Source organism: Equus asinus, chromosome 25 (assembly GCF_041296235.1).
Source record: "Equus asinus isolate D_3611 breed Donkey chromosome 25, EquAss-T2T_v2, whole genome shotgun sequence".
In the NCBI taxonomy this organism is placed as follows: domain Eukaryota; kingdom Metazoa; phylum Chordata; class Mammalia; order Perissodactyla; family Equidae; genus Equus; species Equus asinus.
In genome coordinates, this window is record NC_091814.1 from 1,772,420 (window position 1) to 1,916,598 (window position 144,179).

The window sequence follows — 144,179 nt, forward strand, 5'->3', positions numbered from 1 at the left end:
TATCTTTTTTTTTCTTGTGTCTTCTTGAGTTTCTTTCCCCAAAGGTTTGCTAGTTTTTGAATTAACATAGAATTCACCTGTTTTGCTAAGGTTATTCACAGAGATCCTATTCTTCGTAATGGCAAGCTCCTGTTTTTTTGTTTTTTTTTTTTCCTTAGCTTCAGTTTTTCTATTCTTTGCAACTTTTAATTGGTTTTGTTTTGGCACAAGTGCATTGCTGTGCTCACATCTGCTGGCAATGCTCCTGTATTTGCTGTGGAAGTCTGGCCCTGTCCAACGTCCCATCCCATCTGCCTCTACTCTACCTCGGACGCCTGCACCAGAACAACTGAAGCAGTGGTGAGGAGGCCCAAACCGAGGATTCCACCCAGCCCATACTGGGCCACAGACCCAGGAGGTGCGGACCTCACCACTGCACCACCGGCCGGCCACTTACATGTTCAGTGGCAACGTGCAGTTGAGTGCAATGGGAGTTAAATATACTAGTGAGCCCAACTCTAGCACTGTGTAGATGAGGCTAGGTTGTTTTTCGGGTCCATTGTGATGTCAGAGGATTTGTCATAAGTGTGTCTCTGAGGTCCAGCATGCTTCATGGATACAGGTTTCAGAGCCTGCTTGGAGCAGTCTCATAACTCACCCTTCCCAGTTAGCCCATGCTTGACCTTCGCTGCCGTTTTTTGGCTTGTGAATTTCTCTGACTTTCAAACGTTCCAGCAGAGTCTGTCTAAAGACGGACATCATCTTTCATTGTGGATAATTCAGGTGTGATTTCTGTTCACCTTCCATTTTCTGGGTCCTCTTTTTCTTTTCCATAGTATACTCGTCATGGTCTTTCTCAGCTATCTCCCTTAGACATGCTTCTCAGTCCGTTCTCCTTCATTCCAAGTGATTAGTTTGTATTTCTTTAATCGCTGTATGTTCTCTAGGGTGAGGTGTGAGTGCTTTCGTGACTCTTGGTTGTTGTCCTTGAATTTGCACCGGTCACTTGTAGGACTCTTGGCTATCCTAGCCTGGGTCAAACTAAGCCCTGAGAACACGTGGTCATGTGGGTTGGTTTGACATCCTGAGATCAGAAACTCCAAATTCGAGGTGGTCCTGGCAACCCCCTTCACGGACACAATGTTTCCAAGACAACTTAGACAAATCGGATGAATTCCACTCTCCAGGAAAGAGATTTTTCTGTCTCTTTTCCGGATTTGGGAAGTTTCGAACTTGACCCCTGATCCTTGAACGTTCCCCTAGATTCCGTCCAGATACGGGCTTACTTAATTTTTATAGGGTGGGCCATTTGTTTGCCCTACATCCTCTACCCTGGCCTGTGTATTTTTCTTGAAACACAACTGTAAAGTTCTAATTTTCGTGCAACTTCCTTACATATGGTGTCAAAACACATAATCAATAATCCTTCTACGGCAAGAGGTAGGGGGAGAGAATTTCGATGGAGGCAAACAGAGCACACTAGCCTGGGAGGGCAGCCTTCACGAAGGAACGAAGCCCTGTGGAAGAGGGTGCTTTTCAGCACCCTTGTAGAGCACTTCCAAACAAAGAGACATACCCCAAGCGTGACAGGGCTCCATTCCTTCAAGGCTTCCTAGACATCTCTTGGGACACATTACCATGTGCCCAGTGGGCCCACGTGACACCAGAGCTTCGGAAAAAGAGACTGACCTTCAAAGAATGCTATGGGCCTTGGAAAGGAGGCATCGATTCTTCTCTTCAATGTCCTCAAGACATCTTTCTTGACTTTGCATTATGCTTAAGGCACAAGGGCACTGTAGGTGTGATGAACCCCAAGTCCGGCCACTTGTTTCCAATGAAGTTGCAAGCTTGAATCAGCATGACCTCCCCATAGACTTGAATAGATGACAATGTTCTCCTCTCCGTGCTTGTCCCTCTATTCTCACTTGTGGCCTAGGGTTCCTTTCTTATCCCTTGCATCAGACTCTGTTTTATCTCTTCTAGTTTCTGTGCCTGCTTTCTGTTTGCCAAACCTGTTTCTGGGTATCTGTCCCTTTAATAGCCTAGCCTAGGCCAATCCTCAGACTGTAACCATGCGGCCACCCTGGGGGGCATGTTCACCGTGATGTCATAAGCGACCTCAAAATTCGAAGTTGTCCTGACAACCTCCGTGCACACAGAGTTTCACAGCCATCTCAGACCAGTCTGACTCCTCACCCTGTCTAGGTAGGATAGTTTTCCTTTTTCTGCAATTGTTGTCAGTTTCTATCTTTCTCCTTGAACTTCGAAAGGGCTCCTACATTCTCTCTAGACACTGGTTTCACTCCTGTAAGATTATCCTGGGTTTTATCTCTTATATCTTGGGTAGATGGCAAAATGGGTGGACCTTACCCAGAAAAAGTCCTGGACTCCCTCACAAGTTGAAGTTGCCCAGGGAATGTTCTGACGCACAATGATGGTGTCATCTCGTGGCACTCTGCCAATTCCACCTTGGCAGGTCACATGTTTTCCTTCCTTCTGCCTTTGGGAAGTGTACCAGATACTTCCATAGATTGCAATATTCTTATGGTTCCTTTTCTTGTGCGTATTGATAACGTATCCTCACAATTGCTGCTTATTTATGATCTCTGCCCGCACCATACCATGAAATCTATATTTCCTAACACTACTAATGTGATATGCACTCGTAATGTGAAACAGTGAGGCCCGGGCCGCCCAAGCGGAATGTGGGCACTTCCCTGCTCCACCACAGGGCCGGCCCTGAATTGTACTTTTGGACCAACCTTTTGCCTGAACTTGGGAAGACGTGGGCCTGTTTGGATTATTCGTGAAGGTGATTAGTAATAACATCATGGACGGTAACATTTTCCGTTCGTTCATGGGTTTAGGACTGATCATGTTCTCTTCGTAGTATTCCTCTTCACCTATTTGGAATGGTCTGCCTTTCTGTAGCATCTGTAAGCATTTGGAGGTGATTTTCCATCCTTGGAAGTTCACCTTCCGTAAACTCTTTCCGCCCCCAAAGCTTTATGACATCATTCTGGACCCCTTTTTGGATTTTTGATTTGAGGTGAATTTATAGCCATGACCCTGCCTTAGAACGTACTATAACTTCCAGATTCACATCCTCATTGCTTTAGACTTCTGTGTAGCTTACATCATCTTCACCAGTGTAAGACTAATCACAGGCCCTCACCACACACTTGTGCCTAATCTTCTCTTTCACCCTCCGTCACCGCCCCTCTTTGCCTCTGGGAGCCCGCATACAAATGTTCAGTGCCACCTGTTGGTTAGTGCTTGCTTTTTCTTCTCCTTGTAAGTGAGATTCTATGGTATTTGAATTTCTCACTGGGGCTTGTTACACTTCCCCTAAAACCCTCACAGCCATTCTGGTGGTCACAAATGGCTGGATTGCATCATTTGTTCCGGCTGAGTGGTATACCATTGTGTGGCTATAGCCCATCTTCCTTCTCCAATCATCCCTTGCTGGACACCAGGGTGCTTTCCAAGCCTTGGATATCAGGAGTAAGACTGTGGTGAACACAGCCATGCACATGTCTTCATGCGGTAGTCTTTCTGACTTTTTTGGATAAACAAGCGGCAGGTTAATAGCTGGGTCATACGGGACATGGATGCTTAAATTTCTGAGGCAGTTGCACACCTTTGGCATCGTGGCTGCACCGGGTTACACTCCCACCAGCAGTGCAGGAGGCTTCCCTTCTCTCCACCTCCTCTCTGACACTTGTTATTTCCTGTCTGCTTCCTTCTAGCCATGCTGACCACAGTGACCTGCCATGTCCTTGCAGTTTGGATTTGCATTTTCCTGAGACTTAATGATGGTGAACAAGTTTTCATGCACCTACGGGCCCTCTTTCTGTCTTCTTCGGAGAAATCTCTGCTTCCATCTTTTGACCAGGTTTTCATTGGCTTGTTTTTTTTCTTGTGGAGACGTGCGAGTTGATTGTATCTTTGGGCTTTTCACCCCTTGTCCGATGTGTGGTTTGCAAACATCCTCTCCCAATTGTTGTGGTGTCTTAGTATTCAGTTGATGGTTTCCTTGACTGGCAGAAGTGTGTGCATTTGATGTGGTCCCGTTTGTTTCTTGTTTCCTTTGTTGCCCTTGCCCAGTCAGACATGCTTCTTCCCAATAGGCGGCTCAGACAGATGGCAAAGAGCACTCTGCCTAGGTCTTCTCCTACAAGGTTCTCGGTTTCAAGTCTGCCATTCAAGGCTTTAATCCATTTCAGGTGGTGTGTGTGCCAGGTGTAACAGCATGGTGTACTCTCGTTGTGTTCCATGTGGCTGTGCAGGCTTCCCAGCACCGTTTATTGTAGAGACTCTCCTTTCTCCGCTGTCTCCACTTGGCTCCCTGGTCCAAAATGGGCTGTCCATGTAAGTTTGAGTTGGGCTCTGGGCTCTCAATTGTTTTGCATGGGTCTTCATGCCTGTTTTGGGGCCCAGACTGTGCCGTTTCGGTACCTAGCGCTTCGTCCTCTATGTTGAAATCAGAAATTGTGACACGTGCTGCTTTGTTCGTTTTCCTGAGGATTCCTTTGCCTAGTCAGGGTCTCGTGTTGCTGGCTAGAAACTTTAGGATTCTCTCTTCTTCTCTGTGGCAAATACTGCTGCAACTTTGACTGGGATTGCATGGAATCCAGAGATTCCTTACTGCGGTATGAACCCTTCAAGTGTGTTAATCCTTCCATTCCTAGATCCCTCGATATCTTTTTTTTTCTTGTGTCTTCTTGAGTTTCTTTCCCCAAAGGTTTGCTAGTTTTTGAATTAACATAGAATTCACCTGTTTTGCTAAGGTTATTCACAGAGATCCTATTCTTCGTAATGGCAAGCTCCTGTTTTTTTGTTTTTTTTTTTTCCTTAGCTTCAGTTTTTCTATTCTTTGCAACTTTTAATTGGTTTTGTTTTGGCACAAGTGCATTGCTGTGCTCACATCTGCTGGCAATGCTCCTGTATTTGCTGTGGAAGTCTGGCCCTGTCCAACGTCCCATCCCATCTGCCTCTACTCTACCTCGGACGCCTGCACCAGAACAACTGAAGCAGTGGTGAGGAGGCCCAAACCGAGGATTCCACCCAGCCCATACTGGGCCACAGACCCAGGAGGTGCGGACCTCACCACTGCACCACCGGCCGGCCACTTACATGTTCAGTGGCAACGTGCAGTTGAGTGCAATGGGAGTTAAATATACTAGTGAGCCCAACTCTAGCACTGTGTAGATGAGGCTAGGTTGTTTTTCGGGTCCATTGTGATGTCAGAGGATTTGTCATAAGTGTGTCTCTGAGGTCCAGCATGCTTCATGGATACAGGTTTCAGAGCCTGCTTGGAGCAGTCTCATAACTCACCCTTCCCAGTTAGCCCATGCTTGACCTTCGCTGCCGTTTTTTGGCTTGTGAATTTCTCTGACTTTCAAACGTTCCAGCAGAGTCTGTCTAAAGACGGACATCATCTTTCATTGTGGATAATTCAGGTGTGATTTCTGTTCACCTTCCATTTTCTGGGTCCTCTTTTTCTTTTCCATAGTATACTCGTCATGGTCTTTCTCAGCTATCTCCCTTAGACATGCTTCTCAGTCCGTTCTCCTTCATTCCAAGTGATTAGTTTGTATTTCTTTAATCGCTGTATGTTCTCTAGGGTGAGGTGTGAGTGCTTTCGTGACTCTTGGTTGTTGTCCTTGAATTTGCACCGGTCACTTGTAGGACTCTTGGCTATCCTAGCCTGGGTCAAACTAAGCCCTGAGAACACGTGGTCATGTGGGTTGGTTTGACATCCTGAGATCAGAAACTCCAAATTCGAGGTGGTCCTGGCAACCCCCTTCACGGACACAATGTTTCCAAGACAACTTAGACAAATCGGATGAATTCCACTCTCCAGGAAAGAGATTTTTCTGTCTCTTTTCCGGATTTGGGAAGTTTCGAACTTGACCCCTGATCCTTGAACGTTCCCCTAGATTCCGTCCAGATACGGGCTTACTTAATTTTTATAGGGTGGGCCATTTGTTTGCCCTACATCCTCTACCCTGGCCTGTGTATTTTTCTTGAAACACAACTGTAAAGTTCTAATTTTCGTGCAACTTCCTTACATATGGTGTCAAAACACATAATCAATAATCCTTCTACGGCAAGAGGTAGGGGGAGAGAATTTCGATGGAGGCAAACAGAGCACACTAGCCTGGGAGGGCAGCCTTCACGAAGGAACGAAGCCCTGTGGAAGAGGGTGCTTTTCAGCACCCTTGTAGAGCACTTCCAAACAAAGAGACATACCCCAAGCGTGACAGGGCTCCATTCCTTCAAGGCTTCCTAGACATCTCTTGGGACACATTACCATGTGCCCAGTGGGCCCACGTGACACCAGAGCTTCGGAAAAAGAGACTGACCTTCAAAGAATGCTATGGGCCTTGGAAAGGAGGCATCGATTCTTCTCTTCAATGTCCTCAAGACATCTTTCTTGACTTTGCATTATGCTTAAGGCACAAGGGCACTGTAGGTGTGATGAACCCCAAGTCCGGCCACTTGTTTCCAATGAAGTTGCAAGCTTGAATCAGCATGACCTCCCCATAGACTTGAATAGATGACAATGTTCTCCTCTCCGTGCTTGTCCCTCTATTCTCACTTGTGGCCTAGGGTTCCTTTCTTATCCCTTGCATCAGACTCTGTTTTATCTCTTCTAGTTTCTGTGCCTGCTTTCTGTTTGCCAAACCTGTTTCTGGGTATCTGTCCCTTTAATAGCCTAGCCTAGGCCAATCCTCAGACTGTAACCATGCGGCCACCCTGGGGGGCATGTTCACCGTGATGTCATAAGCGACCTCAAAATTCGAAGTTGTCCTGACAACCTCCGTGCACACAGAGTTTCACAGCCATCTCAGACCAGTCTGACTCCTCACCCTGTCTAGGTAGGATAGTTTTCCTTTTTCTGCAATTGTTGTCAGTTTCTATCTTTCTCCTTGAACTTCGAAAGGGCTCCTACATTCTCTCTAGACACTGGTTTCACTCCTGTAAGATTATCCTGGGTTTTATCTCTTATATCTTGGGTAGATGGCAAAATGGGTGGACCTTACCCAGAAAAAGTCCTGGACTCCCTCACAAGTTGAAGTTGCCCAGGGAATGTTCTGACGCACAATGATGGTGTCATCTCGTGGCACTCTGCCAATTCCACCTTGGCAGGTCACATGTTTTCCTTCCTTCTGCCTTTGGGAAGTGTACCAGATACTTCCATAGATTGCAATATTCTTATGGTTCCTTTTCTTGTGCGTATTGATAACGTATCCTCACAATTGCTGCTTATTTATGATCTCTGCCCGCACCATACCATGAAATCTATATTTCCTAACACTACTAATGTGATATGCACTCGTAATGTGAAACAGTGAGGCCCGGGCCGCCCAAGCGGAATGTGGGCACTTCCCTGCTCCACCACAGGGCCGGCCCTGAATTGTACTTTTGGACCAACCTTTTGCCTGAACTTGGGAAGACGTGGGCCTGTTTGGATTATTCGTGAAGGTGATTAGTAATAACATCATGGACGGTAACATTTTCCGTTCGTTCATGGGTTTAGGACTGATCATGTTCTCTTCGTAGTATTCCTCTTCACCTATTTGGAATGGTCTGCCTTTCTGTAGCATCTGTAAGCATTTGGAGGTGATTTTCCATCCTTGGAAGTTCACCTTCTGTAAACTCTTTCCGCCCCCAAAGCTTTATGACATCATTCTGGACCCCTTTTTGGATTTTTGATTTGAGGTGAATTTATAGCCATGACCCTGCCTTAGAACGTACTATAACTTCCAGATTCACATCCTCATTGCTTTAGACTTCTGTGTAGCTTACATCATCTTCACCAGTGTAAGACTAATCACAGGCCCTCACCACACACTTGTGCCTAATCTTCTCTTTCACCCTCCGTCACCGCCCCTCTTTGCCTCTGGGAGCCCGCATACAAATGTTCAGTGCCACCTGTTGGTTAGTGCTTGCTTTTTCTTCTCCTTGTAAGTGAGATTCTATGGTATTTGAATTTCTCACTGGGGCTTGTTACACTTCCCCTAAAACCCTCACAGCCATTCTGGTGGTCACAAATGGCTGGATTGCATCATTTGTTCCGGCTGAGTGGTATACCATTGTGTGGCTATAGCCCATCTTCCTTCTCCAATCATCCCTTGCTGGACACCAGGGTGCTTTCCAAGCCTTGGATATCAGGAGTAAGACTGTGGTGAACACAGCCATGCACATGTCTTCATGCGGTAGTCTTTCTGACTTTTTTGGATAAACAAGCGGCAGGTTAATAGCTGGGTCATACGGGACATGGATGCTTAAATTTCTGAGGCAGTTGCACACCTTTGGCATCGTGGCTGCACCGGGTTACACTCCCACCAGCAGTGCAGGAGGCTTCCCTTCTCTCCACCTCCTCTCTGACACTTGTTATTTCCTGTCTGCTTCCTTCTAGCCATGCTGACCACAGTGAGCTGCCATGTGCTTGCAGTTTGGATTTGCATTTTCCTGAGACTTAATGATGGTGAACAAGTTTTCATGCACCTACGGGCCCTCTTTCTGTCTTCTTCGGAGAAATCTCTGCTTCCATCTTTTGACCAGGTTTTCATTGGCTTGTTTTTTTTCTTGTGGAGACGTGCGAGTTGATTGTATCTTTGGGCTTTTCACCCCTTGTCCGATGTGTGGTTTGCAAACATCCTCTCCCAATTGTTGTGGTGTCTTAGTATTCAGTTGATGGTTTCCTTGACTGGCAGAAGTGTGTGCATTTGATGTGGTCCCGTTTGTTTCTTGTTTCCTTTGTTGCCCTTGCCCAGTCAGACATGCTTCTTCCCAATAGGCGGCTCAGACAGATGGCAAAGAGCACTCTGCCTAGGTCTTCTCCTACAAGGTTCACGGTTTCAAGTCTGCCATTCAAGGCTTTAATCCATTTCAGGTGGTGTGTGTGCCAGGTGTAACAGCATGGTGTACTCTCGTTGTGTTCCATGTGGCTGTGCAGGCTTCCCAGCACCGTTTATTGTAGAGACTCTCCTTTCTCCGCTGTCTCCACTTGGCTCCCTGGTCCAAAATGGGCTGTCCATGTAAGTTTGAGTTGGGCTCTGGGCTCTCAATTGTTTTGCATGGGTCTTCATGCCTGTTTTGGGGCCCAGACTGTGCCGTTTCGGTACCTAGCGCTTCGTCCTCTATGTTGAAATCAGAAATTGTGACACGTGCTGCTTTGTTCGTTTTCCTGAGGATTCCTTTGCCTAGTCAGGGTCTCGTGTTGCTGGCTAGAAACTTTAGGATTCTCTCTTCTTCTCTGTGGCAAATACTGCTGCAACTTTGACTGGGATTGCATGGAATCCAGAGATTCCTTACTGCGGTATGAACCCTTCAAGTGTGTTAATCCTTCCATTCCTAGATCCCTCGATATCTTTTTTTTTCTTGTGTCTTCTTGAGTTTCTTTCCCCAAAGGTTTGCTAGTTTTTGAATTAACATAGAATTCACCTGTTTTGCTAAGGTTATTCACAGAGATCCTATTCTTCGTAATGGCAAGCTCCTGTTTTTTTGTTTTTTTTTTTTCCTTAGCTTCAGTTTTTCTATTCTTTGCAACTTTTAATTGGTTTTGTTTTGGCACAAGTGCATTGCTGTGCTCACATCTGCTGGCAATGCTCCTGTATTTGCTGTGGAAGTCTGGCCCTGTCCAACGTCCCATCCCATCTGCCTCTACTCTACCTCGGACGCCTGCACCAGAACAACTGAAGCAGTGGTGAGGAGGCCCAAACCGAGGATTCCACCCAGCCCATACTGGGCCACAGACCCAGGAGGTGCGGACCTCACCACTGCACCACCGGCCGGCCACTTACATGTTCAGTGGCAACGTGCAGTTGAGTGCAATGGGAGTTAAATATACTAGTGAGCCCAACTCTAGCACTGTGTAGATGAGGCTAGGTTGTTTTTCGGGTCCATTGTGATGTCAGAGGATTTGTCATAAGTGTGTCTCTGAGGTCCAGCATGCTTCATGGATACAGGTTTCAGAGCCTGCTTGGAGCAGTCTCATAACTCACCCTTCCCAGTTAGCCCATGCTTGACCTTCGCTGCCGTTTTTTGGCTTGTGAATTTCTCTGACTTTCAAACGTTCCAGCAGAGTCTGTCTAAAGACGGACATCATCTTTCATTGTGGATAATTCAGGTGTGATTTCTGTTCACCTTCCATTTTCTGGGTCCTCTTTTTCTTTTCCATAGTATACTCGTCATGGTCTTTCTCAGCTATCTCCCTTAGACATGCTTCTCAGTCCGTTCTCCTTCATTCCAAGTGATTAGTTTGTATTTCTTTAATCGCTGTATGTTCTCTAGGGTGAGGTGTGAGTGCTTTCGTGACTCTTGGTTGTTGTCCTTGAATTTGCACCGGTCACTTGTAGGACTCTTGGCTATCCTAGCCTGGGTCAAACTAAGCCCTGAGAACACGTGGTCATGTGGGTTGGTTTGACATCCTGAGATCAGAAACTCCAAATTCGAGGTGGTCCTGGCAACCCCCTTCACGGACACAATGTTTCCAAGACAACTTAGACAAATCGGATGAATTCCACTCTCCAGGAAAGAGATTTTTCTGTCTCTTTTCCGGATTTGGGAAGTTTCGAACTTGACCCCTGATCCTTGAACGTTCCCCTAGATTCCGTCCAGATACGGGCTTACTTAATTTTTATAGGGTGGGCCATTTGTTTGCCCTACATCCTCTACCCTGGCCTGTGTATTTTTCTTGAAACACAACTGTAAAGTTCTAATTTTCGTGCAACTTCCTTACATATGGTGTCAAAACACATAATCAATAATCCTTCTACGGCAAGAGGTAGGGGGAGAGAATTTCGATGGAGGCAAACAGAGCACACTAGCCTGGGAGGGCAGCCTTCACGAAGGAACGAAGCCCTGTGGAAGAGGGTGCTTTTCAGCACCCTTGTAGAGCACTTCCAAACAAAGAGACATACCCCAAGCGTGACAGGGCTCCATTCCTTCAAGGCTTCCTAGACATCTCTTGGGACACATTACCATGTGCCCAGTGGGCCCACGTGACACCAGAGCTTCGGAAAAAGAGACTGACCTTCAAAGAATGCTATGGGCCTTGGAAAGGAGGCATCGATTCTTCTCTTCAATGTCCTCAAGACATCTTTCTTGACTTTGCATTATGCTTAAGGCACAAGGGCACTGTAGGTGTGATGAACCCCAAGTCCGGCCACTTGTTTCCAATGAAGTTGCAAGCTTGAATCAGCATGACCTCCCCATAGACTTGAATAGATGACAATGTTCTCCTCTCCGTGCTTGTCCCTCTATTCTCACTTGTGGCCTAGGGTTCCTTTCTTATCCCTTGCATCAGACTCTGTTTTATCTCTTCTAGTTTCTGTGCCTGCTTTCTGTTTGCCAAACCTGTTTCTGGGTATCTGTCCCTTTAATAGCCTAGCCTAGGCCAATCCTCAGACTGTAACCATGCGGCCACCCTGGGGGGCATGTTCACCGTGATGTCATAAGCGACCTCAAAATTCGAAGTTGTCCTGACAACCTCCGTGCACACAGAGTTTCACAGCCATCTCAGACCAGTCTGACTCCTCACCCTGTCTAGGTAGGATAGTTTTCCTTTTTCTGCAATTGTTGTCAGTTTCTATCTTTCTCCTTGAACTTCGAAAGGGCTCCTACATTCTCTCTAGACACTGGTTTCACTCCTGTAAGATTATCCTGGGTTTTATCTCTTATATCTTGGGTAGATGGCAAAATGGGTGGACCTTACCCAGAAAAAGTCCTGGACTCCCTCACAAGTTGAAGTTGCCCAGGGAATGTTCTGACGCACAATGATGGTGTCATCTCGTGGCACTCTGCCAATTCCACCTTGGCAGGTCACATGTTTTCCTTCCTTCTGCCTTTGGGAAGTGTACCAGATACTTCCATAGATTGCAATATTCTTATGGTTCCTTTTCTTGTGCGTATTGATAACGTATCCTCACAATTGCTGCTTATTTATGATCTCTGCCCGCACCATACCATGAAATCTATATTTCCTAACACTACTAATGTGATATGCACTCGTAATGTGAAACAGTGAGGCCCGGGCCGCCCAAGCGGAATGTGGGCACTTCCCTGCTCCACCACAGGGCCGGCCCTGAATTGTACTTTTGGACCAACCTTTTGCCTGAACTTGGGAAGACGTGGGCCTGTTTGGATTATTCGTGAAGGTGATTAGTAATAACATCATGGACGGTAACATTTTCCGTTCGTTCATGGGTTTAGGACTGATCATGTTCTCTTCGTAGTATTCCTCTTCACCTATTTGGAATGGTCTGCCTTTCTGTAGCATCTGTAAGCATTTGGAGGTGATTTTCCATCCTTGGAAGTTCACCTTCCGTAAACTCTTTCCGCCCCCAAAGCTTTATGACATCATTCTGGACCCCTTTTTGGATTTTTGATTTGAGGTGAATTTATAGCCATGACCCTGCCTTAGAACGTACTATAACTTCCAGATTCACATCCTCATTGCTTTAGACTTCTGTGTAGCTTACATCATCTTCACCAGTGTAAGACTAATCACAGGCCCTCACCACACACTTGTGCCTAATCTTCTCTTTCACCCTCCGTCACCGCCCCTCTTTGCCTCTGGGAGCCCGCATACAAATGTTCAGTGCCACCTGTTGGTTAGTGCTTGCTTTTTCTTCTCCTTGTAAGTGAGATTCTATGGTATTTGAATTTCTCACTGGGGCTTGTTACACTTCCCCTAAAACCCTCACAGCCATTCTGGTGGTCACAAATGGCTGGATTGCATCATTTGTTCCGGCTGAGTGGTATACCATTGTGTGGCTATAGCCCATCTTCCTTCTCCAATCATCCCTTGCTGGACACCAGGGTGCTTTCCAAGCCTTGGATATCAGGAGTAAGACTGTGGTGAACACAGCCATGCACATGTCTTCATGCGGTAGTCTTTCTGACTTTTTTGGATAAACAAGCGGCAGGTTAATAGCTGGGTCATACGGGACATGGATGCTTAAATTTCTGAGGCAGTTGCACACCTTTGGCATCGTGGCTGCACCGGGTTACACTCCCACCAGCAGTGCAGGAGGCTTCCCTTCTCTCCACCTCCTCTCTGACACTTGTTATTTCCTGTCTGCTTCCTTCTAGCCATGCTGACCACAGTGACCTGCCATGTCCTTGCAGTTTGGATTTGCATTTTCCTGAGACTTAATGATGGTGAACAAGTTTTCATGCACCTACGGGCCCTCTTTCTGTCTTCTTCGGAGAAATCTCTGCTTCCATCTTTTGACCAGGTTTTCATTGGCTTGTTTTTTTTCTTGTGGAGACGTGCGAGTTGATTGTATCTTTGGGCTTTTCACCCCTTGTCCGATGTGTGGTTTGCAAACATCCTCTCCCAATTGTTGTGGTGTCTTAGTATTCAGTTGATGGTTTCCTTGACTGGCAGAAGTGTGTGCATTTGATGTGGTCCCGTTTGTTTCTTGTTTCCTTTGTTGCCCTTGCCCAGTCAGACATGCTTCTTCCCAATAGGCGGCTCAGACAGATGGCAAAGAGCACTCTGCCTAGGTCTTCTCCTACAAGGTTCTCGGTTTCAAGTCTGCCATTCAAGGCTTTAATCCATTTCAGGTGGTGTGTGTGCCAGGTGTAACAGCATGGTGTACTCTCGTTGTGTTCCATGTGGCTGTGCAGGCTTCCCAGCACCGTTTATTGTAGAGACTCTCCTTTCTCCGCTGTCTCCACTTGGCTCCCTGGTCCAAAATGGGCTGTCCATGTAAGTTTGAGTTGGGCTCTGGGCTCTCAATTGTTTTGCATGGGTCTTCATGCCTGTTTTGGGGCCCAGACTGTGCCGTTTCGGTACCTAGCGCTTCGTCCTCTATGTTGAAATCAGAAATTGTGACACGTGCTGCTTTGTTCGTTTTCCTGAGGATTCCTTTGCCTAGTCAGGGTCTCGTGTTGCTGGCTAGAAACTTTAGGATTCTCTCTTCTTCTCTGTGGCAAATACTGCTGCAACTTTGACTGGGATTGCATGGAATCCAGAGATTCCTTACTGCGGTATGAACCCTTCAAGTGTGTTAATCCTTCCATTCCTAGATCCCTCGATATCTTTTTTTTTCTTGTGTCTTCTTGAGTTTCTTTCCCCAAAGGTTTGCTAGTTTTTGAATTAACATAGAATTCACCTGTTTTGCTAAGGTTATTCACAGAGATCCTATTCTTCGTAATGGCAAGCTCCTGTTTTTTTGTTTTTTTTTTTTCCTTAGCTTCAGTTTTTCTATTCTTTGCAACTTTTAATTGGTTTTGTTTTGGCACAAGTGCATTGCTGTGCTCACATCTGCTGGCAATGCTCCTGTATTTGCTGTGGAAGTCTGGCCCTGTCCAACGTCCCATCCCATCTGCCTCTACTCTACCTCGGACGCCTGCACCAGAACAACTGAAGCAGTGGTGAGGAGGCCCAAACCGAGGATTCCACCCAGCCCATACTGGGCCACAGACCCAGGAGGTGCGGACCTCACCACTGCACCACCGGCCGGCCACTTACATGTTCAGTGGCAACGTGCAGTTGAGTGCAATGGGAGTTAAATATACTAGTGAGCCCAACTCTAGCACTGTGTAGATGAGGCTAGGTTGTTTTTCGGGTCCATTGTGATGTCAGAGGATTTGTCATAAGTGTGTCTCTGAGGTCCAGCATGCTTCATGGATACAGGTTTCAGAGCCTGCTTGGAGCAGTCTCATAACTCACCCTTCCCAGTTAGCCCATGCTTGACCTTCGCTGCCGTTTTTTGGCTTGTGAATTTCTCTGACTTTCAAACGTTCCAGCAGAGTCTGTCTAAAGACGGACATCATCTTTCATTGTGGATAATTCAGGTGTGATTTCTGTTCACCTTCCATTTTCTGGGTCCTCTTTTTCTTTTCCATAGTATACTCGTCATGGTCTTTCTCAGCTATCTCCCTTAGACATGCTTCTCAGTCCGTTCTCCTTCATTCCAAGTGATTAGTTTGTATTTCTTTAATCGCTGTATGTTCTCTAGGGTGAGGTGTGAGTGCTTTCGTGACTCTTGGTTGTTGTCCTTGAATTTGCACCGGTCACTTGTAGGACTCTTGGCTATCCTAGCCTGGGTCAAACTAAGCCCTGAGAACACGTGGTCATGTGGGTTGGTTTGACATCCTGAGATCAGAAACTCCAAATTCGAGGTGGTCCTGGCAACCCCCTTCACGGACACAATGTTTCCAAGACAACTTAGACAAATCGGATGAATTCCACTCTCCAGGAAAGAGATTTTTCTGTCTCTTTTCCGGATTTGGGAAGTTTCGAACTTGACCCCTGATCCTTGAACGTTCCCCTAGATTCCGTCCAGATACGGGCTTACTTAATTTTTATAGGGTGGGCCATTTGTTTGCCCTACATCCTCTACCCTGGCCTGTGTATTTTTCTTGAAACACAACTGTAAAGTTCTAATTTTCGTGCAACTTCCTTACATATGGTGTCAAAACACATAATCAATAATCCTTCTACGGCAAGAGGTAGGGGGAGAGAATTTCGATGGAGGCAAACAGAGCACACTAGCCTGGGAGGGCAGCCTTCACGAAGGAACGAAGCCCTGTGGAAGAGGGTGCTTTTCAGCACCCTTGTAGAGCACTTCCAAACAAAGAGACATACCCCAAGCGTGACAGGGCTCCATTCCTTCAAGGCTTCCTAGACATCTCTTGGGACACATTACCATGTGCCCAGTGGGCCCACGTGACACCAGAGCTTCGGAAAAAGAGACTGACCTTCAAAGAATGCTATGGGCCTTGGAAAGGAGGCATCGATTCTTCTCTTCAATGTCCTCAAGACATCTTTCTTGACTTTGCATTATGCTTAAGGCACAAGGGCACTGTAGGTGTGATGAACCCCAAGTCCGGCCACTTGTTTCCAATGAAGTTGCAAGCTTGAATCAGCATGACCTCCCCATAGACTTGAATAGATGACAATGTTCTCCTCTCCGTGCTTGTCCCTCTATTCTCACTTGTGGCCTAGGGTTCCTTTCTTATCCCTTGCATCAGACTCTGTTTTATCTCTTCTAGTTTCTGTGCCTGCTTTCTGTTTGCCAAACCTGTTTCTGGGTATCTGTCCCTTTAATAGCCTAGCCTAGGCCAATCCTCAGACTGTAACCATGCGGCCACCCTGGGGGGCATGTTCACCGTGATGTCATAAGCGACCTCAAAATTCGAAGTTGTCCTGACAACCTCCGTGCACACAGAGTTTCACAGCCATCTCAGACCAGTCTGACTCCTCACCCTGTCTAGGTAGGATAGTTTTCCTTTTTCTGCAATTGTTGTCAGTTTCTATCTTTCTCCTTGAACTTCGAAAGGGCTCCTACATTCTCTCTAGACACTGGTTTCACTCCTGTAAGATTATCCTGGGTTTTATCTCTTATATCTTGGGTAGATGGCAAAATGGGTGGACCTTACCCAGAAAAAGTCCTGGACTCCCTCACAAGTTGAAGTTGCCCAGGGAATGTTCTGACGCACAATGATGGTGTCATCTCGTGGCACTCTGCCAATTCCACCTTGGCAGGTCACATGTTTTCCTTCCTTCTGCCTTTGGGAAGTGTACCAGATACTTCCATAGATTGCAATATTCTTATGGTTCCTTTTCTTGTGCGTATTGATAACGTATCCTCACAATTGCTGCTTATTTATGATCTCTGCCCGCACCATACCATGAAATCTATATTTCCTAACACTACTAATGTGATATGCACTCGTAATGTGAAACAGTGAGGCCCGGGCCGCCCAAGCGGAATGTGGGCACTTCCCTGCTCCACCACAGGGCCGGCCCTGAATTGTACTTTTGGACCAACCTTTTGCCTGAACTTGGGAAGACGTGGGCCTGTTTGGATTATTCGTGAAGGTGATTAGTAATAACATCATGGACGGTAACATTTTCCGTTCGTTCATGGGTTTAGGACTGATCATGTTCTCTTCGTAGTATTCCTCTTCACCTATTTGGAATGGTCTGCCTTTCTGTAGCATCTGTAAGCATTTGGAGGTGATTTTCCATCCTTGGAAGTTCACCTTCTGTAAACTCTTTCCGCCCCCAAAGCTTTATGACATCATTCTGGACCCCTTTTTGGATTTTTGATTTGAGGTGAATTTATAGCCATGACCCTGCCTTAGAACGTACTATAACTTCCAGATTCACATCCTCATTGCTTTAGACTTCTGTGTAGCTTACATCATCTTCACCAGTGTAAGACTAATCACAGGCCCTCACCACACACTTGTGCCTAATCTTCTCTTTCACCCTCCGTCACCGCCCCTCTTTGCCTCTGGGAGCCCGCATACAAATGTTCAGTGCCACCTGTTGGTTAGTGCTTGCTTTTTCTTCTCCTTGTAAGTGAGATTCTATGGTATTTGAATTTCTCACTGGGGCTTGTTACACTTCCCCTAAAACCCTCACAGCCATTCTGGTGGTCACAAATGGCTGGATTGCATCATTTGTTCCGGCTGAGTGGTATACCATTGTGTGGCTATAGCCCATCTTCCTTCTCCAATCATCCCTTGCTGGACACCAGGGTGCTTTCCAAGCCTTGGATATCAGGAGTAAGACTGTGGTGAACACAGCCATGCACATGTCTTCATGCGGTAGTCTTTCTGACTTTTTTGGATAAACAAGCGGCAGGTTAATAGCTGGGTCATACGGGACATGGATGCTTAAATTTCTGAGGCAGTTGCACACCTTTGGCATCGTGGCTGCACCGGGTTACACTCCCACCAGCAGTGCAGGAGGCTTCCCTTCTCTCCACCTCCTCTCTGACACTTGTTATTTCCTGTCTGCTTCCTTCTAGCCATGCTGACCACAGTGAGCTGCCATGTCCTTGCAGTTTGGATTTGCATTTTCCTGAGACTTAATGATGGTGAACAAGTTTTCATGCACCTACTGGCCCTCTTTCTGTCTTCTTCGGAGAAATCTCTGCTTCCATCTTTTGACCAGGTTTTCATTGGCTTGTTTTTTTTCTTGTGGAGACGTGCGAGTTGATTGTATCTTTGGGCTTTTCACCCCTTGTCCGATGTGTGGTTTGCAAACATCCTCTCCCAATTGTTGTGGTGTCTTAGTATTCAGTTGATGGTTTCCTTGACTGGCAGAAGTGTGTGCATTTGATGTGGTCCCGTTTGTTTCTTGTTTCCTTTGTTGCCCTTGCCCAGTCAGACATGCTTCTTCCCAATAGGCGGCTCAGACAGATGGCAAAGAGCACTCTGCCTAGGTCTTCTCCTACAAGGTTCACGGTTTCAAGTCTGCCATTCAAGGCTTTAATCCATGTCAGGTGGTGTGTGTGCCAGGTGTAACAGCATGGTGTACTCTCGTTGTGTTCCATGTGGCTGTGCAGGCTTCCCAGCACCGTTTATTGTAGAGACTCTCCTTTCTCCGCTGTCTCCACTTGGCTCCCTGGTCCAAAATGGGCTGTCCATGTAAGTTTGAGTTGGGCTCTGGGCTCTCAATTGTTTTGCATGGGTCTTCATGCCTGTTTTGGGGCCCAGACTGTGCCGTTTCGGTACCTAGCGCTTCGTCCTCTATGTTGAAATCAGAAATTGTGACACGTGCTGCTTTGTTCGTTTTCCTGAGGATTCCTTTGCCTAGTCAGGGTCTCGTGTTGCTGGCTAGAAACTTTAGGATTCTCTCTTCTTCTCTGTGGCAAATACTGCTGCAACTTTGACTGGGATTGCATGGAATCCAGAGATTCCTTACTGCGGTATGAACCTTTCAAGTGTGTTAATCCTTCCATTCCTAGATCCCTCGATATCTTTTTTTTTCTTGTGTCTTCTTGAGTTTCTTTCCCCAAAGGTTTGCTAGTTTTTTAATTAACATAGAATTCACCTGTTTTGCTAAGGTTATTCACAGAGATCCTATTCTTCGTAATGGCAAGCTCCTGTTTTTTTGTTTTTTTTTTTTTCCTTAGCTTCAGTTTTTCTATTCTTTGCAACTTTTAATTGGTTTTGTTTTGGCACAAGTGCATTGCTGTGCTCACATCTGCTGGCAATGCTCCTGTATTTGCTGTGGAAGTCTGGCCCTGTCCAACGTCCCATCCCATCTGCCTCTACTCTACCTCGGACGCCTGCACCAGAACAACTGAAGCAGTGGTGAGGAGGCCCAAACCGAGGATTCCACCCAGCCCATACTGGGCCACAGACCCAGGAGGTGCGGACCTCACCACTGCACCACCGGCCGGCCACTTACATGTTCAGTGGCAACGTGCAGTTGAGTGCAATGGGAGTTAAATATACTAGTGAGCCCAACTCTAGCACTGTGTAGATGAGGCTAGGTTGTTTTTCGGGTCCATTGTGATGTCAGAGGATTTGTCATAAGTGTGTCTCTGAGGTCCAGCATGCTTCATGGATACAGGTTTCAGAGCCTGCTTGGAGCAGTCTCATAACTCACCCTTCCCAGTTAGCCCATGCTTGACCTTCGCTGCCGTTTTTTGGCTTGTGAATTTCTCTGACTTTCAAACGTTCCAGCAGAGTCTGTCTAAAGACGGACATCATCTTTCATTGTGGATAATTCAGGTGTGATTTCTGTTCACCTTCCATTTTCTGGGTCCTCTTTTTCTTTTCCATAGTATACTCGTCATGGTCTTTCTCAGCTATCTCCCTTAGACATGCTTCTCAGTCCGTTCTCCTTCATTCCAAGTGATTAGTTTGTATTTCTTTAATCGCTGTATGTTCTCTAGGGTGAGGTGTGAGTGCTTTCGTGACTCTTGGTTGTTGTCCTTGAATTTGCACCGGTCACTTGTAGCCTGGGTCAAACTAAGCCCTGAGAACACGTGGTCATGTGGGTTGGTTTGACATCCTGAGATCAGAAACTCCAAATTCGAGGTGGTCCTGGCAACCCCCTTCACGGACACAATGTTTCCAAGACAACTTAGACAAATCGGATGAATTCCACTCTCCAGGAAAGAGATTTTTCTGTCTCTTTTCCGGATTTGGGAAGTTTCGAACTTGACCCCTGATCCTTGAACGTTCCCCTAGATTCCGTCCAGATACGGGCTTACTTAATTTTTATAGGGTGGGCCATTTGTTTGCCCTACATCCTCTACCCTGGCCTGTGTATTTTTCTTGAAACACAACTGTAAAGTTCTAATTTTCGTGCAACTTCCTTACATATGGTGTCAAAACACATAATCAATAATCCTTCTACGGCAAGAGGTAGGGGGAGAGAATTTCGATGGAGGCAAACAGAGCACACTAGCCTGGGAGGGCAGCCTTCACGAAGGAACGAAGCCCTGTGGAAGAGGGTGCTTTTCAGCACCCTTGTAGAGCACTTCCAAACAAAGAGACATACCCCAAGCGTGACAGGGCTCCATTCCTTCAAGGCTTCCTAGACATCTCTTGGGACACATTGCCATGTGCCCAGTGGGCCCACGTGACACCAGAGCTTCGGAAAAAGAGACTGACCTTCAAAGAATGCTATGGGCCTTGGAAAGGAGGCATCGATTCTTCTCTTCAATGTCCTCAAGACATCTTTCTTGACTTTGCATTATGCTTAAGGCACAAGGGCACTGTAGGTGTGATGAACCCCAAGTCCGGCCACTTGTTTCCAATGAAGTTGCAAGCTTGAATCAGCATGACCTCCCCATAGACTTGAATAGATGACAATGTTCTCCTCTCCGTGCTTGTCCCTCTATTCTCACTTGTGGCCTAGGGTTCCTTTCTTATCCCTTGCATCAGACTCTGTTTTATCTCTTCTAGTTTCTGTGCCTGCTTTCTGTTTGCCAAACCTGTTTCTGGGTATCTGTCCCTTTAATAGCCTAGCCTAGGCCAATCCTCAGACTGTAACCATGCGGCCACCCTGGGGGGCATGTTCACCGTGATGTCATAAGCGACCTCAAAATTCGAAGTTGTCCTGACAACCTCCGTGCACACAGAGTTTCACAGCCATCTCAGACCAGTCTGACTCCTCACCCTGTCTAGGTAGGATAGTTTTCCTTTTTCTGCAATTGTTGTCAGTTTCTATCTTTCTCCTTGAACTTCGAAAGGGCTCCTACATTCTCTCTAGACACTGGTTTCACTCCTGTAAGATTATCCTGGGTTTTATCTCTTATATCTTGGGTAGATGGCAAAATGGGTGGACCTTACCCAGAAAAAGTCCTGGACTCCCTCACAAGTTGAAGTTGCCCAGGGAATGTTCTGACGCACAATGATGGTGTCATCTCGTGGCACTCTGCCAATTCCACCTTGGCAGGTCACATGTTTTCCTTCCTTCTGCCTTTGGGAAGTGTACCAGATACTTCCATAGATTGCAATATTCTTATGGTTCCTTTTCTTGTGCGTATTGATAACGTATCCTCACAATTGCTGCTTATTTATGATCTCTGCCCGCACCATACCATGAAATCTATATTTCCTAACACTACTAATGTGATATGCACTCGTAATGTGAAACAGTGAGGCCCGGGCCGCCCAAGCGGAATGTGGGCACTTCCCTGCTCCACCACAGGGCCGGCCCTGAATTGTACTTTTGGACCAACCTTTTGCCTGAACTTGGGAAGACGTGGGCCTGTTTGGATTATTCGTGAAGGTGATTAGTAATAACATCATGGACGGTAACATTTTCCGTTCGTTCATGGGTTTAGGACTGATCATGTTCTCTTCGTAGTATTCCTCTTCACCTATTTGGAATGGTCTGCCTTTCTGTAGCATCTGTAAGCATTTGGAGGTGATTTTCCATCCTTGGAAGTTCACCTTCTGTAAACTCTTTCCGCCCCCAAAGCTTTATGACATCATTCTGGACCCCTTTGTGGATTTTTGATTTGAGGTGAATTTATAGCCATGACCCTGCCTTAGAACGTACTATAACTTCCAGATTCACATCCTCATTGCTTTAGACTTCTGTGTAGCTTACATCATCTTCACCAGTGTAAGACTAATCACAGGCCCTCACCACACACTTGTGCCTAATCTTCTCTTTCACCCTCCGTCACCGCCCCTCTTTGCCTCTGGGAGCCCGCATACAAATGTTCAGTGCCACCTGTTGGTTAGTGCTTGCTTTTTCTTCTCCTTGTAAGTGAGATTCTATGGTATTTGAATTTCTCACTGGGGCTTGTTACACTTCCCCTAAAACCCTCACAGCCATTCTGGTGGTCACAAATGGCTGGATTGCATCATTTGTTCCGGCTGAGTGGTATACCATTGTGTGGCTATAGCCCATCTTCCTTCTCCAATCATCCCTTGCTGGACACCAGGGTGCTTTCCAAGCCTTGGATATCAGGAGTAAGACTGTGGTGAACACAGCCATGCACATGTCTTCATGCGGTAGTCTTTCTGACTTTTTTGGATAAACAAGCGGCAGGTTAATAGCTGGGTCATACGGGACATGGATGCTTAAATTTCTGAGGCAGTTGCACACCTTTGGCATCGTGGCTGCACCGGGTTACACTCCCACCAGCAGTGCAGGAGGCTTCCCTTCTCTCCACCTCCTCTCTGACACTTGTTATTTCCTGTCTGCTTCCTTCTAGCCATGCTGACCACAGTGAGCTGCCATGTCCTTGCAGTTTGGATTTGCATTTTCCTGAGACTTAATGATGGTGAACAAGTTTTCATGCACCTACTGGCCCTCTTTCTGTCTTCTTCGGAGAAATCTCTGCTTCCATCTTTTGACCAGGTTTTCATTGGCTTGTTTTTTTTCTTGTGGAGACGTGCGAGTTGATTGTATCTTTGGGCTTTTCACCCCTTGTCCGATGTGTGGTTTGCAAACATCCTCTCCCAATTGTTGTGGTGTCTTAGTATTCAGTTGATGGTTTCCTTGACTGGCAGAAGTGTGTGCATTTGATGTGGTCCCGTTTGTTTCTTGTTTCCTTTGTTGCCCTTGCCCAGTCAGACATGCTTCTTCCCAATAGGCGGCTCAGACAGATGGCAAAGAGCACTCTGCCTAGGTCTTCTCCTACAAGGTTCTCGGTTTCAAGTCTGCCATTCAAGGCTTTAATCCATTTCAGGTGGTGTGTGTGCCAGGTGTAACAGCATGGTGTACTCTCGTTGTGTTCCATGTGGCTGTGCAGGCTTCCCAGCACCGTTTATTGTAGAGACTCTCCTTTCTCCGCTGTCTCCACTTGGCTCCCTGGTCCAAAATGGGCTGTCCATGTAAGTTTGAGTTGGGCTCTGGGCTCTCAATTGTTTTGCATGGGTCTTCATGCCTGTTTTGGGGCCCAGACTGTGCCGTTTCGGTACCTAGCGCTTCGTCCTCTATGTTGAAATCAGAAATTGTGACACGTGCTGCTTTGTTCGTTTTCCTGAGGATTCCTTTGCCTAGTCAGGGTCTCGTGTTGCTGGCTAGAAACTTTAGGATTCTCTCTTCTTCTCTGTGGCAAATACTGCTGCAACTTTGACTGGGATTGCATGGAATCCAGAGATTCCTTACTGCGGTATGAACCTTTCAAGTGTGTTAATCCTTCCATTCCTAGATCCCTCGATATCTTTTTTTTTCTTGTGTCTTCTTGAGTTTCTTTCCCCAAAGGTTTGCTAGTTTTTTAATTAACATAGAATTCACCTGTTTTGCTAAGGTTATTCACAGAGATCCTATTCTTCGTAATGGCAAGCTCCTGTTTTTTTGTTTTTTTTTTTTTCCTTAGCTTCAGTTTTTCTATTCTTTGCAACTTTTAATTGGTTTTGTTTTGGCACAAGTGCATTGCTGTGCTCACATCTGCTGGCAATGCTCCTGTATTTGCTGTGGAAGTCTGGCCCTGTCCAACGTCCCATCCCATCTGCCTCTACTCTACCTCGGACGCCTGCACCAGAACAACTGAAGCAGTGGTGAGGAGGCCCAAACCGAGGATTCCACCCAGCCCATACTGGGCCACAGACCCAGGAGGTGCGGACCTCACCACTGCACCACCGGCCGGCCACTTACATGTTCAGTGGCAACGTGCAGTTGAGTGCAATGGGAGTTAAATATACTAGTGAGCCCAACTCTAGCACTGTGTAGATGAGGCTAGGTTGTTTTTCGGGTCCATTGTGATGTCAGAGGATTTGTCATAAGTGTGTCTCTGAGGTCCAGCATGCTTCATGGATACAGGTTTCAGAGCCTGCTTGGAGCAGTCTCATAACTCACCCTTCCCAGTTAGCCCATGCTTGACCTTCGCTGCCGTTTTTTGGCTTGTGAATTTCTCTGACTTTCAAACGTTCCAGCAGAGTCTGTCTAAAGACGGACATCATCTTTCATTGTGGATAATTCAGGTGTGATTTCTGTTCACCTTCCATTTTCTGGGTCCTCTTTTTCTTTTCCATAGTATACTCGTCATGGTCTTTCTCAGCTATCTCCCTTAGACATGCTTCTCAGTCCGTTCTCCTTCATTCCAAGTGATTAGTTTGTATTTCTTTAATCGCTGTATGTTCTCTAGGGTGAGGTGTGAGTGCTTTCGTGACTCTTGGTTGTTGTCCTTGAATTTGCACCGGTCACTTGTAGCCTGGGTCAAACTAAGCCCTGAGAACACGTGGTCATGTGGGTTGGTTTGACATCCTGAGATCAGAAACTCCAAATTCGAGGTGGTCCTGGCAACCCCCTTCACGGACACAATGTTTCCAAGACAACTTAGACAAATCGGATGAATTCCACTCTCCAGGAAAGAGATTTTTCTGTCTCTTTTCCGGATTTGGGAAGTTTCGAACTTGACCCCTGATCCTTGAACGTTCCCCTAGATTCCGTCCAGATACGGGCTTACTTAATTTTTATAGGGTGGGCCATTTGTTTGCCCTACATCCTCTACCCTGGCCTGTGTATTTTTCTTGAAACACAACTGTAAAGTTCTAATTTTCGTGCAACTTCCTTACATATGGTGTCAAAACACATAATCAATAATCCTTCTACGGCAAGAGGTAGGGGGAGAGAATTTCGATGGAGGCAAACAGAGCACACTAGCCTGGGAGGGCAGCCTTCACGAAGGAACGAAGCCCTGTGGAAGAGGGTGCTTTTCAGCACCCTTGTAGAGCACTTCCAAACAAAGAGACATACCCCAAGCGTGACAGGGCTCCATTCCTTCAAGGCTTCCTAGACATCTCTTGGGACACATTGCCATGTGCCCAGTGGGCCCACGTGACACCAGAGCTTCGGAAAAAGAGACTGACCTTCAAAGAATGCTATGGGCCTTGGAAAGGAGGCATCGATTCTTCTCTTCAATGTCCTCAAGACATCTTTCTTGACTTTGCATTATGCTTAAGGCACAAGGGCACTGTAGGTGTGATGAACCCCAAGTCCGGCCACTTGTTTCCAATGAAGTTGCAAGCTTGAATCAGCATGACCTCCCCATAGACTTGAATAGATGACAATGTTCTCCTCTCCGTGCTTGTCCCTCTATTCTCACTTGTGGCCTAGGGTTCCTTTCTTATCCCTTGCATCAGACTCTGTTTTATCTCTTCTAGTTTCTGTGCCTGCTTTCTGTTTGCCAAACCTGTTTCTGGGTATCTGTCCCTTTAATAGCCTAGCCTAGGCCAATCCTCAGACTGTAACCATGCGGCCACCCTGGGGGGCATGTTCACCGTGATGTCATAAGCGACCTCAAAATTCGAAGTTGTCCTGACAACCTCCGTGCACACAGAGTTTCACAGCCATCTCAGACCAGTCTGACTCCTCACCCTGTCTAGGTAGGATAGTTTTCCTTTTTCTGCAATTGTTGTCAGTTTCTATCTTTCTCCTTGAACTTCGAAAGGGCTCCTACATTCTCTCTAGACACTGGTTTCACTCCTGTAAGATTATCCTGGGTTTTATCTCTTATATCTTGGGTAGATGGCAAAATGGGTGGACCTTACCCAGAAAAAGTCCTGGACTCCCTCACAAGTTGAAGTTGCCCAGGGAATGTTCTGACGCACAATGATGGTGTCATCTCGTGGCACTCTGCCAATTCCACCTTGGCAGGTCACAAGTTTTCCTTCCTTCTGCCTTTGGGAAGTGTACCAGATACTTCCATAGATTGCAATATTCTTATGGTTCCTTTTCTTGTGCGTATTGATAACGTATCCTCACAATTGCTGCTTATTTATGATCTCTGCCCGCACCATACCATGAAATCTATATTTCCTAACACTACTAATGTGATATGCACTCGTAATGTGAAACAGTGAGGCCCGGGCCGCCCAAGCGGAATGTGGGCACTTCCCTGCTCCACCACAGGGCCGGCCCTGAATTGTACTTTTGGACCAACCTTTTGCCTGAACTTGGGAAGACGTGGGCCTGTTTGGATTATTCGTGAAGGTGATTAGTAATAACATCATGGACGGTAACATTTTCCGTTCGTTCATGGGTTTAGGACTGATCATGTTCTCTTCGTAGTATTCCTCTTCACCTATTTGGAATGGTCTGCCTTTCTGTAGCATCTGTAAGCATTTGGAGGTGATTTTCCATCCTTGGAAGTTCACCTTCTGTAAACTCTTTCCGCCCCCAAAGCTTTATGACATCATTCTGGACCCCTTTGTGGATTTTTGATTTGAGGTGAATTTATAGCCATGACCCTGCCTTAGAACGTACTATAACTTCCAGATTCACATCCTCATTGCTTTAGACTTCTGTGTAGCTTACATCATCTTCACCAGTGTAAGACTAATCACAGGCCCTCACCACACACTTGTGCCTAATCTTCTCTTTCACCCTCCGTCACCGCCCCTCTTTGCCTCTGGGAGCCCGCATACAAATGTTCAGTGCCACCTGTTGGTTAGTGCTTGCTTTTTCTTCTCCTTGTAAGTGAGATTCTATGGTATTTGAATTTCTCACTGGGGCTTGTTACACTTCCCCTAAAACCCTCACAGCCATTCTGGTGGTCACAAATGGCTGGATTGCATCATTTGTTCCGGCTGAGTGGTATACCATTGTGTGGCTATAGCCCATCTTCCTTCTCCAATCATCCCTTGCTGGACACCAGGGTGCTTTCCAAGCCTTGGATATCAGGAGTAAGACTGTGGTGAACACAGCCATGCACATGTCTTCATGCGGTAGTCTTTCTGACTTTTTTGGATAAACAAGCGGCAGGTTAATAGCTGGGTCATACGGGACATGGATGCTTAAATTTCTGAGGCAGTTGCACACCTTTGGCATCGTGGCTGCACCGGGTTACACTCCCACCAGCAGTGCAGGAGGCTTCCCTTCTCTCCACCTCCTCTCTGACACTTGTTATTTCCTGTCTGCTTCCTTCTAGCCATGCTGACCACAGTGAGCTGCCATGTCCTTGCAGTTTGGATTTGCATTTTCCTGAGACTTAATGATGGTGAACAAGTTTTCATGCACCTACTGGCCCTCTTTCTGTCTTCTTCGGAGAAATCTCTGCTTCCATCTTTTGACCAGGTTTTCATTGGCTTGTTTTTTTTCTTGTGGAGACGTGCGAGTTGATTGTATCTTTGGGCTTTTCACCCCTTGTCCGATGTGTGGTTTGCAAACATCCTCTCCCAATTGTTGTGGTGTCTTAGTATTCAGTTGATGGTTTCCTTGACTGGCAGAAGTGTGTGCATTTGATGTGGTCCCGTTTGTTTCTTGTTTCCTTTGTTGCCCTTGCCCAGTCAGACATGCTTCTTCCCAATAGGCGGCTCAGACAGATGGCAAAGAGCACTCTGCCTAGGTCTTCTCCTACAAGGTTCTCGGTTTCAAGTCTGCCATTCAAGGCTTTAATCCATTTCAGGTGGTGTGTGTGCCAGGTGTAACAGCATGGTGTACTCTCGTTGTGTTCCATGTGGCTGTGCAGGCTTCCCAGCACCGTTTATTGTAGAGACTCTCCTTTCTCCGCTGTCTCCACTTGGCTCCCTGGTCCAAAATGGGCTGTCCATGTAAGTTTGAGTTGGGCTCTGGGCTCTCAATTGTTTTGCATGGGTCTTCATGCCTGTTTTGGGGCCCAGACTGTGCCGTTTCGGTACCTAGCGCTTCGTCCTCTATGTTGAAATCAGAAATTGTGACACGTGCTGCTTTGTTCGTTTTCCTGAGGATTCCTTTGCCTAGTCAGGGTCTCGTGTTGCTGGCTAGAAACTTTAGGATTCTCTCTTCTTCTCTGTGGCAAATACTGCTGCAACTTTGACTGGGATTGCATGGAATCCAGAGATTCCTTACTGCGGTATGAACCTTTCAAGTGTGTTAATCCTTCCATTCCTAGATCCCTCGATATCTTTTTTTTTCTTGTGTCTTCTTGAGTTTCTTTCCCCAAAGGTTTGCTAGTTTTTTAATTAACATAGAATTCACCTGTTTTGCTAAGGTTATTCACAGAGATCCTATTCTTCGTAATGGCAAGCTCCTGTTTTTTTGTTTTTTTTTTTTTCCTTAGCTTCAGTTTTTCTATTCTTTGCAACTTTTAATTGGTTTTGTTTTGGCACAAGTGCATTGCTGTGCTCACATCTGCTGGCAATGCTCCTGTATTTGCTGTGGAAGTCTGGCCCTGTCCAACGTCCCATCCCATCTGCCTCTACTCTACCTCGGACGCCTGCACCAGAACAACTGAAGCAGTGGTGAGGAGGCCCAAACCGAGGATTCCACCCAGCCCATACTGGGCCACAGACCCAGGAGGTGCGGACCTCACCACTGCACCACCGGCCGGCCACTTACATGTTCAGTGGCAACGTGCAGTTGAGTGCAATGGGAGTTAAATATACTAGTGAGCCCAACTCTAGCACTGTGTAGATGAGGCTAGGTTGTTTTTCGGGTCCATTGTGATGTCAGAGGATTTGTCATAAGTGTGTCTCTGAGGTCCAGCATGCTTCATGGATACAGGTTTCAGAGCCTGCTTGGAGCAGTCTCATAACTCACCCTTCCCAGTTAGCCCATGCTTGACCTTCGCTGCCGTTTTTTGGCTTGTGAATTTCTCTGACTTTCAAACGTTCCAGCAGAGTCTGTCTAAAGACGGACATCATCTTTCATTGTGGATAATTCAGGTGTGATTTCTGTTCACCTTCCATTTTCTGGGTCCTCTTTTTCTTTTCCATAGTATACTCGTCATGGTCTTTCTCAGCTATCTCCCTTAGACATGCTTCTCAGTCCGTTCTCCTTCATTCCAAGTGATTAGTTTGTATTTCTTTAATCGCTGTATGTTCTCTAGGGTGAGGTGTGAGTGCTTTCGTGACTCTTGGTTGTTGTCCTTGAATTTGCACCGGTCACTTGTAGCCTGGGTCAAACTAAGCCCTGAGAACACGTGGTCATGTGGGTTGGTTTGACATCCTGAGATCAGAAACTCCAAATTCGAGGTGGTCCTGGCAACCCCCTTCACGGACACAATGTTTCCAAGACAACTTAGACAAATCGGATGAATTCCACTCTCCAGGAAAGAGATTTTTCTGTCTCTTTTCCGGATTTGGGAAGTTTCGAACTTGACCCCTGATCCTTGAACGTTCCCCTAGATTCCGTCCAGATACGGGCTTACTTAATTTTTATAGGGTGGGCCATTTGTTTGCCCTACATCCTCTACCCTGGCCTGTGTATTTTTCTTGAAACACAACTGTAAAGTTCTAATTTTCGTGCAACTTCCTTACATATGGTGTCAAAACACATAATCAATAATCCTTCTACGGCAAGAGGTAGGGGGAGAGAATTTCGATGGAGGCAAACAGAGCACACTAGCCTGGGAGGGCAGCCTTCACGAAGGAACGAAGCCCTGTGGAAGAGGGTGCTTTTCAGCACCCTTGTAGAGCACTTCCAAACAAAGAGACATACCCCAAGCGTGACAGGGCTCCATTCCTTCAAGGCTTCCTAGACATCTCTTGGGACACATTGCCATGTGCCCAGTGGGCCCACGTGACACCAGAGCTTCGGAAAAAGAGACTGACCTTCAAAGAATGCTATGGGCCTTGGAAAGGAGGCATCGATTCTTCTCTTCAATGTCCTCAAGACATCTTTCTTGACTTTGCATTATGCTTAAGGCACAAGGGCACTGTAGGTGTGATGAACCCCAAGTCCGGCCACTTGTTTCCAATGAAGTTGCAAGCTTGAATCAGCATGACCTCCCCATAGACTTGAATAGATGACAATGTTCTCCTCTCCGTGCTTGTCCCTCTATTCTCACTTGTGGCCTAGGGTTCCTTTCTTATCCCTTGCATCAGACTCTGTTTTATCTCTTCTAGTTTCTGTGCCTGCTTTCTGTTTGCCAAACCTGTTTCTGGGTATCTGTCCCTTTAATAGCCTAGCCTAGGCCAATCCTCAGACTGTAACCATGCGGCCACCCTGGGGGGCATGTTCACCGTGATGTCATAAGCGACCTCAAAATTCGAAGTTGTCCTGACAACCTCCGTGCACACAGAGTTTCACAGCCATCTCAGACCAGTCTGACTCCTCACCCTGTCTAGGTAGGATAGTTTTCCTTTTTCTGCAATTGTTGTCAGTTTCTATCTTTCTCCTTGAACTTCGAAAGGGCTCCTACATTCTCTCTAGACACTGGTTTCACTCCTGTAAGATTATCCTGGGTTTTATCTCTTATATCTTGGGTAGATGGCAAAATGGGTGGACCTTACCCAGAAAAAGTCCTGGACTCCCTCACAAGTTGAAGTTGCCCAGGGAATGTTCTGACGCACAATGATGGTGTCATCTCGTGGCACTCTGCCAATTCCACCTTGGCAGGTCACAAGTTTTCCTTCCTTCTGCCTTTGGGAAGTGTACCAGATACTTCCATAGATTGCAATATTCTTATGGTTCCTTTTCTTGTGCGTATTGATAACGTATCCTCACAATTGCTGCTTATTTATGATCTCTGCCCGCACCATACCATGAAATCTATATTTCCTAACACTACTAATGTGATATGCACTCGTAATGTGAAACAGTGAGGCCCGGGCCGCCCAAGCGGAATGTGGGCACTTCCCTGCTCCACCACAGGGCCGGCCCTGAATTGTACTTTTGGACCAACCTTTTGCCTGAACTTGGGAAGACGTGGGCCTGTTTGGATTATTCGTGAAGGTGATTAGTAATAACATCATGGACGGTAACATTTTCCGTTCGTTCATGGGTTTAGGACTGATCATGTTCTCTTCGTAGTATTCCTCTTCACCTATTTGGAATGGTCTGCCTTTCTGTAGCATCTGTAAGCATTTGGAGGTGATTTTCCATCCTTGGAAGTTCACCTTCTGTAAACTCTTTCCGCCCCCAAAGCTTTATGACATCATTCTGGACCCCTTTGTGGATTTTTGATTTGAGGTGAATTTATAGCCATGACCCTGCCTTAGAACGTACTATAACTTCCAGATTCACATCCTCATTGCTTTAGACTTCTGTGTAGCTTACATCATCTTCACCAGTGTAAGACTAATCACAGGCCCTCACCACACACTTGTGCCTAATCTTCTCTTTCACCCTCCGTCACCGCCCCTCTTTGCCTCTGGGAGCCCGCATACAAATGTTCAGTGCCACCTGTTGGTTAGTGCTTGCTTTTTCTTCTCCTTGTAAGTGAGATTCTATGGTATTTGAATTTCTCACTGGGGCTTGTTACACTTCCCCTAAAACCCTCACAGCCATTCTGGTGGTCACAAATGGCTGGATTGCATCATTTGTTCCGGCTGAGTGGTATACCATTGTGTGGCTATAGCCCATCTTCCTTCTCCAATCATCCCTTGCTGGACACCAGGGTGCTTTCCAAGCCTTGGATATCAGGAGTAAGACTGTGGTGAACACAGCCATGCACATGTCTTCATGCGGTAGTCTTTCTGACTTTTTTGGATAAACAAGCGGCAGGTTAATAGCTGGGTCATACGGGACATGGATGCTTAAATTTCTGAGGCAGTTGCACACCTTTGGCATCGTGGCTGCACCGGGTTACACTCCCACCAGCAGTGCAGGAGGCTTCCCTTCTCTCCACCTCCTCTCTGACACTTGTTATTTCCTGTCTGCTTCCTTCTAGCCATGCTGACCACAGTGAGCTGCCATGTCCTTGCAGTTTGGATTTGCATTTTCCTGAGACTTAATGATGGTGAACAAGTTTTCATGCACCTACTGGCCCTCTTTCTGTCTTCTTCGGAGAAATCTCTGCTTCCATCTTTTGACCAGGTTTTCATTGGCTTGTTTTTTTTCTTGTGGAGACGTGCGAGTTGATTGTATCTTTGGGCTTTTCACCCCTTGTCCGATGTGTGGTTTGCAAACATCCTCTCCCAATTGTTGTGGTGTCTTAGTATTCAGTTGATGGTTTCCTTGACTGGCAGAAGTGTGTGCATTTGATGTGGTCCCGTTTGTTTCTTGTTTCCTTTGTTGCCCTTGCCCAGTCAGACATGCTTCTTCCCAATAGGCGGCTCAGACAGATGGCAAAGAGCACTCTGCCTAGGTCTTCTCCTACAAGGTTCTCGGTTTCAAGTCTGCCATTCAAGGCTTTAATCCATTTCAGGTGGTGTGTGTGCCAGGTGTAACAGCATGGTGTACTCTCGTTGTGTTCCATGTGGCTGTGCAGGCTTCCCAGCACCGTTTATTGTAGAGACTCTCCTTTCTCCGCTGTCTCCACTTGGCTCCCTGGTCCAAAATGGGCTGTCCATGTAAGTTTGAGTTGGGCTCTGGGCTCTCAATTGTTTTGCATGGGTCTTCATGCCTGTTTTGGGGCCCAGACTGTGCCGTTTCGGTACCTAGCGCTTCGTCCTCTATGTTGAAATCAGAAATTGTGACACGTGCTGCTTTGTTCGTTTTCCTGAGGATTCCTTTGCCTAGTCAGGGTCTCGTGTTGCTGGCTAGAAACTTTAGGATTCTCTCTTCTTCTCTGTGGCAAATACTGCTGCAACTTTGACTGGGATTGCATGGAATCCAGAGATTCCTTACTGCGGTATGAACCTTTCAAGTGTGTTAATCCTTCCATTCCTAGATCCCTCGATATCTTTTTTTTTCTTGTGTCTTCTTGAGTTTCTTTCCCCAAAGGTTTGCTAGTTTTTTAATTAACATAGAATTCACCTGTTTTGCTAAGGTTATTCACAGAGATCCTATTCTTCGTAATGGCAAGCTCCTGTTTTTTTGTTTTTTTTTTTTTCCTTAGCTTCAGTTTTTCTATTCTTTGCAACTTTTAATTGGTTTTGTTTTGGCACAAGTGCATTGCTGTGCTCACATCTGCTGGCAATGCTCCTGTATTTGCTGTGGAAGTCTGGCCCTGTCCAACGTCCCATCCCATCTGCCTCTACTCTACCTCGGACGCCTGCACCAGAACAACTGAAGCAGTGGTGAGGAGGCCCAAACCGAGGATTCCACCCAGCCCATACTGGGCCACAGACCCAGGAGGTGCGGACCTCACCACTGCACCACCGGCCGGCCACTTACATGTTCAGTGGCAACGTGCAGTTGAGTGCAATGGGAGTTAAATATACTAGTGAGCCCAACTCTAGCACTGTGTAGATGAGGCTAGGTTGTTTTTCGGGTCCATTGTGATGTCAGAGGATTTGTCATAAGTGTGTCTCTGAGGTCCAGCATGCTTCATGGATACAGGTTTCAGAGCCTGCTTGGAGCAGTCTCATAACTCACCCTTCCCAGTTAGCCCATGCTTGACCTTCGCTGCCGTTTTTTGGCTTGTGAATTTCTCTGACTTTCAAACGTTCCAGCAGAGTCTGTCTAAAGACGGACATCATCTTTCATTGTGGATAATTCAGGTGTGATTTCTGTTCACCTTCCATTTTCTGGGTCCTCTTTTTCTTTTCCATAGTATACTCGTCATGGTCTTTCTCAGCTATCTCCCTTAGACATGCTTATCAGTCCGTTCTCCTTCATTCCAAGTGATTAGTTTGTATTTCTTTAATCGCTGTATGTTCTCTAGGGTGAGGTGTGAGTGCTTTCGTGACTCTTGGTTGTTGTCCTTGAATTTGCACCGGTCACTTGTAGCCTGGGTCAAACTAAGCCCTGAGAACACGTGGTCATGTGGGTTGGTTTGACATCCTGAGATCAGAAACTCCAAATTCGAGGTGGTCCTGGCAACCCCCTTCACGGACACAATGTTTCCAAGACAACTTAGACAAATCGGATGAATTCCACTCTCCAGGAAAGAGATTTTTCTGTCTCTTTTCCGGATTTGGGAAGTTTCGAACTTGACCCCTGATCCTTGAACGTTCCCCTAGATTCCGTCCAGATACGGGCTTACTTAATTTTTATAGGGTGGGCCATTTGTTTGCCCTACATCCTCTACCCTGGCCTGTGTATTTTTCTTGAAACACAACTGTAAAGTTCTAATTTTCGTGCAACTTCCTTACATATGGTGTCAAAACACATAATCAATAATCCTTCTACGGCAAGAGGTAGGGGGAGAGAATTTCGATGGAGGCAAACAGAGCACACTAGCCTGGGAGGGCAGCCTTCACGAAGGAACGAAGCCCTGTGGAAGAGGGTGCTTTTCAGCACCCTTGTAGAGCACTTCCAAACAAAGAGACATACCCCAAGCGTGACAGGGCTCCATTCCTTCAAGGCTTCCTAGACATCTCTTGGGACACATTGCCATGTGCCCAGTGGGCCCACGTGACACCAGAGCTTCGGAAAAAGAGACTGACCTTCAAAGAATGCTATGGGCCTTGGAAAGGAGGCATCGATTCTTCTCTTCAATGTCCTCAAGACATCTTTCTTGACTTTGCATTATGCTTAAGGCACAAGGGCACTGTAGGTGTGATGAACCCCAAGTCCGGCCACTTGTTTCCAATGAAGTTGCAAGCTTGAATCAGCATGACCTCCCCATAGACTTGAATAGATGACAATGTTCTCCTCTCCGTGCTTGTCCCTCTATTCTCACTTGTGGCCTAGGGTTCCTTTCTTATCCCTTGCATCAGACTCTGTTTTATCTCTTCTAGTTTCTGTGCCTGCTTTCTGTTTGCCAAACCTGTTTCTGGGTATCTGTCCCTTTAATAGCCTAGCCTAGGCCAATCCTCAGACTGTAACCATGCGGCCACCCTGGGGGGCATGTTCACCGTGATGTCATAAGCGACCTCAAAATTCGAAGTTGTCCTGACAACCTCCGTGCACACAGAGTTTCACAGCCATCTCAGACCAGTCTGACTCCTCACCCTGTCTAGGTAGGATAGTTTTCCTTTTTCTGCAATTGTTGTCAGTTTCTATCTTTCTCCTTGAACTTCGAAAGGGCTCCTACATTCTCTCTAGACACTGGTTTCACTCCTGTAAGATTATCCTGGGTTTTATCTCTTATATCTTGGGTAGATGGCAAAATGGGTGGACCTTACCCAGAAAAAGTCCTGGACTCCCTCACAAGTTGAAGTTGCCCAGGGAATGTTCTGACGCACAATGATGGTGTCATCTCGTGGCACTCTGCCAATTCCACCTTGGCAGGTCACAAGTTTTCCTTCCTTCTGCCTTTGGGAAGTGTACCAGATACTTCCATAGATTGCAATATTCTTATGGTTCCTTTTCTTGTGCGTATTGATAACGTATCCTCACAATTGCTGCTTATTTATGATCTCTGCCCGCACCATACCATGAAATCTATATTTCCTAACACTACTAATGTGATATGCACTCGTAATGTGAAACAGTGAGGCCCGGGCCGCCCAAGCGGAATGTGGGCACTTACCTGCTCCACCACAGGGCCGGCCCTGAATTGTACTTTTGGACCAACCTTTTGCCTGAACTTGGGAAGACGTGGGCCTGTTTGGATTATTCGTGAAGGTGATTAGTAATAACATCATGGACGGTAACATTTTCCGTTCGTTCATGGGTTTAGGACTGATCATGTTCTCTTCGTAGTATTCCTCTTCACCTATTTGGAATGGTCTGCCTTTCTGTAGCATCTGTAAGCATTTGGAGGTGATTTTCCATCCTTGGAAGTTCACCTTCTGTAAACTCTTTCCGCCCCCAAAGCTTTATGACATCATTCTGGACCCCTTTGTGGATTTTTGATTTGAGGTGAATTTATAGCCATGACCCTGCCTTAGAACGTACTATAACTTCCAGATTCACATCCTCATTGCTTTAGACTTCTGTGTAGCTTACATCATCTTCACCAGTGTAAGACTAATCACAGGCCCTCACCACACACTTGTGCCTAATCTTCTCTTTCACCCTCCGTCACCGCCCCTCTTTGCCTCTGGGAGCCCGCATACAAATGTTCAGTGCCACCTGTTGGTTAGTGCTTGCTTTTTCTTCTCCTTGTAAGTGAGATTCTATGGTATTTGAATTTCTCACTGGGGCTTGTTACACTTCCCCTAAAACCCTCACAGCCATTCTGGTGGTCACAAATGGCTGGATTGCATCATTTGTTCCGGCTGAGTGGTATACCATTGTGTGGCTATAGCCCATCTTCCTTCTCCAATCATCCCTTGCTGGACACCAGGGTGCTTTCCAAGCCTTGGATATCAGGAGTAAGACTGTGGTGAACACAGCCATGCACATGTCTTCATGCGGTAGTCTTTCTGACTTTTTTGGATAAACAAGCGGCAGGTTAATAGCTGGGTCATACGGGACATGGATGCTTAAATTTCTGAGGCAGTTGCACACCTTTGGCATCGTGGCTGCACCGGGTTACACTCCCACCAGCAGTGCAGGAGGCTTCCCTTCTCTCCACCTCCTCTCTGACACTTGTTATTTCCTGTCTGCTTCCTTCTAGCCATGCTGACCACAGTGAGCTGCCATGTCCTTGCAGTTTGGATTTGCATTTTCCTGAGACTTAATGATGGTGAACAAGTTTTCATGCACCTACTGGCCCTCTTTCTGTCTTCTTCGGAGAAATCTCTGCTTCCATCTTTTGACCAGGTTTTCATTGGCTTGTTTTTTTTCTTGTGGAGACGTGCGAGTTGATTGTATCTTTGGGCTTTTCACCCCTTGTCCGATGTGTGGTTTGCAAACATCCTCTCCCAATTGTTGTGGTGTCTTAGTATTCAGTTGATGGTTTCCTTGACTGGCAGAAGTGTGTGCATTTGATGTGGTCCCGTTTGTTTCTTGTTTCCTTTGTTGCCCTTGCCCAGTCAGACATGCTTCTTCCCAATAGGCGGCTCAGACAGATGGCAAAGAGCACTCTGCCTAGGTCTTCTCCTACAAGGTTCTCGGTTTCAAGTCTGCCATTCAAGGCTTTAATCCATTTCAGGTGGTGTGTGTGCCAGGTGTAACAGCATGGTGTACTCTCGTTGTGTTCCATGTGGCTGTGCAGGCTTCCCAGCACCGTTTATTGTAGAGACTCTCCTTTCTCCGCTGTCTCCACTTGGCTCCCTGGTCCAAAATGGGCTGTCCATGTAAGTTTGAGTTGGGCTCTGGGCTCTCAATTGTTTTGCATGGGTCTTCATGCCTGTTTTGGGGCCCAGACTGTGCCGTTTCGGTACCTAGCGCTTCGTCCTCTATGTTGAAATCAGAAATTGTGACACGTGCTGCTTTGTTTGTTTTCCTGAGGATTCCTTTGCCTAGTCAGGGTCTCGTGTTGCTGGCTAGAAACTTTAGGATTCTCTCTTCTTCTCTGTGGCAAATACTGCTGCAACTTTGACTGGGATTGCATGGAATCCAGAGATTCCTTACTGCGGTATGAACCTTTCAAGTGTGTTAATCCTTCCATTCCTAGATCCCTCGATATCTTTTTTTTTCTTGTGTCTTCTTGAGTTTCTTTCCCCAAAGGTTTGCTAGTTTTTGAATTAACATAGAATTCACCTGTTTTGCTAAGGTTATTCACAGAGATCCTATTCTTCGTAATGGCAAGCTCCTGTTTTTTTGTTTTTTTTTTTTTCCTTAGCTTCAGTTTTTCTATTCTTTGCAACTTTTAATTGGTTTTGTTTTGGCACAAGTGCATTGCTGTGCTCACATCTGCTGGCAATGCTCCTGTATTTGCTGTGGAAGTCTGGCCCTGTCCAACGTCCCATCCCATCTGCCTCTACTCTACCTCGGACGCCTGCACCAGAACAACTGAAGCAGTGGTGAGGAGGCCCAAACCGAGGATTCCACCCAGCCCATACTGGGCCACAGACCCAGGAGGTGCGGACCTCACCACTGCACCACCGGCCGGCCACTTACATGTTCAGTGGCAACGTGCAGTTGAGTGCAATGGGAGTTAAATATACTAGTGAGCCCAACTCTAGCACTGTGTAGATGAGGCTAGGTTGTTTTTCGGGTCCATTGTGATGTCAGAGGATTTGTCATAAGTGTGTCTCTGAGGTCCAGCATGCTTCATGGATACAGGTTTCAGAGCCTGCTTGGAGCAGTCTCATAACTCACCCTTCCCAGTTAGCCCATGCTTGACCTTCGCTGCCGTTTTTTGGCTTGTGAATTTCTCTGACTTTCAAACGTTCCAGCAGAGTCTGTCTAAAGACGGACATCATCTTTCATTGTGGATAATTCAGGTGTGATTTCTGTTCACCTTCCATTTTCTGGGTCCTCTTTTTCTTTTCCATAGTATACTCGTCATGGTCTTTCTCAGCTATCTCCCTTAGACATGCTTATCAGTCCGTTCTCCTTCATTCCAAGTGATTAGTTTGTATTTCTTTAATCGCTGTATGTTCTCTAGGGTGAGGTGTGAGTGCTTTCGTGACTCTTGGTTGTTGTCCTTGAATTTGCACCGGTCACTTGTAGCCTGGGTCAAACTAAGCCCTGAGAACACGTGGTCATGTGGGTTGGTTTGACATCCTGAGATCAGAAACTCCAAATTCGAGGTGGTCCTGGCAACCCCCTTCACGGACACAATGTTTCCAAGACAACTTAGACAAATCGGATGAATTCCACTCTCCAGGAAAGAGATTTTTCTGTCTCTTTTCCGGATTTGGGAAGTTTCGAACTTGACCCCTGATCCTTGAACGTTCCCCTAGATTCCGTCCAGATACGGGCTTACTTAATTTTTATAGGGTGGGCCATTTGTTTGCCCTACATCCTCTACCCTGGCCTGTGTATTTTTCTTGAAACACAACTGTAAAGTTCTAATTTTCGTGCAACTTCCTTACATATGGTGTCAAAACACATAATCAATAATCCTTCTACGGCAAGAGGTAGGGGGAGAGAATTTCGATGGAGGCAAACAGAGCACACTAGCCTGGGAGGGCAGCCTTCACGAAGGAACGAAGCCCTGTGGAAGAGGGTGCTTTTCAGCACCCTTGTAGAGCACTTCCAAACAAAGAGACATACCCCAAGCGTGACAGGGCTCCATTCCTTCAAGGCTTCCTAGACATCTCTTGGGACACATTGCCATGTGCCCAGTGGGCCCACGTGACACCAGAGCTTCGGAAAAAGAGACTGACCTTCAAAGAATGCTATGGGCCTTGGAAAGGAGGCATCGATTCTTCTCTTCAATGTCCTCAAGACATCTTTCTTGACTTTGCATTATGCTTAAGGCACAAGGGCACTGTAGGTGTGATGAACCCCAAGTCCGGCCACTTGTTTCCAATGAAGTTGCAAGCTTGAATCAGCATGACCTCCCCATAGACTTGAATAGATGACAATGTTCTCCTCTCCGTGCTTGTCCCTCTATTCTCACTTGTGGCCTAGGGTTCCTTTCTTATCCCTTGCATCAGACTCTGTTTTATCTCTTCTAGTTTCTGTGCCTGCTTTCTGTTTGCCAAACCTGTTTCTGGGTATCTGTCCCTTTAATAGCCTAGCCTAGGCCAATCCTCAGACTGTAACCATGCGGCCACCCTGGGGGGCATGTTCACCGTGATGTCATAAGCGACCTCAAAATTCGAAGTTGTCCTGACAACCTCCGTGCACACAGAGTTTCACAGCCATCTCAGACCAGTCTGACTCCTCACCCTGTCTAGGTAGGATAGTTTTCCTTTTTCTGCAATTGTTGTCAGTTTCTATCTTTCTCCTTGAACTTCGAAAGGGCTCCTACATTCTCTCTAGACACTGGTTTCACTCCTGTAAGATTATCCTGGGTTTTATCTCTTATATCTTGGGTAGATGGCAAAATGGGTGGACCTTACCCAGAAAAAGTCCTGGACTCCCTCACAAGTTGAAGTTGCCCAGGGAATGTTCTGACGCACAATGATGGTGTCATCTCGTGGCACTCTGCCAATTCCACCTTGGCAGGTCACATGTTTTCCTTCCTTCTGCCTTTGGGAAGTGTACCAGATACTTCCATAGATTGCAATATTCTTATGGTTCCTTTTCTTGTGCGTATTGATAACGTATCCTCACAATTGCTGCTTATTTATGATCTCTGCCCGCACCATACCATGAAATCTATATTTCCTAACACTACTAATGTGATATGCACTCGTAATGTGAAACAGTGAGGCCCGGGCCGCCCAAGCGGAATGTGGGCACTTCCCTGCTCCACCACAGGGCCGGCCCTGAATTGTACTTTTGGACCAACCTTTTGCCTGAACTTGGGAAGACGTGGGCCTGTTTGGATTATTCGTGAAGGTGATTAGTAATAACATCATGGACGGTAACATTTTCCGTTCGTTCATGGGTTTAGGACTGATCATGTTCTCTTCGTAGTATTCCTCTTCACCTATTTGGAATGGTCTGCCTTTCTGTAGCATCTGTAAGCATTTGGAGGTGATTTTCCATCCTTGGAAGTTCACCTTCTGTAAACTCTTTCCGCCCCCAAAGCTTTATGACATCATTCTGGACCCCTTTGTGGATTTTTGATTTGAGGTGAATTTATAGCCATGACCCTGCCTTAGAACGTACTATAACTTCCAGATTCACATCCTCATTGCTTTAGACTTCTGTGTAGCTTACATCATCTTCACCAGTGTAAGACTAATCACAGGCCCTCACCACACACTTGTGCCTAATCTTCTCTTTCACCCTCCGTCACCGCCCCTCTTTGCCTCTGGGAGCCCGCATACAAATGTTCAGTGCCACCTGTTGGTTAGTGCTTGCTTTTTCTTCTCCTTGTAAGTGAGATTCTATGGTATTTGAATTTCTCACTGGGGCTTGTTACACTTCCCCTAAAACCCTCACAGCCATTCTGGTGGTCACAAATGGCTGGATTGCATCATTTGTTCCGGCTGAGTGGTATACCATTGTGTGGCTATAGCCCATCTTCCTTCTCCAATCATCCCTTGCTGGACACCAGGGTGCTTTCCAAGCCTTGGATATCAGGAGTAAGACTGTGGTGAACACAGCCATGCACATGTCTTCATGCGGTAGTCTTTCTGACTTTTTTGGATAAACAAGCGGCAGGTTAATAGCTGGGTCATACGGGACATGGATGCTTAAATTTCTGAGGCAGTTGCACACCTTTGGCATCGTGGCTGCACCGGGTTACACTCCCACCAGCAGTGCAGGAGGCTTCCCTTCTCTCCACCTCCTCTCTGACACTTGTTATTTCCTGTCTGCTTCCTTCTAGCCATGCTGACCACAGTGAGCTGCCATGTCCTTGCAGTTTGGATTTGCATTTTCCTGAGACTTAATGATGGTGAACAAGTTTTCATGCACCTACTGGCCCTCTTTCTGTCTTCTTCGGAGAAATCTCTGCTTCCATCTTTTGACCAGGTTTTCATTGGCTTGTTTTTTTTCTTGTGGAGACGTGCGAGTTGATTGTATCTTTGGGCTTTTCACCCCTTGTCCGATGTGTGGTTTGCAAACATCCTCTCCCAATTGTTGTGGTGTCTTAGTATTCAGTTGATGGTTTCCTTGACTGGCAGAAGTGTGTGCATTTGATGTGGTCCCGTTTGTTTCTTGTTTCCTTTGTTGCCCTTGCCCAGTCAGACATGCTTCTTCCCAATAGGCGGCTCAGACAGATGGCAAAGAGCACTCTGCCTAGGTCTTCTCCTACAAGGTTCTCGGTTTCAAGTCTGCCATTCAAGGCTTTAATCCATTTCAGGTGGTGTGTGTGCCAGGTGTAACAGCATGGTGTACTCTCGTTGTGTTCCATGTGGCTGTGCAGGCTTCCCAGCACCGTTTATTGTAGAGACTCTCCTTTCTCCGCTGTCTCCACTTGGCTCCCTGGTCCAAAATGGGCTGTCCATGTAAGTTTGAGTTGGGCTCTGGGCTCTCAATTGTTTTGCATGGGTCTTCATGCCTGTTTTGGGGCCCAGACTGTGCCGTTTCGGTACCTAGCGCTTCGTCCTCTATGTTGAAATCAGAAATTGTGACACGTGCTGCTTTGTTCGTTTTCCTGAGGATTCCTTTGCCTAGTCAGGGTCTCGTGTTGCTGGCTAGAAACTTTAGGATTCTCTCTTCTTCTCTGTGGCAAATACTGCTGCAACTTTGACTGGGATTGCATGGAATCCAGAGATTCCTTACTGCGGTATGAACCTTTCAAGTGTGTTAATCCTTCCATTCCTAGATCCCTCGATATCTTTTTTTTTCTTGTGTCTTCTTGAGTTTCTTTCCCCAAAGGTTTGCTAGTTTTTGAATTAACATAGAATTCACCTGTTTTGCTAAGGTTATTCACAGAGATCCTATTCTTCGTAATGGCAAGCTCCTGTTTTTTTGTTTTTTTTTTTTTCCTTAGCTTCAGTTTTTCTATTCTTTGCAACTTTTAATTGGTTTTGTTTTGGCACAAGTGCATTGCTGTGCTCACATCTGCTGGCAATGCTCCTGTATTTGCTGTGGAAGTCTGGCCCTGTCCAACGTCCCATCCCATCTGCCTCTACTCTACCTCGGACGCCTGCACCAGAACAACTGAAGCAGTGGTGAGGAGGCCCAAACCGAGGATTCCACCCAGCCCATACTGGGCCACAGACCCAGGAGGTGCGGACCTCACCACTGCACCACCGGCCGGCCACTTACATGTTCAGTGGCAACGTGCAGTTGAGTGCAATGGGAGTTAAATATACTAGTGAGCCCAACTCTAGCACTGTGTAGATGAGGCTAGGTTGTTTTTCGGGTCCATTGTGATGTCAGAGGATTTGTCATAAGTGTGTCTCTGAGGTCCAGCCAGCTTCATGGATACAGGTTTCAGAGCCTGCTTGGAGCAGTCTCATAACTCACCCTTCCCAGTTAGCCCATGCTTGACCTTCGCTGCCGTTTTTTGGCTTGTGAATTTCTCTGACTTTCAAACGTTCCAGCAGAGTCTGTCTAAAGACGGACATCATCTTTCATTGTGGATAATTCAGGTGTGATTTCTGTTCACCTTCCATTTTCTGGGTCCTCTTTTTCTTTTCCATAGTATACTCGTCATGGTCTTTCTCAGCTATCTCCCTTAGACATGCTTCTCAGTCCGTTCTCCTTCATTCCAAGTGATTAGTTTGTATTTCTTTAATCGCTGTATGTTCTCTAGGGTGAGGTGTGAGTGCTTTCGTGACTCTTGGTTGTTGTCCTTGAATTTGCACCGGTCACTTGTAGGACTCTTGGCTATCCTAGCCTGGGTCAAACTAAGCCCTGAGAACACGTGGTCATGTGGGTTGGTTTGACATCCTGAGATCAGAAACTCCAAATTCGAGGTGGTCCTGGCAACCCCCTTCACGGACACAATGTTTCCAAGACAACTTAGACAAATCGGATGAATTCCACTCTCCAGGAAAGAGATTTTTCTGTCTCTTTTCCGGATTTGGGAAGTTTCGAACTTGACCCCTGATCCTTGAACGTTCCCCTAGATTCCGTCCAGATACGGGCTTACTTAATTTTTATAGGGTGGGCCATTTGTTTGCCCTACATCCTCTACCCTGGCCTGTGTATTTTTCTTGAAACACAACTGTAAAGTTCTAATTTTCGTGCAACTTCCTTACATATGGTGTCAAAACACATAATCAATAATCCTTCTACGGCAAGAGGTAGGGGGAGAGAATTTCGATGGAGGCAAACAGAGCACACTAGCCTGGGAGGGCAGCCTTCACGAAGGAACGAAGCCCTGTGGAAGAGGGTGCTTTTCAGCACCCTTGTAGAGCACTTCCAAACAAAGAGACATACCCCAAGCGTGACAGGGCTCCATTCCTTCAAGGCTTCCTAGACATCTCTTGGGACACATTACCATGTGCCCAGTGGGCCCACGTGACACCAGAGCTTCGGAAAAAGAGACTGACCTTCAAAGAATGCTATGGGCCTTGGAAAGGAGGCATCGATTCTTCTCTTCAATGTCCTCAAGACATCTTTCTTGACTTTGCATTATGCTTAAGGCACAAGGGCACTGTAGGTGTGATGAACCCCAAGTCCGGCCACTTGTTTCCAATGAAGTTGCAAGCTTGAATCAGCATGACCTCCCCATAGACTTGAATAGATGACAATGTTCTCCTCTCCGTGCTTGTCCCTCTATTCTCACTTGTGGCCTAGGGTTCCTTTCTTATCCCTTGCATCAGACTCTGTTTTATCTCTTCTAGTTTCTGTGCCTGCTTTCTGTTTGCCAAACCTGTTTCTGGGTATCTGTCCCTTTAATAGCCTAGCCTAGGCCAATCCTCAGACTGTAACCATGCGGCCACCCTGGGGGACATGGTCACCGTGATGTCATAAGCGACCTCAAAATTCGAAGTTGTCCTGACAACCTCCGTGCACACAGAGTTTCACAGCCATCTCAGACCAGTCTGACTCCTCACCCTGTCTAGGTAGGATAGTTTTCCTTTTTCTGCAATTGTTGTCAGTTTCTATCTTTCTCCTTGAACTTCGAAAGGGCTCCTACATTCTCTCTAGACACTGGTTTCACTCCTGTAAGATTATCCTGGGTTTTATCTCTTATATCTTGGGTAGATGGCAAAATGGGTGGACCTTACCCAGAAAAAGTCCTGGACTCCCTCACAAGTTGAAGTTGCCCAGGGAATGTTCTGACGCACAATGATGGTGTCATCTCGTGGCACTCTGCCAATTCCACCTTGGCAGGTCACAAGTTTTCCTTCCTTCTGCCTTTGGGAAGTGTACCAGATACTTCCATAGATTGTAATATTCTTATGGTTCCTTTTCTTGTGCGTATTGATAACGTATCCTCACAATTGCTGCTTATTTATGATCTCTGCCCGCACCATACCATGAAATCTATATTTCCTAACACTACTAATGTGATATGCACTCGTAATGTGAAACAGTGAGGCCCGGGCCGCCCAAGCGGAATGTGGGCACTTCCCTGCTCCACCACAGGGCCGGCCCTGAATTGTACTTTTGGACCAACCTTTTGCCTGAACTTGGGGAGACGTGGGCCTGTTTGGATTATTCGTGAAGGTGATTAGTAATAACATCATGGACGGTAACATTTTCCGTTCGTTCATGGGTTTAGGACTGATCATGTTCTCTTCGTAGTATTCCTCTTCACCTATTTGGAATGGTCTGCCTTTCTGTAGCATCTGTAAGCATTTGGAGGTGATTTTCCATCCTTGGAAGTTCACCTTCTGTAAACTCTTTCCGCCCCCAAAGCTTTATGACATCATTCTGGACCCCTTTGTGGATTTTTGATTTGAGGTGAATTTATAGCCATGACCCTGCCTTAGAACGTACTATAACTTCCAGATTCACATCCTCATTGCTTTAGACTTCTGTGTAGCTTACATCATCTTCACCAGTGTAAGACTAATCACAGGCCCTCACCACACACTTGTGCCTAATCTTCTCTTTCACCCTCCGTCACCGCCCCTCTTTGCCTCTGGGAGCCCGCATACAAATGTTCAGTGCCACCTGTTGGTTAGTGCTTGCTTTTTCTTCTCCTTGTAAGTGAGATTCTATGGTATTTGAATTTCTCACTGGGGCTTGTTACACTTCCCCTAAAACCCTCACAGCCATTCTGGTGGTCACAAATGGCTGGATTGCATCATTTGTTCCGGCTGAGTGGTATACCATTGTGTGGCTATAGCCCATCTTCCTTCTCCAATCATCCCTTGCTGGACACCAGGGTGCTTTCCAAGCCTTGGATATCAGGAGTAAGACTGTGGTGAACACAGCCATGCACATGTCTTCATGCGGTAGTCTTTCTGACTTTTTTGGATAAACAAGCGGCAGGTTAATAGCTGGGTCATACGGGACATGGATGCTTAAATTTCTGAGGCAGTTGCACACCTTTGGCATCGTGGCTGCACCGGGTTACACTCCCACCAGCAGTGCAGGAGGCTTCCCTTCTCTCCACCTCCTCTCTGACACTTGTTATTTCCTGTCTGCTTCCTTCTAGCCATGCTGACCACAGTGAGCTGCCATGTCCTTGCAGTTTGGATTTGCATTTTCCTGAGACTTAATGAAGTTTTCATGCACCTACTGGCCCTCTTTCTGTCTTCTTCGGAGAAATCTCTGCTTCCATCTTTTGACCAGGTTTTCATTGGCTTGTTTTTTTTCTTGTGGAGACGTGCGAGTTGATTGTATCTTTGGGCTTTTCACCCCTTGTCCGATGTGTGGTTTGCAAACATCCTCTCCCAATTGTTGTGGTGTCTTAGTATTCAGTTGATGGTTTCCTTGACTGGCAGAAGTGTGTGCATTTGATGTGGTCCCGTTTGTTTCTTGTTTCCTTTGTTGCCCTTGCCCAGTCAGACATGCTTCTTCCCAATAGGCGGCTCAGACAGATGGCAAAGAGCACTCTGCCTAGGTCTTCTCCTACAAGGTTCTCGGTTTCAAGTCTGCCATTCAAGGCTTTAATCCATTTCAGGTGGTGTGTGTGCCAGGTGTAACAGCATGGTGTACTCTCGTTGTGTTCCATGTGGCTGTGCAGGCTTCCCAGCACCGTTTATTGTAGAGACTCTCCTTTCTCCGCTGTCTCCACTTGGCTCCCTGGTCCAAAATGGGCTGTCCATGTAAGTTTGAGTTGGGCTCTGGGCTCTCAATTGTTTTGCATGGGTCTTCATGCCTGTTTTGGGGCCCAGACTGTGCCGTTTCGGTACCTAGCGCTTCGTCCTCTATGTTGAAATCAGAAATTGTGACACGTGCTGCTTTGTTCGTTTTCCTGAGGATTCCTTTGCCTAGTCAGGGTCTCGTGTTGCTGGCTAGAAACTTTAGGATTCTCTCTTCTTCTCTGTGGCAAATACTGCTGCAACTTTGACTGGGATTGCATGGAATCCAGAGATTCCTTACTGCGGTATGAACCTTTCAAGTGTGTTAATCCTTCCATTCCTAGATCCCTCGATATCTTTTTTTTTCTTGTGTCTTCTTGAGTTTCTTTCCCCAAAGGTTTGCTAGTTTTTGAATTAACATAGAATTCACCTGTTTTGCTAAGGTTATTCACAGAGATCCTATTCTTCGTAATGGCAAGCTCCTGTTTTTTTTTTTTTTTTCCTTAGCTTCAGTTTTTCTATTCTTTGCAACTTTTAATTGGTTTTGTTTTGGCACAAGTGCCTTGCTGTGCTCACATCTGCTGGCAATGCTCCTGTATTTGCTGTGGAAGTCTGGCCCTGTCCAACGTCCCTTCCCATCTGCCTCTACTCTACCTCGGACGCCTGCACCAGAACAACTGAAGCAGTGGTGAGGAGGCCCAAACCGAGGATTCCACCCAGCCCATACTGGGCCACAGACCCAGGAGGTGCGGACCTCACCACTGCACCACCGGCCGGCCACTTACATGTTCAGTGGCAACGTGCAGTTGAGTGCAATGGGAGTTAAATATACTAGTGAGCCCAACTCTAGCACTGTGTAGATGAGGCTAGGTTGTTTTTCGGGTCCATTGTGATGTCAGAGGATTTGTCATAATTGTGTCTCTGAGGTCCAGCATGCTTCGTGGATACAGGTTTCAGAGCCTGCTTGGAGCAGTCTCATAACTCACCCTTCCCAGTTAGCCCATGCTTGACCTTCGCTGCCGTTTTTTGGCTTGTGAATTTCTCTGACTTTCAAACGTTCCAGCAGAGTCTGTCTAAAGACGGACATCATCTTTCATTGTGGATAATTCAGGTGTGATTTCTGTTCACCTTCCATTTTCTGGGTCCTCTTTTTCTTTTCCATAGTATACTCGTCATGGTCTTTCTCAGCTATCTCCCTTAGACATGCTTATCAGTCCGTTCTCCTTCATTCCAAGTGATTAGTTTGTATTTCTTTAATCGCTGTATGTTCCCTAGGGTGAGGTGTGAGTGCTTTCGTGACTCTTGGTTGTTGTCCTTGAATTTGCACCGGTCACTTGTAGGACTCTTGGCTATCCTAGCCTGGGTCAAACTAAGCCCTGAGAGCACGTGGTCATGTGGGTTGGTTTGACATCCTGAGATCAGAAACTCCAAATTCGAGGTGGTCCTGGCAACCCCCTTCACGGACACAATGTTTCCAAGACAACTTAGACAAATCGGATGAATTCCACTCTCCAGGAAAGAGATTTTTCTGTCTCTTTTCCGGATTTGGGAAGTTTCGAACTTGACCCCTGATCCTTGAACGTTCCCCTAGATTCCGTCCAGATACGGGCTTACTTAATTTTTATAGGGTGGGCCATTTGTTTGCCCTACATCCTCTACCCTGGCCTGTGTATTTTTCTTGAAACACAACTGTAAAGTTCTAATTTTCGTGCAACTTCCTTACATATGGTGTCAAAACACATAATCAATAATCCTTCTACGGCAAGAGGTAGGGGGAGAGAATTTCGATGGAGGCAAACAGAGCACACTAGCCTGGGAGGGCAGCCTTCACGAAGGAACGAAGCCCTGTGGAAGAGGGTGCTTTTCAGCACCCTTGTAGAGCACTTCCAAACAAAGAGACATACCCCAAGCGTGACAGGGCTCCATTCCTTCAAGGCTTCCAAGACATCTCTTGGGACACATTACCATGTGCCCAGTGGGCCCACGTGACACCAGAGCTTCGGAAAAAGAGACTGACCTTCAAAGAATGCTATGGGCCTTGGAAAGGAGGCATCGATTCTTCTCTTCAATGTCCTCAAGACATCTTTCTTGACTTTGCATTATGCTTAAGGCACAAGGGCACTGTAGGTGTGATGAACCCCAAGTCCGGCCACTTGTTTCCAATGAAGTTGCAAGCTTGAATCAGCATGACCTCCCCATAGACTTGAATAGATGACAATGTTCTCCTCTCCGTGCTTGTCCCTCTATTCTCACTTGTGGCCTAGGGTTCCTTTCTTATCCCTTGCATCAGACTCTGTTTTATCTCTTCTAGTTTCTGTGCCTGCTTTCTGTTTGCCAAACCTGTTTCTGGGTATCTGTCCCTTTAATAGCCTAGCCTAGGCCAATCCTCAGACTGTAACCATGCGGCCACCCTGGGGGACATGGTCACCGTGATGTCATAAGCGACCTCAAAATTCGAAGTTGTCCTGACAACCTCCGTGCACACAGAGTTTCACAGCCATCTCAGACCAGTCTGACTCCTCACCCTGTCTAGGTAGGATAGTTTTCCTTTTTCTGCAATTGTTGTCAGTTTCTATCTTTCTCCTTGAACTTCGAAAGGGCTCCTACATTCTCTCTAGACACTGGTTTCACTCCTGTAAGATTATCCTGGGTTTTATCTCTTATATCTTGGGTAGATGGCAAAATGGGTGGACCTTACCCAGAAAAAGTCCTGGACTCCCTCACAAGTTGAAGTTGCCCAGGGAATGTTCTGACGCACAATGATGGTGTCATCTCGTGGCACTCTGCCAATTCCACCTTGGCAGGTCACAAGTTTTCCTTCCTTCTGCCTTTGGGAAGTGTACCAGATACTTCCATAGATTGTAATATTCTTATGGTTCCTTTTCTTGTGCGTATTGATAACGTATCCTCACAATTGCTGCTTAGTTATGATCTCTGCCCGCACCATACCATGAAATCTATATTTCCTAACACTACTAATGTGATATGCACTCGTAATGTGAAACAGTGAGGCCCGGGCCGCCCAAGCGGAATGTGGGCACTTACCTGCTCCACCACAGGGCCGGCCCTGAATTGTACTTTTGGACCAACCTTTTGCCTGAACTTGGGAAGACGCGGGCCTGTTTGGATTATTCGTGAAGGTGATTAGTAATAACATCATGGACGGTAACATTTTCCGTTCGTTCATGGGTTTAGGACTGATCATGTTCTCTTCGTAGTATTCCTCTTCACCTATTTGGAATGGTCTGCCTTTCTGTAGCATCTGTAAGCATTTGGAGGTGATTTTCCATCCTTGGAAGTTCACCTTCTGTAAACTCTTTCCGCCCCCAAAGCTTTATGACATCATTCTGGACCCCTTTTTGGATTTTTGATTTGAGGTGAATTTATAGCCATGACCCTGCCTTAGAACGTACTATAACTTCCAGATTCACATCCTCATTGCTTTAGACTTCTGTGTAGCTTACATCATCTTCACCAGTGTAAGACTAATCACAGGCCCTCACCACACACTTGTGCCTAATCTTCTCTTTCACCCTCCGTCACCGCCCCTCTTTGCCTCTGGGAGCCCGCATACAAATGTTCAGTGCCACCTGTTGGTTAGTGCTTGCTTTTCCTTCTCCTTGTAAGTGAGATTCTATGGTATTTGAATTTCTCACTGGGGCTTGTTACACTTCCCCTAAAACCCTCACAGCCATTCTGGTGGTCACAAATGGCTGGACTGCATCATTTGTTCCGGCTGAGTGGTATACCATTGTGTGGCTATAGCCCATCTTCCTTCTCCAATCATCCCTTGCTGGACACCAGGGTGCTTTCCAAGCCTTGGATATCAGGAGTAAGACTGTGGTGAACACAGCCATGCACATGTCTTCATGCGGTAGTCTTTCTGACTTTTCTGGATAAACAAGCGGCAGGTTAATAGCTGGGTCATACGGGACATGGATGCTTAAATTTCTGAGGCAGTTGCACACCTTTGGCATCGTGGCTGCACCGGGTTACACTCCCACCAGCAGTGCAGGAGGCTTCCCTTCTCTCCACCTCCTCTCTGACACTTGTTATTTCCTGTCTGCTTCCTTCTAGCCATGCTGACCACAGTGAGCTGCCATGTGCTTGCAGTTTGGATTTGCATTTTCCTGAGACTTAATGATGGTGAACAAGTTTTCATGCACCTACTGGCCCTCTTTCTGTCTTCTTCGGAGAAATCTCTGCTTCCATCTTTTGACCAGGTTTTCATTGGCTTGTTTTTTTTCTTGTGGAGACGTGCGAGTTGATTGTATCTTTGGGCTTTTCACCCCTTGTCCGATGTGTGGTTTGCAAACATCCTCTCCCAATTGTTGTGGTGTCTTAGTATTCAGTTGATGGTTTCCTTGACTGGCAGAAGTGTGTGCATTTGATGTGGTCCCGTTTGTTTCTTGTTTCCTTTGTTGCCCTTGCCCAGTCAGACATGCTTCTTCCCAATAGGCGGCTCAGACAGATGGCAAAGAGCACTCTGCCTAGGTCTTCTCCTACAAGGTTCACGGTTTCAAGTCTGCCATTCAAGGCTTTAATCCATTTCAGGTGGTGTGTGTGCCAGGTGTAACAGCATGGTGTACTCTCGTTGTGTTCCATGTGGCTGTGCAGGCTTCCCAGCACCGTTTATTGTAGAGACTCTCCTTTCTCCGCTGTCTCCACTTGGCTCCCTGGTCCAAAATGGGCTGTCCATGTAAGTTTGAGTTGGGCTCTGGGCTCTCAATTGTTTTGCATGGGTCTTCATGCCTGTTTTGGGGCCCAGACTGTGCCGTTTCGGTACCTAGCGCTTCGTCCTCTATGTTGAAATCAGAAATTGTGACACGTGCTGCTTTGTTCGTTTTCCTGAGGATTCCTTTGCCTAGTCAGGGTCTCGTGTTGCTGGCTAGAAACTTTAGGATTCTCTCTTCTTCTCTGTGGCAAATACTGCTGCAACTTTGACTGGGATTGCATGGAATCCAGAGATTCCTTACTGCGGTATGAACCTTTCAAGTGTGTTAATCCTTCCATTCCTAGATCCCTCGATATCTTTTTTTTTCTTGTGTCTTCTTGAGTTTCTTTCCCCAAAGGTTTGCTAGTTTTTGAATTAACATAGAATTCACCTGTTTTGCTAAGGTTATTCACAGAGATCCTATTCTTCGTAATGGCAAGCTCCTGTTTTTTTGTTTTTTTTTTTCCTTAGCTTCAGTTTTTCTATTCTTTGCAACTTTTAATTGGTTTTGTTTTGGCACAAGTGCATTGCTGTGCTCACATCTGCTGGCAATGCTCCTGTATTTGCTGTGGAAGTCTGGCCCTGTCCAACGTCCCATCCCATCTGCCTCTACTCTACCTCGGACGCCTGCACCAGAACAACTGAAGCAGTGGTGAGGAGGCCCAAACCGAGGATTCCACCCAGCCCATACTGGGCCACAGACCCAGGAGGTGCGGACCTCACCACTGCACCACCGGCCGGCCACTTACATGTTCAGTGGCAACGTGCAGTTGAGTGCAATGGGAGTTAAATATACTAGTGAGCCCAACTCTAGCACTGTGTAGATGAGGCTAGGTTGTTTTTCGGGTCCATTGTGATGTCAGAGGATTTGTCATAAGTGTGTCTCTGAGGTCCAGCATGCTTCATGGATACAGGTTTCAGAGCCTGCTTGGAGCAGTCTCATAACTCACCCTTCCCAGTTAGCCCATGCTTGACCTTCGCTGCCGTTTTTTGGCTTGTGAATTTCTCTGACTTTCAAACGTTCCAGCAGAGTCTGTCTAAAGACGGACATCATCTTTCATTGTGGATAATTCAGGTGTGATTTCTGTTCACCTTCCATTTTCTGGGTCCTCTTTTTCTTTTCCATAGTATACTCGTCATGGTCTTTCTCAGCTATCTCCCTTAGACATGCTTATCAGTCCGTTCTCCTTCATTCCAAGTGATTAGTTTGTATTTCTTTAATCGCTGTATGTTCTCTAGGGTGAGGTGTGAGTGCTTTCGTGACTCTTGGTTGTTGTCCTTGAATTTGCACCGGTCACTTGTAGCCTGGGTCAAACTAAGCCCTGAGAACACGTGGTCATGTGGGTTGGTTTGACATCCTGAGATCAGAAACTCCAAATTCGAGGTGGTCCTGGCAACCCCCTTCACGGACACAATGTTTCCAAGACAACTTAGACAAATCGGATGAATTCCACTCTCCAGGAAAGAGATTTTTCTGTCTCTTTTCCGGATTTGGGAAGTTTCGAACTTGACCCCTGATCCTTGAACGTTCCCCTAGATTCCGTCCAGATACGGGCTTACTTAATTTTTATAGGGTGGGCCATTTGTTTGCCCTACATCCTCTACCCTGGCCTGTGTATTTTTCTTGAAACACAACTGTAAAGTTCTAATTTTCGTGCAACTTCCTTACATATGGTGTCAAAACACATAATCAATAATCCTTCTACGGCAAGAGGTAGGGGGAGAGAATTTCGATGGAGGCAAACAGAGCACACTAGCCTGGGAGGGCAGCCTTCACGAAGGAACGAAGCCCTGTGGAAGAGGGTGCTTTTCAGCACCCTTGTAGAGCACTTCCAAACAAAGAGACATACCCCAAGCGTGACAGGGCTCCATTCCTTCAAGGCTTCCTAGACATCTCTTGGGACACATTGCCATGTGCCCAGTGGGCCCACGTGACACCAGAGCTTCGGAAAAAGAGACTGACCTTCAAAGAATGCTATGGGCCTTGGAAAGGAGGCATCGATTCTTCTCTTCAATGTCCTCAAGACATCTTTCTTGACTTTGCATTATGCTTAAGGCACAAGGGCACTGTAGGTGTGATGAACCCCAAGTCCGGCCACTTGTTTCCAATGAAGTTGCAAGCTTGAATCAGCATGACCTCCCCATAGACTTGAATAGATGACAATGTTCTCCTCTCCGTGCTTGTCCCTCTATTCTCACTTGTGGCCTAGGGTTCCTTTCTTATCCCTTGCATCAGACTCTGTTTTATCTCTTCTAGTTTCTGTGCCTGCTTTCTGTTTGCCAAACCTGTTTCTGGGTATCTGTCCCTTTAATAGCCTAGCCTAGGCCAATCCTCAGACTGTAACCATGCGGCCACCCTGGGGGGCATGTTCACCGTGATGTCATAAGCGACCTCAAAATTCGAAGTTGTCCTGACAACCTCCGTGCACACAGAGTTTCACAGCCATCTCAGACCAGTCTGACTCCTCACCCTGTCTAGGTAGGATAGTTTTCCTTTTTCTGCAATTGTTGTCAGTTTCTATCTTTCTCCTTGAACTTCGAAAGGGCTCCTACATTCTCTCTAGACACTGGTTTCACTCCTGTAAGATTATCCTGGGTTTTATCTCTTATATCTTGGGTAGATGGCAAAATGGGTGGACCTTACCCAGAAAAAGTCCTGGACTCCCTCACAAGTTGAAGTTGCCCAGGGAATGTTCTGACGCACAATGATGGTGTCATCTCGTGGCACTCTGCCAATTCCACCTTGGCAGGTCACATGTTTTCCTTCCTTCTGCCTTTGGGAAGTGTACCAGATACTTCCATAGATTGCAATATTCTTATGGTTCCTTTTCTTGTGCGTATTGATAACGTATCCTCACAATTGCTGCTTATTTATGATCTCTGCCCGCACCATACCATGAAATCTATATTTCCTAACACTACTAATGTGATATGCACTCGTAATGTGAAACAGTGAGGCCCGGGCCGCCCAAGCGGAATGTGGGCACTTCCCTGCTCCACCACAGGGCCGGCCCTGAATTGTACTTTTGGACCAACCTTTTGCCTGAACTTGGGAAGACGTGGGCCTGTTTGGATTATTCGTGAAGGTGATTAGTAATAACATCATGGACGGTAACATTTTCCGTTCGTTCATGGGTTTAGGACTGATCATGTTCTCTTCGTAGTATTCCTCTTCACCTATTTGGAATGGTCTGCCTTTCTGTAGCATCTGTAAGCATTTGGAGGTGATTTTCCATCCTTGGAAGTTCACCTTCTGTAAACTCTTTCCGCCCCCAAAGCTTTATGACATCATTCTGGACCCCTTTGTGGATTTTTGATTTGAGGTGAATTTATAGCCATGACCCTGCCTTAGAACGTACTATAACTTCCAGATTCACATCCTCATTGCTTTAGACTTCTGTGTAGCTTACATCATCTTCACCAGTGTAAGACTAATCACAGGCCCTCACCACACACTTGTGCCTAATCTTCTCTTTCACCCTCCGTCACCGCCCCTCTTTGCCTCTGGGAGCCCGCATACAAATGTTCAGTGCCACCTGTTGGTTAGTGCTTGCTTTTTCTTCTCCTTGTAAGTGAGATTCTATGGTATTTGAATTTCTCACTGGGGCTTGTTACACTTCCCCTAAAACCCTCACAGCCATTCTGGTGGTCACAAATGGCTGGATTGCATCATTTGTTCCGGCTGAGTGGTATACCATTGTGTGGCTATAGCCCATCTTCCTTCTCCAATCATCCCTTGCTGGACACCAGGGTGCTTTCCAAGCCTTGGATATCAGGAGTAAGACTGTGGTGAACACAGCCATGCACATGTCTTCATGCGGTAGTCTTTCTGACTTTTTTGGATAAACAAGCGGCAGGTTAATAGCTGGGTCATACGGGACATGGATGCTTAAATTTCTGAGGCAGTTCCACACCTTTGGCATCGTGGCTGCACCGGGTTACACTCCCACCAGCAGTGCAGGAGGCTTCCCTTCTCTCCACCTCCTCTCTGACACTTGTTATTTCCTGTCTGCTTCCTTCTAGCCATGCTGACCACAGTGAGCTGCCATGTCCTTGCAGTTTGGATTTGCATTTTCCTGAGACTTAATGATGGTGAACAAGTTTTCATGCACCTACTGGCCCTCTTTCTGTCTTCTTCGGAGAAATCTCTGCTTCCATCTTTTGACCAGGTTTTCATTGGCTTGTTTTTTTTCTTGTGGAGACGTGCGAGTTGATTGTATCTTTGGGCTTTTCACCCCTTGTCCGATGTGTGGTTTGCAAACATCCTCTCCCAATTGTTGTGGTGTCTTAGTATTCAGTTGATGGTTTCCTTGACTGGCAGAAGTGTGTGCATTTGATGTGGTCCCGTTTGTTTCTTGTTTCCTTTGTTGCCCTTGCCCAGTCAGACATGCTTCTTCCCAATAGGCGGCTCAGACAGATGGCAAAGAGCACTCTGCCTAGGTCTTCTCCTACAAGGTTCTCGGTTTCAAGTCTGCCATTCAAGGCTTTAATCCATTTCAGGTGGTGTGTGTGCCAGGTGTAACAGCATGGTGTACTCTCGTTGTGTTCCATGTGGCTGTGCAGGCTTCCCAGCACCGTTTATTGTAGAGACTCTCCTTTCTCCGCTGTCTCCACTTGGCTCCCTGGTCCAAAATGGGCTGTCCATGTAAGTTTGAGTTGGGCTCTGGGCTCTCAATTGTTTTGCATGGGTCTTCATGCCTGTTTTGGGGCCCAGACTGTGCCGTTTCGGTACCTAGCGCTTCGTCCTCTATGTTGAAATCAGAAATTGTGACACGTGCTGCTTTGTTCGTTTTCCTGAGGATTCCTTTGCCTAGTCAGGGTCTCGTGTTGCTGGCTAGAAACTTTAGGATTCTCTCTTCTTCTCTGTGGCAAATACTGCTGCAACTTTGACTGGGATTGCATGGAATCCAGAGATTCCTTACTGCGGTATGAACCTTTCAAGTGTGTTAATCCTTCCATTCCTAGATCCCTCGATATCTTTTTTTTTCTTGTGTCTTCTTGAGTTTCTTTCCCCAAAGGTTTGCTAGTTTTTGAATTAACATAGAATTCACCTGTTTTGCTAAGGTTATTCACAGAGATCCTATTCTTCGTAATGGCAAGCTCCTGTTTTTTTGTTTTTTTTTTTTTCCTTAGCTTCAGTTTTTCTATTCTTTGCAACTTTTAATTGGTTTTGTTTTGGCACAAGTGCATTGCTGTGCTCACATCTGCTGGCAATGCTCCTGTATTTGCTGTGGAAGTCTGGCCCTGTCCAACGTCCCATCCCATCTGCCTCTACTCTACCTCGGACGCCTGCACCAGAACAACTGAAGCAGTGGTGAGGAGGCCCAAACCGAGGATTCCACCCAGCCCATACTGGGCCACAGACCCAGGAGGTGCGGACCTCACCACTGCACCACCGGCCGGCCACTTACATGTTCAGTGGCAACGTGCAGTTGAGTGCAATGGGAGTTAAATATACTAGTGAGCCCAACTCTAGCACTGTGTAGATGAGGCTAGGTTGTTTTTCGGGTCCATTGTGATGTCAGAGGATTTGTCATAAGTGTGTCTCTGAGGTCCAGCATGCTTCATGGATACAGGTTTCAGAGCCTGCTTGGAGCAGTCTCATAACTCACCCTTCCCAGTTAGCCCATGCTTGACCTTCGCTGCCGTTTTTTGGCTTGTGAATTTCTCTGACTTTCAAACGTTCCAGCAGAGTCTGTCTAAAGACGGACATCATCTTTCATTGTGGATAATTCAGGTGTGATTTCTGTTCACCTTCCATTTTCTGGGTCCTCTTTTTCTTTTCCATAGTATACTCGTCATGGTCTTTCTCAGCTATCTCCCTTAGACATGCTTCTCAGTCCGTTCTCCTTCATTCCAAGTGATTAGTTTGTATTTCTTTAATCGCTGTATGTTCTCTAGGGTGAGGTGTGAGTGCTTTCGTGACTCTTGGTTGTTGTCCTTGAATTTGCACCGGTCACTTGTAGGACTCTTGGCTATCCTAGCCTGGGTCAAACTAAGCCCTGAGAACACGTGGTCATGTGGGTTGGTTTGACATCCTGAGATCAGAAACTCCAAATTCGAGGTGGTCCTGGCAACCCCCTTCACGGACACAATGTTTCCAAGACAACTTAGACAAATCGGATGAATTCCACTCTCCAGGAAAGAGATTTTTCTGTCTCTTTTCCGGATTTGGGAAGTTTCGAACTTGACCCCTGATCCTTGAACGTTCCCCTAGATTCCGTCCAGATACGGGCTTACTTAATTTTTATAGGGTGGGCCATTTGTTTGCCCTACATCCTCTACCCTGGCCTGTGTATTTTTCTTGAAACACAACTGTAAAGTTCTAATTTTCGTGCAACTTCCTTACATATGGTGTCAAAACACATAATCAATAATCCTTCTACGGCAAGAGGTAGGGGGAGAGAATTTCGATGGAGGCAAACAGAGCACACTAGCCTGGGAGGGCAGCCTTCACGAAGGAACGAAGCCCTGTGGAAGAGGGTGCTTTTCAGCACCCTTGTAGAGCACTTCCAAACAAAGAGACATACCCCAAGCGTGACAGGGCTCCATTCCTTCAAGGCTTCCTAGACATCTCTTGGGACACATTACCATGTGCCCAGTGGGCCCACGTGACACCAGAGCTTCGGAAAAAGAGACTGACCTTCAAAGAATGCTATGGGCCTTGGAAAGGAGGCATCGATTCTTCTCTTCAATGTCCTCAAGACATCTTTCTTGACTTTGCATTATGCTTAAGGCACAAGGGCACTGTAGGTGTGATGAACCCCAAGTCCGGCCACTTGTTTCCAATGAAGTTGCAAGCTTGAATCAGCATGACCTCCCCATAGACTTGAATAGATGACAATGTTCTCCTCTCCGTGCTTGTCCCTCTATTCTCACTTGTGGCCTAGGGTTCCTTTCTTATCCCTTGCATCAGACTCTGTTTTATCTCTTCTAGTTTCTGTGCCTGCTTTCTGTTTGCCAAACCTGTTTCTGGGTATCTGTCCCTTTAATAGCCTAGCCTAGGCCAATCCTCAGACTGTAACCATGCGGCCACCCTGGGGGGCATGTTCACCGTGATGTCATAAGCGACCTCAAAATTCGAAGTTGTCCTGACAACCTCCGTGCACACAGAGTTTCACAGCCATCTCAGACCAGTCTGACTCCTCACCCTGTCTAGGTAGGATAGTTTTCCTTTTTCTGCAATTGTTGTCAGTTTCTATCTTTCTCCTTGAACTTCGAAAGGGCTCCTACATTCTCTCTAGACACTGGTTTCACTCCTGTAAGATTATCCTGGGTTTTATCTCTTATATCTTGGGTAGATGGCAAAATGGGTGGACCTTACCCAGAAAAAGTCCTGGACTCCCTCACAAGTTGAAGTTGCCCAGGGAATGTTCTGACGCACAATGATGGTGTCATCTCGTGGCACTCTGCCAATTCCACCTTGGCAGGTCACAAGTTTTCCTTCCTTCTGCCTTTGGGAAGTGTACCAGATACTTCCATAGATTGTAATATTCTTATGGTTCCTTTTCTTGTGCGTATTGATAACGTATCCTCACAATTGCTGCTTAGTTATGATCTCTGCCCGCACCATACCATGAAATCTATATTTCCTAACACTACTAATGTGATATGCACTCGTAATGTGAAACAGTGAGGCCCGGGCCGCCCAAGCGGAATGTGGGCACTTCCCTGCTCCACCACAGGGCCGGCCCTGAATTGTACTTTTGGACCAACCTTTTGCCTGAACTTGGGGAGACGTGGGCCTGTTTGGATTATTCGTGAAGGTGATTAGTAATAACATCATGGACGGTAACATTTTCCGTTCGTTCATGGGTTTAGGACTGATCATGTTCTCTTCGTAGTATTCCTCTTCACCTATTTGGAATGGTCTGCCTTTCTGTAGCATCTGTAAGCATTTGGAGGTGATTTTCCATCCTTGGAAGTTCACCTTCTGTAAACTCTTTCCGCCCCCAAAGCTTTATGACATCATTCTGGACCCCTTTGTGGATTTTTGATTTGAGGTGAATTTATAGCCATGACCCTGCCTTAGAACGTACTATAACTTCCAGATTCACATCCTCATTGCTTTAGACTTCTGTGTAGCTTACATCATCTTCACCAGTGTAAGACTAATCACAGGCCCTCACCACACACTTGTGCCTAATCTTCTCTTTCACCCTCCGTCACCGCCCCTCTTTGCCTCTGGGAGCCCGCATACAAATGTTCAGTGCCACCTGTTGGTTAGTGCTTGCTTTTTCTTCTCCTTGTAAGTGAGATTCTATGGTATTTGAATTTCTCACTGGGGCTTGTTACACTTCCCCTAAAACCCTCACAGCCATTCTGGTGGTCACAAATGGCTGGATTGCATCATTTGTTCCGGCTGAGTGGTATACCATTGTGTGGCTATAGCCCATCTTCCTTCTCCAATCATCCCTTGCTGGACACCAGGGTGCTTTCCAAGCCTTGGATATCAGGAGTAAGACTGTGGTGAACACAGCCATGCACATGTCTTCATGCGGTAGTCTTTCTGACTTTTTTGGATAAACAAGCGGCAGGTTAATAGCTGGGTCATACGGGACATGGATGCTTAAATTTCTGAGGCAGTTGCACACCTTTGGCATCGTGGCTGCACCGGGTTACACTCCCACCAGCAGTGCAGGAGGCTTCCCTTCTCTCCACCTCCTCTCTGACACTTGTTATTTCCTGTCTGCTTCCTTCTAGCCATGCTGACCACAGTGAGCTGCCATGTCCTTGCAGTTTGGATTTGCATTTTCCTGAGACTTAATGAAGTTTTCATGCACCTACTGGCCCTCTTTCTGTCTTCTTCGGAGAAATCTCTGCTTCCATCTTTTGACCAGGTTTTCATTGGCTTGTTTTTTTTCTTGTGGAGACGTGCGAGTTGATTGTATCTTTGGGCTTTTCACCCCTTGTCCGATGTGTGGTTTGCAAACATCCTCTCCCAATTGTTGTGGTGTCTTAGTATTCAGTTGATGGTTTCCTTGACTGGCAGAAGTGTGTGCATTTGATGTGGTCCCGTTTGTTTCTTGTTTCCTTTGTTGCCCTTGCCCAGTCAGACATGCTTCTTCCCAATAGGCGGCTCAGACAGATGGCAAAGAGCACTCTGCCTAGGTCTTCTCCTACAAGGTTCTCGGTTTCAAGTCTGCCATTCAAGGCTTTAATCCATTTCAGGTGGTGTGTGTGCCAGGTGTAACAGCATGGTGTACTCTCGTTGTGTTCCATGTGGCTGTGCAGGCTTCCCAGCACCGTTTATTGTAGAGACTCTCTTTTCTCCGCTGTCTCCACTTGGCTCCCTGGTCCAAAATGGGCTGTCCATGTAAGTTTGAGTTGGGCTCTGGGCTCTCAATTGTTTTGCATGGGTCTTCATGCCTGTTTTGGGGCCCAGACTGTGCCGTTTCGGTACCTAGCGCTTCGTCCTCTATGTTGAAATCAGAAATTGTGACACGTGCTGCTTTGTTCGTTTTCCTGAGGATTCCTTTGCCTAGTCAGGGTCTCGTGTTGCTGGCTAGAAACTTTAGGATTCTCTCTTCTTCTCTGTGGCAAATACTGCTGCAACTTTGACTGGGATTGCATGGAATCCAGAGATTCCTTACTGCGGTATGAACCTTTCAAGTGTGTTAATCCTTCCATTCCTAGATCCCTCGATATCTTTTTTTTTCTTGTGTCTTCTTGAGTTTCTTTCCCCAAAGGTTTGCTAGTTTTTGAATTAACATAGAATTCACCTGTTTTGCTAAGGTTATTCACAGAGATCCTATTCTTCGTAATGGCAAGCTCCTGTTTTTTTGTTTTTTTTTTTCCTTAGCTTCAGTTTTTCTATTCTTTGCAACTTTTAATTGGTTTTGTTTTGGCACAAGTGCATTGCTGTGCTCACATCTGCTGGCAATGCTCCTGTATTTGCTGTGGAAGTCTGGCCCTGTCCAACGTCCCATCCCATCTGCCTCTACTCTACCTCGGACGCCTGCACCAGAACAACTGAAGCAGTGGTGAGGAGGCCCAAACCGAGGATTCCACCCAGCCCATACTGGGCCACAGACCCAGGAGGTGCGGACCTCACCACTGCACCACCGGCCGGCCACTTACATGTTCAGTGGCAACGTGCAGTTGAGTGCAATGGGAGTTAAATATACTAGTGAGCCCAACTCTAGCACTGTGTAGATGAGGCTAGGTTGTTTTTCGGGTCCATTGTGATGTCAGAGGATTTGTCATAAGTGTGTCTCTGAGGTCCAGCATGCTTCATGGATACAGGTTTCAGAGCCTGCTTGGAGCAGTCTCATAACTCACCCTTCCCAGTTAGCCCATGCTTGACCTTCGCTGCCGTTTTTTGGCTTGTGAATTTCTCTGACTTTCAAACGTTCCAGCAGAGTCTGTCTAAAGACGGACATCATCTTTCATTGTGGATAATTCAGGTGTGATTTCTGTTCACCTTCCATTTTCTGGGTCCTCTTTTTCTTTTCCATAGTATACTCGTCATGGTCTTTCTCAGCTATCTCCCTTAGACATGCTTCTCAGTCCGTTCTCCTTCATTCCAAGTGATTAGTTTGTATTTCTTTAATCGCTGTATGTTCTCTAGGGTGAGGTGTGAGTGCTTTCGTGACTCTTGGTTGTTGTCCTTGAATTTGCACCGGTCACTTGTAGGACTCTTGGCTACCCTAGCCTGGGTCAAACTAAGCACTGAGAACACGTGGTCATGTGGGTTGGTTTGACATCCTGAGATCAGAAACTCCAAATTCGAGGTGGTCCTGGCAACCCCCTTCACGGACACAATGTTTCCAAGACAACTTAGACAAATCGGATGAATTCCACTCTCCAGGAAAGAGATTTTTCTGTCTCTTTTCCGGATTTGGGAAGTTTCGAACTTGACCCCTGATCCTTGAACGTTCCCCTAGATTCCGTCCAGATACGGGCTTACTTAATTTTTATAGGGTGGGCCATTTGTTTGCCCTACATCCTCTACCCTGGCCTGTGTATTTTTCTTGAAACACAACTGTAAAGTTCTAATTTTCGTGCAACTTCCTTACATATGGTGTCAAAACACATAATCAATAATCCTTCTACGGCAAGAGGTAGGGGGAGAGAATTTCGATGGAGGCAAACAGAGCACACTAGCCTGGGAGGGCAGCCTTCACGAAGGAACGAAGCCCTGTGGAAGAGGGTGCTTTTCAGCACCCTTGTAGAGCACTTCCAAACAAAGAGACATACCCCAAGCGTGACAGGGCTCCATTCCTTCAAGGCTTCCTAGACATCTCTTGGGACACATTACCATGTGCCCAGTGGGCCCACGTGACACCAGAGCTTCGGAAAAAGAGACTGACCTTCAAAGAATGCTATGGGCCTTGGAAAGGAGGCATCGATTCTTCTCTTCAATGTCCTCAAGACATCTTTCTTGACTTTGCATTATGCTTAAGGCACAAGGGCACTGTAGGTGTGATGAACCCCAAGTCCGGCCACTTGTTTCCAATGAAGTTGCAAGCTTGAATCAGCATGACCTCCCCATAGACTTGAATAGATGACAATGTTCTCCTCTCCGTGCTTGTCCCTCTATTCTCACTTGTGGCCTAGGGTTCCTTTCTTATCCCTTGCATCAGACTCTGTTTTATCTCTTCTAGTTTCTGTGCCTGCTTTCTGTTTGCCAAACCTGTTTCTGGGTATCTGTCCCTTTAATAGCCTAGCCTAGGCCAATCCTCAGACTGTAACCATGCGGCCACCCTGGGGGGCATGTTCACCGTGATGTCATAAGCGACCTCAAAATTCGAAGTTGTCCTGACAACCTCCGTGCACACAGAGTTTCACAGCCATCTCAGACCAGTCTGACTCCTCACCCTGTCTAGGTAGGATAGTTTTCCTTTTTCTGCAATTGTTGTCAGTTTCTATCTTTCTCCTTGAACTTCGAAAGGGCTCCTACATTCTCTCTAGACACTGGTTTCACTCCTGTAAGATTATCCTGGGTTTTATCTCTTATATCTTGGGTAGATGGCAAAATGGGTGGACCTTACCCAGAAAAAGTCCTGGACTCCCTCACAAGTTGAAGTTGCCCAGGGAATGTTCTGACGCACAATGATGGTGTCATCTCGTGGCACTCTGCCAATTCCACCTTGGCAGGTCACAAGTTTTCCTTCCTTCTGCCTTTGGGAAGTGTACCAGATACTTCCATAGATTGCAATATTCTTATGGTTCCTTTTCTTGTGCGTATTGATAACGTATCCTCACAATTGCTGCTTATTTATGATCTCTGCCCGCACCATACCATGAAATCTATATTTCCTAACACTACTAATGTGATATGCACTCGTAATGTGAAACAGTGAGGCCCGGGCCGCCCAAGCGGAATGTGGGCACTTCCCTGCTCCACCACAGGGCCGGCCCTGAATTGTACTTTTGGACCAACCTTTTGCCTGAACTTGGGAAGACGTGGGCCTGTTTGGATTATTCGTGAAGGTGATTAGTAATAACATCATGGACGGTAACATTTTCCGTTCGTTCATGGGTTTAGGACTGATCATGTTCTCTTCGTAGTATTCCTCTTCACCTATTTGGAATGGTCTGCCTTTCTGTAGCATCTGTAAGCATTTGGAGGTGATTTTCCATCCTTGGAAGTTCACCTTCTGTAAACTCTTTCCGCCCCCAAAGCTTTATGACATCATTCTGGACCCCTTTTTGGATTTTTGATTTGAGGTGAATTTATAGCCATGACCCTGCCTTAGAACGTACTATAACTTCCAGATTCACATCCTCATTGCTTTAGACTTCTGTGTAGCTTACATCATCTTCACCAGTGTAAGACTAATCACAGGCCCTCACCACACACTTGTGCCTAATCTTCTCTTTCACCCTCCGTCACCGCCCCTCTTTGCCTCTGGGAGCCCGCATACAAATGTTCAGTGCCACCTGTTGGTTAGTGCTTGCTTTTTCTTCTCCTTGTAAGTGAGATTCTATGGTATTTGAATTTCTCACTGGGGCTTGTTACACTTCCCCTAAAACCCTCACAGCCATTCTGGTGGTCACAAATGGCTGGATTGCATCATTTGTTCCGGCTGAGTGGTATACCATTGTGTGGCTATAGCCCATCTTCCTTCTCCAATCATCCCTTGCTGGACACCAGGGTGCTTTCCAAGCCTTGGATATCAGGAGTAAGACTGTGGTGAACACAGCCATGCACATGTCTTCATGCGGTAGTCTTTCTGTCTTTTTTGGATAAACAAGCGGCAGATTAATAGCTGGGTCATACGGGACATGGATGCTTAAATTTCTGAGGCAGTTCCACACCTTTGGCATCGTGGCTGCACCGGGTTACACTCCCACCAGCAGTGCAGGAGGCTTCCCTTCTCTCCACCTCCTCTCTGACACTTGTTATTTCCTGTCTGCTTCCTTCTAGCCATGCTGACCACAGTGAGCTGCCATGTCCTTGCAGTTTGGATTTGCATTTTCCTGAGACTTAATGATGGTGAACAAGTTTTCATGCACCTACTGGCCCTCTTTCTGTCTTCTTCGGAGAAATCTCTGCTTCCATCTTTTGACCAGGTTTTCATTGGCTTGTTTTTTTTCTTGTGGAGACGTGCGAGTTGATTGTATCTTTGGGCTTTTCACCCCTTGTCCGATGTGTGGTTTGCAAACATCCTCTCCCAATTGTTGTGGTGTCTTAGTATTCAGTTGATGGTTTCCTTGACTGGCAGAAGTGTGTGCATTTGATGTGGTCCCGTTTGTTTCTTGTTTCCTTTGTTGCCCTTGCCCAGTCAGACATGCTTCTTCCCAATAGGCGGCTCAGACAGATGGCAAAGAGCACTCTGCCTAGGTCTTCTCCTACAAGGTTCTCGGTTTCAAGTCTGCCATTCAAGGCTTTAATCCATTTCAGGTGGTGTGTGTGCCAGGTGTAACAGCATGGTGTACTCTCGTTGTGTTCCATGTGGCTGTGCAGGCTTCCCAGCACCGTTTATTGTAGAGACTCTCCTTTCTCCGCTGTCTCCACTTGGCTCCCTGGTCCAAAATGGGCTGTCCATGTAAGTTTGAGTTGGGCTCTGGGCTCTCAATTGTTTTGCATGGGTCTTCATGCCTGTTTTGGGGCCCAGACTGTGCCGTTTCGGTACCTAGCGCTTCGTCCTCTATGTTGAAATCAGAAATTGTGACACGTGCTGCTTTGTTCGTTTTCCTGAGGATTCCTTTGCCTAGTCAGGGTCTCGTGTTGCTGGCTAGAAACTTTAGGATTCTCTCTTCTTCTCTGTGGCAAATACTGCTGCAACTTTGACTGGGATTGCATGGAATCCAGAGATTCCTTACTGCGGTATGAACCTTTCAAGTGTGTTAATCCTTCCATTCCTAGATCCCTCGATATCTTTTTTTTTCTTGTGTCTTCTTGAGTTTCTTTCCCCAAAGGTTTGCTAGTTTTTGAATTAACATAGAATTCACCTGTTTTGCTAAGGTTATTCACAGAGATCCTATTCTTCGTAATGGCAAGCTCCTGTTTTTTTGTTTTTTTTTTTTCCTTAGCTTCAGTTTTTCTATTCTTTGCAACTTTTAATTGGTTTTGTTTTGGCACAAGTGCATTGCTGTGCTCACATCTGCTGGCAATGCTCCTGTATTTGCTGTGGAAGTCTGGCCCTGTCCAACGTCCCATCCCATCTGCCTCTAGTCTACCTCGGACGCCTGCACCAGAACAACTGAAGCAGTGGTGAGGAGGCCCAAACCGAGGATTCCACCCAGCCCATACTGGGCCACAGACCCAGGAGGTGCGGACCTCACCACTGCACCACCGGCCGGCCACTTACATGTTCAGTGGCAACGTGCAGTTGAGTGCAATGGGAGTTAAATATACTAGTGAGCCCAACTCTAGCACTGTGTAGATGAGGCTAGGTTGTTTTTCGGGTCCATTGTGATGTCAGAGGATTTGTCATAAGTGTGTCTCTGAGGTCCAGCATGCTTCATGGATACAGGTTTCAGAGCCTGCTTGGAGCAGTCTCATAACTCACCCTTCCCAGTTAGCCCATGCTTGACCTTCGCTGCCGTTTTTTGGCTTGTGAATTTCTCTGACTTTCAAACGTTCCAGCAGAGTCTGTCTAAAGACGGACATCATCTTTCATTGTGGATAATTCAGGTGTGATTTCTGTTCACCTTCCATTTTCTGGGTCCTCTTTTTCTTTTCCATAGTATACTCGTCATGGTCTTTCTCAGCTATCTCCCTTAGACATGCTTATCAGTCCGTTCTCCTTCATTCCAAGTGATTAGTTTGTATTTCTTTAATCGCTGTATGTTCTCTAGGGTGAGGTGTGAGTGCTTTCGTGACTCTTGGTTGTTGTCCTTGAATTTGCACCGGTCACTTGTAGCCTGGGTCAAACTAAGCCCTGAGAACACGTGGTCATGTGGGTTGGTTTGACATCCTGAGATCAGAAACTCCAAATTCGAGGTGGTCCTGGCAACCCCCTTCACGGACACAATGTTTCCAAGACAACTTAGACAAATCGGATGAATTCCACTCTCCAGGAAAGAGATTTTTCTGTCTCTTTTCCGGATTTGGGAAGTTTCGAACTTGACCCCTGATCCTTGAACGTTCCCCTAGATTCCGTCCAGATACGGGCTTACTTAATTTTTATAGGGTGGGCCATTTGTTTGCCCTACATCCTCTACCCTGGCCTGTGTATTTTTCTTGAAACACAACTGTAAAGTTCTAATTTTCGTGCAACTTCCTTACATATGGTGTCAAAACACATAATCAATAATCCTTCTACGGCAAGAGGTAGGGGGAGAGAATTTCGATGGAGGCAAACAGAGCACACTAGCCTGGGAGGGCAGCCTTCACGAAGGAACGAAGCCCTGTGGAAGAGGGTGCTTTTCAGCACCCTTGTAGAGCACTTCCAAACAAAGAGACATACCCCAAGCGTGACAGGGCTCCATTCCTTCAAGGCTTCCTAGACATCTCTTGGGACACATTGCCATGTGCCCAGTGGGCCCACGTGACACCAGAGCTTCGGAAAAAGAGACTGACCTTCAAAGAATGCTATGGGCCTTGGAAAGGAGGCATCGATTCTTCTCTTCAATGTCCTCAAGACATCTTTCTTGACTTTGCATTATGCTTAAGGCACAAGGGCACTGTAGGTGTGATGAACCCCAAGTCCGGCCACTTGTTTCCAATGAAGTTGCAAGCTTGAATCAGCATGACCTCCCCATAGACTTGAATAGATGACAATGTTCTCCTCTCCGTGCTTGTCCCTCTATTCTCACTTGTGGCCTAGGGTTCCTTTCTTATCCCTTGCATCAGACTCTGTTTTATCTCTTCTAGTTTCTGTGCCTGCTTTCTGTTTGCCAAACCTGTTTCTGGGTATCTGTCCCTTTAATAGCCTAGCCTAGGCCAATCCTCAGACTGTAACCATGCGGCCACCCTGGGGGGCATGTTCACCGTGATGTCATAAGCGACCTCAAAATTCGAAGTTGTCCTGACAACCTCCGTGCACACAGAGTTTCACAGCCATCTCAGACCAGTCTGACTCCTCACCCTGTCTAGGTAGGATAGTTTTCCTTTTTCTGCAATTGTTGTCAGTTTCTATCTTTCTCCTTGAACTTCGAAAGGGCTCCTACATTCTCTCTAGACACTGGTTTCACTCCTGTAAGATTATCCTGGGTTTTATCTCTTATATCTTGGGTAGATGGCAAAATGGGTGGACCTTACCCAGAAAAAGTCCTGGACTCCCTCACAAGTTGAAGTTGCCCAGGGAATGTTCTGACGCACAATGATGGTGTCATCTCGTGGCACTCTGCCAATTCCACCTTGGCAGGTCACATGTTTTCCTTCCTTCTGCCTTTGGGAAGTGTACCAGATACTTCCATAGATTGCAATATTCTTATGGTTCCTTTTCTTGTGCGTATTGATAACGTATCCTCACAATTGCTGCTTATTTATGATCTCTGCCCGCACCATACCATGAAATCTATATTTCCTAACACTACTAATGTGATATGCACTCGTAATGTGAAACAGTGAGGCCCGGGCCGCCCAAGCGGAATGTGGGCACTTCCCTGCTCCACCACAGGGCCGGCCCTGAATTGTACTTTTGGACCAACCTTTTGCCTGAACTTGGGAAGACGTGGGCCTGTTTGGATTATTCGTGAAGGTGATTAGTAATAACATCATGGACGGTAACATTTTCCGTTCGTTCATGGGTTTAGGACTGATCATGTTCTCTTCGTAGTATTCCTCTTCACCTATTTGGAATGGTCTGCCTTTCTGTAGCATCTGTAAGCATTTGGAGGTGATTTTCCATCCTTGGAAGTTCACCTTCTGTAAACTCTTTCCGCCCCCAAAGCTTTATGACATCATTCTGGACCCCTTTGTGGATTTTTGATTTGAGGTGAATTTATAGCCATGACCCTGCCTTAGAACGTACTATAACTTCCAGATTCACATCCTCATTGCTTTAGACTTCTGTGTAGCTTACATCATCTTCACCAGTGTAAGACTAATCACAGGCCCTCACCACACACTTGTGCCTAATCTTCTCTTTCACCCTCCGTCACCGCCCCTCTTTGCCTCTGGGAGCCCGCATACAAATGTTCAGTGCCACCTGTTGGTTAGTGCTTGCTTTTTCTTCTCCTTGTAAGTGAGATTCTATGGTATTTGAATTTCTCACTGGGGCTTGTTACACTTCCCCTAAAACCCTCACAGCCATTCTGGTGGTCACAAATGGCTGGATTGCATCATTTGTTCCGGCTGAGTGGTATACCATTGTGTGGCTATAGCCCATCTTCCTTCTCCAATCATCCCTTGCTGGACACCAGGGTGCTTTCCAAGCCTTGGATATCAGGAGTAAGACTGTGGTGAACACAGCCATGCACATGTCTTCATGCGGTAGTCTTTCTGACTTTTTTGGATAAACAAGCGGCAGGTTAATAGCTGGGTCATACGGGACATGGATGCTTAAATTTCTGAGGCAGTTGCACACCTTTGGCATCGTGGCTGCACCGGGTTACACTCCCACCAGCAGTGCAGGAGGCTTCCCTTCTCTCCACCTCCTCTCTGACACTTGTTATTTCCTGTCTGCTTCCTTCTAGCCATGCTGACCACAGTGAGCTGCCATGTCCTTGCAGTTTGGATTTGCATTTTCCTGAGACTTAATGATGGTGAACAAGTTTTCATGCACCTACTGGCCCTCTTTCTGTCTTCTTCGGAGAAATCTCTGCTTCCATCTTTTGACCAGGTTTTCATTGGCTTGTTTTTTTTCTTGTGGAGACGTGCGAGTTGATTGTATCTTTGGGCTTTTCACCCCTTGTCCGATGTGTGGTTTGCAAACATCCTCTCCCAATTGTTGTGGTGTCTTAGTATTCAGTTGATGGTTTCCTTGACTGGCAGAAGTGTGTGCATTTGATGTGGTCCCGTTTGTTTCTTGTTTCCTTTGTTGCCCTTGCCCAGTCAGACATGCTTCTTCCCAATAGGCGGCTCAGACAGATGGCAAAGAGCACTCTGCCTAGGTCTTCTCCTACAAGGTTCTCGGTTTCAAGTCTGCCATTCAAGGCTTTAATCCATTTCAGGTGGTGTGTGTGCCAGGTGTAACAGCATGGTGTACTCTCGTTGTGTTCCATGTGGCTGTGCAGGCTTCCCAGCACCGTTTATTGTAGAGACTCTCCTTTCTCCGCTGTCTCCACTTGGCTCCCTGGTCCAAAATGGGCTGTCCATGTAAGTTTGAGTTGGGCTCTGGGCTCTCAATTGTTTTGCATGGGTCTTCATGCCTGTTTTGGGGCCCAGACTGTGCCGTTTCGGTACCTAGCGCTTCGTCCTCTATGTTGAAATCAGAAATTGTGACACGTGCTGCTTTGTTCGTTTTCCTGAGGATTCCTTTGCCTAGTCAGGGTCTCGTGTTGCTGGCTAGAAACTTTAGGATTCTCTCTTCTTCTCTGTGGCAAATACTGCTGCAACTTTGACTGGGATTGCATGGAATCCAGAGATTCCTTACTGCGGTATGAACCTTTCAAGTGTGTTAATCCTTCCATTCCTAGATCCCTCGATATCTTTTTTTTTCTTGTGTCTTCTTGAGTTTCTTTCCCCAAAGGTTTGCTAGTTTTTGAATTAACATAGAATTCACCTGTTTTGCTAAGGTTATTCACAGAGATCCTATTCTTCGTAATGGCAAGCTCCTGTTTTTTTGTTTTTTTTTTTTCCTTAGCTTCAGTTTTTCTATTCTTTGCAACTTTTAATTGGTTTTGTTTTGGCACAAGTGCATTGCTGTGCTCACATCTGCTGGCAATGCTCCTGTATTTGCTGTGGAAGTCTGGCCCTGTCCAACGTCCCATCCCATCTGCCTCTACTCTACCTCGGACGCCTGCACCAGAACAACTGAAGCAGTGGTGAGGAGGCCCAAACCGAGGATTCCACCCAGCCCATACTGGGCCACAGACCCAGGAGGTGCGGACCTCACCACTGCACCACCGGCCGGCCACTTACATGTTCAGTGGCAACGTGCAGTTGAGTGCAATGGGAGTTAAATATACTAGTGAGCCCAACTCTAGCACTGTGTAGATGAGGCTAGGTTGTTTTTCGGGTCCATTGTGATGTCAGAGGATTTGTCATAAGTGTGTCTCTGAGGTCCAGCATGCTTCATGGATACAGGTTTCAGAGCCTGCTTGGAGCAGTCTCATAACTCACCCTTCCCAGTTAGCCCATGCTTGACCTTCGCTGCCGTTTTTTGGCTTGTGAATTTCTCTGACTTTCAAACGTTCCAGCAGAGTCTGTCTAAAGACGGACATCATCTTTCATTGTGGATAATTCAGGTGTGATTTCTGTTCACCTTCCATTTTCTGGGTCCTCTTTTTCTTTTCCATAGTATACTCGTCATGGTCTTTCTCAGCTATCTCCCTTAGACATGCTTATCAGTCCGTTCTCCTTCATTCCAAGTGATTAGTTTGTATTTCTTTAATCGCTGTATGTTCTCTAGGGTGAGGTGTGAGTGCTTTCGTGACTCTTGGTTGTTGTCCTTGAATTTGCACCGGTCACTTGTAGGACTCTTGGCTATCCTAGCCTGGGTCAAACTAAGCCCTGAGAACACGTGGTCATGTGGGTTGGTTTGACATCCTGAGATCAGAAACTCCAAATTCGAGGTGGTCCTGGCAACCCCCTTCACGGACACAATGTTTCCAAGACAACTTAGACAAATCGGATGAATTCCACTCTCCAGGAAAGAGATTTTTCTGTCTCTTTTCCGGATTTGGGAAGTTTCGAACTTGACCCCTGATCCTTGAACGTTCCCCTAGATTCCGTCCAGATACGGGCTTACTTAATTTTTATAGGGTGGGCCATTTGTTTGCCCTACATCCTCTACCCTGGCCTGTGTATTTTTCTTGAAACACAACTGTAAAGTTCTAATTTTCGTGCAACTTCCTTACATATGGTGTCAAAACACATAATCAATAATCCTTCTACGGCAAGAGGTAGGGGGAGAGAATTTCGATGGAGGCAAACAGAGCACACTAGCCTGGGAGGGCAGCCTTCACGAAGGAACGAAGCCCTGTGGAAGAGGGTGCTTTTCAGCACCCTTGTAGAGCACTTCCAAACAAAGAGACATACCCCAAGCGTGACAGGGCTCCATTCCTTCAAGGCTTCCTAGACATCTCTTGGGACACATTGCCATGTGCCCAGTGGGCCCACGTGACACCAGAGCTTCGGAAAAAGAGACTGACCTTCAAAGAATGCTATGGGCCTTGGAAAGGAGGCATCGATTCTTCTCTTCAATGTCCTCAAGACATCTTTCTTGACTTTGCATTATGCTTAAGGCACAAGGGCACTGTAGGTGTGATGAACCCCAAGTCCGGCCACTTGTTTCCAATGAAGTTGCAAGCTTGAATCAGCATGACCTCCCCATAGACTTGAATAGATGACAATGTTCTCCTCTCCGTGCTTGTCCCTCTATTCTCACTTGTGGCCTAGGGTTCCTTTCTTATCCCTTGCATCAGACTCTGTTTTATCTCTTCTAGTTTCTGTGCCTGCTTTCTGTTTGCCAAACCTGTTTCTGGGTATCTGTCCCTTTAATAGCCTAGCCTAGGCCAATCCTCAGACTGTAACCATGCGGCCACCCTGGGGGGCATGTTCACCGTGATGTCATAAGCGACCTCAAAATTCGAAGTTGTCCTGACAACCTCCGTGCACACAGAGTTTCACAGCCATCTCAGACCAGTCTGACTCCTCACCCTGTCTAGGTAGGATAGTTTTCCTTTTTCTGCAATTGTTGTCAGTTTCTATCTTTCTCCTTGAACTTCGAAAGGGCTCCTACATTCTCTCTAGACACTGGTTTCACTCCTGTAAGATTATCCTGGGTTTTATCTCTTATATCTTGGGTAGATGGCAAAATGGGTGGACCTTACCCAGAAAAAGTCCTGGACTCCCTCACAAGTTGAAGTTGCCCAGGGAATGTTCTGACGCACAATGATGGTGTCATCTCGTGGCACTCTGCCAATTCCACCTTGGCAGGTCACATGTTTTCCTTCCTTCTGCCTTTGGGAAGTGTACCAGATACTTCCATAGATTGCAATATTCTTATGGTTCCTTTTCTTGTGCGTATTGATAACGTATCCTCACAATTGCTGCTTATTTATGATCTCTGCCCGCACCATACCATGAAATCTATATTTCCTAACACTACTAATGTGATATGCACTCGTAATGTGAAACAGTGAGGCCCGGGCCGCCCAAGCGGAATGTGGGCACTTCCCTGCTCCACCACAGGGCCGGCCCTGAATTGTACTTTTGGACCAACCTTTTGCCTGAACTTGGGAAGACGTGGGCCTGTTTGGATTATTCGTGAAGGTGATTAGTAATAACATCATGGACGGTAACATTTTCCGTTCGTTCATGGGTTTAGGACTGATCATGTTCTCTTCGTAGTATTCCTCTTCACCTATTTGGAATGGTCTGCCTTTCTGTAGCATCTGTAAGCATTTGGAGGTGATTTTCCATCCTTGGAAGTTCACCTTCTGTAAACTCTTTCCGCCCCCAAAGCTTTATGACATCATTCTGGACCCCTTTGTGGATTTTTGATTTGAGGTGAATTTATAGCCATGACCCTGCCTTAGAACGTACTATAACTTCCAGATTCACATCCTCATTGCTTTAGACTTCTGTGTAGCTTACATCATCTTCACCAGTGTAAGACTAATCACAGGCCCTCACCACACACTTGTGCCTAATCTTCTCTTTCACCCTCCGTCACCGCCCCTCTTTGCCTCTGGGAGCCCGCATACAAATGTTCAGTGCCACCTGTTGGTTAGTGCTTGCTTTTTCTTCTCCTTGTAAGTGAGATTCTATGGTATTTGAATTTCTCACTGGGGCTTGTTACACTTCCCCTAAAACCCTCACAGCCATTCTGGTGGTCACAAATGGCTGGATTGCATCATTTGTTCCGGCTGAGTGGTATACCATTGTGTGGCTATAGCCCATCTTCCTTCTCCAATCATCCCTTGCTGGACACCAGGGTGCTTTCCAAGCCTTGGATATCAGGAGTAAGACTGTGGTGAACACAGCCATGCACATGTCTTCATGCGGTAGTCTTTCTGACTTTTTTGGATAAACAAGCGGCAGGTTAATAGCTGGGTCATACGGGACATGGATGCTTAAATTTCTGAGGCAGTTGCACACCTTTGGCATCGTGGCTGCACCGGGTTACACTCCCACCAGCAGTGCAGGAGGCTTCCCTTCTCTCCACCTCCTCTCTGACACTTGTTATTTCCTGTCTGCTTCCTTCTAGCCATGCTGACCACAGTGAGCTGCCATGTCCTTGCAGTTTGGATTTGCATTTTCCTGAGACTTAATGATGGTGAACAAGTTTTCATGCACCTACTGGCCCTCTTTCTGTCTTCTTCGGAGAAATCTCTGCTTCCATCTTTTGACCAGGTTTTCATTGGCTTGTTTTTTTTCTTGTGGAGACGTGCGAGTTGATTGTATCTTTGGGCTTTTCACCCCTTGTCCGATGTGTGGTTTGCAAACATCCTCTCCCAATTGTTGTGGTGTCTTAGTATTCAGTTGATGGTTTCCTTGACTGGCAGAAGTGTGTGCATTTGATGTGGTCCCGTTTGTTTCTTGTTTCCTTTGTTGCCCTTGCCCAGTCAGACATGCTTCTTCCCAATAGGCGGCTCAGACAGATGGCAAAGAGCACTCTGCCTAGGTCTTCTCCTACAAGGTTCTCGGTTTCAAGTCTGCCATTCAAGGCTTTAATCCATTTCAGGTGGTGTGTGTGCCAGGTGTAACAGCATGGTGTACTCTCGTTGTGTTCCATGTGGCTGTGCAGGCTTCCCAGCACCGTTTATTGTAGAGACTCTCCTTTCTCCGCTGTCTCCACTTGGCTCCCTGGTCCAAAATGGGCTGTCCATGTAAGTTTGAGTTGGGCTCTGGGCTCTCAATTGTTTTGCATGGGTCTTCATGCCTGTTTTGGGGCCCAGACTGTGCCGTTTCGGTACCTAGCGCTTCGTCCTCTATGTTGAAATCAGAAATTGTGACACGTGCTGCTTTGTTTGTTTTCCTGAGGATTCCTTTGCCTAGTCAGGGTCTCGTGTTGCTGGCTAGAAACTTTAGGATTCTCTCTTCTTCTCTGTGGCAAATACTGCTGCAACTTTGACTGGGATTGCATGGAATCCAGAGATTCCTTACTGCGGTATGAACCTTTCAAGTGTGTTAATCCTTCCATTCCTAGATCCCTCGATATCTTTTTTTTTCTTGTGTCTTCTTGAGTTTCTTTCCCCAAAGGTTTGCTAGTTTTTGAATTAACATAGAATTCACCTGTTTTGCTAAGGTTATTCACAGAGATCCTATTCTTCGTAATGGCAAGCTCCTGTTTTTTTGTTTTTTTTTTTTTCCTTAGCTTCAGTTTTTCTATTCTTTGCAACTTTTAATTGGTTTTGTTTTGGCACAAGTGCATTGCTGTGCTCACATCTGCTGGCAATGCTCCTGTATTTGCTGTGGAAGTCTGGCCCTGTCCAACGTCCCATCCCATCTGCCTCTACTCTACCTCGGACGCCTGCACCAGAACAACTGAAGCAGTGGTGAGGAGGCCCAAACCGAGGATTCCACCCAGCCCATACTGGGCCACAGACCCAGGAGGTGCGGACCTCACCACTGCACCACCGGCCGGCCACTTACATGTTCAGTGGCAACGTGCAGTTGAGTGCAATGGGAGTTAAATATACTAGTGAGCCCAACTCTAGCACTGTGTAGATGAGGCTAGGTTGTTTTTCGGGTCCATTGTGATGTCAGAGGATTTGTCATAAGTGTGTCTCTGAGGTCCAGCATGCTTCATGGATACAGGTTTCAGAGCCTGCTTGGAGCAGTCTCATAACTCACCCTTCCCAGTTAGCCCATGCTTGACCTTCGCTGCCGTTTTTTGGCTTGTGAATTTCTCTGACTTTCAAACGTTCCAGCAGAGTCTGTCTAAAGACGGACATCATCTTTCATTGTGGATAATTCAGGTGTGATTTCTGTTCACCTTCCATTTTCTGGGTCCTCTTTTTCTTTTCCATAGTATACTCGTCATGGTCTTTCTCAGCTATCTCCCTTAGACATGCTTCTCAGTCCGTTCTCCTTCATTCCAAGTGATTAGTTTGTATTTCTTTAATCGCTGTATGTTCTCTAGGGTGAGGTGTGAGTGCTTTCGTGACTCTTGGTTGTTGTCCTTGAATTTGCACCGGTCACTTGTAGGACTCTTGGCTATCCTAGCCTGGGTCAAACTAAGCCCTGAGAACACGTGGTCATGTGGGTTGGTTTGACATCCTGAGATCAGAAACTCCAAATTCGAGGTGGTCCTGGCAACCCCCTTCACGGACACAATGTTTCCAAGACAACTTAGACAAATCGGATGAATTCCACTCTCCAGGAAAGAGATTTTTCTGTCTCTTTTCCGGATTTGGGAAGTTTCGAACTTGACCCCTGATCCTTGAACGTTCCCCTAGATTCCGTCCAGATACGGGCTTACTTAATTTTTATAGGGTGGGCCATTTGTTTGCCCTACATCCTCTACCCTGGCCTGTGTATTTTTCTTGAAACACAACTGTAAAGTTCTAATTTTCGTGCAACTTCCTTACATATGGTGTCAAAACACATAATCAATAATCCTTCTACGGCAAGAGGTAGGGGGAGAGAATTTCGATGGAGGCAAACAGAGCACACTAGCCTGGGAGGGCAGCCTTCACGAAGGAACGAAGCCCTGTGGAAGAGGGTGCTTTTCAGCACCCTTGTAGAGCACTTCCAAACAAAGAGACATACCCCAAGCGTGACAGGGCTCCATTCCTTCAAGGCTTCCTAGACATCTCTTGGGACACATTACCATGTGCCCAGTGGGCCCACGTGACACCAGAGCTTCGGAAAAAGAGACTGACCTTCAAAGAATGCTATGGGCCTTGGAAAGGAGGCATCGATTCTTCTCTTCAATGTCCTCAAGACATCTTTCTTGACTTTGCATTATGCTTAAGGCACAAGGGCACTGTAGGTGTGATGAACCCCAAGTCCGGCCACTTGTTTCCAATGAAGTTGCAAGCTTGAATCAGCATGACCTCCCCATAGACTTGAATAGATGACAATGTTCTCCTCTCCGTGCTTGTCCCTCTATTCTCACTTGTGGCCTAGGGTTCCTTTCTTATCCCTTGCATCAGACTCTGTTTTATCTCTTCTAGTTTCTGTGCCTGCTTTCTGTTTGCCAAACCTGTTTCTGGGTATCTGTCCCTTTAATAGCCTAGCCTAGGCCAATCCTCAGACTGTAACCATGCGGCCACCCTGGGGGGCATGTTCACCGTGATGTCATAAGCGACCTCAAAATTCGAAGTTGTCCTGACAACCTCCGTGCACACAGAGTTTCACAGCCATCTCAGACCAGTCTGACTCCTCACCCTGTCTAGGTAGGATAGTTTTCCTTTTTCTGCAATTGTTGTCAGTTTCTATCTTTCTCCTTGAACTTCGAAAGGGCTCCTACATTCTCTCTAGACACTGGTTTCACTCCTGTAAGATTATCCTGGGTTTTATCTCTTATATCTTGGGTAGATGGCAAAATGGGTGGACCTTACCCAGAAAAAGTCCTGGACTCCCTCACAAGTTGAAGTTGCCCAGGGAATGTTCTGACGCACAATGATGGTGTCATCTCGTGGCACTCTGCCAATTCCACCTTGGCAGGTCACATGTTTTCCTTCCTTCTGCCTTTGGGAAGTGTACCAGATACTTCCATAGATTGCAATATTCTTATGGTTCCTTTTCTTGTGCGTATTGATAACGTATCCTCACAATTGCTGCTTATTTATGATCTCTGCCCGCACCATACCATGAAATCTATATTTCCTAACACTACTAATGTGATATGCACTCGTAATGTGAAACAGTGAGGCCCGGGCCGCCCAAGCGGAATGTGGGCACTTCCCTGCTCCACCACAGGGCCGGCCCTGAATTGTACTTTTGGACCAACCTTTTGCCTGAACTTGGGAAGACGTGGGCCTGTTTGGATTATTCGTGAAGGTGATTAGTAATAACATCATGGACGGTAACATTTTCCGTTCGTTCATGGGTTTAGGACTGATCATGTTCTCTTCGTAGTATTCCTCTTCACCTATTTGGAATGGTCTGCCTTTCTGTAGCATCTGTAAGCATTTGGAGGTGATTTTCCATCCTTGGAAGTTCACCTTCTGTAAACTCTTTCCGCCCCCAAAGCTTTATGACATCATTCTGGACCCCTTTGTGGATTTTTGATTTGAGGTGAATTTATAGCCATGACCCTGCCTTAGAACGTACTATAACTTCCAGATTCACATCCTCATTGCTTTAGACTTCTGTGTAGCTTACATCATCTTCACCAGTGTAAGACTAATCACAGGCCCTCACCACACACTTGTGCCTAATCTTCTCTTTCACCCTCCGTCACCGCCCCTCTTTGCCTCTGGGAGCCCGCATACAAATGTTCAGTGCCACCTGTTGGTTAGTGCTTGCTTTTTCTTCTCCTTGTAAGTGAGATTCTATGGTATTTGAATTTCTCACTGGGGCTTGTTACACTTCCCCTAAAACCCTCACAGCCATTCTGGTGGTCACAAATGGCTGGATTGCATCATTTGTTCCGGCTGAGTGGTATACCATTGTGTGGCTATAGCCCATCTTCCTTCTCCAATCATCCCTTGCTGGACACCAGGGTGCTTTCCAAGCCTTGGATATCAGGAGTAAGACTGTGGTGAACACAGCCATGCACATGTCTTCATGCGGTAGTCTTTCTGACTTTTTTGGATAAACAAGCGGCAGGTTAATAGCTGGGTCATACGGGACATGGATGCTTAAATTTCTGAGGCAGTTGCACACCTTTGGCATCGTGGCTGCACCGGGTTACACTCCCACCAGCAGTGCAGGAGGCTTCCCTTCTCTCCACCTCCTCTCTGACACTTGTTATTTCCTGTCTGCTTCCTTCTAGCCATGCTGACCACAGTGAGCTGCCATGTCCTTGCAGTTTGGATTTGCATTTTCCTGAGACTTAATGATGGTGAACAAGTTTTCATGCACCTACTGGCCCTCTTTCTGTCTTCTTCGGAGAAATCTCTGCTTCCATCTTTTGACCAGGTTTTCATTGGCTTGTTTTTTTTCTTGTGGAGACGTGCGAGTTGATTGTATCTTTGGGCTTTTCACCCCTTGTCCGATGTGTGGTTTGCAAACATCCTCTCCCAATTGTTGTGGTGTCTTAGTATTCAGTTGATGGTTTCCTTGACTGGCAGAAGTGTGTGCATTTGATGTGGTCCCGTTTGTTTCTTGTTTCCTTTGTTGCCCTTGCCCAGTCAGACATGCTTCTTCCCAATAGGCGGCTCAGACAGATGGCAAAGAGCACTCTGCCTAGGTCTTCTCCTACAAGGTTCTCGGTTTCAAGTCTGCCATTCAAGGCTTTAATCCATTTCAGGTGGTGTGTGTGCCAGGTGTAACAGCATGGTGTACTCTCGTTGTGTTCCATGTGGCTGTGCAGGCTTCCCAGCACCGTTTATTGTAGAGACTCTCCTTTCTCCGCTGTCTCCACTTGGCTCCCTGGTCCAAAATGGGCTGTCCATGTAAGTTTGAGTTGGGCTCTGGGCTCTCAATTGTTTTGCATGGGTCTTCATGCCTGTTTTGGGGCCCAGACTGTGCCGTTTCGGTACCTAGCGCTTCGTCCTCTATGTTGAAATCAGAAATTGTGACACGTGCTGCTTTGTTTGTTTTCCTGAGGATTCCTTTGCCTAGTCAGGGTCTCGTGTTGCTGGCTAGAAACTTTAGGATTCTCTCTTCTTCTCTGTGGCAAATACTGCTGCAACTTTGACTGGGATTGCATGGAATCCAGAGATTCCTTACTGCGGTATGAACCTTTCAAGTGTGTTAATCCTTCCATTCCTAGATCCCTCGATATCTTTTTTTTTCTTGTGTCTTCTTGAGTTTCTTTCCCCAAAGGTTTGCTAGTTTTTGAATTAACATAGAATTCACCTGTTTTGCTAAGGTTATTCACAGAGATCCTATTCTTCGTAATGGCAAGCTCCTGTTTTTTTGTTTTTTTTTTTTTCCTTAGCTTCAGTTTTTCTATTCTTTGCAACTTTTAATTGGTTTTGTTTTGGCACAAGTGCATTGCTGTGCTCACATCTGCTGGCAATGCTCCTGTATTTGCTGTGGAAGTCTGGCCCTGTCCAACGTCCCATCCCATCTGCCTCTACTCTACCTCGGACGCCTGCACCAGAACAACTGAAGCAGTGGTGAGGAGGCCCAAACCGAGGATTCCACCCAGCCCATACTGGGCCACAGACCCAGGAGGTGCGGACCTCACCACTGCACCACCGGCCGGCCACTTACATGTTCAGTGGCAACGTGCAGTTGAGTGCAATGGGAGTTAAATATACTAGTGAGCCCAACTCTAGCACTGTGTAGATGAGGCTAGGTTGTTTTTCGGGTCCATTGTGATGTCAGAGGATTTGTCATAAGTGTGTCTCTGAGGTCCAGCATGCTTCATGGATACAGGTTTCAGAGCCTGCTTGGAGCAGTCTCATAACTCACCCTTCCCAGTTAGCCCATGCTTGACCTTCGCTGCCGTTTTTTGGCTTGTGAATTTCTCTGACTTTCAAACGTTCCAGCAGAGTCTGTCTAAAGACGGACATCATCTTTCATTGTGGATAATTCAGGTGTGATTTCTGTTCACCTTCCATTTTCTGGGTCCTCTTTTTCTTTTCCATAGTATACTCGTCATGGTCTTTCTCAGCTATCTCCCTTAGACATGCTTCTCAGTCCGTTCTCCTTCATTCCAAGTGATTAGTTTGTATTTCTTTAATCGCTGTATGTTCTCTAGGGTGAGGTGTGAGTGCTTTCGTGACTCTTGGTTGTTGTCCTTGAATTTGCACCGGTCACTTGTAGGACTCTTGGCTATCCTAGCCTGGGTCAAACTAAGCCCTGAGAACACGTGGTCATGTGGGTTGGTTTGACATCCTGAGATCAGAAACTCCAAATTCGAGGTGGTCCTGGCAACCCCCTTCACGGACACAATGTTTCCAAGACAACTTAGACAAATCGGATGAATTCCACTCTCCAGGAAAGAGATTTTTCTGTCTCTTTTCCGGATTTGGGAAGTTTCGAACTTGACCCCTGATCCTTGAACGTTCCCCTAGATTCCGTCCAGATACGGGCTTACTTAATTTTTATAGGGTGGGCCATTTGTTTGCCCTACATCCTCTACCCTGGCCTGTGTATTTTTCTTGAAACACAACTGTAAAGTTCTAATTTTCGTGCAACTTCCTTACATATGGTGTCAAAACACATAATCAATAATCCTTCTACGGCAAGAGGTAGGGGGAGAGAATTTCGATGGAGGCAAACAGAGCACACTAGCCTGGGAGGGCAGCCTTCACGAAGGAACGAAGCCCTGTGGAAGAGGGTGCTTTTCAGCACCCTTGTAGAGCACTTCCAAACAAAGAGACATACCCCAAGCGTGACAGGGCTCCATTCCTTCAAGGCTTCCTAGACATCTCTTGGGACACATTACCATGTGCCCAGTGGGCCCACGTGACACCAGAGCTTCGGAAAAAGAGACTGACCTTCAAAGAATGCTATGGGCCTTGGAAAGGAGGCATCGATTCTTCTCTTCAATGTCCTCAAGACATCTTTCTTGACTTTGCATTATGCTTAAGGCACAAGGGCACTGTAGGTGTGATGAACCCCAAGTCCGGCCACTTGTTTCCAATGAAGTTGCAAGCTTGAATCAGCATGACCTCCCCATAGACTTGAATAGATGACAATGTTCTCCTCTCCGTGCTTGTCCCTCTATTCTCACTTGTGGCCTAGGGTTCCTTTCTTATCCCTTGCATCAGACTCTGTTTTATCTCTTCTAGTTTCTGTGCCTGCTTTCTGTTTGCCAAACCTGTTTCTGGGTATCTGTCCCTTTAATAGCCTAGCCTAGGCCAATCCTCAGACTGTAACCATGCGGCCACCCTGGGGGGCATGTTCACCGTGATGTCATAAGCGACCTCAAAATTCGAAGTTGTCCTGACAACCTCCGTGCACACAGAGTTTCACAGCCATCTCAGACCAGTCTGACTCCTCACCCTGTCTAGGTAGGATAGTTTTCCTTTTTCTGCAATTGTTGTCAGTTTCTATCTTTCTCCTTGAACTTCGAAAGGGCTCCTACATTCTCTCTAGACACTGGTTTCACTCCTGTAAGATTATCCTGGGTTTTATCTCTTATATCTTGGGTAGATGGCAAAATGGGTGGACCTTACCCAGAAAAAGTCCTGGACTCCCTCACAAGTTGAAGTTGCCCAGGGAATGTTCTGACGCACAATGATGGTGTCATCTCGTGGCACTCTGCCAATTCCACCTTGGCAGGTCACATGTTTTCCTTCCTTCTGCCTTTGGGAAGTGTACCAGATACTTCCATAGATTGCAATATTCTTATGGTTCCTTTTCTTGTGCGTATTGATAACGTATCCTCACAATTGCTGCTTATTTATGATCTCTGCCCGCACCATACCATGAAATCTATATTTCCTAACACTACTAATGTGATATGCACTCGTAATGTGAAACAGTGAGGCCCGGGCCGCCCAAGCGGAATGTGGGCACTTCCCTGCTCCACCACAGGGCCGGCCCTGAATTGTACTTTTGGACCAACCTTTTGCCTGAACTTGGGAAGACGTGGGCCTGTTTGGATTATTCGTGAAGGTGATTAGTAATAACATCATGGACGGTAACATTTTCCGTTCGTTCATGGGTTTAGGACTGATCATGTTCTCTTCGTAGTATTCCTCTTCACCTATTTGGAATGGTCTGCCTTTCTGTAGCATCTGTAAGCATTTGGAGGTGATTTTCCATCCTTGGAAGTTCACCTTCTGTAAACTCTTTCCGCCCCCAAAGCTTTATGACATCATTCTGGACCCCTTTGTGGATTTTTGATTTGAGGTGAATTTATAGCCATGACCCTGCCTTAGAACGTACTATAACTTCCAGATTCACATCCTCATTGCTTTAGACTTCTGTGTAGCTTACATCATCTTCACCAGTGTAAGACTAATCACAGGCCCTCACCACACACTTGTGCCTAATCTTCTCTTTCACCCTCCGTCACCGCCCCTCTTTGCCTCTGGGAGCCCGCATACAAATGTTCAGTGCCACCTGTTGGTTAGTGCTTGCTTTTTCTTCTCCTTGTAAGTGAGATTCTATGGTATTTGAATTTCTCACTGGGGCTTGTTACACTTCCCCTAAAACCCTCACAGCCATTCTGGTGGTCACAAATGGCTGGATTGCATCATTTGTTCCGGCTGAGTGGTATACCATTGTGTGGCTATAGCCCATCTTCCTTCTCCAATCATCCCTTGCTGGACACCAGGGTGCTTTCCAAGCCTTGGATATCAGGAGTAAGACTGTGGTGAACACAGCCATGCACATGTCTTCATGCGGTAGTCTTTCTGACTTTTTTGGATAAACAAGCGGCAGGTTAATAGCTGGGTCATACGGGACATGGATGCTTAAATTTCTGAGGCAGTTGCACACCTTTGGCATCGTGGCTGCACCGGGTTACACTCCCACCAGCAGTGCAGGAGGCTTCCCTTCTCTCCACCTCCTCTCTGACACTTGTTATTTCCTGTCTGCTTCCTTCTAGCCATGCTGACCACAGTGAGCTGCCATGTCCTTGCAGTTTGGATTTGCATTTTCCTGAGACTTAATGATGGTGAACAAGTTTTCATGCACCTACTGGCCCTCTTTCTGTCTTCTTCGGAGAAATCTCTGCTTCCATCTTTTGACCAGGTTTTCATTGGCTTGTTTTTTTTCTTGTGGAGACGTGCGAGTTGATTGTATCTTTGGGCTTTTCACCCCTTGTCCGATGTGTGGTTTGCAAACATCCTCTCCCAATTGTTGTGGTGTCTTAGTATTCAGTTGATGGTTTCCTTGACTGGCAGAAGTGTGTGCATTTGATGTGGTCCCGTTTGTTTCTTGTTTCCTTTGTTGCCCTTGCCCAGTCAGACATGCTTCTTCCCAATAGGCGGCTCAGACAGATGGCAAAGAGCACTCTGCCTAGGTCTTCTCCTACAAGGTTCTCGGTTTCAAGTCTGCCATTCAAGGCTTTAATCCATTTCAGGTGGTGTGTGTGCCAGGTGTAACAGCATGGTGTACTCTCGTTGTGTTCCATGTGGCTGTGCAGGCTTCCCAGCACCGTTTATTGTAGAGACTCTCCTTTCTCCGCTGTCTCCACTTGGCTCCCTGGTCCAAAATGGGCTGTCCATGTAAGTTTGAGTTGGGCTCTGGGCTCTCAATTGTTTTGCATGGGTCTTCATGCCTGTTTTGGGGCCCAGACTGTGCCGTTTCGGTACCTAGCGCTTCGTCCTCTATGTTGAAATCAGAAATTGTGACACGTGCTGCTTTGTTTGTTTTCCTGAGGATTCCTTTGCCTAGTCAGGGTCTCGTGTTGCTGGCTAGAAACTTTAGGATTCTCTCTTCTTCTCTGTGGCAAATACTGCTGCAACTTTGACTGGGATTGCATGGAATCCAGAGATTCCTTACTGCGGTATGAACCTTTCAAGTGTGTTAATCCTTCCATTCCTAGATCCCTCGATATCTTTTTTTTTCTTGTGTCTTCTTGAGTTTCTTTCCCCAAAGGTTTGCTAGTTTTTGAATTAACATAGAATTCACCTGTTTTGCTAAGGTTATTCACAGAGATCCTATTCTTCGTAATGGCAAGCTCCTGTTTTTTTGTTTTTTTTTTTTTCCTTAGCTTCAGTTTTTCTATTCTTTGCAACTTTTAATTGGTTTTGTTTTGGCACAAGTGCATTGCTGTGCTCACATCTGCTGGCAATGCTCCTGTATTTGCTGTGGAAGTCTGGCCCTGTCCAACGTCCCATCCCATCTGCCTCTACTCTACCTCGGACGCCTGCACCAGAACAACTGAAGCAGTGGTGAGGAGGCCCAAACCGAGGATTCCACCCAGCCCATACTGGGCCACAGACCCAGGAGGTGCGGACCTCACCACTGCACCACCGGCCGGCCACTTACATGTTCAGTGGCAACGTGCAGTTGAGTGCAATGGGAGTTAAATATACTAGTGAGCCCAACTCTAGCACTGTGTAGATGAGGCTAGGTTGTTTTTCGGGTCCATTGTGATGTCAGAGGATTTGTCATAAGTGTGTCTCTGAGGTCCAGCATGCTTCATGGATACAGGTTTCAGAGCCTGCTTGGAGCAGTCTCATAACTCACCCTTCCCAGTTAGCCCATGCTTGACCTTCGCTGCCGTTTTTTGGCTTGTGAATTTCTCTGACTTTCAAACGTTCCAGCAGAGTCTGTCTAAAGACGGACATCATCTTTCATTGTGGATAATTCAGGTGTGATTTCTGTTCACCTTCCATTTTCTGGGTCCTCTTTTTCTTTTCCATAGTATACTCGTCATGGTCTTTCTCAGCTATCTCCCTTAGACATGCTTCTCAGTCCGTTCTCCTTCATTCCAAGTGATTAGTTTGTATTTCTTTAATCGCTGTATGTTCTCTAGGGTGAGGTGTGAGTGCTTTCGTGACTCTTGGTTGTTGTCCTTGAATTTGCACCGGTCACTTGTAGGACTCTTGGCTATCCTAGCCTGGGTCAAACTAAGCCCTGAGAACACGTGGTCATGTGGGTTGGTTTGACATCCTGAGATCAGAAACTCCAAATTCGAGGTGGTCCTGGCAACCCCCTTCACGGACACAATGTTTCCAAGACAACTTAGACAAATCGGATGAATTCCACTCTCCAGGAAAGAGATTTTTCTGTCTCTTTTCCGGATTTGGGAAGTTTCGAACTTGACCCCTGATCCTTGAACGTTCCCCTAGATTCCGTCCAGATACGGGCTTACTTAATTTTTATAGGGTGGGCCATTTGTTTGCCCTACATCCTCTACCCTGGCCTGTGTATTTTTCTTGAAACACAACTGTAAAGTTCTAATTTTCGTGCAACTTCCTTACATATGGTGTCAAAACACATAATCAATAATCCTTCTACGGCAAGAGGTAGGGGGAGAGAATTTCGATGGAGGCAAACAGAGCACACTAGCCTGGGAGGGCAGCCTTCACGAAGGAACGAAGCCCTGTGGAAGAGGGTGCTTTTCAGCACCCTTGTAGAGCACTTCCAAACAAAGAGACATACCCCAAGCGTGACAGGGCTCCATTCCTTCAAGGCTTCCTAGACATCTCTTGGGACACATTACCATGTGCCCAGTGGGCCCACGTGACACCAGAGCTTCGGAAAAAGAGACTGACCTTCAAAGAATGCTATGGGCCTTGGAAAGGAGGCATCGATTCTTCTCTTCAATGTCCTCAAGACATCTTTCTTGACTTTGCATTATGCTTAAGGCACAAGGGCACTGTAGGTGTGATGAACCCCAAGTCCGGCCACTTGTTTCCAATGAAGTTGCAAGCTTGAATCAGCATGACCTCCCCATAGACTTGAATAGATGACAATGTTCTCCTCTCCGTGCTTGTCCCTCTATTCTCACTTGTGGCCTAGGGTTCCTTTCTTATCCCTTGCATCAGACTCTGTTTTATCTCTTCTAGTTTCTGTGCCTGCTTTCTGTTTGCCAAACCTGTTTCTGGGTATCTGTCCCTTTAATAGCCTAGCCTAGGCCAATCCTCAGACTGTAACCATGCGGCCACCCTGGGGGGCATGTTCACCGTGATGTCATAAGCGACCTCAAAATTCGAAGTTGTCCTGACAACCTCCGTGCACACAGAGTTTCACAGCCATCTCAGACCAGTCTGACTCCTCACCCTGTCTAGGTAGGATAGTTTTCCTTTTTCTGCAATTGTTGTCAGTTTCTATCTTTCTCCTTGAACTTCGAAAGGGCTCCTACATTCTCTCTAGACACTGGTTTCACTCCTGTAAGATTATCCTGGGTTTTATCTCTTATATCTTGGGTAGATGGCAAAATGGGTGGACCTTACCCAGAAAAAGTCCTGGACTCCCTCACAAGTTGAAGTTGCCCAGGGAATGTTCTGACGCACAATGATGGTGTCATCTCGTGGCACTCTGCCAATTCCACCTTGGCAGGTCACATGTTTTCCTTCCTTCTGCCTTTGGGAAGTGTACCAGATACTTCCATAGATTGCAATATTCTTATGGTTCCTTTTCTTGTGCGTATTGATAACGTATCCTCACAATTGCTGCTTATTTATGATCTCTGCCCGCACCATACCATGAAATCTATATTTCCTAACACTACTAATGTGATATGCACTCGTAATGTGAAACAGTGAGGCCCGGGCCGCCCAAGCGGAATGTGGGCACTTCCCTGCTCCACCACAGGGCCGGCCCTCAATTGTACTTTTGGACCAACCTTTTGCCTGAACTTGGGAAGACGTGGGCCTGTTTGGATTATTCGTGAAGGTGATTAGTAATAACATCATGGACGGTAACATTTTCCGTTCGTTCATGGGTTTAGGACTGATCATGTTCTCTTCGTAGTATTCCTCTTCACCTATTTGGAATGGTCTGCCTTTCTGTAGCATCTGTAAGCATTTGGAGGTGATTTTCCATCCTTGGAAGTTCACCTTCTGTAAACTCTTTCCGCCCCCAAAGCTTTATGACATCATTCTGGACCCCTTTGTGGATTTTTGATTTGAGGTGAATTTATAGCCATGACCCTGCCTTAGAACGTACTATAACTTCCAGATTCACATCCTCATTGCTTTAGACTTCTGTGTAGCTTACATCATCTTCACCAGTGTAAGACTAATCACAGGCCCTCACCACACACTTGTGCCTAATCTTCTCTTTCACCCTCCGTCACCGCCCCTCTTTGCCTCTGGGAGCCCGCATACAAATGTTCAGTGCCACCTGTTGGTTAGTGCTTGCTTTTTCTTCTCCTTGTAAGTGAGATTCTATGGTATTTGAATTTCTCACTGGGGCTTCTTACACTTCCCCTAAAACCCTCACAGCCATTCTGGTGGTCACAAATGGCTGGATTGCATCATTTGTTCCGGCTGAGTGGTATACCATTGTGTGGCTATAGCCCATCTTCCTTCTCCAATCATCCCTTGCTGGACACCAGGGTGCTTTCCAAGCCTTGGATATCAGGAGTAAGACTGTGGTGAACACAGCCATGCACATGTCTTCATGCGGTAGTCTTTCTGACTTTTTTGGATAAACAAGCGGCAGGTTAATAGCTGGGTCATACGGGACATGGATGCTTAAATTTCTGAGGCAGTTGCACACCTTTGGCATCGTGGCTGCACCGGGTTACACTCCCACCAGCAGTGCAGGAGGCTTCCCTTCTCTCCACCTCCTCTCTGACACTTGTTATTTCCTGTCTGCTTCCTTCTAGCCATGCTGACCACAGTGAGCTGCCATGTCCTTGCAGTTTGGATTTGCATTTTCCTGAGACTTAATGATGGTGAACAAGTTTTCATGCACCTACTGGCCCTCTTTCTGTCTTCTTCGGAGAAATCTCTGCTTCCATCTTTTGACCAGGTTTTCATTGGCTTGTTTTTTTTCTTGTGGAGACGTGCGAGTTGATTGTATCTTTGGGCTTTTCACCCCTTGTCCGATGTGTGGTTTGCAAACATCCTCTCCCAATTGTTGTGGTGTCTTAGTATTCAGTTGATGGTTTCCTTGACTGGCAGAAGTGTGTGCATTTGATGTGGTCCCGTTTGTTTCTTGTTTCCTTTGTTGCCCTTGCCCAGTCAGACATGCTTCTTCCCAATAGGCGGCTCAGACAGATGGCAAAGAGCACTCTGCCTAGGTCTTCTCCTACAAGGTTCTCGGTTTCAAGTCTGCCATTCAAGGCTTTAATCCATTTCAGGTGGTGTGTGTGCCAGGTGTAACAGCATGGTGTACTCTCGTTGTGTTCCATGTGGCTGTGCAGGCTTCCCAGCACCGTTTATTGTAGAGACTCTCCTTTCTCCGCTGTCTCCACTTGGCTCCCTGGTCCAAAATGGGCTGTCCATGTAAGTTTGAGTTGGGCTCTGGGCTCTCAATTGTTTTGCATGGGTCTTCATGCCTGTTTTGGGGCCCAGACTGTGCCGTTTCGGTACCTAGCGCTTCGTCCTCTATGTTGAAATCAGAAATTGTGACACGTGCTGCTTTGTTTGTTTTCCTGAGGATTCCTTTGCCTAGTCAGGGTCTCGTGTTGCTGGCTAGAAACTTTAGGATTCTCTCTTCTTCTCTGTGGCAAATACTGCTGCAACTTTGACTGGGATTGCATGGAATCCAGAGATTCCTTACTGCGGTATGAACCTTTCAAGTGTGTTAATCCTTCCATTCCTAGATCCCTCGATATCTTTTTTTTTCTTGTGTCTTCTTGAGTTTCTTTCCCCAAAGGTTTGCTAGTTTTTGAATTAACATAGAATTCACCTGTTTTGCTAAGGTTATTCACAGAGATCCTATTCTTCGTAATGGCAAGCTCCTGTTTTTTTGTTTTTTTTTTTTCCTTAGCTTCAGTTTTTCTATTCTTTGCAACTTTTAATTGGTTTTGTTTTGGCACAAGTGCATTGCTGTGCTCACATCTGCTGGCAATGCTCCTGTATTTGCTGTGGAAGTCTGGCCCTGTCCAACGTCCCATCCCATCTGCCTCTACTCTACCTCGGACGCCTGCACCAGAACAACTGAAGCAGTGGTGAGGAGGCCCAAACCGAGGATTCCACCCAGCCCATACTGGGCCACAGACCCAGGAGGTGCGGACCTCACCACTGCACCACCGGCCGGCCACTTACATGTTCAGTGGCAACGTGCAGTTGAGTGCAATGGGAGTTAAATATACTAGTGAGCCCAACTCTAGCACTGTGTAGATGAGGCTAGGTTGTTTTTCGGGTCCATTGTGATGTCAGAGGATTTGTCATAAGTGTGTCTCTGAGGTCCAGCATGCTTCATGGATACAGGTTTCAGAGCCTGCTTGGAGCAGTCTCATAACTCACCCTTCCCAGTTAGCCCATGCTTGACCTTCGCTGCCGTTTTTTGGCTTGTGAATTTCTCTGACTTTCAAACGTTCCAGCAGAGTCTGTCTAAAGACGGACATCATCTTTCATTGTGGATAATTCAGGTGTGATTTCTGTTCACCTTCCATTTTCTGGGTCCTCTTTTTCTTTTCCATAGTATACTCGTCATGGTCTTTCTCAGCTATCTCCCTTAGACATGCTTCTCAGTCCGTTCTCCTTCATTCCAAGTGATTAGTTTGTATTTCTTTAATCGCTGTATGTTCTCTAGGGTGAGGTGTGAGTGCTTTCGTGACTCTTGGTTGTTGTCCTTGAATTTGCACCGGTCACTTGTAGGACTCTTGGCTATCCTAGCCTGGGTCAAACTAAGCCCTGAGAACACGTGGTCATGTGGGTTGGTTTGACATCCTGAGATCAGAAACTCCAAATTCGAGGTGGTCCTGGCAACCCCCTTCACGGACACAATGTTTCCAAGACAACTTAGACAAATCGGATGAATTCCACTCTCCAGGAAAGAGATTTTTCTGTCTCTTTTCCGGATTTGGGAAGTTTCGAACTTGACCCCTGATCCTTGAACGTTCCCCTAGATTCCGTCCAGATACGGGCTTACTTAATTTTTATAGGGTGGGCCATTTGTTTGCCCTACATCCTCTACCCTGGCCTGTGTATTTTTCTTGAAACACAACTGTAAAGTTCTAATTTTCGTGCAACTTCCTTACATATGGTGTCAAAACACATAATCAATAATCCTTCTACGGCAAGAGGTAGGGGGAGAGAATTTCGATGGAGGCAAACAGAGCACACTAGCCTGGGAGGGCAGCCTTCACGAAGGAACGAAGCCCTGTGGAAGAGGGTGCTTTTCAGCACCCTTGTAGAGCACTTCCAAACAAAGAGACATACCCCAAGCGTGACAGGGCTCCATTCCTTCAAGGCTTCCTAGACATCTCTTGGGACACATTACCATGTGCCCAGTGGGCCCACGTGACACCAGAGCTTCGGAAAAAGAGACTGACCTTCAAAGAATGCTATGGGCCTTGGAAAGGAGGCATCGATTCTTCTCTTCAATGTCCTCAAGACATCTTTCTTGACTTTGCATTATGCTTAAGGCACAAGGGCACTGTAGGTGTGATGAACCCCAAGTCCGGCCACTTGTTTCCAATGAAGTTGCAAGCTTGAATCAGCATGACCTCCCCATAGACTTGAATAGATGACAATGTTCTCCTCTCCGTGCTTGTCCCTCTATTCTCACTTGTGGCCTAGGGTTCCTTTCTTATCCCTTGCATCAGACTCTGTTTTATCTCTTCTAGTTTCTGTGCCTGCTTTCTGTTTGCCAAACCTGTTTCTGGGTATCTGTCCCTTTAATAGCCTAGCCTAGGCCAATCCTCAGACTGTAACCATGCGGCCACCCTGGGGGGCATGTTCACCGTGATGTCATAAGCGACCTCAAAATTCGAAGTTGTCCTGACAACCTCCGTGCACACAGAGTTTCACAGCCATCTCAGACCAGTCTGACTCCTCACCCTGTCTAGGTAGGATAGTTTTCCTTTTTCTGCAATTGTTGTCAGTTTCTATCTTTCTCCTTGAACTTCGAAAGGGCTCCTACATTCTCTCTAGACACTGGTTTCACTCCTGTAAGATTATCCTGGGTTTTATCTCTTATATCTTGGGTAGATGGCAAAATGGGTGGACCTTACCCAGAAAAAGTCCTGGACTCCCTCACAAGTTGAAGTTGCCCAGGGAATGTTCTGACGCACAATGATGGTGTCATCTCGTGGCACTCTGCCAATTCCACCTTGGCAGGTCACAAGTTTTCCTTCCTTCTGCCTTTGGGAAGTGTACCAGATACTTCCATAGATTGTAATATTCTTATGGTTCCTTTTCTTGTGCGTATTGATAACGTATCCTCACAATTGCTGCTTATTTATGATCTCTGCCCGCACCATACCATGAAATCTATATTTCCTAACACTACTAATGTGATATGCACTCGTAATGTGAAACAGTGAGGCCCGGGCCGCCCAAGCGGAATGTGGGCACTTCCCTGCTCCACCACAGGGCCGGCCCTGAATTGTACTTTTGGACCAACCTTTTGCCTGAACTTGGGGAGACGTGGGCCTGTTTGGATTATTCGTGAAGGTGATTAGTAATAACATCATGGACGGTAACATTTTCCGTTCGTTCATGGGTTTAGGACTGATCATGTTCTCTTCGTAGTATTCCTCTTCACCTATTTGGAATGGTCTGCCTTTCTGTAGCATCTGTAAGCATTTGGAGGTGATTTTCCATCCTTGGAAGTTCACCTTCTGTAAACTCTTTCCGCCCCCAAAGCTTTATGACATCATTCTGGACCCCTTTGTGGATTTTTGATTTGAGGTGAATTTATAGCCATGACCCTGCCTTAGAACGTACTATAACTTCCAGATTCACATCCTCATTGCTTTAGACTTCTGTGTAGCTTACATCATCTTCACCAGTGTAAGACTAATCACAGGCCCTCACCACACACTTGTGCCTAATCTTCTCTTTCACCCTCCGTCACCGCCCCTCTTTGCCTCTGGGAGCCCGCATACAAATGTTCAGTGCCACCTGTTGGTTAGTGCTTGCTTTTTCTTCTCCTTGTAAGTGAGATTCTATGGTATTTGAATTTCTCACTGGGGCTTGTTACACTTCCCCTAAAACCCTCACAGCCATTCTGGTGGTCACAAATGGCTGGATTGCATCATTTGTTCCGGCTGAGTGGTATACCATTGTGTGGCTATAGCCCATCTTCCTTCTCCAATCATCCCTTGCTGGACACCAGGGTGCTTTCCAAGCCTTGGATATCAGGAGTAAGACTGTGGTGAACACAGCCATGCACATGTCTTCATGCGGTAGTCTTTCTGACTTTTTTGGATAAACAAGCGGCAGGTTAATAGCTGGGTCATACGTGACATGGATGCTTAAATTTCTGAGGCAGTTGCACACCTTTGGCATCGTGGCTGCACCGGGTTACACTCCCACCAGCAGTGCAGGAGGCTTCCCTTCTCTCCACCTCCTCTCTGACACTTGTTATTTCCTGTCTGCTTCCTTCTAGCCATGCTGACCACAGTGAGCTGCCATGTCCTTGCAGTTTGGATTTGCATTTTCCTGAGACTTAATGAAGTCTTCATGCACCTACTGGCCCTCTTTCTGTCTTCTTCGGAGAAATCTCTGCTTCCATCTTTTGACCAGGTTTTCATTGGCTTGTTTTTTTTCTTGTGGAGACGTGCGAGTTGATTGTATCTTTGGGCTTTTCACCCCTTGTCCGATGTGTGGTTTGCAAACATCCTCTCCCAATTGTTGTGGTGTCTTAGTATTCAGTTGATGGTTTCCTTGACTGGCAGAAGTGTGTGCATTTGATGTGGTCCCGTTTGTTTCTTGTTTCCTTTGTTGCCCTTGCCCAGTCAGACATGCTTCTTCCCAATAGGCGGCTCAGACAGATGGCAAAGAGCACTCTGCCTAGGTCTTCTCCTACAAGGTTCTCGGTTTCAAGTCTGCCATTCAAGGCTTTAATCCATTTCAGGTGGTGTGTGTGCCAGGTGTAACAGCATGGTGTACTCTCGTTGTGTTCCATGTGGCTGTGCAGGCTTCCCAGCACCGTTTATTGTAGAGACTCTCCTTTCTCCGCTGTCTCCACTTGGCTCCCTGGTCCAAAATGGGCTGTCCATGTAAGTTTGAGTTGGGCTCTGGGCTCTCAATTGTTTTGCATGGGTCTTCATGCCTGTTTTGGGGCCCAGACTGTGCCGTTTCGGTACCTAGCGCTTCGTCCTCTATGTTGAAATCAGAAATTGTGACACGTGCTGCTTTGTTTGTTTTCCTGAGGATTCCTTTGCCTAGTCAGGGTCTCGTGTTGCTGGCTAGAAACTTTAGGATTCTCTCTTCTTCTCTGTGGCAAATACTGCTGCAACTTTGACTGGGATTGCATGGAATCCAGAGATTCCTTACTGCGGTATGAACCTTTCAAGTGTGTTAATCCTTCCATTCCTAGATCCCTCGATATCTTTTTTTTTCCTGTGTCTTCTTGAGTTTCTTTCCCCAAAGGTTTGCTAGTTTTTGAATTAACATAGAATTCACCTGTTTTGCTAAGGTTATTCACAGAGATCCTATTCTTCGTAATGGCAAGCTCCTGTTTTTTTGTTTTTTTTTTTTCCTTAGCTTCAGTTTTTCTATTCTTTGCAACTTTTAATTGGTTTTGTTTTGGCACAAGTGCATTGCTGTGCTCACATCTGCTGGCAATGCTCCTGTATTTGCTGTGGAAGTCTGGCCCTGTCCAACGTCCCATCCCATCTGCCTCTACTCTACCTCGGACGCCTGCACCAGAACAACTGAAGCAGTGGTGAGGAGGCCCAAACCGAGGATTCCACCCAGCCCATACTGGGCCACAGACCCAGGAGGTGCGGACCTCACCACTGCACCACCGGCCGGCCACTTACATGTTCAGTGGCAACGTGCAGTTGAGTGCAATGGGAGTTAAATATACTAGTGAGCCCAACTCTAGCACTGTGTAGATGAGGCTAGGTTGTTTTTCGGGTCCATTGTGATGTCAGAGGATTTGTCATAAGTGTGTCTCTGAGGTCCAGCATGCTTCATGGATACAGGTTTCAGAGCCTGCTTGGAGCAGTCTCATAACTCACCCTTCCCAGTTAGCCCATGCTTGACCTTCGCTGCCGTTTTTTGGCTTGTGAATTTCTCTGACTTTCAAACGTTCCAGCAGAGTCTGTCTAAAGACGGACATCATCTTTCATTGTGGATAATTCAGGTGTGATTTCTGTTCACCTTCCATTTTCTGGGTCCTCTTTTTCTTTTCCATAGTATACTCGTCATGGTCTTTCTCAGCTATCTCCCTTAGACATGCTTCTCAGTCCGTTCTCCTTCATTCCAAGTGATTAGTTTGTATTTCTTTAATCGCTGTATGTTCTCTAGGGTGAGGTGTGAGTGCTTTCGTGACTCTTGGTTGTTGTCCTTGAATTTGCACCGGTCACTTGTAGGACTCTTGGCTATCCTAGCCTGGGTCAAACTAAGCCCTGAGAACACGTGGTCATGTGGGTTGGTTTGACATCCTGAGATCAGAAACTCCAAATTCGAGGTGGTCCTGGCAACCCCCTTCACGGACACAATGTTTCCAAGACAACTTAGACAAATCGGATGAATTCCACTCTCCAGGAAAGAGATTTTTCTGTCTCTTTTCCGGATTTGGGAAGTTTCGAACTTGACCCCTGATCCTTGAACGTTCCCCTAGATTCCGTCCAGATACGGGCTTACTTAATTTTTATAGGGTGGGCCATTTGTTTGCCCTACATCCTCTACCCTGGCCTGTGTATTTTTCTTGAAACACAACTGTAAAGTTCTAATTTTCGTGCAACTTCCTTACATATGGTGTCAAAACACATAATCAATAATCCTTCTACGGCAAGAGGTAGGGGGAGAGAATTTCGATGGAGGCAAACAGAGCACACTAGCCTGGGAGGGCAGCCTTCACGAAGGAACGAAGCCCTGTGGAAGAGGGTGCTTTTCAGCACCCTTGTAGAGCACTTCCAAACAAAGAGACATACCCCAAGCGTGACAGGGCTCCATTCCTTCAAGGCTTCCTAGACATCTCTTGGGACACATTACCATGTGCCCAGTGGGCCCACGTGACACCAGAGCTTCGGAAAAAGAGACTGACCTTCAAAGAATGCTATGGGCCTTGGAAAGGAGGCATCGATTCTTCTCTTCAATGTCCTCAAGACATCTTTCTTGACTTTGCATTATGCTTAAGGCACAAGGGCACTGTAGGTGTGATGAACCCCAAGTCCGGCCACTTGTTTCCAATGAAGTTGCAAGCTTGAATCAGCATGACCTCCCCATAGACTTGAATAGATGACAATGTTCTCCTCTCCGTGCTTGTCCCTCTATTCTCACTTGTGGCCTAGGGTTCCTTTCTTATCCCTTGCATCAGACTCTGTTTTATCTCTTCTAGTTTCTGTGCCTGCTTTCTGTTTGCCAAACCTGTTTCTGGGTATCTGTCCCTTTAATAGCCTAGCCTAGGCCAATCCTCAGACTGTAACCATGCGGCCACCCTGGGGGGCATGTTCACCGTGATGTCATAAGCGACCTCAAAATTCGAAGTTGTCCTGACAACCTCCGTGCACACAGAGTTTCACAGCCATCTCAGACCAGTCTGACTCCTCACCCTGTCTAGGTAGGATAGTTTTCCTTTTTCTGCAATTGTTGTCAGTTTCTATCTTTCTCCTTGAACTTCGAAAGGGCTCCTACATTCTCTCTAGACACTGGTTTCACTCCTGTAAGATTATCCTGGGTTTTATCTCTTATATCTTGGGTAGATGGCAAAATGGGTGGACCTTACCCAGAAAAAGTCCTGGACTCCCTCACAAGTTGAAGTTGCCCAGGGAATGTTCTGACGCACAATGATGGTGTCATCTCGTGGCACTCTGCCAATTCCACCTTGGCAGGTCACAAGTTTTCCTTCCTTCTGCCTTTGGGAAGTGTACCAGATACTTCCATAGATTGCAATATTCTTATGGTTCCTTTTCTTGTGCGTATTGATAACGTATCCTCACAATTGCTGCTTATTTATGATCTCTGCCCGCACCATACCATGAAATCTATATTTCCTAACACTACTAATGTGATATGCACTCGTAATGTGAAACAGTGAGGCCCGGGCCGCCCAAGCGGAATGTGGGCACTTCCCTGCTCCACCACAGGGCCGGCCCTGAATTGTACTTTTGGACCAACCTTTTGCCTGAACTTGGGAAGACGTGGGCCTGTTTGGATTATTCGTGAAGGTGATTAGTAATAACATCATGGACGGTAACATTTTCCGTTCGTTCATGGGTTTAGGACTGATCATGTTCTCTTCGTAGTATTCCTCTTCACCTATTTGGAATGGTCTGCCTTTCTGTAGCATCTGTAAGCATTTGGAGGTGATTTTCCATCCTTGGAAGTTCACCTTCTGTAAACTCTTTCCGCCCCCAAAGCTTTATGACATCATTCTGGACCCCTTTTTGGATTTTTGATTTGAGGTGAATTTATAGCCATGACCCTGCCTTAGAACGTACTATAACTTCCAGATTCACATCCTCATTGCTTTAGACTTCTGTGTAGCTTACATCATCTTCACCAGTGTAAGACTAATCACAGGCCCTCACCACACACTTGTGCCTAATCTTCTCTTTCACCCTCCGTCACCGCCCCTCTTTGCCTCTGGGAGCCCGCATACAAATGTTCAGTGCCACCTGTTGGTTAGTGCTTGCTTTTTCTTCTCCTTGTAAGTGAGATTCTATGGTATTTGAATTTCTCACTGGGGCTTGTTACACTTCCCCTAAAACCCTCACAGCCATTCTGGTGGTCACAAATGGCTGGATTGCATCATTTGTTCCGGCTGAGTGGTATACCATTGTGTGGCTATAGCCCATCTTCCTTCTCCAATCATCCCTTGCTGGACACCAGGGTGCTTTCCAAGCCTTGGATATCAGGAGTAAGACTGTGGTGAACACAGCCATGCACATGTCTTCATGCGGTAGTCTTTCTGTCTTTTTTGGATAAACAAGCGGCAGGTTAATAGCTGGGTCATACGGGACATGGATGCTTAAATTTCTGAGGCAGTTCCACACCTTTGGCATCGTGGCTGCACCGGGTTACACTCCCACCAGCAGTGCAGGAGGCTTCCCTTCTCTCCACCTCCTCTCTGACACTTGTTATTTCCTGTCTGCTTCCTTCTAGCCATGCTGACCACAGTGAGCTGCCATGTCCTTGCAGTTTGGATTTGCATTTTCCTGAGACTTAATGATGGTGAACAAGTTTTCATGCACCTACTGGCCCTCTTTCTGTCTTCTTCGGAGAAATCTCTGCTTCCATCTTTTGACCAGGTTTTCATTGGCTTGTTTTTTTTCTTGTGGAGACGTGCGAGTTGATTGTATCTTTGGGCTTTTCACCCCTTGTCCGATGTGTGGTTTGCAAACATCCTCTCCCAATTGTTGTGGTGTCTTAGTATTCAGTTGATGGTTTCCTTGACTGGCAGAAGTGTGTGCATTTGATGTGGTCCCGTTTGTTTCTTGTTTCCTTTGTTGCCCTTGCCCAGTCAGACATGCTTCTTCCCAATAGGCGGCTCAGACAGATGGCAAAGAGCACTCTGCCTAGGTCTTCTCCTACAAGGTTCTCGGTTTCAAGTCTGCCATTCAAGGCTTTAATCCATTTCAGGTGGTGTGTGTGCCAGGTGTAACAGCATGGTGTACTCTCGTTGTGTTCCATGTGGCTGTGCAGGCTTCCCAGCACCGTTTATTGTAGAGACTCTCCTTTCTCCGCTGTCTCCACTTGGCTCCCTGGTCCAAAATGGGCTGTCCATGTAAGTTTGAGTTGGGCTCTGGGCTCTCAATTGTTTTGCATGGGTCTTCATGCCTGTTTTGGGGCCCAGACTGTGCCGTTTCGGTACCTAGCGCTTCGTCCTCTATGTTGAAATCAGAAATTGTGACACGTGCTGCTTTGTTCGTTTTCCTGAGGATTCCTTTGCCTAGTCAGGGTCTCGTGTTGCTGGCTAGAAACTTTAGGATTCTCTCTTCTTCTCTGTGGCAAATACTGCTGCAACTTTGACTGGGATTGCATGGAATCCAGAGATTCCTTACTGCGGTATGAACCTTTCAAGTGTGTTAATCCTTCCATTCCTAGATCCCTCGATATCTTTTTTTTTCTTGTGTCTTCTTGAGTTTCTTTCCCCAAAGGTTTGCTAGTTTTTGAATTAACATAGAATTCACCTGTTTTGCTAAGGTTATTCACAGAGATCCTATTCTTCGTAATGGCAAGCTCCTGTTTTTTTGTTTTTTTTTTTTCCTTAGCTTCAGTTTTTCTATTCTTTGCAACTTTTAATTGGTTTTGTTTTGGCACAAGTGCATTGCTGTGCTCACATCTGCTGGCAATGCTCCTGTATTTGCTGTGGAAGTCTGGCCCTGTCCAACGTCCCATCCCATCTGCCTCTACTCTACCTCGGACGCCTGCACCAGAACAACTGAAGCAGTGGTGAGGAGGCCCAAACCGAGGATTCCACCCAGCCCATACTGGGCCACAGACCCAGGAGGTGCGGACCTCACCACTGCACCACCGGCCGGCCACTTACATGTTCAGTGGCAACGTGCAGTTGAGTGCAATGGGAGTTAAATATACTAGTGAGCCCAACTCTAGCACTGTGTAGATGAGGCTAGGTTGTTTTTCGGGTCCATTGTGATGTCAGAGGATTTGTCATAAGTGTGTCTCTGAGGTCCAGCATGCTTCATGGATACAGGTTTCAGAGCCTGCTTGGAGCAGTCTCATAACTCACCCTTCCCAGTTAGCCCATGCTTGACCTTCGCTGCCGTTTTTTGGCTTGTGAATTTCTCTGACTTTCAAACGTTCCAGCAGAGTCTGTCTAAAGACGGACATCATCTTTCATTGTGGATAATTCAGGTGTGATTTCTGTTCACCTTCCATTTTCTGGGTCCTCTTTTTCTTTTCCATAGTATACTCGTCATGGTCTTTCTCAGCTATCTCCCTTAGACATGCTTCTCAGTCCGTTCTCCTTCATTCCAAGTGATTAGTTTGTATTTCTTTAATCGCTGTATGTTCTCTAGGGTGAGGTGTGAGTGCTTTCGTGACTCTTGGTTGTTGTCCTTGAATTTGCACCGGTCACTTGTAGCCTGGGTCAAACTAAGCCCTGAGAACACGTGGTCATGTGGGTTGGTTTGACATCCTGAGATCAGAAACTCCAAATTCGAGGTGGTCCTGGCAACCCCCTTCACGGACACAATGTTTCCAAGACAACTTAGACAAATCGGATGAATTCCACTCTCCAGGAAAGAGATTTTTCTGTCTCTTTTCCGGATTTGGGAAGTTTCGAACTTGACCCCTGATCCTTGAACGTTCCCCTAGATTCCGTCCAGATACGGGCTTACTTAATTTTTATAGGGTGGGCCATTTGTTTGCCCTACATCCTCTACCCTGGCCTGTGTATTTTTCTTGAAACACAACTGTAAAGTTCTAATTTTCGTGCAACTTCCTTACATATGGTGTCAAAACACATAATCAATAATCCTTCTACGGCAAGAGGTAGGGGGAGAGAATTTCGATGGAGGCAAACAGAGCACACTAGCCTGGGAGGGCAGCCTTCACGAAGGAACGAAGCCCTGTGGAAGAGGGTGCTTTTCAGCACCCTTGTAGAGCACTTCCAAACAAAGAGACATACCCCAAGCGTGACAGGGCTCCATTCCTTCAAGGCTTCCTAGACATCTCTTGGGACACATTGCCATGTGCCCAGTGGGCCCACGTGACACCAGAGCTTCGGAAAAAGAGACTGACCTTCAAAGAATGCTATGGGCCTTGGAAAGGAGGCATCGATTCTTCTCTTCAATGTCCTCAAGACATCTTTCTTGACTTTGCATTATGCTTAAGGCACAAGGGCACTGTAGGTGTGATGAACCCCAAGTCCGGCCACTTGTTTCCAATGAAGTTGCAAGCTTGAATCAGCATGACCTCCCCATAGACTTGAATAGATGACAATGTTCTCCTCTCCGTGCTTGTCCCTCTATTCTCACTTGTGGCCTAGGGTTCCTTTCTTATCCCTTGCATCAGACTCTGTTTTATCTCTTCTAGTTTCTGTGCCTGCTTTCTGTTTGCCAAACCTGTTTCTGGGTATCTGTCCCTTTAATAGCCTAGCCTAGGCCAATCCTCAGACTGTAACCATGCGGCCACCCTGGGGGGCATGTTCACCGTGATGTCATAAGCGACCTCAAAATTCGAAGTTGTCCTGACAACCTCCGTGCACACAGAGTTTCACAGCCATCTCAGACCAGTCTGACTCCTCACCCTGTCTAGGTAGGATAGTTTTCCTTTTTCTGCAATTGTTGTCAGTTTCTATCTTTCTCCTTGAACTTCGAAAGGGCTCCTACATTCTCTCTAGACACTGGTTTCACTCCTGTAAGATTATCCTGGGTTTTATCTCTTATATCTTGGGTAGATGGCAAAATGGGTGGACCTTACCCAGAAAAAGTCCTGGACTCCCTCACAAGTTGAAGTTGCCCAGGGAATGTTCTGACGCACAATGATGGTGTCATCTCGTGGCACTCTGCCAATTCCACCTTGGCAGGTCACATGTTTTCCTTCCTTCTGCCTTTGGGAAGTGTACCAGATACTTCCATAGATTGCAATATTCTTATGGTTCCTTTTCTTGTGCGTATTGATAACGTATCCTCACAATTGCTGCTTATTTATGATCTCTGCCCGCACCATACCATGAAATCTATATTTCCTAACACTACTAATGTGATATGCACTCGTAATGTGAAACAGTGAGGCCCGGGCCGCCCAAGCGGAATGTGGGCACTTCCCTGCTCCACCACAGGGCCGGCCCTGAATTGTACTTTTGGACCAACCTTTTGCCTGAACTTGGGAAGACGTGGGCCTGTTTGGATTATTCGTGAAGGTGATTAGTAATAACATCATGGACGGTAACATTTTCCGTTCGTTCATGGGTTTAGGACTGATCATGTTCTCTTCGTAGTATTCCTCTTCACCTATTTGGAATGGTCTGCCTTTCTGTAGCATCTGTAAGCATTTGGAGGTGATTTTCCATCCTTGGAAGTTCACCTTCTGTAAACTCTTTCCGCCCCCAAAGCTTTATGACATCATTCTGGACCCCTTTGTGGATTTTTGATTTGAGGTGAATTTATAGCCATGACCCTGCCTTAGAACGTACTATAACTTCCAGATTCACATCCTCATTGCTTTAGACTTCTGTGTAGCTTACATCATCTTCACCAGTGTAAGACTAATCACAGGCCCTCACCACACACTTGTGCCTAATCTTCTCTTTCACCCTCCGTCACCGCCCCTCTTTGCCTCTGGGAGCCCGCATACAAATGTTCAGTGCCACCTGTTGGTTAGTGCTTGCTTTTTCTTCTCCTTGTAAGTGAGATTCTATGGTATTTGAATTTCTCACTGGGGCTTGTTACACTTCCCCTAAAACCCTCACAGCCATTCTGGTGGTCACAAATGGCTGGATTGCATCATTTGTTCCGGCTGAGTGGTATACCATTGTGTGGCTATAGCCCATCTTCCTTCTCCAATCATCCCTTGCTGGACACCAGGGTGCTTTCCAAGCCTTGGATATCAGGAGTAAGACTGTGGTGAACACAGCCATGCACATGTCTTCATGCGGTAGTCTTTCTGACTTTTTTGGATAAACAAGCGGCAGGTTAATAGCTGGGTCATACGGGACATGGATGCTTAAATTTCTGAGGCAGTTGCACACCTTTGGCATCGTGGCTGCACCGGGTTACACTCCCACCAGCAGTGCAGGAGGCTTCCCTTCTCTCCACCTCCTCTCTGACACTTGTTATTTCCTGTCTGCTTCCTTCTAGCCATGCTGACCACAGTGAGCTGCCATGTCCTTGCAGTTTGGATTTGCATTTTCCTGAGACTTAATGATGGTGAACAAGTTTTCATGCACCTACTGGCCCTCTTTCTGTCTTCTTCGGAGAAATCTCTGCTTCCATCTTTTGACCAGGTTTTCATTGGCTTGTTTTTTTTCTTGTGGAGACGTGCGAGTTGATTGTATCTTTGGGCTTTTCACCCCTTGTCCGATGTGTGGTTTGCAAACATCCTCTCCCAATTGTTGTGGTGTCTTAGTATTCAGTTGATGGTTTCCTTGACTGGCAGAAGTGTGTGCATTTGATGTGGTCCCGTTTGTTTCTTGTTTCCTTTGTTGCCCTTGCCCAGTCAGACATGCTTCTTCCCAATAGGCGGCTCAGACAGATGGCAAAGAGCACTCTGCCTAGGTCTTCTCCTACAAGGTTCTCGGTTTCAAGTCTGCCATTCAAGGCTTTAATCCATTTCAGGTGGTGTGTGTGCCAGGTGTAACAGCATGGTGTACTCTCGTTGTGTTCCATGTGGCTGTGCAGGCTTCCCAGCACCGTTTATTGTAGAGACTCTCCTTTCTCCGCTGTCTCCACTTGGCTCCCTGGTCCAAAATGGGCTGTCCATGTAAGTTTGAGTTGGGCTCTGGGCTCTCAATTGTTTTGCATGGGTCTTCATGCCTGTTTTGGGGCCCAGACTGTGCCGTTTCGGTACCTAGCGCTTCGTCCTCTATGTTGAAATCAGAAATTGTGACACGTGCTGCTTTGTTCGTTTTCCTGAGGATTCCTTTGCCTAGTCAGGGTCTCGTGTTGCTGGCTAGAAACTTTAGGATTCTCTCTTCTTCTCTGTGGCAAATACTGCTGCAACTTTGACTGGGATTGCATGGAATCCAGAGATTCCTTACTGCGGTATGAACCTTTCAAGTGTGTTAATCCTTCCATTCCTAGATCCCTCGATATCTTTTTTTTTCTTGTGTCTTCTTGAGTTTCTTTCCCCAAAGGTTTGCTAGTTTTTGAATTAACATAGAATTCACCTGTTTTGCTAAGGTTATTCACAGAGATCCTATTCTTCGTAATGGCAAGCTCCTGTTTTTTTGTTTTTTTTTTTTCCTTAGCTTCAGTTTTTCTATTCTTTGCAACTTTTAATTGGTTTTGTTTTGGCACAAGTGCATTGCTGTGCTCACATCTGCTGGCAATGCTCCTGTATTTGCTGTGGAAGTCTGGCCCTGTCCAACGTCCCATCCCATCTGCCTCTACTCTACCTCGGACGCCTGCACCAGAACAACTGAAGCAGTGGTGAGGAGGCCCAAACCGAGGATTCCACCCAGCCCATACTGGGCCACAGACCCAGGAGGTGCGGACCTCACCACTGCACCACCGGCCGGCCACTTACATGTTCAGTGGCAACGTGCAGTTGAGTGCAATGGGAGTTAAATATACTAGTGAGCCCAACTCTAGCACTGTGTAGATGAGGCTAGGTTGTTTTTCGGGTCCATTGTGATGTCAGAGGATTTGTCATAAGTGTGTCTCTGAGGTCCAGCATGCTTCATGGATACAGGTTTCAGAGCCTGCTTGGAGCAGTCTCATAACTCACCCTTCCCAGTTAGCCCATGCTTGACCTTCGCTGCCGTTTTTTGGCTTGTGAATTTCTCTGACTTTCAAACGTTCCAGCAGAGTCTGTCTAAAGACGGACATCATCTTTCATTGTGGATAATTCAGGTGTGATTTCTGTTCACCTTCCATTTTCTGGGTCCTCTTTTTCTTTTCCATAGTATACTCGTCATGGTCTTTCTCAGCTATCTCCCTTAGACATGCTTCTCAGTCCGTTCTCCTTCATTCCAAGTGATTAGTTTGTATTTCTTTAATCGCTGTATGTTCTCTAGGGTGAGGTGTGAGTGCTTTCGTGACTCTTGGTTGTTGTCCTTGAATTTGCACCGGTCACTTGTAGGACTCTTGGCTATCCTAGCCTGGGTCAAACTAAGCCCTGAGAACACGTGGTCATGTGGGTTGGTTTGACATCCTGAGATCAGAAACTCCAAATTCGAGGTGGTCCTGGCAACCCCCTTCACGGACACAATGTTTCCAAGACAACTTAGACAAATCGGATGAATTCCACTCTCCAGGAAAGAGATTTTTCTGTCTCTTTTCCGGATTTGGGAAGTTTCGAACTTGACCCCTGATCCTTGAACGTTCCCCTAGATTCCGTCCAGATACGGGCTTACTTAATTTTTATAGGGTGGGCCATTTGTTTGCCCTACATCCTCTACCCTGGCCTGTGTATTTTTCTTGAAACACAACTGTAAAGTTCTAATTTTCGTGCAACTTCCTTACATATGGTGTCAAAACACATAATCAATAATCCTTCTACGGCAAGAGGTAGGGGGAGAGAATTTCGATGGAGGCAAACAGAGCACACTAGCCTGGGAGGGCAGCCTTCACGAAGGAACGAAGCCCTGTGGAAGAGGGTGCTTTTCAGCACCCTTGTAGAGCACTTCCAAACAAAGAGACATACCCCAAGCGTGACAGGGCTCCATTCCTTCAAGGCTTCCTAGACATCTCTTGGGACACATTACCATGTGCCCAGTGGGCCCACGTGACACCAGAGCTTCGGAAAAAGAGACTGACCTTCAAAGAATGCTATGGGCCTTGGAAAGGAGGCATCGATTCTTCTCTTCAATGTCCTCAAGACATCTTTCTTGACTTTGCATTATGCTTAAGGCACAAGGGCACTGTAGGTGTGATGAACCCCAAGTCCGGCCACTTGTTTCCAATGAAGTTGCAAGCTTGAATCAGCATGACCTCCCCATAGACTTGAATAGATGACAATGTTCTCCTCTCCGTGCTTGTCCCTCTATTCTCACTTGTGGCCTAGGGTTCCTTTCTTATCCCTTGCATCAGACTCTGTTTTATCTCTTCTAGTTTCTGTGCCTGCTTTCTGTTTGCCAAACCTGTTTCTGGGTATCTGTCCCTTTAATAGCCTAGCCTAGGCCAATCCTCAGACTGTAACCATGCGGCCACCCTGGGGGGCATGTTCACCGTGATGTCATAAGCGACCTCAAAATTCGAAGTTGTCCTGACAACCTCCGTGCACACAGAGTTTCACAGCCATCTCAGACCAGTCTGACTCCTCACCCTGTCTAGGTAGGATAGTTTTCCTTTTTCTGCAATTGTTGTCAGTTTCTATCTTTCTCCTTGAACTTCGAAAGGGCTCCTACATTCTCTCTAGACACTGGTTTCACTCCTGTAAGATTATCCTGGGTTTTATCTCTTATATCTTGGGTAGATGGCAAAATGGGTGGACCTTACCCAGAAAAAGTCCTGGACTCCCTCACAAGTTGAAGTTGCCCAGGGAATGTTCTGACGCACAATGATGGTGTCATCTCGTGGCACTCTGCCAATTCCACCTTGGCAGGTCACATGTTTTCCTTCCTTCTGCCTTTGGGAAGTGTACCAGATACTTCCATAGATTGCAATATTCTTATGGTTCCTTTTCTTGTGCGTATTGATAACGTATCCTCACAATTGCTGCTTATTTATGATCTCTGCCCGCACCATACCATGAAATCTATATTTCCTAACACTACTAATGTGATATGCACTCGTAATGTGAAACAGTGAGGCCCGGGCCGCCCAAGCGGAATGTGGGCACTTCCCTGCTCCACCACAGGGCCGGCCCTGAATTGTACTTTTGGACCAACCTTTTGCCTGAACTTGGGAAGACGTGGGCCTGTTTGGATTATTCGTGAAGGTGATTAGTAATAACATCATGGACGGTAACATTTTCCGTTCGTTCATGGGTTTAGGACTGATCATGTTCTCTTCGTAGTATTCCTCTTCACCTATTTGGAATGGTCTGCCTTTCTGTAGCATCTGTAAGCATTTGGAGGTGATTTTCCATCCTTGGAAGTTCACCTTCTGTAAACTCTTTCCGCCCCCAAAGCTTTATGACATCATTCTGGACCCCTTTGTGGATTTTTGATTTGAGGTGAATTTATAGCCATGACCCTGCCTTAGAACGTACTATAACTTCCAGATTCACATCCTCATTGCTTTAGACTTCTGTGTAGCTTACATCATCTTCACCAGTGTAAGACTAATCACAGGCCCTCACCACACACTTGTGCCTAATCTTCTCTTTCACCCTCCGTCACCGCCCCTCTTTGCCTCTGGGAGCCCGCATACAAATGTTCAGTGCCACCTGTTGGTTAGTGCTTGCTTTTTCTTCTCCTTGTAAGTGAGATTCTATGGTATTTGAATTTCTCACTGGGGCTTGTTACACTTCCCCTAAAACCCTCACAGCCATTCTGGTGGTCACAAATGGCTGGATTGCATCATTTGTTCCGGCTGAGTGGTATACCATTGTGTGGCTATAGCCCATCTTCCTTCTCCAATCATCCCTTGCTGGACACCAGGGTGCTTTCCAAGCCTTGGATATCAGGAGTAAGACTGTGGTGAACACAGCCATGCACATGTCTTCATGCGGTAGTCTTTCTGACTTTTTTGGATAAACAAGCGGCAGGTTAATAGCTGGGTCATACGGGACATGGATGCTTAAATTTCTGAGGCAGTTGCACACCTTTGGCATCGTGGCTGCACCGGGTTACACTCCCACCAGCAGTGCAGGAGGCTTCCCTTCTCTCCACCTCCTCTCTGACACTTGTTATTTCCTGTCTGCTTCCTTCTAGCCATGCTGACCACAGTGAGCTGCCATGTCCTTGCAGTTTGGATTTGCATTTTCCTGAGACTTAATGATGGTGAACAAGTTTTCATGCACCTACTGGCCCTCTTTCTGTCTTCTTCGGAGAAATCTCTGCTTCCATCTTTTGACCAGGTTTTCATTGGCTTGTTTTTTTTCTTGTGGAGACGTGCGAGTTGATTGTATCTTTGGGCTTTTCACCCCTTGTCCGATGTGTGGTTTGCAAACATCCTCTCCCAATTGTTGTGGTGTCTTAGTATTCAGTTGATGGTTTCCTTGACTGGCAGAAGTGTGTGCATTTGATGTGGTCCCGTTTGTTTCTTGTTTCCTTTGTTGCCCTTGCCCAGTCAGACATGCTTCTTCCCAATAGGCGGCTCAGACAGATGGCAAAGAGCACTCTGCCTAGGTCTTCTCCTACAAGGTTCTCGGTTTCAAGTCTGCCATTCAAGGCTTTAATCCATTTCAGGTGGTGTGTGTGCCAGGTGTAACAGCATGGTGTACTCTCGTTGTGTTCCATGTGGCTGTGCAGGCTTCCCAGCACCGTTTATTGTAGAGACTCTCCTTTCTCCGCTGTCTCCACTTGGCTCCCTGGTCCAAAATGGGCTGTCCATGTAAGTTTGAGTTGGGCTCTGGGCTCTCAATTGTTTTGCATGGGTCTTCATGCCTGTTTTGGGGCCCAGACTGTGCCGTTTCGGTACCTAGCGCTTCGTCCTCTATGTTGAAATCAGAAATTGTGACACGTGCTGCTTTGTTCGTTTTCCTGAGGATTCCTTTGCCTAGTCAGGGTCTCGTGTTGCTGGCTAGAAACTTTAGGATTCTCTCTTCTTCTCTGTGGCAAATACTGCTGCAACTTTGACTGGGATTGCATGGAATCCAGAGATTCCTTACTGCGGTATGAACCTTTCAAGTGTGTTAATCCTTCCATTCCTAGATCCCTCGATATCTTTTTTTTTCTTGTGTCTTCTTGAGTTTCTTTCCCCAAAGGTTTGCTAGTTTTTGAATTAACATAGAATTCACCTGTTTTGCTAAGGTTATTCACAGAGATCCTATTCTTCGTAATGGCAAGCTCCTGTTTTTTTGTTTTTTTTTTTTCCTTAGCTTCAGTTTTTCTATTCTTTGCAACTTTTAATTGGTTTTGTTTTGGCACAAGTGCATTGCTGTGCTCACATCTGCTGGCAATGCTCCTGTATTTGCTGTGGAAGTCTGGCCCTGTCCAACGTCCCATCCCATCTGCCTCTACTCTACCTCGGACGCCTGCACCAGAACAACTGAAGCAGTGGTGAGGAGGCCCAAACCGAGGATTCCACCCAGCCCATACTGGGCCACAGACCCAGGAGGTGCGGACCTCACCACTGCACCACCGGCCGGCCACTTACATGTTCAGTGGCAACGTGCAGTTGAGTGCAATGGGAGTTAAATATACTAGTGAGCCCAACTCTAGCACTGTGTAGATGAGGCTAGGTTGTTTTTCGGGTCCATTGTGATGTCAGAGGATTTGTCATAAGTGTGTCTCTGAGGTCCAGCATGCTTCATGGATACAGGTTTCAGAGCCTGCTTGGAGCAGTCTCATAACTCACCCTTCCCAGTTAGCCCATGCTTGACCTTCGCTGCCGTTTTTTGGCTTGTGAATTTCTCTGACTTTCAAACGTTCCAGCAGAGTCTGTCTAAAGACGGACATCATCTTTCATTGTGGATAATTCAGGTGTGATTTCTGTTCACCTTCCATTTTCTGGGTCCTCTTTTTCTTTTCCATAGTATACTCGTCATGGTCTTTCTCAGCTATCTCCCTTAGACATGCTTCTCAGTCCGTTCTCCTTCATTCCAAGTGATTAGTTTGTATTTCTTTAATCGCTGTATGTTCTCTAGGGTGAGGTGTGAGTGCTTTCGTGACTCTTGGTTGTTGTCCTTGAATTTGCACCGGTCACTTGTAGGACTCTTGGCTATCCTAGCCTGGGTCAAACTAAGCCCTGAGAACACGTGGTCATGTGGGTTGGTTTGACATCCTGAGATCAGAAACTCCAAATTCGAGGTGGTCCTGGCAACCCCCTTCACGGACACAATGTTTCCAAGACAACTTAGACAAATCGGATGAATTCCACTCTCCAGGAAAGAGATTTTTCTGTCTCTTTTCCGGATTTGGGAAGTTTCGAACTTGACCCCTGATCCTTGAACGTTCCCCTAGATTCCGTCCAGATACGGGCTTACTTAATTTTTATAGGGTGGGCCATTTGTTTGCCCTACATCCTCTACCCTGGCCTGTGTATTTTTCTTGAAACACAACTGTAAAGTTCTAATTTTCGTGCAACTTCCTTACATATGGTGTCAAAACACATAATCAATAATCCTTCTACGGCAAGAGGTAGGGGGAGAGAATTTCGATGGAGGCAAACAGAGCACACTAGCCTGGGAGGGCAGCCTTCACGAAGGAACGAAGCCCTGTGGAAGAGGGTGCTTTTCAGCACCCTTGTAGAGCACTTCCAAACAAAGAGACATACCCCAAGCGTGACAGGGCTCCATTCCTTCAAGGCTTCCTAGACATCTCTTGGGACACATTACCATGTGCCCAGTGGGCCCACGTGACACCAGAGCTTCGGAAAAAGAGACTGACCTTCAAAGAATGCTATGGGCCTTGGAAAGGAGGCATCGATTCTTCTCTTCAATGTCCTCAAGACATCTTTCTTGACTTTGCATTATGCTTAAGGCACAAGGGCACTGTAGGTGTGATGAACCCCAAGTCCGGCCACTTGTTTCCAATGAAGTTGCAAGCTTGAATCAGCATGACCTCCCCATAGACTTGAATAGATGACAATGTTCTCCTCTCCGTGCTTGTCCCTCTATTCTCACTTGTGGCCTAGGGTTCCTTTCTTATCCCTTGCATCAGACTCTGTTTTATCTCTTCTAGTTTCTGTGCCTGCTTTCTGTTTGCCAAACCTGTTTCTGGGTATCTGTCCCTTTAATAGCCTAGCCTAGGCCAATCCTCACACTGTAACCATGCGGCCACCCTGGGGGGCATGTTCACCGTGATGTCATAAGCGACCTCAAAATTCGAAGTTGTCCTGACAACCTCCGTGCACACAGAGTTTCACAGCCATCTCAGACCAGTCTGACTCCTCACCCTGTCTAGGTAGGATAGTTTTCCTTTTTCTGCAATTGTTGTCAGTTTCTATCTTTCTCCTTGAACTTCGAAAGGGCTCCTACATTCTCTCTAGACACTGGTTTCACTCCTGTAAGATTATCCTGGGTTTTATCTCTTATATCTTGGGTAGATGGCAAAATGGGTGGACCTTACCCAGAAAAAGTCCTGGACTCCCTCACAAGTTGAAGTTGCCCAGGGAATGTTCTGACGCACAATGATGGTGTCATCTCGTGGCACTCTGCCAATTCCACCTTGGCAGGTCACATGTTTTCCTTCCTTCTGCCTTTGGGAAGTGTACCAGATACTTCCATAGATTGCAATATTCTTATGGTTCCTTTTCTTGTGCGTATTGATAACGTATCCTCACAATTGCTGCTTATTTATGATCTCTGCCCGCACCATACCATGAAATCTATATTTCCTAACACTACTAATGTGATATGCACTCGTAATGTGAAACAGTGAGGCCCGGGCCGCCCAAGCGGAATGTGGGCACTTCCCTGCTCCACCACAGGGCCGGCCCTGAATTGTACTTTTGGACCAACCTTTTGCCTGAACTTGGGAAGACGTGGGCCTGTTTGGATTATTCGTGAAGGTGATTAGTAATAACATCATGGACGGTAACATTTTCCGTTCGTTCATGGGTTTAGGACTGATCATGTTCTCTTCGTAGTATTCCTCTTCACCTATTTGGAATGGTCTGCCTTTCTGTAGCATCTGTAAGCATTTGGAGGTGATTTTCCATCCTTGGAAGTTCACCTTCTGTAAACTCTTTCCGCCCCCAAAGCTTTATGACATCATTCTGGACCCCTTTGTGGATTTTTGATTTGAGGTGAATTTATAGCCATGACCCTGCCTTAGAACGTACTATAACTTCCAGATTCACATCCTCATTGCTTTAGACTTCTGTGTAGCTTACATCATCTTCACCAGTGTAAGACTAATCACAGGCCCTCACCACACACTTGTGCCTAATCTTCTCTTTCACCCTCCGTCACCGCCCCTCTTTGCCTCTGGGAGCCCGCATACAAATGTTCAGTGCCACCTGTTGGTTAGTGCTTGCTTTTTCTTCTCCTTGTAAGTGAGATTCTATGGTATTTGAATTTCTCACTGGGGCTTGTTACACTTCCCCTAAAACCCTCACAGCCATTCTGGTGGTCACAAATGGCTGGATTGCATCATTTGTTCCGGCTGAGTGGTATACCATTGTGTGGCTATAGCCCATCTTCCTTCTCCAATCATCCCTTGCTGGACACCAGGGTGCTTTCCAAGCCTTGGATATCAGGAGTAAGACTGTGGTGAACACAGCCATGCACATGTCTTCATGCGGTAGTCTTTCTGACTTTTTTGGATAAACAAGCGGCAGGTTAATAGCTGGGTCATACGGGACATGGATGCTTAAATTTCTGAGGCAGTTGCACACCTTTGGCATCGTGGCTGCACCGGGTTACACTCCCACCAGCAGTGCAGGAGGCTTCCCTTCTCTCCACCTCCTCTCTGACACTTGTTATTTCCTGTCTGCTTCCTTCTAGCCATGCTGACCACAGTGAGCTGCCATGTGCTTGCAGTTTGGATTTGCATTTTCCTGAGACTTAATGATGGTGAACAAGTTTTCATGCACCTACTGGCCCTCTTTCTGTCTTCTTCGGAGAAATCTCTGCTTCCATCTTTTGACCAGGTTTTCATTGGCTTGTTTTTTTTCTTGTGGAGACGTGCGAGTTGATTGTATCTTTGGGCTTTTCACCCCTTGTCCGATGTGTGGTTTGCAAACATCCTCTCCCAATTGTTGTGGTGTCTTAGTATTCAGTTGATGGTTTCCTTGACTGGCAGAAGTGTGTGCATTTGATGTGGTCCCGTTTGTTTCTTGTTTCCTTTGTTGCCCTTGCCCAGTCAGACATGCTTCTTCCCAATAGGCGGCTCAGACAGATGGCAAAGAGCACTCTGCCTAGGTCTTCTCCTACAAGGTTCACGGTTTCAAGTCTGCCATTCAAGGCTTTAATCCATTTCAGGTGGTGTGTGTGCCAGGTGTAACAGCATGGTGTACTCTCGTTGTGTTCCATGTGGCTGTGCAGGCTTCCCAGCACCGTTTATTGTAGAGACTCTCCTTTCTCCGCTGTCTCCACTTGGCTCCCTGGTCCAAAATGGGCTGTCCATGTAAGTTTGAGTTGGGCTCTGGGCTCTCAATTGTTTTGCATGGGTCTTCATGCCTGTTTTGGGGCCCAGACTGTGCCGTTTCGGTACCTAGCGCTTCGTCCTCTATGTTGAAATCAGAAATTGTGACACGTGCTGCTTTGTTCGTTTTCCTGAGGATTCCTTTGCCTAGTCAGGGTCTCGTGTTGCTGGCTAGAAACTTTAGGATTCTCTCTTCTTCTCTGTGGCAAATACTGCTGCAACTTTGACTGGGATTGCATGGAATCCAGAGATTCCTTACTGCGGTATGAACCTTTCAAGTGTGTTAATCCTTCCATTCCTAGATCCCTCGATATCTTTTTTTTTCTTGTGTCTTCTTGAGTTTCTTTCCCCAAAGGTTTGCTAGTTTTTGAATTAACATAGAATTCACCTGTTTTGCTAAGGTTATTCACAGAGATCCTATTCTTCGTAATGGCAAGCTCCTGTTTTTTTGTTTTTTTTTTTTCCTTAGCTTCAGTTTTTCTATTCTTTGCAACTTTTAATTGGTTTTGTTTTGGCACAAGTGCATTGCTGTGCTCACATCTGCTGGCAATGCTCCTGTATTTGCTGTGGAAGTCTGGCCCTGTCCAACGTCCCATCCCATCTGCCTCTACTCTACCTCGGACGCCTGCACCAGAACAACTGAAGCAGTGGTGAGGAGGCCCAAACCGAGGATTCCACCCAGCCCATACTGGGCCACAGACCCAGGAGGTGCGGACCTCACCACTGCACCACCGGCCGGCCACTTACATGTTCAGTGGCAACGTGCAGTTGAGTGCAATGGGAGTTAAATATACTAGTGAGCCCAACTCTAGCACTGTGTAGATGAGGCTAGGTTGTTTTTCGGGTCCATTGTGATGTCAGAGGATTTGTCATAAGTGTGTCTCTGAGGTCCAGCATGCTTCATGGATACAGGTTTCAGAGCCTGCTTGGAGCAGTCTCATAACTCACCCTTCCCAGTTAGCCCATGCTTGACCTTCGCTGCCGTTTTTTGGCTTGTGAATTTCTCTGACTTTCAAACGTTCCAGCAGAGTCTGTCTAAAGACGGACATCATCTTTCATTGTGGATAATTCAGGTGTGATTTCTGTTCACCTTCCATTTTCTGGGTCCTCTTTTTCTTTTCCATAGTATACTCGTCATGGTCTTTCTCAGCTATCTCCCTTAGACATGCTTCTCAGTCCGTTCTCCTTCATTCCAAGTGATTAGTTTGTATTTCTTTAATCGCTGTATGTTCTCTAGGGTGAGGTGTGAGTGCTTTCGTGACTCTTGGTTGTTGTCCTTGAATTTGCACCGGTCACTTGTAGGACTCTTGGCTATCCTAGCCTGGGTCAAACTAAGCCCTGAGAACACGTGGTCATGTGGGTTGGTTTGACATCCTGAGATCAGAAACTCCAAATTCGAGGTGGTCCTGGCAACCCCCTTCACGGACACAATGTTTCCAAGACAACTTAGACAAATCGGATGAATTCCACTCTCCAGGAAAGAGATTTTTCTGTCTCTTTTCCGGATTTGGGAAGTTTCGAACTTGACCCCTGATCCTTGAACGTTCCCCTAGATTCCGTCCAGATACGGGCTTACTTAATTTTTATAGGGTGGGCCATTTGTTTGCCCTACATCCTCTACCCTGGCCTGTGTATTTTTCTTGAAACACAACTGTAAAGTTCTAATTTTCGTGCAACTTCCTTACATATGGTGTCAAAACACATAATCAATAATCCTTCTACGGCAAGAGGTAGGGGGAGAGAATTTCGATGGAGGCAAACAGAGCACACTAGCCTGGGAGGGCAGCCTTCACGAAGGAACGAAGCCCTGTGGAAGAGGGTGCTTTTCAGCACCCTTGTAGAGCACTTCCAAACAAAGAGACATACCCCAAGCGTGACAGGGCTCCATTCCTTCAAGGCTTCCTAGACATCTCTTGGGACACATTACCATGTGCCCAGTGGGCCCACGTGACACCAGAGCTTCGGAAAAAGAGACTGACCTTCAAAGAATGCTATGGGCCTTGGAAAGGAGGCATCGATTCTTCTCTTCAATGTCCTCAAGACATCTTTCTTGACTTTGCATTATGCTTAAGGCACAAGGGCACTGTAGGTGTGATGAACCCCAAGTCCGGCCACTTGTTTCCAATGAAGTTGCAAGCTTGAATCAGCATGACCTCCCCATAGACTTGAATAGATGACAATGTTCTCCTCTCCGTGCTTGTCCCTCTATTCTCACTTGTGGCCTAGGGTTCCTTTCTTATCCCTTGCATCAGACTCTGTTTTATCTCTTCTAGTTTCTGTGCCTGCTTTCTGTTTGCCAAACCTGTTTCTGGGTATCTGTCCCTTTAATAGCCTAGCCTAGGCCAATCCTCACACTGTAACCATGCGGCCACCCTGGGGGGCATGTTCACCGTGATGTCATAAGCGACCTCAAAATTCGAAGTTGTCCTGACAACCTCCGTGCACACAGAGTTTCACAGCCATCTCAGACCAGTCTGACTCCTCACCCTGTCTAGGTAGGATAGTTTTCCTTTTTCTGCAATTGTTGTCAGTTTCTATCTTTCTCCTTGAACTTCGAAAGGGCTCCTACATTCTCTCTAGACACTGGTTTCACTCCTGTAAGATTATCCTGGGTTTTATCTCTTATATCTTGGGTAGATGGCAAAATGGGTGGACCTTACCCAGAAAAAGTCCTGGACTCCCTCACAAGTTGAAGTTGCCCAGGGAATGTTCTGACGCACAATGATGGTGTCATCTCGTGGCACTCTGCCAATTCCACCTTGGCAGGTCACATGTTTTCCTTCCTTCTGCCTTTGGGAAGTGTACCAGATACTTCCATAGATTGCAATATTCTTATGGTTCCTTTTCTTGTGCGTATTGATAACGTATCCTCACAATTGCTGCTTATTTATGATCTCTGCCCGCACCATACCATGAAATCTATATTTCCTAACACTACTAATGTGATATGCACTCGTAATGTGAAACAGTGAGGCCCGGGCCGCCCAAGCGGAATGTGGGCACTTCCCTGCTCCACCACAGGGCCGGCCCTGAATTGTACTTTTGGACCAACCTTTTGCCTGAACTTGGGAAGACGTGGGCCTGTTTGGATTATTCGTGAAGGTGATTAGTAATAACATCATGGACGGTAACATTTTCCGTTCGTTCATGGGTTTAGGACTGATCATGTTCTCTTCGTAGTATTCCTCTTCACCTATTTGGAATGGTCTGCCTTTCTGTAGCATCTGTAAGCATTTGGAGGTGATTTTCCATCCTTGGAAGTTCACCTTCTGTAAACTCTTTCCGCCCCCAAAGCTTTATGACATCATTCTGGACCCCTTTTTGGATTTTTGATTTGAGGTGAATTTATAGCCATGACCCTGCCTTAGAACGTACTATAACTTCCAGATTCACATCCTCATTGCTTTAGACTTCTGTGTAGCTTACATCATCTTCACCAGTGTAAGACTAATCACAGGCCCTCACCACACACTTGTGCCTAATCTTCTCTTTCACCCTCCGTCACCGCCCCTCTTTGCCTCTGGGAGCCCGCATACAAATGTTCAGTGCCACCTGTTGGTTAGTGCTTGCTTTTTCTTCTCCTTGTAAGTGAGATTCTATGGTATTTGAATTTCTCACTGGGGCTTGTTACACTTCCCCTAAAACCCTCACAGCCATTCTGGTGGTCACAAATGGCTGGATTGCATCATTTGTTCCGGCTGAGTGGTATACCATTGTGTGGCTATAGCCCATCTTCCTTCTCCAATCATCCCTTGCTGGACACCAGGGTGCTTTCCAAGCCTTGGATATCAGGAGTAAGACTGTGGTGAACACAGCCATGCACATGTCTTCATGCGGTAGTCTTTCTGACTTTTTTGGATAAACAAGCGGCAGGTTAATAGCTGGGTCATACGGGACATGGATGCTTAAATTTCTGAGGCAGTTGCACACCTTTGGCATCGTGGCTGCACCGGGTTACACTCCCACCAGCAGTGCAGGAGGCTTCCCTTCTCTCCACCTCCTCTCTGACACTTGTTATTTCCTGTCTGCTTCCTTCTAGCCATGCTGACCACAGTGAGCTGCCATGTGCTTGCAGTTTGGATTTGCATTTTCCTGAGACTTAATGATGGTGAACAAGTTTTCATGCACCTACTGGCCCTCTTTCTGTCTTCTTCGGAGAAATCTCTGCTTCCATCTTTTGACCAGGTTTTCATTGGCTTGTTTTTTTTCTTGTGGAGACGTGCGAGTTGATTGTATCTTTGGGCTTTTCACCCCTTGTCCGATGTGTGGTTTGCAAACATCCTCTCCCAATTGTTGTGGTGTCTTAGTATTCAGTTGATGGTTTCCTTGACTGGCAGAAGTGTGTGCATTTGATGTGGTCCCGTTTGTTTCTTGTTTCCTTTGTTGCCCTTGCCCAGTCAGACATGCTTCTTCCCAATAGGCGGCTCAGACAGATGGCAAAGAGCACTCTGCCTAGGTCTTCTCCTACAAGGTTCTCGGTTTCAAGTCTGCCATTCAAGGCTTTAATCCATTTCAGGTGGTGTGTGTGCCAGGTGTAACAGCATGGTGTACTCTCGTTGTGTTCCATGTGGCTGTGCAGGCTTCCCAGCACCGTTTATTGTAGAGACTCTCCTTTCTCCGCTGTCTCCACTTGGCTCCCTGGTCCAAAATGGGCTGTCCATGTAAGTTTGAGTTGGGCTCTGGGCTCTCAATTGTTTTGCATGGGTCTTCATGCCTGTTTTGGGGCCCAGACTGTGCCGTTTCGGTACCTAGCGCTTCGTCCTCTATGTTGAAATCAGAAATTGTGACACGTGCTGCTTTGTTTGTTTTCCTGAGGATTCCTTTGCCTAGTCAGGGTCTCGTGTTGCTGGCTAGAAACTTTAGGATTCTCTCTTCTTCTCTGTGGCAAATACTGCTGCAACTTTGACTGGGATTGCATGGAATCCAGAGATTCCTTACTGCGGTATGAACCTTTCAAGTGTGTTAATCCTTCCATTCCTAGATCCCTCGATATCTTTTTTTTTCTTGTGTCTTCTTGAGTTTCTTTCCCCAAAGGTTTGCTAGTTTTTGAATTAACATAGAATTCACCTGTTTTGCTAAGGTTATTCACAGAGATCCTATTCTTCGTAATGGCAAGCTCCTGTTTTTTTGTTTTTTTTTTTTTCCTTAGCTTCAGTTTTTCTATTCTTTGCAACTTTTAATTGGTTTTGTTTTGGCACAAGTGCATTGCTGTGCTCACATCTGCTGGCAATGCTCCTGTATTTGCTGTGGAAGTCTGGCCCTGTCCAACGTCCCATCCCATCTGCCTCTACTCTACCTCGGACGCCTGCACCAGAACAACTGAAGCAGTGGTGAGGAGGCCCAAACCGAGGATTCCACCCAGCCCATACTGGGCCACAGACCCAGGAGGTGCGGACCTCACCACTGCACCACCGGCCGGCCACTTACATGTTCAGTGGCAACGTGCAGTTGAGTGCAATGGGAGTTAAATATACTAGTGAGCCCAACTCTAGCACTGTGTAGATGAGGCTAGGTTGTTTTTCGGGTCCATTGTGATGTCAGAGGATTTGTCATAAGTGTGTCTCTGAGGTCCAGCATGCTTCATGGATACAGGTTTCAGAGCCTGCTTGGAGCAGTCTCATAACTCACCCTTCCCAGTTAGCCCATGCTTGACCTTCGCTGCCGTTTTTTGGCTTGTGAATTTCTCTGACTTTCAAACGTTCCAGCAGAGTCTGTCTAAAGACGGACATCATCTTTCATTGTGGATAATTCAGGTGTGATTTCTGTTCACCTTCCATTTTCTGGGTCCTCTTTTTCTTTTCCATAGTATACTCGTCATGGTCTTTCTCAGCTATCTCCCTTAGACATGCTTCTCAGTCCGTTCTCCTTCATTCCAAGTGATTAGTTTGTATTTCTTTAATCGCTGTATGTTCTCTAGGGTGAGGTGTGAGTGCTTTCGTGACTCTTGGTTGTTGTCCTTGAATTTGCACCGGTCACTTGTAGGACTCTTGGCTATCCTAGCCTGGGTCAAACTAAGCCCTGAGAACACGTGGTCATGTGGGTTGGTTTGACATCCTGAGATCAGAAACTCCAAATTCGAGGTGGTCCTGGCAACCCCCTTCACGGACACAATGTTTCCAAGACAACTTAGACAAATCGGATGAATTCCACTCTCCAGGAAAGAGATTTTTCTGTCTCTTTTCCGGATTTGGGAAGTTTCGAACTTGACCCCTGATCCTTGAACGTTCCCCTAGATTCCGTCCAGATACGGGCTTACTTAATTTTTATAGGGTGGGCCATTTGTTTGCCCTACATCCTCTACCCTGGCCTGTGTATTTTTCTTGAAACACAACTGTAAAGTTCTAATTTTCGTGCAACTTCCTTACATATGGTGTCAAAACACATAATCAATAATCCTTCTACGGCAAGAGGTAGGGGGAGAGAATTTCGATGGAGGCAAACAGAGCACACTAGCCTGGGAGGGCAGCCTTCACGAAGGAACGAAGCCCTGTGGAAGAGGGTGCTTTTCAGCACCCTTGTAGAGCACTTCCAAACAAAGAGACATACCCCAAGCGTGACAGGGCTCCATTCCTTCAAGGCTTCCTAGACATCTCTTGGGACACATTACCATGTGCCCAGTGGGCCCACGTGACACCAGAGCTTCGGAAAAAGAGACTGACCTTCAAAGAATGCTATGGGCCTTGGAAAGGAGGCATCGATTCTTCTCTTCAATGTCCTCAAGACATCTTTCTTGACTTTGCATTATGCTTAAGGCACAAGGGCACTGTAGGTGTGATGAACCCCAAGTCCGGCCACTTGTTTCCAATGAAGTTGCAAGCTTGAATCAGCATGACCTCCCCATAGACTTGAATAGATGACAATGTTCTCCTCTCCGTGCTTGTCCCTCTATTCTCACTTGTGGCCTAGGGTTCCTTTCTTATCCCTTGCATCAGACTCTGTTTTATCTCTTCTAGTTTCTGTGCCTGCTTTCTGTTTGCCAAACCTGTTTCTGGGTATCTGTCCCTTTAATAGCCTAGCCTAGGCCAATCCTCAGACTGTAACCATGCGGCCACCCTGGGGGGCATGTTCACCGTGATGTCATAAGCGACCTCAAAATTCGAAGTTGTCCTGACAACCTCCGTGCACACAGAGTTTCACAGCCATCTCAGACCAGTCTGACTCCTCACCCTGTCTAGGTAGGATAGTTTTCCTTTTTCTGCAATTGTTGTCAGTTTCTATCTTTCTCCTTGAACTTCGAAAGGGCTCCTACATTCTCTCTAGACACTGGTTTCACTCCTGTAAGATTATCCTGGGTTTTATCTCTTATATCTTGGGTAGATGGCAAAATGGGTGGACCTTACCCAGAAAAAGTCCTGGACTCCCTCACAAGTTGAAGTTGCCCAGGGAATGTTCTGACGCACAATGATGGTGTCATCTCGTGGCACTCTGCCAATTCCACCTTGGCAGGTCACAAGTTTTCCTTCCTTCTGCCTTTGGGAAGTGTACCAGATACTTCCATAGATTGCAATATTCTTATGGTTCCTTTTCTTGTGCGTATTGATAACGTATCCTCACAATTGCTGCTTATTTATGATCTCTGCCCGCACCATACCATGAAATCTATATTTCCTAACACTACTAATGTGATATGCACTCGTAATGTGAAACAGTGAGGCCCGGGCCGCCCAAGCGGAATGTGGGCACTTCCCTGCTCCACCACAGGGCCGGCCCTGAATTGTACTTTTGGACCAACCTTTTGCCTGAACTTGGGAAGACGTGGGCCTGTTTGGATTATTCGTGAAGGTGATTAGTAATAACATCATGGACGGTAACATTTTCCGTTCGTTCATGGGTTTAGGACTGATCATGTTCTCTTCGTAGTATTCCTCTTCACCTATTTGGAATGGTCTGCCTTTCTGTAGCATCTGTAAGCATTTGGAGGTGATTTTCCATCCTTGGAAGTTCACCTTCTGTAAACTCTTTCCGCCCCCAAAGCTTTATGACATCATTCTGGACCCCTTTGTGGATTTTTGATTTGAGGTGAATTTATAGCCATGACCCTGCCTTAGAACGTACTATAACTTCCAGATTCACATCCTCATTGCTTTAGACTTCTGTGTAGCTTACATCATCTTCACCAGTGTAAGACTAATCACAGGCCCTCACCACACACTTGTGCCTAATCTTCTCTTTCACCCTCCGTCACCGCCCCTCTTTGCCTCTGGGAGCCCGCATACAAATGTTCAGTGCCACCTGTTGGTTAGTGCTTGCTTTTTCTTCTCCTTGTAAGTGAGATTCTATGGTATTTGAATTTCTCACTGGGGCTTGTTACACTTCCCCTAAAACCCTCACAGCCATTCTGGTGGTCACAAATGGCTGGATTGCATCATTTGTTCCGGCTGAGTGGTATACCATTGTGTGGCTATAGCCCATCTTCCTTCTCCAATCATCCCTTGCTGGACACCAGGGTGCTTTCCAAGCCTTGGATATCAGGAGTAAGACTGTGGTGAACACAGCCATGCACATGTCTTCATGCGGTAGTCTTTCTGACTTTTTTGGATAAACAAGCGGCAGGTTAATAGCTGGGTCATACGGGACATGGATGCTTAAATTTCTGAGGCAGTTCCACACCTTTGGCATCGTGGCTGCACCGGGTTACACTCCCACCAGCAGTGCAGGAGGCTTCCCTTCTCTCCACCTCCTCTCTGACACTTGTTATTTCCTGTCTGCTTCCTTCTAGCCATGCTGACCACAGTGAGCTGCCATGTGCTTGCAGTTTGGATTTGCATTTTCCTGAGACTTAATGATGGTGAACAAGTTTTCATGCACCTACTGGCCCTCTTTCTGTCTTCTTCGGAGAAATCTCTGCTTCCATCTTTTGACCAGGTTTTCATTGGCTTGTTTTTTTTCTTGTGGAGACGTGCGAGTTGATTGTATCTTTGGGCTTTTCACCCCTTGTCCGATGTGTGGTTTGCAAACATCCTCTCCCAATTGTTGTGGTGTCTTAGTATTCAGTTGATGGTTTCCTTGACTGGCAGAAGTGTGTGCATTTGATGTGGTCCCGTTTGTTTCTTGTTTCCTTTGTTGCCCTTGCCCAGTCAGACATGCTTCTTCCCAATAGGCGGCTCAGACAGATGGCAAAGAGCACTCTGCCTAGGTCTTCTCCTACAAGGTTCTCGGTTTCAAGTCTGCCATTCAAGGCTTTAATCCATTTCAGGTGGTGTGTGTGCCAGGTGTAACAGCATGGTGTACTCTCGTTGTGTTCCATGTGGCTGTGCAGGCTTCCCAGCACCGTTTATTGTAGAGACTCTCCTTTCTCCGCTGTCTCCACTTGGCTCCCTGGTCCAAAATGGGCTGTCCATGTAAGTTTGAGTTGGGCTCTGGGCTCTCAATTGTTTTGCATGGGTCTTCATGCCTGTTTTGGGGCCCAGACTGTGCCGTTTCGGTACCTAGCGCTTCGTCCTCTATGTTGAAATCAGAAATTGTGACACGTGCTGCTTTGTTCGTTTTCCTGAGGATTCCTTTGCCTAGTCAGGGTCTCGTGTTGCTGGCTAGAAACTTTAGGATTCTCTCTTCTTCTCTGTGGCAAATACTGCTGCAACTTTGACTGGGATTGCATGGAATCCAGAGATTCCTTACTGCGGTATGAACCTTTCAAGTGTGTTAATCCTTCCATTCCTAGATCCCTCGATATCTTTTTTTTTCTTGTGTCTTCTTGAGTTTCTTTCCCCAAAGGTTTGCTAGTTTTTGAATTAACATAGAATTCACCTGTTTTGCTAAGGTTATTCACAGAGATCCTATTCTTCGTAATGGCAAGCTCCTGTTTTTTTGTTTTTTTTTTTTCCTTAGCTTCAGTTTTTCTATTCTTTGCAACTTTTAATTGGTTTTGTTTTGGCACAAGTGCATTGCTGTGCTCACATCTGCTGGCAATGCTCCTGTATTTGCTGTGGAAGTCTGGCCCTGTCCAACGTCCCATCCCATCTGCCTCTACTCTACCTCGGACGCCTGCACCAGAACAACTGAAGCAGTGGTGAGGAGGCCCAAACCGAGGATTCCACCCAGCCCATACTGGGCCACAGACCCAGGAGGTGCGGACCTCACCACTGCACCACCGGCCGGCCACTTACATGTTCAGTGGCAACGTGCAGTTGAGTGCAATGGGAGTTAAATATACTAGTGAGCCCAACTCTAGCACTGTGTAGATGAGGCTAGGTTGTTTTTCGGGTCCATTGTGATGTCAGAGGATTTGTCATAAGTGTGTCTCTGAGGTCCAGCATGCTTCATGGATACAGGTTTCAGAGCCTGCTTGGAGCAGTCTCATAACTCACCCTTCCCAGTTAGCCCATGCTTGACCTTCGCTGCCGTTTTTTGGCTTGTGAATTTCTCTGACTTTCAAACGTTCCAGCAGAGTCTGTCTAAAGACGGACATCATCTTTCATTGTGGATAATTCAGGTGTGATTTCTGTTCACCTTCCATTTTCTGGGTCCTCTTTTTCTTTTCCATAGTATACTCGTCATGGTCTTTCTCAGCTATCTCCCTTAGACATGCTTCTCAGTCCGTTCTCCTTCATTCCAAGTGATTAGTTTGTATTTCTTTAATCGCTGTATGTTCTCTAGGGTGAGGTGTGAGTGCTTTCGTGACTCTTGGTTGTTGTCCTTGAATTTGCACCGGTCACTTGTAGGACTCTTGGCTATCCTAGCCTGGGTCAAACTAAGCCCTGAGAACACGTGGTCATGTGGGTTGGTTTGACATCCTGAGATCAGAAACTCCAAATTCGAGGTGGTCCTGGCAACCCCCTTCACGGACACAATGTTTCCAAGACAACTTAGACAAATCGGATGAATTCCACTCTCCAGGAAAGAGATTTTTCTGTCTCTTTTCCGGATTTGGGAAGTTTCGAACTTGACCCCTGATCCTTGAACGTTCCCCTAGATTCCGTCCAGATACGGGCTTACTTAATTTTTATAGGGTGGGCCATTTGTTTGCCCTACATCCTCTACCCTGGCCTGTGTATTTTTCTTGAAACACAACTGTAAAGTTCTAATTTTCGTGCAACTTCCTTACATATGGTGTCAAAACACATAATCAATAATCCTTCTACGGCAAGAGGTAGGGGGAGAGAATTTCGATGGAGGCAAACAGAGCACACTAGCCTGGGAGGGCAGCCTTCACGAAGGAACGAAGCCCTGTGGAAGAGGGTGCTTTTCAGCACCCTTGTAGAGCACTTCCAAACAAAGAGACATACCCCAAGCGTGACAGGGCTCCATTCCTTCAAGGCTTCCTAGACATCTCTTGGGACACATTACCATGTGCCCAGTGGGCCCACGTGACACCAGAGCTTCGGAAAAAGAGACTGACCTTCAAAGAATGCTATGGGCCTTGGAAAGGAGGCATCGATTCTTCTCTTCAATGTCCTCAAGACATCTTTCTTGACTTTGCATTATGCTTAAGGCACAAGGGCACTGTAGGTGTGATGAACCCCAAGTCCGGCCACTTGTTTCCAATGAAGTTGCAAGCTTGAATCAGCATGACCTCCCCATAGACTTGAATAGATGACAATGTTCTCCTCTCCGTGCTTGTCCCTCTATTCTCACTTGTGGCCTAGGGTTCCTTTCTTATCCCTTGCATCAGACTCTGTTTTATCTCTTCTAGTTTCTGTGCCTGCTTTCTGTTTGCCAAACCTGTTTCTGGGTATCTGTCCCTTTAATAGCCTAGCCTAGGCCAATCCTCAGACTGTAACCATGCGGCCACCCTGGGGGGCATGTTCACCGTGATGTCATAAGCGACCTCAAAATTCGAAGTTGTCCTGACAACCTCCGTGCACACAGAGTTTCACAGCCATCTCAGACCAGTCTGACTCCTCACCCTGTCTAGGTAGGATAGTTTTCCTTTTTCTGCAATTGTTGTCAGTTTCTATCTTTCTCCTTGAACTTCGAAAGGGCTCCTACATTCTCTCTAGACACTGGTTTCACTCCTGTAAGATTATCCTGGGTTTTATCTCTTATATCTTGGGTAGATGGCAAAATGGGTGGACCTTACCCAGAAAAAGTCCTGGACTCCCTCACAAGTTGAAGTTGCCCAGGGAATGTTCTGACGCACAATGATGGTGTCATCTCGTGGCACTCTGCCAATTCCACCTTGGCAGGTCACATGTTTTCCTTCCTTCTGCCTTTGGGAAGTGTACCAGATACTTCCATAGATTGCAATATTCTTATGGTTCCTTTTCTTGTGCGTATTGATAACGTATCCTCACAATTGCTGCTTATTTATGATCTCTGCCCGCACCATACCATGAAATCTATATTTCCTAACACTACTAATGTGATATGCACTCGTAATGTGAAACAGTGAGGCCCGGGCCGCCCAAGCGGAATGTGGGCACTTCCCTGCTCCACCACAGGGCCGGCCCTGAATTGTACTTTTGGACCAACCTTTTGCCTGAACTTGGGGAGACGTGGGCCTGTTTGAATTATTCGTGAGGGTGATTAGTAATAACATCATGGACGGTAACATTTTCCGTTCGTTCATGGGTTTAGGACTGATCATGTTCTCTTCGTAGTATTCCTCTTCACCTATTTGGAATGGTCTGCCTTTCTCTAGCATCTGTAAGCATTTGGAGGTGATTTTCCATCCTTGGAAGTTCACCTTCTGTAAACTCTTTCCGCCCCCAAAGCTTTATGACATCATTCTGGACCCCTTTGTGGATTTTTGATTTGAGGTGAATTTATAGCCATGACCCTGCCTTAGAACGTACTATAACTTCCAGATTCACATCCTCATTGCTTTAGACTTCTGTGTAGCTTACATCATCTTCACCAGTGTAAGACTAATCACAGGCCCTCACCACACACTTGTGCCTAATCTTCTCTTTCACCCTCCGTCACCGCCCCTCTTTGCCTCTGGGAGCCCGCATACAAATGTTCAGTGCCACCTGTTGGTTAGTGCTTGCTTTTTCTTCTCCTTGTAAGTGAGATTCTATGGTATTTGAATTTCTCACTGGGGCTTGTTACACTTCCCCTAAAACCCTCACAGCCATTCTGGTGGTCACAAATGGCTGGATTGCATCATTTGTTCCGGCTGAGTGGTATACCATTGTGTGGCTATAGCCCATCTTCCTTCTCCAATCATCCCTTGCTGGACACCAGGGTGCTTTCCAAGCCTTGGATATCAGGAGTAAGACTGTGGTGAACACAGCCATGCACATGTCTTCATGCGGTAGTCTTTCTGACTTTTTTGGATAAACAAGCGGCAGGTTAATAGCTGGGTCATACGGGACATGGATGCTTAAATTTCTGAGGCAGTTCCACACCTTTGGCATCGTGGCTGCACCGGGTTACACTCCCACCAGCAGTGCAGGAGGCTTCCCTTCTCTCCACCTCCTCTCTGACACTTGTTATTTCCTGTCTGCTTCCTTCTAGCCATGCTGACCACAGTGAGCTGCCATGTCCTTGCAGTTTGGATTTGCATTTTCCTGAGACTTAATGATGGTGAACAAGTTTTCATGCACCTACTGGCCCTCTTTCTGTCTTCTTCGGAGAAATCTCTGCTTCCATCTTTTGACCAGGTTTTCATTGGCTTGTTTTTTTTCTTGTGGAGACGTGCGAGTTGATTGTATCTTTGGGCTTTTCACCCCTTGTCCGATGTGTGGTTTGCAAACATCCTCTCCCAATTGTTGTGGTGTCTTAGTATTCAGTTGATGGTTTCCTTGACTGGCAGAAGTGTGTGCATTTGATGTGGTCCCGTTTGTTTCTTGTTTCCTTTGTTGCCCTTGCCCAGTCAGACATGCTTCTTCCCAATAGGCGGCTCAGACAGATGGCAAAGAGCACTCTGCCTAGGTCTTCTCCTACAAGGTTCTCGGTTTCAAGTCTGCCATTCAAGGCTTTAATCCATTTCAGGTGGTGTGTGTGCCAGGTGTAACAGCATGGTGTACTCTCGTTGTGTTCCATGTGGCTGTGCAGGCTTCCCAGCACCGTTTATTGTAGAGACTCTCCTTTCTCCGCTGTCTCCACTTGGCTCCCTGGTCCAAAATGGGCTGTCCATGTAAGTTTGAGTTGGGCTCTGGGCTCTCAATTGTTTTGCATGGGTCTTCATGCCTGTTTTGGGGCCCAGACTGTGCCGTTTCGGTACCTAGCGCTTCGTCCTCTATGTTGAAATCAGAAATTGTGACACGTGCTGCTTTGTTCGTTTTCCTGAGGATTCCTTTGCCTAGTCAGGGTCTCGTGTTGCTGGCTAGAAACTTTAGGATTCTCTCTTCTTCTCTGTGGCAAATACTGCTGCAACTTTGACTGGGATTGCATGGAATCCAGAGATTCCTTACTGCGGTATGAACCTTTCAAGTGTGTTAATCCTTCCATTCCTAGATCCCTCGATATCTTTTTTTTTCTTGTGTCTTCTTGAGTTTCTTTCCCCAAAGGTTTGCTAGTTTTTGAATTAACATAGAATTCACCTGTTTTGCTAAGGTTATTCACAGAGATCCTATTCTTCGTAATGGCAAGCTCCTGTTTTTTTGTTTTTTTTTTTTCCTTAGCTTCAGTTTTTCTATTCTTTGCAACTTTTAATTGGTTTTGTTTTGGCACAAGTGCATTGCTGTGCTCACATCTGCTGGCAATGCTCCTGTATTTGCTGTGGAAGTCTGGCCCTGTCCAACGTCCCATCCCATCTGCCTCTACTCTACCTCGGACGCCTGCACCAGAACAACTGAAGCAGTGGTGAGGAGGCCCAAACCGAGGATTCCACCCAGCCCATACTGGGCCACAGACCCAGGAGGTGCGGACCTCACCACTGCACCACCGGCCGGCCACTTACATGTTCAGTGGCAACGTGCAGTTGAGTGCAATGGGAGTTAAATATACTAGTGAGCCCAACTCTAGCACTGTGTAGATGAGGCTAGGTTGTTTTTCGGGTCCATTGTGATGTCAGAGGATTTGTCATAAGTGTGTCTCTGAGGTCCAGCATGCTTCATGGATACAGGTTTCAGAGCCTGCTTGGAGCAGTCTCATAACTCACCCTTCCCAGTTAGCCCATGCTTGACCTTCGCTGCCGTTTTTTGGCTTGTGAATTTCTCTGACTTTCAAACGTTCCAGCAGAGTCTGTCTAAAGACGGACATCATCTTTCATTGTGGATAATTCAGGTGTGATTTCTGTTCACCTTCCATTTTCTGGGTCCTCTTTTTCTTTTCCATAGTATACTCGTCATGGTCTTTCTCAGCTATCTCCCTTAGACATGCTTCTCAGTCCGTTCTCCTTCATTCCAAGTGATTAGTTTGTATTTCTTTAATCGCTGTATGTTCTCTAGGGTGAGGTGTGAGTGCTTTCGTGACTCTTGGTTGTTGTCCTTGAATTTGCACCGGTCACTTGTAGGACTCTTGGCTATCCTAGCCTGGGTCAAACTAAGCCCTGAGAACACGTGGTCATGTGGGTTGGTTTGACATCCTGAGATCAGAAACTCCAAATTCGAGGTGGTCCTGGCAACCCCCTTCACGGACACAATGTTTCCAAGACAACTTAGACAAATCGGATGAATTCCACTCTCCAGGAAAGAGATTTTTCTGTCTCTTTTCCGGATTTGGGAAGTTTCGAACTTGACCCCTGATCCTTGAACGTTCCCCTAGATTCCGTCCAGATACGGGCTTACTTAATTTTTATAGGGTGGGCCATTTGTTTGCCCTACATCCTCTACCCTGGCCTGTGTATTTTTCTTGAAACACAACTGTAAAGTTCTAATTTTCGTGCAACTTCCTTACATATGGTGTCAAAACACATAATCAATAATCCTTCTACGGCAAGAGGTAGGGGGAGAGAATTTCGATGGAGGCAAACAGAGCACACTAGCCTGGGAGGGCAGCCTTCACGAAGGAACGAAGCCCTGTGGAAGAGGGTGCTTTTCAGCACCCTTGTAGAGCACTTCCAAACAAAGAGACATACCCCAAGCGTGACAGGGCTCCATTCCTTCAAGGCTTCCTAGACATCTCTTGGGACACATTACCATGTGCCCAGTGGGCCCACGTGACACCAGAGCTTCGGAAAAAGAGACTGACCTTCAAAGAATGCTATGGGCCTTGGAAAGGAGGCATCGATTCTTCTCTTCAATGTCCTCAAGACATCTTTCTTGACTTTGCATTATGCTTAAGGCACAAGGGCACTGTAGGTGTGATGAACCCCAAGTCCGGCCACTTGTTTCCAATGAAGTTGCAAGCTTGAATCAGCATGACCTCCCCATAGACTTGAATAGATGACAATGTTCTCCTCTCCGTGCTTGTCCCTCTATTCTCACTTGTGGCCTAGGGTTCCTTTCTTATCCCTTGCATCAGACTCTGTTTTATCTCTTCTAGTTTCTGTGCCTGCTTTCTGTTTGCCAAACCTGTTTCTGGGTATCTGTCCCTTTAATAGCCTAGCCTAGGCCAATCCTCAGACTGTAACCATGCGGCCACCCTGGGGGGCATGTTCACCGTGATGTCATAAGCGACCTCAAAATTCGAAGTTGTCCTGACAACCTCCGTGCACACAGAGTTTCACAGCCATCTCAGACCAGTCTGACTCCTCACCCTGTCTAGGTAGGATAGTTTTCCTTTTTCTGCAATTGTTGTCAGTTTCTATCTTTCTCCTTGAACTTCGAAAGGGCTCCTACATTCTCTCTAGACACTGGTTTCACTCCTGTAAGATTATCCTGGGTTTTATCTCTTATATCTTGGGTAGATGGCAAAATGGGTGGACCTTACCCAGAAAAAGTCCTGGACTCCCTCACAAGTTGAAGTTGCCCAGGGAATGTTCTGACGCACAATGATGGTGTCATCTCGTGGCACTCTGCCAATTCCACCTTGGCAGGTCACATGTTTTCCTTCCTTCTGCCTTTGGGAAGTGTACCAGATACTTCCATAGATTGCAATATTCTTATGGTTCCTTTTCTTGTGCGTATTGATAACGTATCCTCACAATTGCTGCTTATTTATGATCTCTGCCCGCACCATACCATGAAATCTATATTTCCTAACACTACTAATGTGATATGCACTCGTAATGTGAAACAGTGAGGCCCGGGCCGCCCAAGCGGAATGTGGGCACTTCCCTGCTCCACCACAGGGCCGGCCCTGAATTGTACTTTTGGACCAACCTTTTGCCTGAACTTGGGAAGACGTGGGCCTGTTTGGATTATTCGTGAAGGTGATTAGTAATAACATCATGGACGGTAACATTTTCCGTTCGTTCATGGGTTTAGGACTGATCATGTTCTCTTCGTAGTATTCCTCTTCACCTATTTGGAATGGTCTGCCTTTCTGTAGCATCTGTAAGCATTTGGAGGTGATTTTCCATCCTTGGAAGTTCACCTTCTGTAAACTCTTTCCGCCCCCAAAGCTTTATGACATCATTCTGGACCCCTTTGTGGATTTTTGATTTGAGGTGAATTTATAGCCATGACCCTGCCTTAGAACGTACTATAACTTCCAGATTCACATCCTCATTGCTTTAGACTTCTGTGTAGCTTACATCATCTTCACCAGTGTAAGACTAATCACAGGCCCTCACCACACACTTGTGCCTAATCTTCTCTTTCACCCTCCGTCACCGCCCCTCTTTGCCTCTGGGAGCCCGCATACAAATGTTCAGTGCCACCTGTTGGTTAGTGCTTGCTTTTTCTTCTCCTTGTAAGTGAGATTCTATGGTATTTGAATTTCTCACTGGGGCTTGTTACACTTCCCCTAAAACCCTCACAGCCATTCTGGTGGTCACAAATGGCTGGATTGCATCATTTGTTCCGGCTGAGTGGTATACCATTGTGTGGCTATAGCCCATCTTCCTTCTCCAATCATCCCTTGCTGGACACCAGGGTGCTTTCCAAGCCTTGGATATCAGGAGTAAGACTGTGGTGAACACAGCCATGCACATGTCTTCATGCGGTAGTCTTTCTGACTTTTTTGGATAAACAAGCGGCAGGTTAATAGCTGGGTCATACGGGACATGGATGCTTAAATTTCTGAGGCAGTTGCACACCTTTGGCATCGTGGCTGCACCGGGTTACACTCCCACCAGCAGTGCAGGAGGCTTCCCTTCTCTCCACCTCCTCTCTGACACTTGTTATTTCCTGTCTGCTTCCTTCTAGCCATGCTGACCACAGTGAGCTGCCATGTCCTTGCAGTTTGGATTTGCATTTTCCTGAGACTTAATGATGGTGAACAAGTTTTCATGCACCTACTGGCCCTCTTTCTGTCTTCTTCGGAGAAATCTCTGCTTCCATCTTTTGACCAGGTTTTCATTGGCTTGTTTTTTTTCTTGTGGAGACGTGCGAGTTGATTGTATCTTTGGGCTTTTCACCCCTTGTCCGATGTGTGGTTTGCAAACATCCTCTCCCAATTGTTGTGGTGTCTTAGTATTCAGTTGATGGTTTCCTTGACTGGCAGAAGTGTGTGCATTTGATGTGGTCCCGTTTGTTTCTTGTTTCCTTTGTTGCCCTTGCCCAGTCAGACATGCTTCTTCCCAATAGGCGGCTCAGACAGATGGCAAAGAGCACTCTGCCTAGGTCTTCTCCTACAAGGTTCTCGGTTTCAAGTCTGCCATTCAAGGCTTTAATCCATTTCAGGTGGTGTGTGTGCCAGGTGTAACAGCATGGTGTACTCTCGTTGTGTTCCATGTGGCTGTGCAGGCTTCCCAGCACCGTTTATTGTAGAGACTCTCCTTTCTCCGCTGTCTCCACTTGGCTCCCTGGTCCAAAATGGGCTGTCCATGTAAGTTTGAGTTGGGCTCTGGGCTCTCAATTGTTTTGCATGGGTCTTCATGCCTGTTTTGGGGCCCAGACTGTGCCGTTTCGGTACCTAGCGCTTCGTCCTCTATGTTGAAATCAGAAATTGTGACACGTGCTGCTTTGTTTGTTTTCCTGAGGATTCCTTTGCCTAGTCAGGGTCTCGTGTTGCTGGCTAGAAACTTTAGGATTCTCTCTTCTTCTCTGTGGCAAATACTGCTGCAACTTTGACTGGGATTGCATGGAATCCAGAGATTCCTTACTGCGGTATGAACCTTTCAAGTGTGTTAATCCTTCCATTCCTAGATCCCTCGATATCTTTTTTTTTCTTGTGTCTTCTTGAGTTTCTTTCCCCAAAGGTTTGCTAGTTTTTGAATTAACATAGAATTCACCTGTTTTGCTAAGGTTATTCACAGAGATCCTATTCTTCGTAATGGCAAGCTCCTGTTTTTTTGTTTTTTTTTTTTCCTTAGCTTCAGTTTTTCTATTCTTTGCAACTTTTAATTGGTTTTGTTTTGGCACAAGTGCATTGCTGTGCTCACATCTGCTGGCAATGCTCCTGTATTTGCTGTGGAAGTCTGGCCCTGTCCAACGTCCCATCCCATCTGCCTCTACTCTACCTCGGACGCCTGCACCAGAACAACTGAAGCAGTGGTGAGGAGGCCCAAACCGAGGATTCCACCCAGCCCATACTGGGCCACAGACCCAGGAGGTGCGGACCTCACCACTGCACCACCGGCCGGCCACTTACATGTTCAGTGGCAACGTGCAGTTGAGTGCAATGGGAGTTAAATATACTAGTGAGCCCAACTCTAGCACTGTGTAGATGAGGCTAGGTTGTTTTTCGGGTCCATTGTGATGTCAGAGGATTTGTCATAAGTGTGTCTCTGAGGTCCAGCATGCTTCATGGATACAGGTTTCAGAGCCTGCTTGGAGCAGTCTCATAACTCACCCTTCCCAGTTAGCCCATGCTTGACCTTCGCTGCCGTTTTTTGGCTTGTGAATTTCTCTGACTTTCAAACGTTCCAGCAGAGTCTGTCTAAAGACGGACATCATCTTTCATTGTGGATAATTCAGGTGTGATTTCTGTTCACCTTCCATTTTCTGGGTCCTCTTTTTCTTTTCCATAGTATACTCGTCATGGTCTTTCTCAGCTATCTCCCTTAGACATGCTTCTCAGTCCGTTCTCCTTCATTCCAAGTGATTAGTTTGTATTTCTTTAATCGCTGTATGTTCTCTAGGGTGAGGTGTGAGTGCTTTCGTGACTCTTGGTTGTTGTCCTTGAATTTGCACCGGTCACTTGTAGGACTCTTGGCTATCCTAGCCTGGGTCAAACTAAGCCCTGAGAACACGTGGTCATGTGGGTTGGTTTGACATCCTGAGATCAGAAACTCCAAATTCGAGGTGGTCCTGGCAACCCCCTTCACGGACACAATGTTTCCAAGACAACTTAGACAAATCGGATGAATTCCACTCTCCAGGAAAGAGATTTTTCTGTCTCTTTTCCGGATTTGGGAAGTTTCGAACTTGACCCCTGATCCTTGAACGTTCCCCTAGATTCCGTCCAGATACGGGCTTACTTAATTTTTATAGGGTGGGCCATTTGTTTGCCCTACATCCTCTACCCTGGCCTGTGTATTTTTCTTGAAACACAACTGTAAAGTTCTAATTTTCGTGCAACTTCCTTACATATGGTGTCAAAACACATAATCAATAATCCTTCTACGGCAAGAGGTAGGGGGAGAGAATTTCGATGGAGGCAAACAGAGCACACTAGCCTGGGAGGGCAGCCTTCACGAAGGAACGAAGCCCTGTGGAAGAGGGTGCTTTTCAGCACCCTTGTAGAGCACTTCCAAACAAAGAGACATACCCCAAGCGTGACAGGGCTCCATTCCTTCAAGGCTTCCAAGACATCTCTTGGGACACATTACCATGTGCCCAGTGGGCCCACGTGACACCAGAGCTTCGGAAAAAGAGACTGACCTTCAAAGAATGCTATGGGCCTTGGAAAGGAGGCATCGATTCTTCTCTTCAATGTCCTCAAGACATCTTTCTTGACTTTGCATTATGCTTAAGGCACAAGGGCACTGTAGGTGTGATGAACCCCAAGTCCGGCCACTTGTTTCCAATGAAGTTGCAAGCTTGAATCAGCATGACCTCCCCATAGACTTGAATAGATGACAATGTTCTCCTCTCCGTGCTTGTCCCTCTATTCTCACTTGTGGCCTAGGGTTCCTTTCTTATCCCTTGCATCAGACTCTGTTTTATCTCTTCTAGTTTCTGTGCCTGCTTTCTGTTTGCCAAACCTGTTTCTGGGTATCTGTCCCTTTAATAGCCTAGCCTAGGCCAATCCTCAGACTGTAACCATGCGGCCACCCTGGGGGGCATGTTCACCGTGATGTCATAAGCGACCTCAAAATTCGAAGTTGTCCTGACAACCTCCGTGCACACAGAGTTTCACAGCCATCTCAGACCAGTCTGACTCCTCACCCTGTCTAGGTAGGATAGTTTTCCTTTTTCTGCAATTGTTGTCAGTTTCTATCTTTCTCCTTGAACTTCGAAAGGGCTCCTACATTCTCTCTAGACACTGGTTTCACTCCTGTAAGATTATCCTGGGTTTTATCTCTTATATCTTGGGTAGATGGCAAAATGGGTGGACCTTACCCAGAAAAAGTCCTGGACTCCCTCACAAGTTGAAGTTGCCCAGGGAATGTTCTGACGCACAATGATGGTGTCATCTCGTGGCACTCTGCCAATTCCACCTTGGCAGGTCACATGTTTTCCTTCCTTCTGCCTTTGGGAAGTGTACCAGATACTTCCATAGATTGCAATATTCTTATGGTTCCTTTTCTTGTGCGTATTGATAACGTATCCTCACAATTGCTGCTTATTTATGATCTCTGCCCGCACCATACCATGAAATCTATATTTCCTAACACTACTAATGTGATATGCACTCGTAATGTGAAACAGTGAGGCCCGGGCCGCCCAAGCGGAATGTGGGCACTTCCCTGCTCCACCACAGGGCCGGCCCTGAATTGTACTTTTGGACCAACCTTTTGCCTGAACTTGGGAAGACGTGGGCCTGTTTGGATTATTCGTGAAGGTGATTAGTAATAACATCATGGACGGTAACATTTTCCGTTCGTTCATGGGTTTAGGACTGATCATGTTCTCTTCGTAGTATTCCTCTTCACCTATTTGGAATGGTCTGCCTTTCTCTAGCATCTGTAAGCATTTGGAGGTGATTTTCCATCCTTGGAAGTTCACCTTCTGTAAACTCTTTCCGCCCCCAAAGCTTTATGACATCATTCTGGACCCCTTTGTGGATTTTTGATTTGAGGTGAATTTATAGCCATGACCCTGCCTTAGAACGTACTATAACTTCCAGATTCACATCCTCATTGCTTTAGACTTCTGTGTAGCTTACATCATCTTCACCAGTGTAAGACTAATCACAGGCCCTCACCACACACTTGTGCCTAATCTTCTCTTTCACCCTCCGTCACCGCCCCTCTTTGCCTCTGGGAGCCCGCATACAAATGTTCAGTGCCACCTGTTGGTTAGTGCTTGCTTTTTCTTCTCCTTGTAAGTGAGATTCTATGGTATTTGAATTTCTCACTGGGGCTTGTTACACTTCCCCTAAAACCCTCACAGCCATTCTGGTGGTCACAAATGGCTGGATTGCATCATTTGTTCCGGCTGAGTGGTATACCATTGTGTGGCTATAGCCCATCTTCCTTCTCCAATCATCCCTTGCTGGACACCAGGGTGCTTTCCAAGCCTTGGATATCAGGAGTAAGACTGTGGTGAACACAGCCATGCACATGTCTTCATGCGGTAGTCTTTCTGACTTTTTTGGATAAACAAGCGGCAGGTTAATAGCTGGGTCATACGGGACATGGATGCTTAAATTTCTGAGGCAGTTGCACACCTTTGGCATCGTGGCTGCACCGGGTTACACTCCCACCAGCAGTGCAGGAGGCTTCCCTTCTCTCCACCTCCTCTCTGACACTTGTTATTTCCTGTCTGCTTCCTTCTAGCCATGCTGACCACAGTGAGCTGCCATGTGCTTGCAGTTTGGATTTGCATTTTCCTGAGACTTAATGATGGTGAACAAGTTTTCATGCACCTACTGGCCCTCTTTCTGTCTTCTTCGGAGAAATCTCTGCTTCCATCTTTTGACCAGGTTTTCATTGGCTTGTTTTTTTTCTTGTGGAGACGTGCGAGTTGATTGTATCTTTGGGCTTTTCACCCCTTGTCCGATGTGTGGTTTGCAAACATCCTCTCCCAATTGTTGTGGTGTCTTAGTATTCAGTTGATGGTTTCCTTGACTGGCAGAAGTGTGTGCATTTGATGTGGTCCCGTTTGTTTCTTGTTTCCTTTGTTGCCCTTGCCCAGTCAGACATGCTTCTTCCCAATAGGCGGCTCAGACAGATGGCAAAGAGCACTCTGCCTAGGTCTTCTCCTACAAGGTTCACGGTTTCAAGTCTGCCATTCAAGGCTTTAATCCATTTCAGGTGGTGTGTGTGCCAGGTGTAACAGCATGGTGTACTCTCGTTGTGTTCCATGTGGCTGTGCAGGCTTCCCAGCACCGTTTATTGTAGAGACTCTCCTTTCTCCGCTGTCTCCACTTGGCTCCCTGGTCCAAAATGGGCTGTCCATGTAAGTTTGAGTTGGGCTCTGGGCTCTCAATTGTTTTGCATGGGTCTTCATGCCTGTTTTGGGGCCCAGACTGTGCCGTTTCGGTACCTAGCGCTTCGTCCTCTATGTTGAAATCAGAAATTGTGACACGTGCTGCTTTGTTCGTTTTCCTGAGGATTCCTTTGCCTAGTCAGGGTCTCGTGTTGCTGGCTAGAAACTTTAGGATTCTCTCTTCTTCTCTGTGGCAAATACTGCTGCAACTTTGACTGGGATTGCATGGAATCCAGAGATTCCTTACTGCGGTATGAACCTTTCAAGTGTGTTAATCCTTCCATTCCTAGATCCCTCGATATCTTTTTTTTTCTTGTGTCTTCTTGAGTTTCTTTCCCCAAAGGTTTGCTAGTTTTTGAATTAACATAGAATTCACCTGTTTTGCTAAGGTTATTCACAGAGATCCTATTCTTCGTAATGGCAAGCTCCTGTTTTTTTGTTTTTTTTTTTTCCTTAGCTTCAGTTTTTCTATTCTTTGCAACTTTTAATTGGTTTTGTTTTGGCACAAGTGCATTGCTGTGCTCACATCTGCTGGCAATGCTCCTGTATTTGCTGTGGAAGTCTGGCCCTGTCCAACGTCCCATCCCATCTGCCTCTACTCTACCTCGGACGCCTGCACCAGAACAACTGAAGCAGTGGTGAGGAGGCCCAAACCGAGGATTCCACCCAGCCCATACTGGGCCACAGACCCAGGAGGTGCGGACCTCACCACTGCACCACCGGCCGGCCACTTACATGTTCAGTGGCAACGTGCAGTTGAGTGCAATGGGAGTTAAATATACTAGTGAGCCCAACTCTAGCACTGTGTAGATGAGGCTAGGTTGTTTTTCGGGTCCATTGTGATGTCAGAGGATTTGTCATAAGTGTGTCTCTGAGGTCCAGCATGCTTCATGGATACAGGTTTCAGAGCCTGCTTGGAGCAGTCTCATAACTCACCCTTCCCAGTTAGCCCATGCTTGACCTTCGCTGCCGTTTTTTGGCTTGTGAATTTCTCTGACTTTCAAACGTTCCAGCAGAGTCTGTCTAAAGACGGACATCATCTTTCATTGTGGATAATTCAGGTGTGATTTCTGTTCACCTTCCATTTTCTGGGTCCTCTTTTTCTTTTCCATAGTATACTCGTCATGGTCTTTCTCAGCTATCTCCCTTAGACATGCTTCTCAGTCCGTTCTCCTTCATTCCAAGTGATTAGTTTGTATTTCTTTAATCGCTGTATGTTCTCTAGGGTGAGGTGTGAGTGCTTTCGTGACTCTTGGTTGTTGTCCTTGAATTTGCACCGGTCACTTGTAGGACTCTTGGCTATCCTAGCCTGGGTCAAACTAAGCCCTGAGAACACGTGGTCATGTGGGTTGGTTTGACATCCTGAGATCAGAAACTCCAAATTCGAGGTGGTCCTGGCAACCCCCTTCACGGACACAATGTTTCCAAGACAACTTAGACAAATCGGATGAATTCCACTCTCCAGGAAAGAGATTTTTCTGTCTCTTTTCCGGATTTGGGAAGTTTCGAACTTGACCCCTGATCCTTGAACGTTCCCCTAGATTCCGTCCAGATACGGGCTTACTTAATTTTTATAGGGTGGGCCATTTGTTTGCCCTACATCCTCTACCCTGGCCTGTGTATTTTTCTTGAAACACAACTGTAAAGTTCTAATTTTCGTGCAACTTCCTTACATATGGTGTCAAAACACATAATCAATAATCCTTCTACGGCAAGAGGTAGGGGGAGAGAATTTCGATGGAGGCAAACAGAGCACACTAGCCTGGGAGGGCAGCCTTCACGAAGGAACGAAGCCCTGTGGAAGAGGGTGCTTTTCAGCACCCTTGTAGAGCACTTCCAAACAAAGAGACATACCCCAAGCGTGACAGGGCTCCATTCCTTCAAGGCTTCCTAGACATCTCTTGGGACACATTACCATGTGCCCAGTGGGCCCACGTGACACCAGAGCTTCGGAAAAAGAGACTGACCTTCAAAGAATGCTATGGGCCTTGGAAAGGAGGCATCGATTCTTCTCTTCAATGTCCTCAAGACATCTTTCTTGACTTTGCATTATGCTTAAGGCACAAGGGCACTGTAGGTGTGATGAACCCCAAGTCCGGCCACTTGTTTCCAATGAAGTTGCAAGCTTGAATCAGCATGACCTCCCCATAGACTTGAATAGATGACAATGTTCTCCTCTCCGTGCTTGTCCCTCTATTCTCACTTGTGGCCTAGGGTTCCTTTCTTATCCCTTGCATCAGACTCTGTTTTATCTCTTCTAGTTTCTGTGCCTGCTTTCTGTTTGCCAAACCTGTTTCTGGGTATCTGTCCCTTTAATAGCCTAGCCTAGGCCAATCCTCAGACTGTAACCATGCGGCCACCCTGGGGGGCATGTTCACCGTGATGTCATAAGCGACCTCAAAATTCGAAGTTGTCCTGACAACCTCCGTGCACACAGAGTTTCACAGCCATCTCAGACCAGTCTGACTCCTCACCCTGTCTAGGTAGGATAGTTTTCCTTTTTCTGCAATTGTTGTCAGTTTCTATCTTTCTCCTTGAACTTCGAAAGGGCTCCTACATTCTCTCTAGACACTGGTTTCACTCCTGTAAGATTATCCTGGGTTTTATCTCTTATATCTTGGGTAGATGGCAAAATGGGTGGACCTTACCCAGAAAAAGTCCTGGACTCCCTCACAAGTTGAAGTTGCCCAGGGAATGTTCTGACGCACAATGATGGTGTCATCTCGTGGCACTCTGCCAATTCCACCTTGGCAGGTCACATGTTTTCCTTCCTTCTGCCTTTGGGAAGTGTACCAGATACTTCCATAGATTGCAATATTCTTATGGTTCCTTTTCTTGTGCGTATTGATAACGTATCCTCACAATTGCTGCTTATTTATGATCTCTGCCCGCACCATACCATGAAATCTATATTTCCTAACACTACTAATGTGATATGCACTCGTAATGTGAAACAGTGAGGCCCGGGCCGCCCAAGCGGAATGTGGGCACTTCCCTGCTCCACCACAGGGCCGGCCCTGAATTGTACTTTTGGACCAACCTTTTGCCTGAACTTGGGAAGACGTGGGCCTGTTTGGATTATTCGTGAAGGTGATTAGTAATAACATCATGGACGGTAACATTTTCCGTTCGTTCATGGGTTTAGGACTGATCATGTTCTCTTCGTAGTATTCCTCTTCACCTATTTGGAATGGTCTGCCTTTCTGTAGCATCTGTAAGCATTTGGAGGTGATTTTCCATCCTTGGAAGTTCACCTTCTGTAAACTCTTTCCGCCCCCAAAGCTTTATGACATCATTCTGGACCCCTTTGTGGATTTTTGATTTGAGGTGAATTTATAGCCATGACCCTGCCTTAGAACGTACTATAACTTCCAGATTCACATCCTCATTGCTTTAGACTTCTGTGTAGCTTACATCATCTTCACCAGTGTAAGACTAATCACAGGCCCTCACCACACACTTGTGCCTAATCTTCTCTTTCACCCTCCGTCACCGCCCCTCTTTGCCTCTGGGAGCCCGCATACAAATGTTCAGTGCCACCTGTTGGTTAGTGCTTGCTTTTTCTTCTCCTTGTAAGTGAGATTCTATGGTATTTGAATTTCTCACTGGGGCTTGTTACACTTCCCCTAAAACCCTCACAGCCATTCTGGTGGTCACAAATGGCTGGATTGCATCATTTGTTCCGGCTGAGTGGTATACCATTGTGTGGCTATAGCCCATCTTCCTTCTCCAATCATCCCTTGCTGGACACCAGGGTGCTTTCCAAGCCTTGGATATCAGGAGTAAGACTGTGGTGAACACAGCCATGCACATGTCTTCATGCGGTAGTCTTTCTGACTTTTTTGGATAAACAAGCGGCAGGTTAATAGCTGGGTCATACGGGACATGGATGCTTAAATTTCTGAGGCAGTTGCACACCTTTGGCATCGTGGCTGCACCGGGTTACACTCCCACCAGCAGTGCAGGAGGCTTCCCTTCTCTCCACCTCCTCTCTGACACTTGTTATTTCCTGTCTGCTTCCTTCTAGCCATGCTGACCACAGTGAGCTGCCATGTCCTTGCAGTTTGGATTTGCATTTTCCTGAGACTTAATGATGGTGAACAAGTTTTCATGCACCTACTGGCCCTCTTTCTGTCTTCTTCGGAGAAATCTCTGCTTCCATCTTTTGACCAGGTTTTCATTGGCTTGTTTTTTTTCTTGTGGAGACGTGCGAGTTGATTGTATCTTTGGGCTTTTCACCCCTTGTCCGATGTGTGGTTTGCAAACATCCTCTCCCAATTGTTGTGGTGTCTTAGTATTCAGTTGATGGTTTCCTTGACTGGCAGAAGTGTGTGCATTTGATGTGGTCCCGTTTGTTTCTTGTTTCCTTTGTTGCCCTTGCCCAGTCAGACATGCTTCTTCCCAATAGGCGGCTCAGACAGATGGCAAAGAGCACTCTGCCTAGGTCTTCTCCTACAAGGTTCACGGTTTCAAGTCTGCCATTCAAGGCTTTAATCCATTTCAGGTGGTGTGTGTGCCAGGTGTAACAGCATGGTGTACTCTCGTTGTGTTCCATGTGGCTGTGCAGGCTTCCCAGCACCGTTTATTGTAGAGACTCTCCTTTCTCCGCTGTCTCCACTTGGCTCCCTGGTCCAAAATGGGCTGTCCATGTAAGTTTGAGTTGGGCTCTGGGCTCTCAATTGTTTTGCATGGGTCTTCATGCCTGTTTTGGGGCCCAGACTGTGCCGTTTCGGTACCTAGCGCTTCGTCCTCTATGTTGAAATCAGAAATTGTGACACGTGCTGCTTTGTTCGTTTTCCTGAGGATTCCTTTGCCTAGTCAGGGTCTCGTGTTGCTGGCTAGAAACTTTAGGATTCTCTCTTCTTCTCTGTGGCAAATACTGCTGCAACTTTGACTGGGATTGCATGGAATCCAGAGATTCCTTACTGCGGTATGAACCTTTCAAGTGTGTTAATCCTTCCATTCCTAGATCCCTCGATATCTTTTTTTTTCTTGTGTCTTCTTGAGTTTCTTTCCCCAAAGGTTTGCTAGTTTTTGAATTAACATAGAATTCACCTGTTTTGCTAAGGTTATTCACAGAGATCCTATTCTTCGTAATGGCAAGCTCCTGTTTTTTTGTTTTTTTTTTTCCTTAGCTTCAGTTTTTCTATTCTTTGCAACTTTTAATTGGTTTTGTTTTGGCACAAGTGCATTGCTGTGCTCACATCTGCTGGCAATGCTCCTGTATTTGCTGTGGAAGTCTGGCCCTGTCCAACGTCCCATCCCATCTGCCTCTACTCTACCTCGGACGCCTGCACCAGAACAACTGAAGCAGTGGTGAGGAGGCCCAAACCGAGGATTCCACCCAGCCCATACTGGGCCACAGACCCAGGAGGTGCGGACCTCACCACTGCACCACCGGCCGGCCACTTACATGTTCAGTGGCAACGTGCAGTTGAGTGCAATGGGAGTTAAATATACTAGTGAGCCCAACTCTAGCACTGTGTAGATGAGGCTAGGTTGTTTTTCGGGTCCATTGTGATGTCAGAGGATTTGTCATAAGTGTGTCTCTGAGGTCCAGCATGCTTCATGGATACAGGTTTCAGAGCCTGCTTGGAGCAGTCTCATAACTCACCCTTCCCAGTTAGCCCATGCTTGACCTTCGCTGCCGTTTTTTGGCTTGTGAATTTCTCTGACTTTCAAACGTTCCAGCAGAGTCTGTCTAAAGACGGACATCATCTTTCATTGTGGATAATTCAGGTGTGATTTCTGTTCACCTTCCATTTTCTGGGTCCTCTTTTTCTTTTCCATAGTATACTCGTCATGGTCTTTCTCAGCTATCTCCCTTAGACATGCTTCTCAGTCCGTTCTCCTTCATTCCAAGTGATTAGTTTGTATTTCTTTAATCGCTGTATGTTCTCTAGGGTGAGGTGTGAGTGCTTTCGTGACTCTTGGTTGTTGTCCTTGAATTTGCACCGGTCACTTGTAGGACTCTTGGCTATCCTAGCCTGGGTCAAACTAAGCCCTGAGAACACGTGGTCATGTGGGTTGGTTTGACATCCTGAGATCAGAAACTCCAAATTCGAGGTGGTCCTGGCAACCCCCTTCACGGACACAATGTTTCCAAGACAACTTAGACAAATCGGATGAATTCCACTCTCCAGGAAAGAGATTTTTCTGTCTCTTTTCCGGATTTGGGAAGTTTCGAACTTGACCCCTGATCCTTGAACGTTCCCCTAGATTCCGTCCAGATACGGGCTTACTTAATTTTTATAGGGTGGGCCATTTGTTTGCCCTACATCCTCTACCCTGGCCTGTGTATTTTTCTTGAAACACAACTGTAAAGTTCTAATTTTCGTGCAACTTCCTTACATATGGTGTCAAAACACATAATCAATAATCCTTCTACGGCAAGAGGTAGGGGGAGAGAATTTCGATGGAGGCAAACAGAGCACACTAGCCTGGGAGGGCAGCCTTCACGAAGGAACGAAGCCCTGTGGAAGAGGGTGCTTTTCAGCACCCTTGTAGAGCACTTCCAAACAAAGAGACATACCCCAAGCGTGACAGGGCTCCATTCCTTCAAGGCTTCCTAGACATCTCTTGGGACACATTGCCATGTGCCCAGTGGGCCCACGTGACACCAGAGCTTCGGAAAAAGAGACTGACCTTCAAAGAATGCTATGGGCCTTGGAAAGGAGGCATCGATTCTTCTCTTCAATGTCCTCAAGACATCTTTCTTGACTTTGCATTATGCTTAAGGCACAAGGGCACTGTAGGTGTGATGAACCCCAAGTCCGGCCACTTGTTTCCAATGAAGTTGCAAGCTTGAATCAGCATGACCTCCCCATAGACTTGAATAGATGACAATGTTCTCCTCTCCGTGCTTGTCCCTCTATTCTCACTTGTGGCCTAGGGTTCCTTTCTTATCCCTTGCATCAGACTCTGTTTTATCTCTTCTAGTTTCTGTGCCTGCTTTCTGTTTGCCAAACCTGTTTCTGGGTATCTGTCCCTTTAATAGCCTAGCCTAGGCCAATCCTCAGACTGTAACCATGCGGCCACCCTGGGGGGCATGTTCACCGTGATGTCATAAGCGACCTCAAAATTCGAAGTTGTCCTGACAACCTCCGTGCACACAGAGTTTCACAGCCATCTCAGACCAGTCTGACTCCTCACCCTGTCTAGGTAGGATAGTTTTCCTTTTTCTGCAATTGTTGTCAGTTTCTATCTTTCTCCTTGAACTTCGAAAGGGCTCCTACATTCTCTCTAGACACTGGTTTCACTCCTGTAAGATTATCCTGGGTTTTATCTCTTATATCTTGGGTAGATGGCAAAATGGGTGGACCTTACCCAGAAAAAGTCCTGGACTCCCTCACAAGTTGAAGTTGCCCAGGGAATGTTCTGACGCACAATGATGGTGTCATCTCGTGGCACTCTGCCAATTCCACCTTGGCAGGTCACAAGTTTTCCTTCCTTCTGCCTTTGGGAAGTGTACCAGATACTTCCATAGATTGCAATATTCTTATGGTTCCTTTTCTTGTGCGTATTGATAACGTATCCTCACAATTGCTGCTTATTTATGATCTCTGCCCGCACCATACCATGAAATCTATATTTCCTAACACTACTAATGTGATATGCACTCGTAATGTGAAACAGTGAGGCCCGGGCCGCCCAAGCGGAATGTGGGCACTTCCCTGCTCCACCACAGGGCCGGCCCTGAATTGTACTTTTGGACCAACCTTTTGCCTGAACTTGGGAAGACGTGGGCCTGTTTGGATTATTCGTGAAGGTGATTAGTAATAACATCATGGACGGTAACATTTTCCGTTCGTTCATGGGTTTAGGACTGATCATGTTCTCTTCGTAGTATTCCTCTTCACCTATTTGGAATGGTCTGCCTTTCTGTAGCATCTGTAAGCATTTGGAGGTGATTTTCCATCCTTGGAAGTTCACCTTCTGTAAACTCTTTCCGCCCCCAAAGCTTTATGACATCATTCTGGACCCCTTTGTGGATTTTTGATTTGAGGTGAATTTATAGCCATGACCCTGCCTTAGAACGTACTATAACTTCCAGATTCACATCCTCATTGCTTTAGACTTCTGTGTAGCTTACATCATCTTCACCAGTGTAAGACTAATCACAGGCCCTCACCACACACTTGTGCCTAATCTTCTCTTTCACCCTCCGTCACCGCCCCTCTTTGCCTCTGGGAGCCCGCATACAAATGTTCAGTGCCACCTGTTGGTTAGTGCTTGCTTTTTCTTCTCCTTGTAAGTGAGATTCTATGGTATTTGAATTTCTCACTGGGGCTTGTTACACTTCCCCTAAAACCCTCACAGCCATTCTGGTGGTCACAAATGGCTGGATTGCATCATTTGTTCCGGCTGAGTGGTATACCATTGTGTGGCTATAGCCCATCTTCCTTCTCCAATCATCCCTTGCTGGACACCAGGGTGCTTTCCAAGCCTTGGATATCAGGAGTAAGACTGTGGTGAACACAGCCATGCACATGTCTTCATGCGGTAGTCTTTCTGACTTTTTTGGATAAACAAGCGGCAGGTTAATAGCTGGGTCATACGGGACATGGATGCTTAAATTTCTGAGGCAGTTGCACACCTTTGGCATCGTGGCTGCACCGGGTTACACTCCCACCAGCAGTGCAGGAGGCTTCCCTTCTCTCCACCTCCTCTCTGACACTTGTTATTTCCTGTCTGCTTCCTTCTAGCCATGCTGACCACAGTGAGCTGCCATGTCCTTGCAGTTTGGATTTGCATTTTCCTGAGACTTAATGATGGTGAACAAGTTTTCATGCACCTACTGGCCCTCTTTCTGTCTTCTTCGGAGAAATCTCTGCTTCCATCTTTTGACCAGGTTTTCATTGGCTTGTTTTTTTTCTTGTGGAGACGTGCGAGTTGATTGTATCTTTGGGCTTTTCACCCCTTGTCCGATGTGTGGTTTGCAAACATCCTCTCC